Source organism: Microcaecilia unicolor, chromosome 5 (assembly GCF_901765095.1).
Source record: "Microcaecilia unicolor chromosome 5, aMicUni1.1, whole genome shotgun sequence".
Taxonomy (NCBI): domain Eukaryota; kingdom Metazoa; phylum Chordata; class Amphibia; order Gymnophiona; family Siphonopidae; genus Microcaecilia; species Microcaecilia unicolor.
The window spans coordinates 131,948,358-132,092,536 of NC_044035.1; the positions used below are offsets into that span (position 1 = coordinate 131,948,358).

The 144,179-nt window shown below is 43.2% G+C and overlaps 2 protein-coding genes across 2 annotated transcripts; both read left to right on the forward strand.

The window, feature by feature from the left end:
* Positions 1–13,169: 13,169 nt before the first annotated feature.
* CHAT (choline O-acetyltransferase) lies at positions 13,170–114,889 on the forward strand. Its single transcript, XM_030204983.1, is given in 17 exon segments — positions 13,170–13,235; positions 24,268–24,459; positions 33,103–33,221; positions 45,092–45,145; positions 50,994–51,174; positions 54,428–54,605; positions 67,869–68,038; positions 72,087–72,187; positions 91,664–91,792; positions 92,584–92,651; positions 92,654–92,705; positions 93,371–93,512; positions 99,946–100,008; positions 112,680–112,749; positions 112,752–112,778; positions 112,781–112,815; positions 114,623–114,889. Coding segments are annotated over 17 exon segments (1,914 nt in total).
* Positions 39,062–39,754, forward strand: LOC115470063 (peroxiredoxin-4-like). The gene has a single exon (XM_030202950.1). The coding sequence runs from the start codon at positions 39,062–39,064 to the stop codon at positions 39,665–39,667; it is 606 nt and encodes a 201-aa protein (XP_030058810.1). The 3' UTR covers positions 39,668–39,754.
* Positions 114,890–144,179: the final 29,290 nt, after the last annotated feature.

Here is a 144,179-nt window from a genome sequence, read left to right on the forward strand (position 1 = left end):
GGTGGGAATGATAAAACAGGAATGGTACTGAACAAGTGACTAGGGGTTAGGAGTTAAAAGTAGTCTCAAAAAGGTGGAATTTTAGCCTAGATTTGAAGACTCTCAGAGATGGAGCTTGACGTACTGACTCATGAAGTCTATTCCAGGCATATGGTGCAGCAAGATAAAAGGAACAGAGCAGTGGCATACCAAGGAGGGGGCGGTGGGGGTGGTCCACCCCAGGTGCACGCCGCTGAGGGGGGGTGTTAGCTCCGAGTTTGCTCGTTCCCTCCCTGCTACTCCCTCTGCGTGGAACAGGTTACTTCCTGTTCCGGGGCAGAGGGAGCAGCAGCCGGGGAATGAGCAGACTTGGAGCTAACAGGCGCATGGCACCCCCCCCCCCCCCCCCAAGCAGGTAAAAATGCACCCGGGGGGGATGTAATTTCGCCGGGGGGGTTGCATCGGCGATCCGCCCTGGGTGTCAGCCAACCTAGGAACACCACTGCAACAGAGTCTGGAGTTGGCAATGGAAGAGAAGGGTACAGATAAGAGAGATTTACCTGATGAACGGAGTTCCCGGGGAGGAGTGTAGGGAGAGAAGAGTGGAGAGGTACTGAGGAGCTGCAGAGTGAATGCTCTTGTAAGTCAATAAGAGGAGCTTGAACTGTATGCAGAAACTCTGATGACAGTAATGGCAGGAAGCAGAGCCACTGTTATCTACTCATGAGATCTGTGGTACTGTTCAAAAGTGTAGGGACATGGAGCCCCTTTGCCTATACCTAGTGATGCCTGTGTCACTATCAGATTTTCTCTAACAGAAGTGCAATGATACACACAATCCACTTACTTCCACTTTGGCAGTTGATTTTTCTATAGATGCATATGTCTAGAAATCATTTCTAAAAAGCTTTAGAATATATTTTAAAAAAGACATATGTGTCATTACTGTCATCCTAGAATATTTATTATTTACAATTGTTTGCTTACCTCTGAATTCAGAAATAAGCAGTAATACAGATGCACTAGGAGTTTGAAAAGCAATGCATTGTTCATGGTCGATTTATCATTGTGCAATATGATTGACCATGTGGAATAATAAGAGTCTCACTGTATCCTATCTGTTATCTATATATTTAATTAATATTGAACGGACCATGAGGAAAGTGAAGAAAGGCGATATGGTGGCACCAAGAGAAAAAGCCCATAGAATTGTCCTAGTATGCCCTCAACATTTGTATTAAAGGTGTAGATTTTCTTTAAATAAAATGGACTGCAATTAATTGATTCCAGTAAATGTACTGTTAGAGTACTCAGCCAAGTCATAATAGCAAGACAGGAATGTGCTCAGTCTAACAGTTGAAGAAAGGGCTGTGTAATATGGCAGGGTAATTCTGAACTCTATATTCTTAAATCCACAAAGTAATTTAAAATGCACTTCAAAACAAAAATGCTGAGAATTCTAACATACTTCAGGAAGAGCCAAAATGATGGAAGAGCTACAAATAAAGAGGAAATAGTACCATTAACAAATGCTTAAAGGTGGCAGGTGTATTCTTTTGTCTGTCCCCTGTGCACAAGCACCAAGCTGTGAATGGCTTATGGGGCCACCACAACAAGCATGATGGCTTCCATGGTAGGCCCTAAGGAGCCCTTTTTTTCAAAACTTTGGTAAGCCCAATGCAAGCTTACTGCAGGCTAACTCAGAACTACCGCCGGCCCTTTGCAGTCCACACATGAAAGAATCTGCTACACCTTTTTTCTAGAAAACAATTGTAGAAGTCCAGCAGGTAATTGCTTAGTCCATCTGTAAGGACACTGTTATCCCATAAAAGATATCCTACCTTCTGACTGTGCCAGTTAAAGAAAGTGGGAGTAGTTGCTCCCGGTTTGTCCAAGAAGAACAGTATTACCTGTCTTCCTGTGTGAACAAGGATGATATTGTTGGTCACCTGATTTCTGAGGGAATTTAGAGTATTCATCACTGCCCTCATGTCTAACAATTTTTTGTGAATATATATTCTCTGGATGTGCAAGTCAAATATCCAAGGGAGTTCTCTTGATGAAATTGGAATGGGACAACCACCAAAGCAGAGTTTTTTTGGTTTATTGAGACCAGGATGCAGTGTTAAAGACTCTCTGTGCCCTGTATCTACTGAGACTTTATGATCCTTTAGGGTTGCCTCAAGAGAAAGTCAAAGGGATGATGTGAACTGCTGTGGCCAAAATACTCCAATATGGACCAAGCTGATGCCTGCTAATCCAGTTAACTTCCCTGATGTGGTCCAGATACCCCAGGCCTGTCCTAAGAGATAAAAAGGTTTGGGCCTTAGCAAACTCTAGCAAAAACCCTTATACATTTCACTTTAGAAAATAGGATTAAATAGGATTTAGAGAAGTTCATGATAAGTAACTGCAACACTTGAATGATGAATAGCTGGTTCATTCATCCATGCATGAGGCATCCCCTTGTTTATCTAAACATCCAGATACGGAAAACATATACTCCCAACTTGTGTCACAATAGCTACCAGATATTTGTAGGGCAACATTCAAAGAACTTCCATGGGAAATTTACCCACAGAAAATGGCCCATCAAAAATTACCCCAGACCCAAAGCGTGGAGAAGAGTTAAAAATGGAGGCAGGACTAGGACGGGTCCAGAAAAGCAAGTAGAGATATTCAATTTTAAATCCCTATGCCTTATTTTTTCTGCTTTAACCTACATATTTATTTATTTATTTATTTATTGCACTTGTATCCCACATTTTCCCACCTATTTGCAGGCTCAATGTGGCTTACAGAGAACTGTCATGGCATAGCCATGTCAGGTTACATCATACAATTGGTGTTACAAAGAAGTTAAAGAAGGCAAGAGGATTTGTTCAAGCATTTGTAGGAAAGTACATTCTGAGTAAAGTTGTAAAGGTATTATATTATAGTTGGATAGGTGTTGTATTATAGCTAGTTAAGGGTTCTCGTGGTAGGCTTTGTTAAAGAGTAAGTCTTCAAGGCTTTGCGGAAGTTAGTTAATTCGTTGATTTTTCTCAGGTGAATTGGGAGTGAATTCTATAGCTGCGTACTTATATAGGAGAAGTTGGTCGAGTGAGTTAATTTGTATTTAAGACCTGTGTAGGTTGAGATAGGTGCGGGATGATTTCTTAGCATTTCTTGGTGGTAGGTCAATGATGTCTAGCATGTAGGTCGGGACATCTCCGTAAATGATTTTATGAACAATCGTGCAAATCTTGAATGTGGTACGTTCTTTAAGTGGTAGCTAGTGTAAATTCTTTCTTAGGGGTTTTGCACTTTCAGATTTTGTTTTCCCAAATATGAGTCTGGCTGCAGTATTTTGGGCTGTTTGAAGTTTTATGATGGTTTGTTCTTTGCAGCCGGCGTAAAGTGAGTTGCAATAGTCCAGGTGGCTTAGTACCATTGACTGTACCAGGTTCCAAAAAATAGCCCTTGGGAAGTAAGGTTTTACTCTTTTGAGCTTCCACATGGAGTGGAACATTTTCTTAGTTGTGTTTTTCACGTGAGTTTCGAGTGTGAGGTTTCGATCAATGGTGACTCCTAGAATTTTCAAGTTGTTTGAAACAGGGAGAGAACAGTTTGGGGTGGTTATGGTAGTGAATTTATTTGTATTGTGTTGTGAGGTTATTATGAGGCATTGTGTTTTTTCAGCACTGAGTTTTAGTTGAAATGCGTCCGCCCAGGAGTGCATGATTTGGAAGCCTTGGTTGATTTCGTTGGTGATTTCCTTTAGTTCAAGTTTGAATGGATGTAGATCGTAACATCGTCTGCGTATATGTATGGGTTGAGCTTTTGATTGTCTAATGGCTTGGCTAGGGGTGTCATCATTAGGTTAAAGAGTGTTGGTGATAGAGGGGATCCTTGGGAAACACCGTATTCAGGTAGCCATGGGGCTGATGTCTCTGCGTTAGTTGTTACTTGGAATGATTTTGTTGTTAGGAATCCTCTAAACCATTTAATAACATTACCTCCAACTCCGAAGTATTCCAGGATGTGTAGTAATATTCCATGGTTGACCATGTCGAAGGCACTGGACATATCAAATTGTAGGAGAAGTATGTTATTTCCGGTTGCAATTGTTTGTTTAAATTTGTTCATTAAGGAAACCCTCACCGTTAATCGGTGAGGGTGATAACATTGGCTGAGACCGAAGCAGCCAAGTTTGAATGAAGATGGGGGGGGGGGGAAGAGAAGGTAGTGGGTGAGTTAATTGGAGGCTGGCAAGGCAGCAACAAAGGAAAGAAAGGGGATTGGGTGAAAGAAAAGGAATAAAATTGGTTGCAAGGAAAGGAACAGGATAGGAGGAAAATTGGCGCTAAGAAGACATTGTTAGTTAAGTAGGAGAGAGGGAGGGTGGATAGAAGGCAGTTGAAGGACCCGTCCCAGCTCGCCCTTTTTGGTGGGAGTTTGGAATTTGGGGGGGATGAGTTTTTGGAGAAGTTTGGGAGGGGAATGGGGGAGTGGGGTGTAGTATTTGGGAAGATCAGTAGCAGCTTTTAATAGGAAACGGGTGCCTGGATGAGGGGTGTTAGAGGCACCAGAAGCGGTTACATGAATATTGTGAAATTTATGAAATGGAAAAGAACTCATGGGCGGAACCGCCATGAGTAAGATGTGGCTTGACAGCACCGTAAGTCACATGGGGGGATGGGGGGGGAAGGTGGGGGAAGGTGAGCCAGTTTCGTGACCGAATGGCTTAACAGTATTAAACCGCTATGTGAAGTTAACTGGGAAATTGATTGATATGTTACTAAGTTGTTGTTAAGTGAAATGAGTTATTTATTATTATTTGTAAATAAAGCTGCAGCCAAATTTTATTCCAAAGAAAACGTTGTTTGGTATCCTATATAATAATTCTCACCTCCAACGTTCTAATGGGCCTGCCTGTGTCCGTGGCTCCTTCGGAGTTACTGAGCTAAGCTCCGTAGCCAGGCTGACGTCACCGGAAAGGAGACACCAGATTGGCTGCGACATAAGAGCAGGAGCCCCTCCCCACATCGCGCATCACCAAAGCCCCCCCTTGGCGCACCAACGCCCCTCCTCGGCGTATCAACCCCCTCCCTCCCTCCCTTCCAGTTCAAGGCCCCCTCACGCCCCTCCCACCGAGTTACAGACTCCCCCCTCCCTCTGATTTCAACACCCCCCTCCATGTTACTGACCCCTGGACCCCCCCTGTCGTGACCCTCTCGACCTCCCCTTCCTGCTGAAAACCCTCCCCCGCCGCCGTCGCATACCTGTGCTGATTGGGGACCCCAACCCCCGACAGCCGAAGTCCTCTTCTTGGCTGCCGCGGCGCTGCTTGCTGAATGATCTGATCAAGTTTCTGTGCGTACGTCTGACATCAGATACACGCACAGAAACTTGATCAGACCATTCAGCAAGCAACGCCGGTGCAGATGAGAAGAGGACTTTGGCTGTCAGGGGTTGAGGTCCCCCGTCAGCACAGGTACGCAACGGTGGGGGAGGGTTCTCAGCAGAAAGGGGGGGTTGAGAGGGTCGCAGCAGAGGGGTCCAGGGGTCAGTAACGTGGAGGGGGTGTTGAAATCGGAGGGAGGGGAGTCTGGAACTCGGTGGGAGGGGCATGAGGGGGCCTTGAACTGGAAGGGAGGGAGGAAGGGAGGGGGGTCTGGAACTCGGAAGGAAGGGAGGGAGGGGGCGTGGGTCTCGGAGGGGACAGAACGAGACAGTGAGGGAGGGTGGGGGATTACCTTGCTAGCGCCCGTTTCATTGCCTTCCGAAACGGGCCTTTTTTACTAGTTATTTATATATTAAGAATGTATTAAGGCTGGCTGAGGTGCGAATGTCAATGTTAAGTGATTAGTACTGTTTCAGTGCTGTAATTCGATCGAAATCCTGATTGAGCTTCATGTAAGATTGAATGTTTATTTAGGTGGTTAGTAAGTTGTTTCGTCACTAAGCCTTCCATAAGTTTGGTTATTAGCGGGATAGATGCTACTGGGCGATAGTTGGTTAAGTCATTTGTACTTTTCTTTGCGTCTTTTGATAAAGGAGTGAGTAGTATATTTCCTTTATCCTTTGGGAAAAGACCATTTTGTAGCATGTAGTTTAGGTATCCCGTTAGGTCCATTATGAATTGTTGAGGGGCACATCTTATAAGAGTATTGGGACAGCTGTCAAGTTTGCATTGCGATTTGGCGTATCTTTTGAGTAGTTGAGAGATGTTTTCGGTCGATAATGGGTCAAAGTTGATCCATAATCGATCTACTGGATACTCCCCATGTATTGGGTCTAGACAATCAAGGAGGTTTGCGTACTCAATTGTATTGTTGGGTATCATATTTCGTAGCTTTATGATTTTCTCTTTGAAGTAATTTGCAAGGCTGTTTGCTGATGGGGTGTCATTGTTATTAGAAGTAACCGGTGTAGTGTTTAGTAGATTATTTACGAGTTGGAAAAGTTTGTGTGTATCCTTATAACCTGGTCCGATTTTGGTTTTGTAGTATGCTTGTAGTATACTTTGCACCAGCCAAGCATTCAGATTAAATAATCCTATGGCAGAGGCTCACCAGTGTCATTTGAAAGGAAAACTCTATGGTGAGTGTCTGTTTGAGAATTGACATGCAGGCCTACTGGGTGCTGACAATTGGCTTCATTTCTTTCACTTTCTCTTCAAAAAGATTTATCACTTGAGCCAACACATCACCTGAAACTTTCCTACAAGCCTTCCCAATAGCATGATGGTCACTGTTATGCTGCTCTGTGGTTGTAAATTTCTCTGTCAGAAACTTTTGGTATCATCTTGCACTCATTAAAGGCTGACTGGATCACATCCATCTCACATACCACCCTTCTGTCCATAAGCAATTAAAATCCCCCCAGTTTTGATAGAGGGGAGACTAAGTGAAAGCTTATACTTTTGTGGGGGGGGGGGGTGTTACATGTTTGCCTGTTAGAATCTTGGTTTACTGCCTTTCTGTGCTACAACTGGAGTGGAGGAGTGGCCAGAGCACCAGTCTTGTAATCCAGAGGTGGCTGGTTCAAATCCCACTGCTGCTCGTTGTGATCTTGGGCAAGTCATTTAACCTTCCATTGCCTCAGGTACAAACTTAGATTATGAGCCCTTCTGGGACAGTGAAATATCCAGTGTGTACCTGAATGTAACTCACCTTGAGCTACTACTGAAAAAGGTGTGAGTAAAATCTAAATAAAATAAATAAACCAAAGCAGTTTACATAAAACATAGATTCAAAACTAGGGAAGCCAAGCTTTAACTCCCTCTAATACTCCTTGTGACATTGGGCAAGTCACTTAACCCTCCATTGCCTCGGGTATGAACTAAGACTGCAAACCCTCTGGGAACAGGGAAGTGTGTGAATGTATCCTGGAATGTGCATTCATTTGAAATGCATTGTCCGTGTGTGACAGAAAAAAAAATGTCAGGTTTATTCCTATTTTGTAAATAAGGTGCATTCTTCGGAATGCCCAAGCCCCAGGACAGGTGTAAATATCATTGCTGATATTTATCATGGATGCATATAAATTGCGTAATATAGTAGATGACAGCAAATAAAGACTGTGTACAGTCCATCCAGTCTGCCTAATAAGATAAACTCATGGCATATGGTATGGAGTGGCCTAGTGGTTAGAGCAGTGGTCTTGATGTCTAGAGGTGCTTGGGTCAAATCCCACTACTGCGCCTTGTGATCTTGGGTAAGTCATTTAACCCGCCATTGCCTCAGGTATAAAGTAAGAGGCCCTTTTACAGAGTGGCAGGAGGCCCAACACGGGCTTACCGTTTGCTCTTCCAGGACTACCGCCAGCCCTATAGGGCTGCCGGCAATAATCCTGTCCCAAGCGTGCACCTTTTCCGGGGGAAAAAGACAACCCCTGGAAATGGCTTGCACAGTGATAACTTAGCATGTCAGCCATTATTGCCACCTCAATAGGGTATTTTTTTCGGCTTTTTCTGGCTGCAGGAAAAACAGCCCTGGTATGTGGGAAAAACGGCCTATGCAACTAGTGCAGGGCCCTTTTTCCTGCAGCTTGCTAAAAGGACCCCTTAGATTGTGAGCCCTCCAGGGACAAGGAAATACCCAGTGTACCTGAATGTAACTCACCTTGAGCTACTACTGAAAAAGGTGTGAGCAAAATGTAAATGAATAAATAATGAAGCAAAATTAGAGAATGGGTTGGGGACAAACTTTGTCTCCGTGTCATTTTCTACTTTGCAGCCTGTTAATGAACTGGACTGTTATTTATGTTTGAGTGATGCAGACGAAGATATTTTGATTTTTTTGGAAAAACAAGCAAGCATGCTGGCCACAACTAGCAAACTTTGCATGGGGGATCCTATACATTCCTGCTACCAGCTCATCTTCTAAGAAGACATCTTCTATTGCAGAAAGCACTGTGGTGGAAAGGAGAGCTAGGCTGAATCCTGAGATTGTTGATGACATCATTCACAGATTAAAAAATCATAACAGTGCTTCATAGAGCATATTTCTCCCCCATTAGGGCATACAGAACGGGTTGTATTTTGTACCCCTGGACATTTTAACAGGGTAGATTAGGATTCCTTGGGGTAGTAGAAGTCAGCTATTGTTGGGGTTGGAAGGGTAGATGGTGGGGAGGGGGTTATTATAGTTGCTCATTGTTATTGTTGTTTTCTATTTGTGATTTATAAACAACAGTTGCACAGCATATTGTTCCTTTTTATACTTTAATATAAAATCATACATGTTTGAGGCTTCTGCAGATGAGGACAGAGCCTACGGGGATGGGGTTGGGGTTGGGATTGGGACAGAACCTGCGGGGATGATTCGGAGATGAAGACAGGGTCCGTGGAGATGGGATGGGGATGGAGACAGAATCTGTGGAGATGGGGTGGGCCACATGGATGCTAGGATGCATAGAGACAGAGACAGAACCCTCAGGGATGGGGCGGGGACAGGGGACAAACTTTGTCCCTGTGACATTCTCAAATATGCATACTTGATCTATCCTTGTCATTTTCAGGGCACAGACCATAGAAATCTGCCCAGTATTGGCCTTGTTCCCCAACTACTTGGGTTGCCATTGAAGCCCCACTCCAGCCCATCCAGATCTGTCTAGTCATAATCAGGACACAGACAGTAGAAGTCTGGCATTAATTCGAAATTACTGGACTTGCCATCTAAGCACCATTAAGTTTGTTCTACTGCCATTCTTTTTCCATATAATAACCCTTTATGTTTATGCCACTCATGCTTGAATTCCATTACCATTTTCATCTCCACCACCTCCTGCAGGAGGGCATTCCAGACATCCACTACCTTCTCTGTGAAAAGTATTTCCTGATGTTTCTCCTAAGTTGACTCCCCTGCAACCTCAATGTCTTCTAATTCTACCACTTTCCTGACTCTTGAAAAAGTTTGTTTGTATCTTAATACCTTTCAAATATTTGAACATCTGTATCATATTACCTCATCCCTCCTTTCCACATATTCGGTTCAAGTCTTTTCTTACTACTACTACTTATCATATCTATAGTGCTACTAGACGTATGCAGTGCTGTATACTTGAACATGAAGAGACAGTCCCTGCTCGACAGAGCTTACAATCTAATTAGGACAAACAGGACAAATAAGAGATAAGGGAATACTAAAGTGAGGATGATAAAATAAGGGTTCTTACACATTTTGTGACGCAAACCACATACCATTTTCATCACTTTTCTTTGAACTGCTTTATGTCCACAAGACACAGCCAACAAAACTGAACGCAACTCTTTTGTTAGCCCGCAAACCACCTTGTTCTACTAGTCTAGAAAAGGTGGTATAGTAAGCACCTAAATGTAAACATAAACAATTGGGGCCTCACCAACAACTTGTAAAAAGGCATGAACATCTCCTTTCTTCTGCTGCTTATTCCTGTCTCTATGCATCCTAGCATCCATCTGGCCTTGACCACTGCCTTGTCGCATTGTTTTGCTGCCTTGAGATCCTCCGACGCTATCACTCCAAGGTCTTTCTCCTGAAACATGCTTATCAATCTCTTGCTTCTTACTTTGTACATCTTCTTAGAATTTCTAAAATTCTTTGCATTACATTTTAACCACCAGAACTTAGACCAACTTTATAATCTACTAGTAAAAAAGGCCCGTTTCCGAAACCAATGAAACGGGCGCTAGCATGTGTTTTTTTTTTTTGTGTGTGTGTGTATGTGTCACAGAGTTATTTTGTGTGTGTGTGTGTGTGTGTGTGTGTGTGTGTGTGTGTGTGTGTGTGAGTGAGTGTGTGAGGGTGCAGTGTGTGTGCAGGTTGTTGATGTGTGTCTTTTTTTGTTTTGTTTTGTTTTTTGCTTGGGGGTTGGGGGATGTGCTGTGCTGTGCTGGCAAAGTGGGTTGGATTGGTGTGTGGCTTTGAGGGTGTGTTTCTGTTGTATTGTGTGTGTATGGTTTTGTCTGTCAAGGAGGTTTGTGGAGGGGGGTCTTTCTGTTGGTGAAATGTAAATGTGGTTGTAGGGGAGTCAGCCTTTGTTGAGTGTTGTTTTTTTTTCCCCATGTTTTTTTTTTGTGTTGTGCTTAGGCAGCAGTGTTGTTTTAGATGAGCGGAAGGTAGAGGAGCACGTTCTTTGTCTGTCGGTATTTTTTGGCTGTTTCAGGGCTTCTGTAGGGGAATGCTGGAAGAGAAATGTGCTGTTGGAAGCAGCGCCATCTTTTTCCATTGGGCTGGGGTTCTGGGCATCCTGGAGGTGGGTGACGGCTTGCCTGAGGACGGGGATGGTTGTTTTAAGTTGGTGGAAGGGAGAAGAGCACGGTCTCGGGCCGTCGGGGGGTGATTCGGTATGTTTGGTCCATTTCAGGCCGGCTGCAGGGGAATGCTGGAACATTTATGCGCTGCAGGAATCAGCGCCGTCTTTTTCCGGGTGCTCGGGGAATCCCCGAGGTGGGAGACAGCTTGCCTGAGGATGGTTGGGCACGTCCTTGGCCGCTTCGGCAAAAGGGGAAGAGGAAGGGGGTGGGGAGTTACCTGCAGCCGCCTGAGAAACCATGTATTCTTTGTTTGTTTTGTATTATTAGTTTGCATTTATGTTGAAGAAAGAGTGGATGCCTTTCGAATGATGGAGGTGATGCGTCGGTGTGCGGTTGTTTCGTTAGTTTGGCAGCCAGTCTCCAGCGATTCCTAGGCAGCAAAGGAGTACTCCTCCCCCTTCCTTGGTCGCTGTTTGCTGCTGGCTGGGTTGCGGGTAATCCTTCCAGCTGGGCCGCAGCTTGTCCTGTTCGCCCACGTCCCAGATGGTGACGGGCACGTTGTTTTCCGGCTCCTCTGACTCTATGTCAAGCGATCCCAAATATAGTCTGTGCTATAGGCCCTCTGGCACTCTTCAGTACTGGCATTAGGCATTTAAAAATTTCTCCCCCCCCCCTCCCCCAGTCCATTTTTGCACATACTCACAGCAGGAATATTCTTCTCTCGTTCCAGCAGTGGTTCTGTGCTCTCCGTGCTGCACAGATAATGAGCCATTCTGCTGGGGAATGCTCCTCCCTTATTGTCACTTAGTTTCCTCTGATTGGTCCGTCTTACGTTGCCTAGTGTTGCCTGGGAACGGTGTTGTGATGGTCCTTTGTGTTTCAGAATGTTGAGTGTGTTTTTTCTGATTGGTCCATCATGCGAGGGCGGGGCAGAGAGACATGGTCAGTGTTGTGGCTTCACCACCATGAATCCATGAACCCTTCAGTGAGTGACTGAGTGACTTCTGAACGTTGTCTTCAGAACGTTGAGGGTGAGTTTTATTATAGTAGATGTGCATACTTGCATTTTCTGACTATGCTCCACGCAAACTTCATCTCTCTGAACACCCATCAGAAAAGTTCTCGCCATTATATCATAGCACATACTTTTCTACTAGTCAATATTCTTTAAGGGGAAGTTGCCACATTCACATGCAAATGATTAAAATACCCCAAAGTAAGTATGCATTCTACTGGAGTCTACTTCTCTTCCATTGGTATTCTTGTGGTTTATAGGTGGCCCTCACCAACCCTTCTTATATGAAGATTGTTCTAAATTACTTTTTCAATATTTCAGCTTTTTCCTGGTATGATTAATGCATTCATCCCTTTGCTTTTATTAAATTCTACCTCATGCAGTTTCTCCTTTTTAACCTCTGCAAATATAGGTTTTGACTCCTTACTTTACTGATTATCTATTTTCTCTTTATTTGTACTTTGGCTCTCCAGGCTGCCTTTCCTGATTTCTAGATGTTTCCATGGTGTCCTTCTGTGATCCCTTTGTTCTTAACATGTCGAACACTCTTTTAAAGCCATGCTGGGGTTTTTTCCTGTTGCTTCTGTTGCCTGTATAATAATATTTTACACTTGGTTTATCTAGATCAACTCTCTCGACCAGAGACCTCCCTGAGGTCTGCCTCCATCTTAAACACATGATCTTAGAATATACAGGAAACCAATCTAGCTCATATCATGGGAGAGACTGGCAATCAATACAAAGAAAAATAAAGAAGAAATCTTTCACTATCTGAAGAAATTACTTACAGCGATATATTAAACCACTCTTGTTATTATCATTTAGCTTCCCTGTCTAACAATAGCCTTTCCAACTGATCTGGTTCAAAGAAGACATAATTAACATCAGATAAAGTAATTAAGCACTTGGAGGGAAACTTTTAAATAAAAAAGCAGCCCCCAAACTAAACCCTAGGCTTTTGTTTACGCCTTAATTGAGTAGCTTTGGAAACATCCGGAAATTCCTGTATTTTCCCTCCACAATACTGAAAATCTCTCTTTCTAAAGTAATTGTGCATAATTAATGCTTTATCCAGTTCTGAAAAGAGAGACAATTAGAAAATGTTTCCAGTTTAGGAATACCATGCTCAATATCATGCTGTTATATGTAAACTCTGTTACTGGCTTTGAATTTCTCGTAGCTGTACACTGTTATACTGACTCCTAATGTATGCAAAGTATTCACTGTGAGTATCCTGAAAACCTGACTTGCTGTGAGGCCACCAGGACAGGTTTGAGAAGACTTGAACTATAAACATTAGTTATGTTTATGTGTACCAGCTGAAATTCTATGGCAAATGTTGATTTCTTCTCATTTTTCATATTTGCATAGTAAAAAAGAGAGTGAATGTGCAAGTGCCTCATAGTGGCTTGAGACTCTAATCTTAGCATACCTGGCAAATGAAATTTAAGGATGCCGATATTAGAGAAACCCAAACTGGAGAAAGCAGGACGGAAAAGCTCCAAGGAGGAGGAGGAGGTAAGCATTTTCCTATTCATATAAAATAAGATGATTAATACATTTTCAAACTATTCAATTTCCTATGGCTGCTTGGAGACAGATTCAGTGGCAAGGGGTAGAACATTCTGCACTGTCTTTTTTAATATAACTTCAGCCGCAAATTTGCATAAATATGTGTACAAAATGGCAATTTTATTGAAAATTGTAGCTTTAAATATTTTTCAATCTGAAGTTGCAAGAGATTGACCAGAAGATTAATGTAGTGCAAAAGATTGTTTGTTAGTGAAGCCACAGGTTAAAGCTTTTCAGGCATTTGGGGCTTCCAGTATTAACGGATACGCATTTCAAGTAGGAAACTTGGAGAATTCTATACGAGCCAAACAACCTTCAGCTTCTTAATTCTCCACTGACTCTATTTTCTGCAGATATATTGCTTAAAAAGTTAATTTCTGAGATGCTGGCTATTCCTAATTCAGAATATATTACTGTGACCTGGAGGTGGGGGGGGGAGGGGGGGAGTTATCAACATGGGCTACCGTTAAGACATGTTATTTGATTGTTAACCCCAGATAATAGTAACTAGGTCCATTGAATTAAATGGGATCTGAGATAAAATAATGCGAGTTAGTGCTAAAATAACACATCTTAACAGTAGCTCATGTTGATAACTATGCCCCACATTGTTATATATATATAAATTTTCTGGATTGAAGACTCAGGCTGAGGAGGGGAATGGATTGTGTTGTTCCCTCAGGGAGCCTTGATTTAACAGACTTCTCAGAGGATTTGTAAGACCTCATTGAAAGAAGAGCTACCCACCTAGCCTCTTTCTCCCCAGAGAGTGAGAAGTTTCTTGTTCTAACGGCATATTTCAGAGTGAAAAATTAATGATTTTGTCATCAATGGGCTTGTGTGAATATACTATACTATGTGCCACCCAAGCCTGTAGCAGGTCTTTTCTTCAATTAAGACAAAGAACCTTGGAGATGGAGCATCCTTTTTCACAATGTTCCCATGTAAATGTGTGACACAATATACAGGAGCTATATATACTTTTTCAGATTGTCCACCAAAATTTCTATCTGATAATGCTAAGAATTATATTTCGCTGAGAGGTATTTTCAGTTCATTATAATTGATAATCAGGTATAATTTTGGACTGGTGTTTGTGTCCCTTGTTTTCCCCCTTATGTTTAAATTTCTTATCGCTTTTATGTCTTGTCCTTCTCTTACAAAAGGGCTGTAATGGTAGCGCCAGCTTGGCATGCAGCGATTTGGCCCAGGAGCCCGGTAGTAGTTCTGACTCCTGCCTCATGATAATTCCAGCGCTAGAAAATATTTAAAAATGTTCTAGCGCTGGAAGCATGCCCAGCGGTAATCAGGCAGTGCCACACGCTGCCCGGTTACCGCCAGGCTACTACCAGAGCTCCCTCAGGAAATGGCCGCACAGCAAGTTTTAAACTTAACGCATGGCCATTTCCTTCCTTAAAAGAAAAAAAGCCTTTTACCGGTGGCGGAAAAGGGGGCCCCGGCATGTGGCAAACCCGCACACCGATGCCACCGCAGGGCCTCTTTTACCACTGTTTGTGATGATGTTATAAATTAGAAATTGAAATCATTTTTTTTATCTGGCTGTTTCCTCTTGTTCCTTTGGGCTTCCAGTTTCAGTTTCTTTGGGCTTTGGGATTTGGCATCATAAACCTTTATTCACATCTGCCTGGGGATTTTTAAATCTCATTTTACACCTTTCCAACCTTCTTTTAGACCTGTCATTGTCACCAGGGGCCATGCAAATGATTTCTTTCCAGATCCATGTAATCATGAGTGTCAAATCCTGCCTCTAGGAGTGTCCATTGCACCCACCATCATCAAAGGGCTTTGAATACTAGCTCCACAACATCCCCAGTCCTGCACCTAGTTAGATGACCTGAGCCAGATATCGAATTTAGCCACTGGAAGGTTCCAGCTTTTAATATTTTGGGGCAACTTTTAAACAACTTATTCATCTGTGTGGGTAATTTTTATATCCACAGACCTGTAGTCCCATTTTAGATAGAACATAGAATTTGGAATTGATACATCCAGATCAAGACACGTACAATTCTGATAGCATTTTCGAAAAAGGTTTGCCCATGTAGAGCCTTTTGAAAAATATATGCAGGAGAGCACATGAATGTGCCTATACATGTGGTGGGAGCAGCCATTTTACAAAGATACGCATTGAAAAACTAAACAGAAGAACTCAGCAACTTACATATTTTGCCAGTACACATATACATGCTGCTAATTAAAAACAGAGTCTGCTATCCTATTCATTTTCAACTTGCAAGGGGAAATAGGCGTTGGGGAATTAAGGAGGAGAACTGCCTTAGGGGGTCTTTTACTAAGCCACGGCAGCATTTTTAGCTCGCGGTAGAAATCATTATCAGCTGGCGGTAAACACTGAGTCGCCCATTGGGCGTTTACCAGCAGCTGATTTCTACCATGAGCTAAAAACGCTGCCACGGCTTAGTAAAAAAACCACCCTAAATCTCTTCTTTTAAGGTATGGTCCAAACAAGCACTTTTAAAACACATAAACTTGCAGAAGAGCAACTGTAAATTCTGTCATTGAAATATCAGGCAATTTCCATGCTCCTGTGCTATATATTTTCAAAATAAGTCTTATATGTTTTTTGAACCCAACCAGCTTGTAGAATTTATAGTGTCTAGAGAACAGGAAAGGATCCAAATAACTATTCCACAATCCTCTGAGGTCGGCTAGAATAAGTATTGCAGGTATAGAATGTGTCTAAGATTTGAGTATTTTTTCCTGTAAATTTAGAATGTGTAATCTTGGATTATAATTTGTGATCCAATATTAAGTCATTTTATTTCCTATTTGGTATGATATTGTGTTTGGATGGAATTTCTAATTGTCACAATGGAGTAATTGTGATTGTAACAATGAAAATCAATCATAAATTTAAGAAAAAGAAAGAAATAGCAGGACATACACATTTATTCCCTTTCTGAAACGGGGAATGCACCTTTAGATTTGGTTCCGTCCAAACCACACCCTCTTGAAATCTGCACTTACTGGAGAAGGTTAGGTGCTACTTCCGTGCCAAAAGTGTTCTAATGGGTGTGAAGTTCTAAAACAGGACAGGAACAGCAGATCTGCAGGAAAACACACTTACATGTCCAGTTATAGAATAGCACCTAAGTGTATCCATGTGGATCTGAAAAGGGGATGTGGCCATGGGAGGGGCATGGGCATGGGCAGGTCACTTAAGATCACCCCTCTCCTCAAATCTCTTCACTGGCTCCCGATCAGGTACCGCATACCGTTCAATCTTCTCCTACTAACCTACAAATGCACGTAATCTGCAGCCCCTCAATACCTCTCTACCCTCATCTCCCCTTACACTCCTACCCGTAACCTCCGCTCACAAGACAAATCCCTCCTCTCAGTACCCTTCTCCACCACCGCCAACTCCAGGCTCTGCCCTTTCTGCCTCGCCTCACCCTATGCTTGGAATAAACTTCCTGAGCCCATACGCCAAGCACCCTCGCTGCCCATCTTCAAATCCTTACTCAAAGCCCACCTCTTCAATGTCGCTTTCGGCACCTAACCGTTATACCTCCATTCAGGAAATCTAGACTGCCCCAATTTGATTGACTGCACTTTTTGTCCTTTAGATTGTAAACTCCTTTGAGCAGGGACTGTCCTTCTTTGTTAAATTGTACAGCGCTGCGTAACCCGGGTAGCACTTTAGAAATGTTAAATAGTAGTAGTAGTTAAGGGAAAAATGAATGCAGTGTTATATGTGCCCCAACTTGCACACCGGGATTTACAGCTGATTTCAGTTGATGTAACTCCCCATGGCCAACGTTGACTGTGGATCATGGCATTACGTGCTGTTCTATAAAGGACTCTGATCTCAGAACACCCATTATAGAATACCAGTCAGCACCGATATTTTTTTGCAGTGCTGAATTTTGAGCTCCTTTTACTGAATCCAGCCAGTAAAGAGCAATTTTATAACTGGGCACCTGTATTTTCACTTCATTTGCATGCATAAATGTACAGAATACCAGCACTATGACAGGTACATGTACATTTACTCGTGTAAGTGGCAGTAAAGTGACTAAGGGGCCCTTTTACTAAGCAGCAGTAAGCCCAACATGAACTTACTGTGCACCAATTTGGAGCTATCGCTGGCCCAAAGCACACGCCAGTGCTAGTTTTAGCCCTAGCACGCATCATTTCCTGCGCTAGGGAAAATAGGGTACTATTTTCTAGCATGGCAGTTACCCGGCAGTAATCGGGCAGCGTCACATGCTACCCAGTTACCGCTAGGTTAGCACGGGAGCCCTGGCCGCCACCTCAGTGGGTGGTAGTAGGTGCTCTTCCTCGCATGGCCACACTATAAAAGCAATCTTACTGCACGGCCATGTCTATTTTCAGCTAGTGCAAGGCCCTTTTTACCACAGCTTAGTAAAAGGGCCCCTAAGTGCTTCTGTAATGGCATCCACAAGTTGCATACTACCGGATTCTATGAGGTTGCCCAAAATTGAGTGCAGAAATTTGGGCACGGATCACACAGTAAATTAATTAGTTAATGTGCTGTTGACAATCAATTGGCAGTCATTTGGGTTTACTTGCAGATCTGCCCTGCATCCTATTCTATAAAATGCATGCCTAAATTGTATAGCCCGCAACTCAAAAGGCATTGTCATGGGTATTTTTAGTTCAGGAAGGCAGAAATGCTTTGAATACATTTTGTTTTCAAAGCGTGGGCTGTGTGGCATAGCTACAGGTGGGCCTAGGTGAGCACAGGCCCACCCATTCTTGACTCAGGCCCACCCAGCAGTGGCACCCCACATCAACATCTCTCCTCCTCCACAGCGTCCTGGTATCTGCCCCACCCATCGCTGAACCCCGTCCCTCCCCAGTGCGCCTTACAGTCATCTCTGGCACCTGCAGTGATTCATTATTGCTGCCTGCACCGGCCCTGCAAGCTTCCATTGGTAGGGTCCCACCTTCACTAATGTCATTTCCTGTTTCCTGTCTGGCGGTACCCAGCTGACCGAAGCCTGCGGGGCCGGCACAGGCAGCAATAATGAATCACTTCAGGTGCCAGAGATGCCTGTAAGGTTTACTGGGGAGGGATGGGGTTCAGTGACAGGCAGGCGGATGCTGGGATGCCCTGAAGGAGGAGAGCTGTTGACGTGGGGTAGGTGAGAAAATACCTATAATTTTTTTATATCTCCAGGGAGGGGCATGATGTGGGGTGTCGTGGTGTGGAAGGACCTATCTAAGTTAACTCTGGGCCCATGCAAAGCACTGGGTTGGGCTACGCCACTGTTATGACAAGAGCAGAGTCTGCTGGAATTTAGCAAAAAGCTAAAGACCTTGGGTTTTTTAGCAAGCTTTTCAAGCAGCCTGGGTAAGGTTTCAATGCGATCAATTAATCAGTTGGGGCGGGGGGGTATCATGCTATGGGTGGGTTTTTATTAATGTGATTGTATTTTAAAGCCTTTATTTTGAAGGCATCTCTACATTTACATGTGCACATTACATAAATATTGTAAATTCAGAAAGCTGCTTTTTATAAGTGGTAATTCACACAATGCAGAGATTTAAAGGGGTATGGCTTAGACATAACTTGGACAGGCCAAAAATCTACACCTATATTCCCCATATTATACAAGGAATGCATGCCCATATTAAAACAAATCCTATTTGATTTTTCACCAGCTCAGAGCAAATACAGATTTTCAAAAACTGATCATTTTGGCCAGGTCTTGACATTTGGGATTAATGGAGGAGTTCTTCTTAATCCTCTGTTGTATATTTCTGCCACCAAAAATAAAAATTGCAGCCTTACTACTTTATTAGTGACAGTTAAATGTATAGGTTTGTAAAATGGGCCTGCTACACATGGAAGTACGGCACTTCCATAAGGAAGTTGCACAGTCACAACTTCCATATATAAATGCAGGCACGTATACATGGAATATATGGAGTTGATGCAACTGTTTTTGCACACATGTAGATTTGTAAAATGGCTTCTTCCCGTTGTACTTACCAGCAAACACACATGCATTCCTACACATCCTTATACATATTTCACAAAAGGCTCAGAATTCAGCAGAGCCCTTTGTAAAATACAGTGGAAATTCAACCCGTTCCAACATTTCCACCGCCATTCTCATCTGAACACATTAAGGAAACAGGGCCTCTATGGTGCTCATTTCTTTTTTTCTTTTTTTTTCTTTTTTTATTATGCTTTTAGAATTATTTACAAGCCATATACAAACTTGTACAGGTAATTCGGAACCATATTTTTATACAATAAAGTAACTTCAAAATAATTATATTATCCTTGTTAGACCACAATAACAAAGATCACGTGAAGGAAATTTAACAGGAGAAATCTTTAAAAGGAAAAACAAAACAAAGCACTATATAGCTTAGCACACATCAATCCATACTAAATATTATCTCAGCATTGGTACTAACCAGCAGTCAATTTCTTAATTTTAACAAATTCACTAAGATGTTCAGGTTGGAAAAATACATATTTTATCCCTAGGTACTTAACCACACATTTACAAGGATAATTAAGGTAAAAGAATGCCCCCAAGGCTAAAGTTTCAGCCCTAAGAGAAAGAAAAGCTTTCCTTCTCTCTTGTGTAGATTTAGTTACATCTGGGAACATCCATACCTTCTTACCTAGGAAAAGTACATTTGCGTTTCTGAAATATAATCATTTTGAGCGCTTCCAAGACCTGCTCAAACACAAAGGATACTAATAAAGTCCATCTTTCCGAATCTGCAGTCATAGAGGTCTCTAGAAAATCAGTCAAATTAAGAATATCTTTATTTTGAGTTGGTAATGCAGTTATCTCAGAACCAGATTGTAAATTGTCTGATTTCTTTGGCTGTATATAGTAAATCTTGGCTATTGGAGGAAACATTTCTGGAGTATAATGCAAAATTTCAGATAAATATTTCTTGAATGCGTCAAGTGGACTAACCCCCGCGGACTTTGGAAAATTCAAGAAACGCAATGTTAATCTACGGTGAAAATTTTCAATCTGTTCTATTTTTCAGTGGGTAAATAACCTATCTTTAACTGTTGTTAACTTGAATTCTTGCAAAGTTTTCACTTCTTGTTTTAACTCCGTTACTTGCTGTTGAAAATCTTGTTTTATATTTTCCACGCTACTAGTTAGTACATCCATTTTACTTACAAGAGTTGAAACTTTTTTTGTGGAATTGGCTACTGATAGGTCCAAACGCTGGAGAGTTTCCCAAATACTCTCCAGCGTCACCTCCCCAGATTTGATGCCCTGAACTCTCGGTTCAAGAGGAGAAACAACTCTCTTCTCTCCGTCGGTCTTCACCGCTTCCACGCCTCGATTCAAGGGCCCTTGCGCAACCAGTTCCGGTCCCAGGGAACCCCTTTGAAAGCAGCGTCCTTCGGGCTGGGGTGGTGGCTCGAGTTCCGGGGGAGATAGAGTAACATCAAGTCCCAGGCTCTCTTGGTCTCCTCCCAGAGAAGCAGCGGGAGTGCCCCCGGATATCGGAGTAGATGAGATTGTGGCGTATCTCTCCATTGTTTGTTGCCCAACGGGTGGTCTGGGCGTCGAGGCAACACCCCTGACCAAACCTTTCCGTTTAGTGTGAGGCATTTCTGCGAGGTAAGAGTTTTCTTTTTGGCAAACAAAGTTCGGGAGTTTACAAGCCACGATCTAACGTGCCGCCATCTTGTCACGTGATCCATTATGGTGCTCATTTCTGAAGCAGATGGACATCTTAAAATGCCTTTTAAAAACCATCCATCTGCTGAAAATGTCCAAATCCTGGTTTTAGGAAAGTCAGAATTTGGACATTTCACACTGCAGTTCATCCAAATAGCAAGAAGCATATTGTGGGTGTCTTTTGGGCAAGACTAGAGAGGGCCCACAAGTAGGACTTCCGACAGGGATTTTCGCATGGGAAGAAACGTCCATGTCTAAAAAGAAGGACTTTTTATCTAGACCTGTTTCAGTCACATTCAAGTTACAAAAAGTTGCTCTAAATGAGCAATTGACTATTGGAGGGATTAAGGCATGACCCCCCTGCTTAATCCCCCAGTTGCTGCTGTCCCCCTCCCTCTCCCCTGAAAGCAAAACTGGAAAGGAAAACCGAGCTGTATATCAGCAGTAGGTATTATGGCCATTCTGAACAAAGCAGCAAGGAAGTCTGAGGAGTAGCCTTGTGGTTAGTGCAGTGGTCTGTGAACCAAGGAACCCAAGTTCAAGTCCTACTTCAACTTCTTTTTTAATAATTCTGAGCCTTCCAGAAACAGAAGAATACCTACTCTACTTAAATATATAAGACACTGCAAGCCTGAAGGCTATTGAAGTGGTGTATATTCAGGTACATTAGGTATTTTTTAGGTCCTGGAGGGATCACATTTACAAAAATAAAAAAGCAATGGCGAAGTTTAAACCTGTGTCCCTTGGTTTACTGTCTCCTGCATTAACCACTAGGCTATTCCTCTGTTCTGCAGAGATGAACGTGTGGTCGTATTTTTGAAAATGATGCCAGACATACATTCATAGCTCTGTTTTTTTTGTTGTTCAAAAGTTGGACGCTTCTCTTTGGAAAATGGCTATTCATTTTGGATGTTTTCAGTGCAAAAACGTCCTTCTGATAACCATAAACAAACAGGAAATATAGATATTTTTCCTGTTTGATTCTGGTAGTGAGATGGACATTTTATTTTGGACGTTATGAGCAGAACGGAATTTTAACTTATCTACACTTAACTACACTTAATTTAACTACACTTAACTTCACTTAACTACACATAACTTTACTTATTTTAACTACACTTAACTACACTACACTTAACTTTTCTTAACTTGACTACACTTAACTACACTTCAGCAATAGCACATTTCGGCACAGGGATATTTTGGCAGTGGGACACTTCGGCATAGACATATTTTGGCACTGGGACACCGGCACATTTCAACATTGGGACATTTTGGCACTGGGACACTGCTGCACAGGCACATTTCGGCACTGGGACACGTCAGCACAAGGACATTTAGGCACTGGGACACTTCGGCACTGGGACATTTAAGCACCGGGAAGCTTCGGCACAGGCACATTTCGGCACAGTCATATTTTGGCACAGGGACACTTCGGCACCAGCACATTTTGGCACTCGGACACTTAGGCACAGGCACATTTCGGCACTGGGACACTTCGGCACATGCACATTTTGGCACCGGCATATTTTGGCATTGGGACACTTTGGCACAGGCACATTTCAGCACAGGCACACTTTGAAACAGGCACATGTCAGCACAGGCACATTTTGGCACTGGGACACTACGGCACTGGGACACTTCAGCACAGGCACCTTTCAGCATTAGGATATTTTTTTAATGCCCCTCTATGTGTGTGTCAATATTATGTCATTTTGTTAAGACTACTTCCTAAGTTTTGATGTACACTACTGAGAACAATTTAGGATGGACAGTTTATAGACTGACATGAATAAATATTTACTCCAAGATCAGCAGTGCATACAAATAGGAAGTACAAATGTAAGTGGGTGATTTGAGAATGCAAACACTATAGCCAGTTTTTAGGAGGAAACTACCAATATATTTGCTTATAATTTATGAGGTCTAGGAGTACCCAAAGGCATTGTGAGTACCACAAGCTATTCAAACTCATTCCCTAAAAAAATGTCATCAATACACATCAATATGTTGTGTTCAGGGAATTAGGGTGTAAAGGTGACGTTTTGTGGGGGGTTTTAATTGCTTTCAATATTGTCAAGCATATGCAGAACTAACAGCCAAGAGTATATCTAAAGAAAAAGTATGGATGCTCTCTTTTTAATGTTTCAACCATGCTGAAGTTTGCTGTTGCGTACTAAGGCCTAATTCATTCAAAACTAAAAGAAGAAGAGATACAATGAAAGACAATAGCCATTATCTTTGCCTATGTCTACCTAATAATATGGAATATTCTCCACAGGCAGATAAACAGGAAAGGGGAATACATGTAATAGAAGGTGCATACCTTGTGGTTTTCACTATGAAAGGTGTATTCTTAGGAAAGGAAGTGTGTTATCATGGTCAAAGTAATGCAGTGTAAAAGATGCAAAGAGATGACATTAGGAGGGGAGATAATAAAAGCAGCAGGTCATACAGATTCTGAGGCACAGTTGTTTGGTGTTATAATACATTAAATAATTTCACACCCAACCAAGTTTATTCCTATTATGAAATTTCACAGTAAAGGAAAAAGTTTGTCCAGTTTCTTGCTAGTTACATCAAGGTTCACCGGTATGCTAACCAAAGATATAGCAAAAAGAAAGCATACTGTATATTCAGCTGAAGACTATATCATCATGACAGAGATAAACTGGTAGAAAACATGTGGGGGCCTTTTTACTAAGCCGTGTAAGTGCCTACACGTGCCAATTCTGAGATACCACCTGGCTACTGTGTGGCCCTTGTGGTAATTTCATTTTTGGTGCGCGTCCGCTATGCACATCCGAAAAATATTTTTTATTTTCTGGCGTGCATTTGATGCGCGTAGGTCATTACTGCCTGGTTACTGCATGAGACTTTACTGCTAGGTCAATGGCTGGTGGTAAGGTCTCAGACCCAAAATGGACACACGTCAATTTTCATTTTGCCACACGTCCATTTTCGGCAAAAAATTTTAAAAAGGCCTTTTTTACAGGTGCGCTGAAAAATGATTCTGCATGCGCCCAAAACCTGTGCCTACACTACCAGAGGCCATTTTCAGCGCACCTTAGTAAAAGGACCCCTTGGTTGGTTGAAATACAAACATGAATATCATGAAGATGGAAGATGAAAGCTGCAAAGGATGTACTATGAAGCAATAACACAAAACATAACTGAATCAGTACAGAGATACTTATTGTATATTAATACAAAAGATTTACAAAAAAGTATAAAGAAAATCATATTTTATATGTTGTTCTCCATTAATGGTTTACATCTTTCAAATTTTTTGTAATTAGGATTTACCCAAGCTTCCGATTCCTCCATTGCAACAAACTATGGATATGTTCCTACGCTGTATGAAACATTTGGTAATAGAAGAACAATACATGAAAAGCAAGGCAGTTGTGGAAAAGTTTGCAGCGCCTGGAGGAATAGGAGAATCCATACAGAAAAAACTCGAAGAGAGAAGAGAAAAAGTAGCAAACTGGGTGAGTATGTTTCTCTACTCTTGAGCATGAAGGAGGCAATTCTGTCACTGGGCGTCCATATTTCATCAACACTTGCAGCCTTAAATGTACAACATACCTACATACTTGCATGTAAGTGTATAGTTGCACGAGTAAGTGGCAGCAAAACAGCTAAGCGCTATTCTGTAAGGATGCAAGTAAGTGGCATAGGGCATAACTGCAAAATGAGTATTCACACAATGGAGCAATGGAAGGGCATAGCAGTGCTGCCTATTATATGCACCACTTACAGAATCAGAGGCCTAAAATCTAGGCACCCACCATTACCCCAGCTATAGACCTGGTGTAACTGTAGAAGCCTAAATAGAGCAAGGGGGCACATTCCATAAAATATATGGAGGGGCATAATTAAACGAAAACGCCTATCTCCATGGGCGTTTATCTCCGAGAACGGGTCCGTGAAGGGGTGGACCGAACCGTATTTTGGGAAAAAATAGACGCCCATGTTTTATTCAACAATGTGTGAGCTGGGCGTTTTTGTTTTTCAGCGATAATGGAAAATGAAAGCGCCCAGCTCAAAAACGAATAAATCCAAGACATTTATTCGTGGGAGGGGCCAGGATTCGTAGTGCACTGGTCCCCCTCACATGCCAGGACATCAACCGGGCACCCTAGGGGGCACTTTTACAAAAACAAAAAAACAGGTAAAAGAGCTCCCAGGTGCATAGCACCCTTCCCTTGTGTGTTGAGCCCCCCAAATCCCCCTCAAAACCCACTGCCCACAAGTCTACACCATTACTATAGCCCTAAGGGGTGAAGGGGGGCACCTACATGTGGGTACAGTGGGTTTGGGGGGGTTGGACGACTAATAAGCATTAAGCAGCACAATTGTAACAGGTAGGGGGGATGGGCCTGGGTCCACCTGCCTGAAGTCCACTGCACCCCCTAACAACTCCTCCAGTGACCTGCATACTGCTGCCAGGGAGCTGGGTATGACATTTGAGGGTGAAAATAAAAAGTTGTGAAACATCATTTTTTTGTGGTGGGAGGGGGTTAGTGACCACTTGGGGAGTCAGGGGAGGTCATCCCCGATTCCCTCCAGTGGTCATCTGGTCATTTAGGGCACTTTTTGGGGCCTTATTCGTGAAAAAACAGGGTCCAGGAAAAGTGTCCTAAATTCTAGCTAAAAACGCATACTTTTTTCCCATTATCGGTGAAATGCGCCCATCTTTGTTCGGCAGATAGCCACGCCCCAGTTCCGCCTTCGCCACACCTCTGACACGCCCCCATCAACTTTGTCCGCATCCGCGACGGAGTGCAGTTGAAAACGTCCAAAAATCGGCTTTCGATTATACCGCTTTATTCATTTTTGTGAGATAAACGTCCATCTCCCGATTTAGGTCGGAACTTGGGCGTTTTTCTCGTTCGATTATAAGCAGGTTAGTCTCCTACAGTTACACCAGGATTATGGCTGGGGTAATGGCAGGTGCCTAGATTTTAGGCCCTGCAATACTGGATTATACTTGTATTTTATAAAAACATATGGGGGCCCAGGTGCCAAAACAGAATAGGCTCTCACCACGCACCATTGAGGCAACTAAAAGAGTGCCTGCTTAAAGAATTACTTCAAAACTGGAATTCCTTGACAGCCTAACAGATTCCACTTCTCTCCTATTGTTAAGGTGTTTCATTTTTTTTTTAGTCTACCTTAGATACACAGTTGCTCCTTAAGCCATGTCCATAAGCAGATATAATTTACTTATAGTTTTATCTTGAAGTCAGATGTTGGAATTGTGTGTATCTATTTTTTTAAAATATCTTTATTAAGTCAGAAGCAATAACACTGACAAGCAAAAAAGAGAATACCATAACCAACATGTCACAGGCATTACAAAAGAGTTTCGCTTGCAAATTATTAATTATCCTCCATGTATAACGAACTGAACAGAGAAACTCAAACCAAACAGCTCTGCCCCTGACTCAGTTTTGAATTTAAATAAACCCCCCTCCCCCTTCCTGCCCCTCCCCTCCCACTGTCCACCCACCTCGACTGTATGAAGCAGCTCCTACCACTAATTTTACTATCAATGTCACGATCAGCCCCCCCCCCCCCCACGCATCCCCCACCACTAGTCTATGATAATTATCAGGGAGCAACAACGCCTGTCTGATGCTCTTTCATGAGCAATGAGGAAGCTCTCCTCCACAGGTCACGGTACTGGATTTGCCCCAGTGAAGTAGAGAACTTGAGGGAGGTAAGTAACCAGCTGGCCATTTCTCACATGTGACTATACCAAGTGATTATAGATGGGGGTGTACTACCCGCCCATGCCTGTAGAATACACTTTTTGACGAGCAAAGTAGCCACCAGAATGAATTTACATTGCGCCTCCCCTAGCCCCGGTTCCCTAAGAGGAACCGCATTGCCCATCAGTACTGCCGAGTACGACCACTCGAATGTGCACTGCAAGATATTCTCAATGGCCTCCAGAGCACCCGACCAAAGCGGGAGAAAGGTGTGGCATTCTAAAAATGAGTGCAAGTACCCACATGCTCCTTGCACTTAACACATATATCATCCGTCCATAACCCATTAGCTTTCCCTTTCTGTTTGGTGATGTGTACTCTATGCAAAATTCAATATTGAATGTCCTGAAGTGCCACATTGGGCATCACAGCATGCAGACTCCCAAATACAGCCCCCAATACTTCCACTGATACAAGGTCTGTTGTATCTGTACTCCAAACCTCAGCCAGCTGCACCAAGAAAGGGGCATTCCTGGTGGATCTAATTACCTGGTACCATTGTGACAGTCTATTTGAACAAGAAGAGATCTGTAAAAAAAGATAATCAAATTGCGTAAAGGTCGCCAGCCCGTTCCATTGGTGCTCTTCCACCAGAACATAGTCCCTCACCTGGAGGTAGGCAAAGAATTATGAGTTGGGGATGTTCCATGCACGCTTAACTTTCTTGAATGATTGGAAACTTCTGCTCCCCCCCCCCAGCTGTCTAAGGTGTCCCAGGTACGAACACCCATTCCCCTTCCATTGTCTAAACGCAGATACCCTCCCCATACCGGCAGGGAAGTCAGCATTGCCTGTCAGAGTTAGGAAAGGACCCAACCCCCCGGTTGCTCCACCACGCTCCCTCCACCACTTCCAAGCGCGCCATAAAGCAGCCAGAAAGGGATTCCCCCGCAACTCCCCCAACTTCCCCCAACTTCCGAAGGTGCTGAAATTCTAAGACAGCGAATGGATCATACGGCGCGCACAAACTGGACCAAATATCAGCAGGGCAAAAAACACTGGCCACCGAATGCGCCTCGTGAATCCAATGCAGGAGTGCAGCAACATTATAAGCCCACAGATCTGGCAGGCGGTTCCCTTGGGCCCTGTCTAAAGTTAGTTTAGCAAAAGAGATTCTGGGATGTTTGCTGTGCCAGATAAACAAGCTAAGTAGACTACGAAACGAATTGTCCTAATGCTTGCACACCCAGAGAGGAAGCATCTGTAAAGGATACAGTATCTTTGGAAGTAAAACCATTATCGCCAGCGCAATCCTCCCCATAAAACTCACTGGGAGATCTTTCCACCGATGGCAGAACAACTTCACCTCCTCCAGTCTGTCTAACACGTTTTTCCTATAAACCCATACTAGGTCCGCGCTAAGATACACCCCCAGATATTTAATGTCATTCCTAGCCCAGAATAAGGAAAAGTTGGGCATCGCAGTGCTAACACAAGGATTGCTTATAGGCAGGGTCTCCGATTTCCCAAAATTTATACATAAGCAGAAGAAGACACCAAAATCTTGGATGATAGCCATCACCAATGAGATGTTTGAAGATGCATTATCAAGCAGTAGCAGCATATCATCCACGAACAAATTTATGCAATACTCCCTCCCCCCAGTAGAGATTCCTTTCAGGGTCGGATCCTGCTGTATTCTAACTGCCAGAGGCTCCAAAGTAAGGATGAATAAGAGAGGGGAAAGGGGGCAACCCTGCCTAGTGCAGCACATTTGTTAGGTAGTCATTAATAATAATCTGAGCCTGATCCACTCCAGAAACTCCCCCTTGGTGCCAAAGCGCTGCAGCACCCAGAATAGATAATCCCACACCACTTTATCAAAGGCCTTCTCCGCGTCCAGACTGGCTAATATCTTGTCTCCAGCCTGCAGGCTCCCTTCGAGAAGAATGCGACTCACCTTCAGAATGTTAGCTGAAGCAAACCTCCCTGGGACAAAACCCACCTGATTGCAGTGGACAAGATGGGGGACCAACACACTCAGTCTAGCTGCCAATACTGCTGCCATTATCTTTATGTCATGGTTTAAAACATAAATTGGGTGATAAGAGCCTACCAATTCCGTGTCATTCTCATTAAACAATTTGAGGAAGAGAAATGGCCTATCATCACGAATGTAAAATATTGATGCTTTATTGGTGAATATGCTGAAATTAGGTACCAAAAAGATGGCAAATTGTGTTTGGGACAATCAATCATCTTTGCTTTATGTCTGTTTTCATCTCAATTGGGTAAGTCATTGTAGCATTATGGAAAGTGGCTACCTTTATTGCATTGCAAAAGAGAGAGAGAGAGCATTAAAAAATTCTGCGGTGTAGCCATGTCTCAGAAGTCCATCTAAACTGGTGGCACTTGACACTTCTTGAACAGAGATGATAGCATGTATGATCCCTCTGCATGGTCTATAGTCATTCTGGGATTCAAGTAATAGTCCTTCAGCAAGAGGAAGAAGACAAATAATTCTCTGGTGAGTATCATATCTAAAATAGCTAAGAGGACAATGCCTCTTTAATTTCTGCAATCCAATCTGGCATCCTCTTTGAACATGGTAATGATGATAATATCTCTAAGGTCACTGGGAATGTCTTCCACATTCCAGATCATTGTAATGAGAACATGAAATTAAGATTAAGGGAATCAGCACCAGGCTTGTACATTTCAGCAGGAATCACATCCAGATCAGAGGTATTTTTTTGCATTTTTTTAAATAGCCCTCTTCACCTCAAGAAGCATAAACTTATGGACCAACTCATTCAGGACAGCTTGCTGTGAGATTTCATTAAAATCACTCATCTCTGACAATGTCATGAGTGAAGAGGTTGCTGAAATGTTCTTACCAGTATATGTTTGTGGTCTTCCTAATTAGACCCATCATTGGAGTGGAAAGGTACTAGTTTTTGATTTAATGGGATATAACTTTAGTTGCTCGAAACTTTCACAAAAGTTGTTAGTATCCACAAGATAAAGCAATGCTATAATTATAGCTTCTAAACAACATTGAAGAGAAGACATGTTAAAAGATTGAAGATCAGTTCAATCTTTTAACATGTTTGGTGAAGTAATAAAAGATCAGTTTAGTGAAGTAATAAAATATCATCTACATAGATGTGAAAAGGAATGTTATAACTCTGAATGATTGTGACTAAAGTACTAATGAAGATGTTAGACAGGAGAGGAAAAAGGATAGAACCTTGAGGGAAAGGACCTAGATTTCATCGTTGATGATCTTTGAAACCCTCTACTCAATGTGCAGTGGTGGTAAGAAAAGAAATAGATAATGCCTTTCTATTGCTCCATGGTGCAACTGCACCTCAAATATTGTATGTAGTTCTGGTCACCGCATCTCAAAAAAGATATAGTGGAATTAGAAAAGGTGCAGAGAAGGGTGACAAAAATGATAAAGGGGATGGAACAATTTCCCTATGAGGAGAGGCTAAAGTGGTTAGGGATTTTCAGCTTGGAGAAGAGACGGCTGAAGGGAGATATGATAGAGGTCTATAAAATAATGAGTGGAGTGGAACAGGTAGATGTGAATCGCTTGTTTACTCTTTCCAAAAATACTAGGACTAGGGGGCACACAATGAATCTACAAAGTAGTCAATTTAAAATGAATTGAAGAAACTATTTCTTCACTCAATAAATAAACTCTGGAATTCATTGCCAGACAATGTGGTAAAAGCAGTTAGATTAGCAGGGTTTTAAAAAGGTTTGGATAATTTCCTAAAAGAAAAGTCTATAAGCCGTTATTAAGTTGACCAAGCTGTTTAGTTCTGTTTATTCTTCGTTTACTGATTTGTGCTTGATATGTTTCTCATGCTGTTTCTCGTGTCAATATAGATATTAAAGAAAAATGGACTTGGGAAAGTCCATTGCATATTCTAGGATAATCAGCATAAAATTTGTTTTGCTGTTCTGGGATGTCAGGTACTTGTGACCTGGATTGGCCACTATTGGAAACAGGATACTGGGCTTGATTGACCTTTGGTCTGTCTCAGTATGACAATGTTTATGTTCTTATTATGATTTTCTTTATGTAGTCAATATGAATATACTTTCAATATATGTATTTCAATTATATTTCAAATGATTCATCAGAATATGGGTATCCAAACTCATCTTTTTCAGGATACAACATCCACAAAATCTTTATAGATTTTGTGGATGTTGTATCCTGAAAAAGATGAGTTTGGATCTTTTACTCAATTGTCTTGCATAACTGCCATGCTTGCCCGGTTAAACCCTTTTGAATATCTACCCCAAATGAAACATATAAGTTCAACCTGATATTGACATGTTGGTTTTCTGCACCATGGCATTTAATATTATATCCTTCAATTCATTTTCTCTTTTCATTTTATCATTTTTATCTCCCCACATGCGTATAAATGTTTCTAGTGAAAATAGAAGTGCTATAATAGCAAACTGCAACTATAAAAACAGTTTGGGCTCCATTTTATTGATGGATTACTATACAATAACTTCAAACTCAAAAGTACACTCCACAACCTCATTTGAAAATCAAACGCTCTGTGTTACACTCCCCCTTCTGTACACATTGAGGAAAATATGGAGGGAAAAGGCCTCAAAACCATCTGTGGTGCTAATATATTTAACATAAAAATAGCATCAAGAGTCAAAATCATCATTGGCCAAAAAGTCTCCTGATTTTCTATTAATTCACTTACACTCTTATTGCATACTAGTAAAAAAGGCCCGTTTCTGTCAGAAATGAAACAGGCGCTAGCAAAGTTTTCCTCAGAGTGTATGCTTGAGAGAGAGTGTGTGAGAGATGTAGAGTGTGATAGAGAGTGTGTCAGAGGCAGTGTATGTGATAGACTGAGAGTGAGTGAGTGAGTGTGTGCCCCCTCCCCCCTCCCTTTATGGTCTGAGGCCCCCCTTCCACCCCCACCTTTCTGGTCTTAGGATCCCCCCGCCCCCAACTTTCTGGTCTTAGGACCCCCCACCTTTCTGGTCTTAGGATCCCCCACCTTTCTGGTCTTAGGACCCCCCTCACCCCCTCACTCCAGCCACCCCTATCCACTGACCCTCCTCTCCCCCTGCCCCCCTCTGTAGCCACCCATGTCCACTGACCCTCCCCCCTGCAGCCACCCATGTCCTGCGACCCTGCTCTCTCCCTGCCCCCTTGCAACCACCCATGTCCAGTGGTGACCTTCCCCTCCCCCTGCCCCCCCTGCAGCCACCCATGCCCAGCGACCCTGCTCTCCCCCTGACCCCCCCTCCAGCCACCCATGCCCAGCGACCCTGCTCTCTCACCTGCCCCTCCTTCATCCACCCAGGTTGTGTTTAACTAAATCTTCATGGCAGGCAGGAAAGATCCACGTTCCTGCCTGCCCGCTGCTGGCACTGACGCTATTGAAAATGGCCACCGAGACTTCCAATGGCGGTCTCACGAGACTTCTGCTGAAGTCTTGGGGGCCGCCCTTGTAAGTATCGGCGGCCATTTTGAACAACGATCTGGCAGCGGGGGAGCGTCAGCGCCAGCAGCAGGCAGGCAGGCAGAAACGTGGATCTTTCCTGCCTGCCACGAAGATTTCGTTACACAACCTGGGTGGATGAAGGAGGGGCAGGTGAGAGAGCAGGGTTGCTGGACATGGGTGGCTGGAGGTGGGGCAGGGGAGAGCAGGGTCGCTGGACATGGGTGGCTGCAGTGGGGCAGGGGGAGAGGAGGGTCACCGCTGGACATGGGTGGCTGCAAGGGGGCTGGGGGAGAGGAGGATCGCAGGACATGGGTGGCTGGAGGGGGGCAGGGGTGAGGAGGGGAGGGTCGGGTCGGTGGACATGGGTGGCTGCAGGGGGTGAGGGGGCAGGGGGAGATGTGCTTCGGGTGGGGGGAGGAGGTGTTTGATGTGCTTGTGGGGGGGTGTTTGATGTGCCAGGGGGGTGCTTGGGTGATGCGCCGAGGGGGGGGGGTTCCGCACTTGTAGTTTTTTGATGCGCCGCTCCCTGCCACTTGCTCCGAAGTTGTAGGGAGCGGCACACTGACAGCTGATTCCGGGGCAGGGGGAGGAGTAGGGAAACACGCTCCACGTGTTTCCCTACTCCTCCCCTTGCCTTGGAATCAGCTGTGAGTGATGTCATCCTGGTTATGGAGTGTAGCTCAGCAACTCCAGGAGCCACGGACACAGGCAGTCCCACATTAGAACATTGGTGGTGAGAATTATTATATAGGATGTGACCAAATCATCAAGTACACTTAACTACTATACTATCAAACTTCAAAGTGAATTTTGCTTCCAATTCAGTATTAAAATTTACGACTAGGTAAATATTTTTATTGTACTTGAGGGGGTTCTGCCTTTCCTCACCTAATACAACATTACATGTTTCTTTGTTTAGGTTCACCATTATTGGCTGGATGACATGTACCTCAATAATCGCTTGGCTCTTCCAGTAAATTCCAGTCCAGCATTAATCTTTGCCCGTCAGAACTTCCAAGATGTCAATGACCAACTGAGGTAATTTTTTACAGATATAAAAATTAAATGCCATAATATCAACAAGATTTCAAGACCTGCCTCTTAGTTTAAAGAGAAAGTAGAAGACACTCCAAAGGAGTTAAGCAAAATGAAACTGGCTAACATGCTTACTTCACATGGTGGTTGATGTATTATTGAATGGAAATCTCTCCAAATTGTGTTCATGTGTTAAAGAACAAGAAAATGTGTGTTATTTTCAATAATGCATACTATTTTGCATTTTAGCAAGCAAACTGCCACCCAAGGGTCCACCTTGGGGGTCAACACTGAAAGAAAAGATCTAAACATCTAAGTGTCGTTGTAGATAATACGCTGAAATCTTCTGCTCAGTGTGCGGTGGCAACCAAAAAAGCAAACATGAGGCTAGGAATTATTAGAAAAGGGATGGTGAATAAGACCAAAAATACTATAATGCCTTTGTAAAGCTCTGTGGTGTGACTGCACCCTGAGTATTGCATTCAGTTCTGGTCGCCGTATCTCAAAAAAGATATAGCAGAATTAGAAAAGGTTCTGAGAAGAGCAACCAAAATGATAAAGGGGATGGAACTCCTTTCATATGAGGGAAGGCTAAAGAGGTTAGGGCTCTTCAGCTTGGAAAAGAGACGGTTGAGGGGAGATGTGATTGAAGTCTACAAAATCCTGAGTGGTGTAGATCGATTTTTTTTACTCGTTCCAAAAGTACAAAGACTAGGGGACACTCGAAGAAGTTACTTGGAAATACTTTTAAAACAAATAAGAGGAAATATTTTTTCACTCTATGAATAGTTAAGCTCTGGAACTCTTTGCCGGAGGAAGTAGTAACGGTGTTTAGTGTATCTGGGTTTAAAAAAGGTTTTGACAAATTCCTGGAGGAAAAGTCCATAGTCTGCTATTGAGACAGACATGGGGAAGCAACTGCTTGCCCTGGGATTGGTAGCATTGTATGTTGTTGCTAATTGGGTTTTTGCCAGGTATTTGTGACCTGGCTTGGCCATTGTTTGGAAAACAGGATACTGGGCTAGATGGCTACTCTTATGTTCTTATAAGCCAAATGTTTTGCCTTTACAGGGAATACAATTACATGCATAATTCTTCCTGTGCAAAATTTTATTCCAATTAACACTATCCCCCTAATTTTACAAAAGTCACCAAAAATTGAACGTGCAAATTTGGGTACACGCCCAATTTCTGCGTTGAATTTAATTAAATGAGCCAATCAGTGTCAATAATTGTCTTTTTATCAAGCAATTATTGGCATTAAATAGATTTAATTGCCATTTATGTGTGCACATTTAGGTGTGGGATCTGCATCTAAAATTTACACGTGATCAGAAAAAAGGAACATGGAAATAGGAGGGGCAGGGTATTAAATGACGTTCCTAAAATTAACACACGTTGTTATAGAATAACAGGGATGCACACATACATTTGCATTGCATTTAAGTTCATGCAAATGGGCGTGCATACAGTTAGGTGAATTTCCCGGGCATAAGTGCTATTCTATAAACCACACCTAATTTTGTGTGGCTTATATAATAACGCTTTTCAACAACAATATTTTGGCGCCATATATAGAATTTAGACCTATAGGGGGAAATTCAATATATGGCACCTAAAAAATTGATATGGAACTCAGTGCCGACTAAGCATATTCTATAAACGATGCTTAGATTTAAACGCGATATATAGAATGTGCTCAGTTGATATCTCAGTGTCTAAAACTATGTGCTTCCATTTACACCAACAAAAACTTTGCGTTAATCCCTTCATGTAGATTTAGGTGCACTGGGTCACATTCTAGAACTATGCACGTAAATTGTGGAATGCCCACGAAATGCCCATTTTCCGCCCATAACCACACCCCTTTTTGCCTGCACACATTAGAATTTAGGTGCACTACATTACAGAGTGCGCTTAGCAAGTTGTGTGCATAAATTCTAATTATTGCCAATTAGTGCTCATTATTGCTTGTTAAGAGCTGTTATCAATGTTGATTAGCTTGTTAAGCCAATTAAGTTATGCGTGTTGTTGTAGAATACACTTGGATTTTGGCACAGATCTCTAGGTACGCTATATAGAATCCGGGGGATAAGGGTAATTTTATAACTAGTCCCCTGGATTAAGAGGGCAAAAATATGCCTATTTGAGACCTATTTTATAAAGATACAAAGATAGCTATACGGGTTACTTTAGAAGCATATCCATGCATAAATAGTGCCAGTTACATGTGTAGACTGACTACAAACGCATATAGCAATTTTAGAAAGCCATTATTCACACATGGCACTCCAAACGACGAACACATTTCAAGGAGGCAGGCTTCATGCATGCATAGGGTGTGGTTTGGGCAGAATTGATATGCAAGTACTTACTTTGTAAAGTACACAAGTAAATCATAACTCTGCCCCCAGAACACGCCTACACTGAACACAAGTGTATGTACATGATTCTATAACAGTTGTCAAAAACTGAGCATGGAATTTAATTGAATAATGAGCCAATTAGCACCAATTACTGGTGCTAATTGAAATCAATTAATTTTTACATGTGTAAATTTAGGTGCGTGATCCTGGGAAAAGGGAATGAGGAAGTGGGAGGGTCATGTGCATTTTGGGGCGGAGCATGAGCATGGATTCAAGTTACACATTCAATTATAAAATGAGGGGCTCCATACGTAAATTTAGGTGGGGCATTTGCACCATGTTTTCATTGGTGCAAATGGATGCGCCTAAATTTACATGCGACCCTTGCACTTAGATGTTATTCTAAAACCACGTCTAACTTTAGGTGTGACTTACAGAATAGTACTTAAGCGGGGGGGGGGGGGGGGTTCAGCACTAACTTTGTAGGCGCAATTTATATAATTCACTCCATATGCACACTTTTGGCTTTATAAAATTACTCCACCCTTCCCCCCTCCCCCATGAACTGCTGCTATGCTAATCCATATGAAGCAGATCATTAATTATTACCACATAGGTATAGTAGGCACAAATTTGCTTTCATGGACCAAATTTTGCAAATTTTGTACTTTTTATAAATAAGCAACAAAACAGAGGGAAATAGCAGCACAAGGGTAAATCCAAACAAAAAGAAGCACAGTAGACCACAGAAGGTGGTGGAGACAAAATGTGTTCACATAAATAAAACTTAACATAGGAATTTGCACTCCCTTGTCATCAACATTCAGATCCATAAATAAATAAACAACACTTCATTCAAACTGTGGATTAAATCGGCCGCAACTTTATTAACCAACTTCAAATCATCTTAATTACTTCACACTTAAATGATCAATTACAACAATAATGCAAAACCCCCCTCTTAGTCAGATGGTCTTGTACTGACATATCAAATTCTCACTGACCCCAAAGGTATGGTTTGTGGTTCCTCTGAACCAAGCCATTCCCCCTATGTCCATGGCGGTATCGCACATGAACCTCAAACTCCCTTTCAATAAACTCCCCAACTGTATCACTTCTGAATTCACACTGAAAAGTAAATGGCCCTTCAACACCCCCCACCCCCCTCCGCTGCAACATACTGACCCTTTATCCCCCTTTCAGCCTCCCTACCACCCACCATAACAACCTCCACCCCACAACAAAAATCCTCCCAACCCCAAAAGGAAGGGTGGAATGGGAGGGTCAGCCAGAATTAGCTATCACCCGCCCAGGCTTGCGAACAAAGTGCGAGCGCGCTCAAAATTCTCCCTGCACTTTTCTTTTTCCTCTCCCTAATTGGTTCAGATTCCCCAGTCTTTCAATCAATCAGCTCATTACCCTAACTCAGCTGCTTCACTGCATCCTGGGAAACTGAGTTCTATTCCCACTGCAGCTCCTTGTGATTCTGGGCAAGTCACTTAACCCTCCATTGCCCCTGGTACAAAATAAGTACCAGAATATATGTAAACCGCTTTGAATGTAGTTGCAAAAAAAAACCTCAGAAAGGCGGTATATCAAATCCCATTCCCCTTTCCCTACCCTACCGCTCCTTATTATCCTGGTTGACTCAGCCACATTAAACCATCCTAGTGTAAAATCTGGGGTGGAACTGTACCCTCATCCATTCCATGTTAGCCTGCGGAGATGTGAAAAGAGCGCTGTGTTCTCCTCTTGCCTTCCCAGTTCAAATTGAACTCCCTCCTACTCTTTGCCTCTTTTCTTTTCTTCTCTCGCTGCCCTTCCCCTCGCCCCTCCTCCTATTAACCCTTTAGCTGCCTGACTACATTCCCTGCTCTTTCTCGCTCTGTCTTCCCCTCCTCCTACCCTCCCCATCCCAGTCCTCACTGGCCGTCGGCCTGCTTGTGCCCTGCCCCCCTTTAATGGGTGTGGCCGGGTTCTTTCCCCTTTCCTTTCCCTACCGCTCCTTATTATCCTGGTTGACTCAGCCACATTAAACCACCCTAGTGTAAAATCTGGGGTGGAACTGTACCCTCATCCATTCCATGTTAGCCTGCGGAGATGTGAAAAGAGTAATACGTGACTATGTCCACTCTTGTCTTTGATCACTGCTGCTACTTGAAAGGTCTAATACCTCTGTAGATCCTTAGTCTGACACTGTCTTTGCTGCTTCTGCAGTAGTACATCATTGTGTCTCTTAAAATTGTGAAAAACAATTGAAAACAAACACGTAAATCCTACCTAACTGGCCGTGGCTAACATCTAAAACCCCAAACATACAGAGAAGAAGAGAAAGCAAACAAATGATGAGATTTGCTCAGACAGCAAACAGAAAGAAGGGAGAAATCATAGCATTTGTCACTGTTGACAGAGTAATCAGTCAACTTCAACCATATGACAGGAAAAGAAAAGTCTGTAACACTTGAAAGAAACATGGCTCATGTAAAGTACTGAGGAGCTGAATGAAATCTTCAGTCCCCTGACTCTATAGAGGCGCAGAGCACAGGTGATTCAGGCAGAATGAGCCTCCCCCAAAATATTGGAACAGCAGTAGGTGTCTCTCCTCCCCCACCCCACAAGAAATTGAGGACTAAGGTGAGACTGTACATGAATATTTCTGCAGTGCAACTGTTGTCTTATTATCATTCCCAAATAATAGCAAATAAATATTTTCCAGTTGCCTGTTACTTCTAATTTAATCCTGTGAGGAAAGGCTAAAGCGGCTGGGGCTCTTCAGCTTGGAGAAAGGCGGCTGAGGGGTGATATGATAGAGGTATATAAAATAATGAGTGGAGTGGAAAAGATAGATATGGAGTGTCTGTTTACGCTTTCCAAAAATACTAGGACAAGGGGGGCATGCGATGAAGCTGGAGTGTAGTAAGTTTAAAACAAATAAGAGAAAAATTTTCTTTACTCAGCGCGTAATTCGACTCTGGAATTCGTTTCCGGAGAATGTGGTTAATGCAGTTAGCTTAGCAGAGTTTAAGAAAGGTTTGGACGGCTTCCTAAAGGAAAAGACCATAGAATGTTATTAAATGGACGTAGGGAAAATTCCACTGTTCCTGGGACAAGCAGTACAAAATGCTTTGCTCTGTGGATCTTGTCGGGTGATTGTGACCTGGATTGGCTAATGTCAGAGACAGGGTGCTGGGCTAGATGGACCTTTGGTCTGTCCCAGTGTGGTGATGCTTATGTCTTAATCTCTACTGAATCAAATACTTGGGCAATAGAGCTAGATTCAATAAATGGCACCCAAAATTAGGCGCCAGGGTGATCCACACTATGCTACTATTCTGCAAAGGGTTCTCTGCATGGTGTGTCATTTTACAGAATACTAGTTTAGGGCCACATTCTATAAACGTGCCTTAAAAATCGGTGGGGTTGGGATTGGGAAGGCAGCCACATATCAGGAGGAAGGGAAGACTAACTTAATTTGGAATGACAGATAATAAATGCATCGGTGTTGGGGTTTCCAAGCCAGCACCCTACTTCGAAGGAACAGCAGTCATCAAGGGTGAATTTAAAGAGCTGAAGTTAACAGATTGTCTGGACAGATATCTCGTGTTTTTCTTTTACCCTCTTGATTTCACATTTGTACGTCCAATGGAGATTATCGCCTTCAGTGACAGGATTGAAGAATTCAGGTCTATAAACACTGAAGTAGTGGCATGTTCGGTGGATTCACAGTTTACACACCTAGACTGGATTAATACACCACGAAAGCTAGGTGGACTTGGGCCAATGCAGATTCCACTTCTTTCAGATTTAACACATCAGATATCAAAAGATTATGGTGTATACTTGGAGGACCAAGGGCTCACACTCAGAGGCCTTTTCATTATTGATGATAAAGGAATCCTTCGGCAAATTACAATGAATGACCTTCCTGTGGGCCGCTCAGTAGATGAAACTCTCCGTCTTGTCCAGGCATTGCAGTACACCGACAAGCATGGAGAAGTTTGCCCTGCAGGTTGGAAACCTGGCAGTGAAACAATAATCCCAGATCCAGCTGGAAAACTGAAATATTTTGGTAAACAAAACTGAAAACGCATCCATTAAAACTACACAGGTCTTCTGTGTCATCACTTGTTCAAATAGATCAATTACCAATAAACACCATCAGTTTTGATAAAAAAAAAAAAATCGGTGCCGAAAAACCAAGCGGTTAGTGTGATTCTATAAACTAAGCTTAAGCTTAGGCATAGTTTATAGAATATAATCATGTGCCATTTTGATGACTAAAATTTAGGTGCACCTATTTAGGCCACCTAAAACCAGGCCTAAATACCTGCACCTAAGTTAGGCGCAGACCAGGTGTATTCTATAATAGTGCGCATAGTTTTTGAAATGCCCACAACCCACACAATACATGCCCACGGCCATGCCCCTTTTTGACTACATGCATTAGAATTTATGAGCACCAGGTTGTAGAATACTCCTAGAAAGTTGTGTGTGTAAGTTCTAATTAAAACCAATTAGTGCTGCTAATTGGTCATTAAGTACCAATTATCAGCACTGATTAGCTTGTTAATCAATTAAGTTGTGCACATAGGGGTCTGAACATGGCCAAGACCGAGCCTATTGTCTTCCCACCCAAACCCACTTCTCCTCTCCCTCCACTCTCTATCTCAGTTGACAACACCCTCATCGTCCCTGTCTCATCTGCCCGCAACCTTGGAGTCATCTTGGACTCCTCCCTCTCCTTCTCTGCACATATCCAGCAGATAGCCAAGACCTGTCGTTTCTTCCTCTACAACATTAGCGAAATTTGCCCTTTCCTCTCTGAGCACACCACCCGAACTCTCATCCACTCTCTCATTACCTCTCGCCTTGACTACTGCAACCTACTTCTCACTGGCCTCCCACTTTGCCACCTATCCCCCCTTCAGTCCGTTCAGAACTCTGCTGCACGTCTTATCTTCCGCCTGGACCGTTATACTCACATCACCCCTCTCCTCAAATCACTTCACTGGCTTCCGATCAGGTACCGCATACAGTTCAAGCTTCTCCTTCTAACCTACAAATGAACTCGATCTGCTGCCCCTCCTTACCTCTCTACCCTCATCTCCCCTTACGTTCCTATCCCTAACCTCCGCTCTCAAGACAAATCCCTCCTTTCAATACCCTTCTCCAGCACCGCCAACTCCAGGCTCCGCCCTTTCTGCCTCGCCTCACCCCATGCCTGGAATAAACTCCCTGAGCCCATACGCCAGGCCCCCTCCCTGCCCATCTTCAAATCCTTGCTCAAAGCCCATCTCTTCAATGTCGCTTTTGGCACCTAACCACTATTCAAGAAATCTAGACTGCCCCAACTTGTCATTTCGTCCTTTAGATTGTAAGCTCCTTTGAGCAGGGACTGCCCTTTTTATTAAATTGTACAGCGCTGCGTAAACCTAGTAGCGCTATAGAAATGTCAAGTAGTAGTAGTAGTAGTGGGTCCTTTTACTAAGCTGCGGGAAACAGGGCCCTGTGTTAACAGCGGGTGATGTTTTTCCCATGCACCAGGGCCCTTTTTACTGCAGCGGGTAAAAAAAACCCCAGCACACATGGCCATGCGGTAAGAGAACTCTTACCGCATGGCCATGCGCCAGGGAGCCCTTACCGCCACCCACTGAGGTGACGATAAGGGCTCCCGCATTAAACTGGCAATAACCAGGCAGCAAGCAGTGATGCTTGATTACCGCTGGGTTATCACCATGCAAGCCATTTCCGGGGGTTTTCTTTTTCTCCTGGAAACCGAGCGCACTCGGTACAGCCGGCGGCTGCGTTGGGCCGGCGGTAGTCTCGGAACAGCGAGTGGAAGGCCTGCAAATACATGTGGAAAAGCTCGTGCTCATTATGAAGCCTTTGAAAGTACTACTACTACTACTACTATTAAACATTTCTATAGCGCTACTAGACTTACGCAGCGCTGTACAAATCAACATGAAAAAGACAGTCCCTGCTCAACAGAGCTTACAATCTAAATTGGACAGACGAACAGACAGCTAGGGGTGGGGAAATTGCAGTGGTAGGGGTGATAAGTGAGGGTGTTGAGTAAGAGAGTCATGGTTAGGAGTCGAAAGCAGTAGCAAAGAGGTGGGCTTTAAGCCTAGACTTGAAGACAGCCAGAGACTGAGCCTGATGTACTGGCTCAGGGAGTCTATTCCAGGCATAGGGAGCAGCGAGATAGAAGGAACAGAGCCGGGAGTTAGCAGTGGGGGAGAAGGGGGCCGACAGGAGACATTTACCCAGCGAACGGAGTTCTTCCCAGCCCATCAGTTTTTTTTCTTTAGGTACTCTCCCATTTTACGAAAGTCAGCACGTCTGAAAATCAAGGACTTTGAATTCTGAGTGTCTGCCCTCCACTTTAGCTGTTATATCAAAGCAAACAATTTGATGATCAGTACTGCTCAGGTGGGTACCCACTTAGACATTAGACACACTTTCCTCCTTTGTGAGCACCAGATCCAGCATTGCGCGCCTTCTCTTGTGGGTTTTGTCACCATTTGTCTGAGCAGAGCACTTTGAAAGGCATTCATGATCTCTCTGCTTCTTTCCAATTCCGCAGATGGAACTTTCCAATCTGCATCCAGCAGGTTAAAATCTCCCAGCAAATAGTACCTCTCCTTTCTTTCCCAAATTTTGGATATCTGTAACCAGATCTTTATCTAGTTGCTCCAATTGTGTTGGAGGTCTTTAGTCAACACCCATGTGGACAGAGGTTCCTTCTTCTCTTTTCAAGGTGATCCATACCACTTATTCCTTTCCCCAGGCCCCTTGCATTTCAGTCGCCTTGATATCATTTCTCAAATACAGAGCTGCTGCTACTCTACCTTTTCGACAATCTCTATCCTTCCTAAATAGATTATAGCCCATATGTTTGCGTCCATGGAAATCACTGAACCATGTCTCTGTGATAGCAACAATATCTAAGTCTGCCTCTAACATCAGGGCTTGCAGATCATGAACTTTGTTGCTTAGACTGCAAGCATTGAAGTCCTTGTTTTCCAGCTACATTTCAGTGGCAGTCTCACTTTTGGTTTAGTTTTTTTGTTTAGTCTCACTTCCTACTGTGTTGGTAAGAAGTGATTTGCTAACATTGTTGCTTACATTGCTTTCTTTACTACTGACACATGTTGTCTCTTGCTGGGGGTGACCACTGGAAGTGACCTGAATCCAAATGCCAACCCCAACTTACATTTCACTTCTTCATCACACAAAGTGTACAACTGTCATCAGCCATCAATTATTATTTTTAAAAACAAACATTATAGCAGGAGTTCCTCAGGGTTCTGCTTTATCAGTTCTTTTATTTAATCTGTATCTAGTTCCCATTAGCCAGAAATATTGTGTGATGAATGGTAACTACCATATTTGTAGAGACAGTGTTCAGTTTTTCTTTTCTTTTGACAGGTCTCTCTCCAGTGCTATTGCTAAACTTTGACACTGTTTGTTAACTGTTGCAGCTTGGATGAATCTTTGAAAAACTGAGACCATGGTTTTCATCCTGAATTTGTCATCTGACATTCCTGTTTACTTTGTTTTTAAAGATACACAGATTGCAGTCTCACAGCAGGTTTACAATTTGGGAGTCCTTCTGGATTCTACATTCACAATGAAAGCACAAATTAAGGCATTGTTCTGTCAGCTTTCTTTAGGTTACAACTGTAAAATAGACTGAAACCCATGCAGGCTAGTGATGATTACAGAACCAGTCTTCAAAGTATGATTTTCACAAAACTTGATTATAATTCACTCTATCTGTGGCTCTCACAGCTAAGCACGAAGGTCTTATAGCTTCTGCAGAATGCTGCCACTCATTTGCTGACAGGTGCACTACGTTGTCATCACATTATACCCCAGTTAAAAGCATTGCATTGGTTGCCTATTCAGTTTCAAATTAAATTCAAAATTTTAGTTTTGATGCATAAGGCCCTGCAGAATGATGCCCCCGTACTACTTGTCAATGGTTTTGAAAATCTGTAGGCTAAGCAGAGCTTTGAGATCTGAAGGCACACAGCATCTATTCATTCTTTCGCTAAGGGGCCCTTTTACAAAGCGGCGGTAAGCCATGCTAACCCAGAACTACCGCTGGCCCCATTCGGCCGTGGAAGTAGCTCCACCTTGAGCACGTGCCATTTCCGATGCTCTAGAACATATTTTTTAATATAATAGTATGACGCTAACCCAGCGGAAATTGGGCATTGCCACATATTGCCCAGCTACCGCCAGTTTACCACAGGAGCCCTTACTGCCACCTCAGTAGGTGGCAGTAAGTGCTCCCCCCACATGGCCATGCCACTCCTGCCCCTTGCAGCACTGGTCTAAAATGGCTGCTGCAACCTCGCGCAGCAGTTTGTGGTACTTTAGACCAGCGCCGCAAGGGACAGGAGCGAGGAGGCTGCACTCCTGCCCCCAGTGACCCCGCTGGACCACCAGGGATACAGGTAGGCCTGGAGGGAGGGCCTGCCTGCATGACTGGGGGGGTGAGGGTCTTGATGCGGGATGGGAAGGGGGGGAAGTAGGGGACATTAGTGGGGGGGGGGCTTAAGGGAGATCGGGGACTTTAGTAAAGAAAGAAAAAGAAATAAAAAAAATGCAAAAGGTTATATGGGTGCCGATCTGACATTCAGATTCAGCACCCGCATAGCTAGGCCATTTTTTGCTATGACAGATAAAAAGGCCTTTTTTTTAAATGGAGCAGTAAATGGCCATGCGCCAATATTAAAAGTGTGCTATTTACTGCCTGAGCCCTTAACTCCACCTATTTACTTGGCGCTACTCCTGTGGTAATCAGACAATACTCATTAATGTGGTCTCTCTGCCACTTACCGCCGGGAATGCCCCCACGGGTAGAAAATTATTTTCTAGCACAGGAAACAGCACGCGCTAATTTTGAAACTACTGCAGGGCGCCCTTGCTACCCCAGCGGTAGTGTTGATTTAGCGCATGATACCCGCGTGTTAGCCCTACCGCAGCTTAGTAAAAGGATCCCTATGTTTCTGGACTCTTTCAGCATAGTATTGAACAAACAGGCTGATGTTCTAAACTGTGAGCAGCTTCCAAATATGGCAACATGTTTTTTGCCATTAATTTTGCATTTGGAAAGCTATTCTGTTAATGAGCTGAAGAATCATGCAAATCAGCTCATTAGCAATTTTGCACAATTAACTTTTGCACACAGAAAATTGTGCAAATCAGGAATTTTCTCTGAAACTTAGCTATACGTCAGGGAAGTGAAATTATCTTTGTTTGTTTTTTTCTTTTACAATATAAAATTCACATTTTCCCATAAACAATTCTGCATAAACATACCTGGAAACCCAATTCACATGTCATGCAAATGGATGTTATTGTGAGAAAAATATCACGTTATCAGCTCATTTCTACAATCTGCTATGTGAGTCAGTATGTCAACCTACATGATAGCACCTTGATACCATATAATCTGAAAACTTTAATGGTGCTTTTGTCTTATATTTACAGGTTTACAGCCAACCTCATTTCAGGAGTACTAGATTACAAAGTTTTATTGGATTTGTAAGTGAAATGTTTATTTATTTTGTTTTTTTCTTATATGAGCCCAGATTTGAGGAATTAAATTACCAAGAAAGTGAGATCAATGAGGAGCTACCTCGTTTTTCACAGAAATTGAAAAGCCTGCGGCTGCTATCTAGGGAATTCAATAAATGGTGACTAGCATTATGCACAATCAGCATTTAAAAGCAATTATAACTGAAGCAAGGCGCAAAAACAGTTCACAAACGGCAGATCTGCGTGGAACAACTCTTATGCATTCTGTTATAGCATAACGCCTAAGTGACCTGTTTACTAAGGCACATTAGCATTTTTAACGCACCTACTATTAGTGTGTGCGCTAACCATGTAGGCGCCTATAGGGATACTGAAGACACACGTACAGTGCTAACACGCGTACATGGTTACTGCACGTTACAAATGCTAATACACCTATAGCACAGCTTAGTAAACAGGGCTGTAAGTGTTTCCATGCAGATCTGAAAATGGGGCATAATGATAGATCATAGGTGGGTCATGATCATTCACTTAAAATGCGCATAGTACTATAGAATTTGGGGGATCTGCGTCCAACTTACACATCAGGATTTACACTTTGTTTCGTTTGGTGTAAATGTTCATGGCCAAAGTTGAGTGCGAATTCCGGCACTATGGGCCAGAGTCTGTATATGGCACCTGAAAAATCTACGGGGGAAAAAATTACATCTACGCATAGTCTCTAAAGTAAGCCTAAATTTTATAGAATAGATTTAAATTATTTCTGCACAGTATATAGAATACGCTGAGCGACTCACCATGTGACTAAATTTGGTTACGTCCATTTAGGCCATGTTTTACTTGGTGTAAATCCCAATGCCTAAATTAGGTACAAATTGGATATATTCTATAATAATGAGCATAAATTTTAGAAATGCTCACACCCCACCCATGGCCATGCCCCCTTTTCAACTACGTGACTTACAATTTAAGTGCACCACATTACAAAATACACAGAGCAAGTCATATGCATAAATCTTAACTAATGCCAATTAGTGCTGATAGCTTGTTACCATCCAATTAACAGTGCTGATTAGCTAGTTTGCCAATTAAATTACACGCATGGTTATAAAATACGCTTTGACTTCCGCACGAAAATTAAGGCGTCATATAGAGAATCTCAGGGATAGGGCCTAACTCTATACACATCACCTAAAAAATCAGCTCTGAAGGAAAACACACTTAGGCGTATTCTGTAAACCATGCCTAAAGTTAGGCATGGTATAAAGAACACGCCTAAATCCATCCACATGACTAGAATTTAGGTGTATCCATTTACGCCAATGAAAGCCTGGCTTAAATGCCCATGCCTAACTGTAGGCGTGGAGTAGCTTATTCTATAACACTGCGTGTAAATTTTTGGAATGCCCATGACCTGCCCATGCTTTTCCCATAGCCACACCACCTTTTGGGATCTAGACAGTAAAATTTACATGACTATATTATAGAATATGCTTAGCAAGTAGTGCGCATAAATTCTAATTATTGCCAGTTAGTGCTGATTGTTAGCATCCAATATTTTGGGCAAAGCTCTGTCCCCCATTAAGACTGAAACTATGACTGCTTGGTTGGAGGTATACCCTTTAAGGAGGGATGAAGATTTGCTTTTCAAAGGGTTTGTTGAAGGATTTATAATTCCTTTTGAGGGGTCTCAGCATTTACATAATTGTAAAAATGCAAATTCTGTGGTTACTCATGCAAAGTAGTGTGAGAAAAATGAAAAAGTGCATTGGGAAGAATTGTGGGCCCTTTTGATTCGGCACCTTTGGTAGATTTTGTGATTTCACCATTAGGCATGATTCCAAAAAAAGGAGAAAGGAAGGTTTAGGTTAATACATAATCTCTCTTTCCCGATTGGTTGTAGTGTCAATGATTTTATCAACCCTTCTTTTTGCTCAGTTCAATATGCATCCTTTGATAAGGCAGTGGAAATGGTGCGTAAATTAAGGCCTGGTGTGATGTTAGCAAATGCAGATATTGAATCAGCATTTACGCTTGCTGCCTATACACCCAAAGTGTTTTCATTTGCTGGGTTTTAAGTTTGAGGATAACTTTTATTTTGACAGATGTCCTCCTATGGGTTGTTCAATTTCTTGTTCGTATTTTGAAAGTTTTTCAACTTTTCTGCATTGGGTTACTGAAAAGAGGGCGGAATTGAGCTATAAGATTCATTATTTGGATGATTTTTTGTTTGCAGGGAAGGTAGGGTCTGGAGAGTTTTTGATTCAGTAGCTTTGGAATTTTGTACTCCTTTAGCTGAAGATAAATCAGAGGGACCTTGTACTATGTTGGTGGGTTTTTTGGTGGGGGAGGAGTTGAAGTTGACTCTGTGAAGATGGATTCTCAACTACCTTTGGATAAAGTTGTCAAACTACATGTGATCCTTGATAGTGCAGCAGGGTGAAAGAAATTGACTGTGAAAGAGATTCAGTCATTGATAGGGCATTTTAATTTTGCCATGTGACTAATTCTAATGGGAAGAATAATTTGTCAGCATTTGCCACTTTAAGCAGTATTATCGAGTGCATATTCCCCAGCAAGTGAGAGAATATTTGGAGCTCTGGAAGTGATTTTTGAGAGAATTTAATGGTATCCGGGTGTGACCTCTTCCGTCTATCAGTAGTGTGAGTTTACATCCGTATACAAACACAGCTGAGAGTCATGGCATTGGAGTTTATTTTCAAGGACATTGGTGTGCTTCAGCATGGCCTCAGTGGTGGAGAATCAGTTAAGATCTGCATACGGTTATGTGGGCACTCCTTCATGTTTTGAGCGGAGAGACGTGTGTCTAAGTCACATTGGGGAATGCATCTAGGCCTGCCTGATTGGGGAGTGTCCCATTCAAAGGTTAGGGACAGCATGGGATATTTTGGGAACAACTGATACCACTTTAATATATGCTTAGTGTTTGTCTAACACTGATGTTATTTTGACTCATCTAGGGGGGTAATGATTTACGTAGAATAAAAGGAGTGGATTTAATTAGAATAATTAAGCAGGATTTTTCTTATGCTTTTATGTAAATTTTCTTGTTCTAATGTGATTTGTCACACATTATTCCTAGGATAGCATGACAAGAGGACTAAAACAATGAAAGCTATGAGCGTTGAGGAAAAGAGTGAATGGTGATGTGTATCATCCTGATGGGATTCATTTGTCAGATATCAGGCTGGATATCTTTTTGAGTGCAGTTCAGGATTTATTGCAATCTGTGGTTAGTGGTCGAGTCGCCATAGCATTTGGGGGGAGCGGTCATAAACAGATCTATCACCGCTTTGGTAGGGTTAGGAGGATATGAAATCAGGCATCCAATTTGGTGGGGGCAGACATTTGGGTTTGAATTCAATGGAGTTAGTGTGTGAGGAGTCAAAGCTTGGGTGTGATACTGCACCAAGGAGAAGCGAGGTCTTAGCATCACTGCAAAGCTCAATTAAATGTAATTGATTTAATTTTATAATATTTGATGTGGCTTATTGGAAATTCATTTTGGGAATTGGGGCTAGGTCGTCACCAATTATCCTCTAAATTTAAAGGTTGCGGTAGGTTTGGGTCGCATGGTAAAAAGGGATTAAGTTTCTATTTATATCTATGTTTGTTGAATGATAAATAAATAAATAAATAAATAAATAAATAAATAAAAGAGCTGTGGCCATTACTTTTGCCACTAAAGAATTTGTGTTTTACTTTGTTATTAAAAAGTGTTGGTATTGAGCTGACTGAATGCTGTGTTATTAGCAAGGAGCCCACTGACATTAACAGTGAGCTTTTAACCTTGGCCAAAGCTGCATTCAGTATAGTTGTTAATTTAAGGAAGGGAAGGGAGAAAAGGGGGGGAGGAGTGTTTTGAATTCAGAGGCCAAGTAAGAATTAATAATACATGTTTTAAAAAGGGGAATGGAAATCTGTAGGGCGAGTGGAGATTTGGAATTGATTGTCAAGGAAGAAAGCAATGAGGAACACATAAATGGAAGGTAATTGACTGTTTGGGGAAGGGCAGTAAGTGGGTATATGTATATGGAATGCTATTTTGGCGGGCTGGAGTTTATTTCAAGTGGTAGGAGGTTAAGGAAGTGGTGTGAGGGAACTGGAGGTGTAGAGTGAGGTTTTCAGAGCACCCTCCCTGCTCACCCTAGAGGAGGAAAGGGGGGGGGTGCAGGAAGATATAGTGTATATTTTACTGAGAGGTAGGGGTGAACTTGGGATGTGAGTGCTGGGGTTGATGTGGGGGGCTGATTGGGTCATAGCTTTTGTGGGGTTAGGAGGATATGAAGCCAGGCAGCCAATTGGGTGGGAGGAGAAATTTGAATGTGAATTCAATGGAGTTTGTGTGTGAGGAATCATGGTTCAAGTGCAATACCTCATTGAGTCGAGGTGCTTTCTCGGCATCACCACAAGGCTTGCTTTAATGAAATGTAATTTATTTAATTTTATAATATTTGATGTGGTTTATCGGAAATTCATTTTGGGAGTTGGGGCTAGGTCATCACCATCTAGCCTCTAAATTTAAAGGTTGGGGTAGGTTTTGGTTGCCTGGTAAAAAAGGGGTTATTTATATCTATGTTTGTTAAATTGTTAAATAAATAAATAAAGAGCTGCAGCCATTAATTTTGCCACTAATGAATTTGTTTACTGCTTTATTTTGTTATTAAGTGTTGCTATTGAGTTGACTGAATGCTGTGTGATTGGCAAGGTTATAGCACTGCCCCAGTTACACCCGGATATTCAGTGTTAGTCAGTACCTGGACACTGGCACTGAACATTCAGGTATAAAAAAACCTGCAGCAGTTGGTGTATAAAAAGATAAGCACTTATTGCCATGGACTGAATATTAGATGAATAATGAACAGATGACAAATACAAAAAAAATGTTTTTATTTTCTTTTTAATGATAGGAAAATGTCAGTTTTGCAATGTGCCGTTTTTATATCTTTGAATATTACTTTGTAAGGGAAAATGCATTTCATGAGCCATGCTTGATCAGTGCAGTTCCCCCACCTTCTTCTATATGAAGCCATTCACTCAAGCAACTTTAGGTGTCTGAAAGGGGATAGTCAAGCTCAGGCATAGTCTAATGTGGCCATTAATGCACTCTTCAGCTTGAAGCAAGCTGGACCTCAAAGTTTCATTACATGCTCATTACCGTCCAGGCCGCCATCATTTGGACTCTAATGTAGCCTCTGTTCCAGACTGGAATAGCAATATTTTTAATTCACCAGTTTTTCTGAACAACAGTTGGCCTCCTTCCTGGCCTCAAATTGGATGAATCAAGTTTACAGATATTTGGGAGTCGTGCAAAAGCAACTGTTCATATTCAGAGTTAAAGAATAGTGCCATGAGGTGGTGTTTATCTTCATGTGATTGGGTTTTCAACTATTTGAAGTCCTGCCCCTCTTCTCCATTACAGAACACATCATCTGATCGAGAAAGACTTTCTTTTATCTGTGGTACTATTTCTTTCACAGTTGTCAGCTGACTCCATTTTTTTCAGCACAGACATGGATTTGTAGTCTGTTTTTCTAGACTCATTGGAACTACAATTCCGTGCACTGCAAAGGAGATAAAACCAGTACTGGATCAGCTTGTCTTAAAATCAAATGGAGCCAGGGGGCAACCCCAGCCCTTTGAGGATATGCATCCCCCAAATGATTTCATTTACATCTAAAATGAGATAAAGGACTATCGCTAAGCAGATCCCAATTGCTGGTATCACTGTTAAGTACAAGCATGAAGTCAAACACATTTGCTCACATTTCAGGTGTGGGAAAGGGGGTCTGATTTTGCATGTGAAGTACACATGGGTGTTTCTGATTTCTAGGCATTCTTTACCTGTTGACTATGCTCGTGGGCAGTTGTCTGGACACCGCCTCTCCATGAAGCAATACTATGGCCTTTTTTCTACCTATCGCCTCCCAGGACTCACTAAAGATACACTAGTAGCCCAGGAAAGCAGTGTCATGCCAGAGCCAGAACATGTCATTGTTGCTTGTAATAATCAGGTATGTGGACATTCTTTAAACTTTCCTTTCATAAATATTACCATCTATCTGACCTCAGTGCACCTCTCTATAAATTAGTCACCTTATTTTCTAACTCCTCTTACTCTCTTACCTATCTATATGTTCTATCTTTACTTAAACCCTCCACTGTCAATTAAAATGTTCTATTACGTATTGTGTTGACATTGTAAGTAGCATACTATGCCATACTTTGTATTGTTATTTAAATATTTCACTGCTGTATTTTGTCTATTTCTCATGTTGATTTATTCTTATTGTACCACCGCGTTGAGTGAATTCTTCAAAAAGGTGGTACATAAGTACATAAGTATTGCCATACTGGGAAAGACCAAAGGTCCATCAAGCCCAGCATCCTGTTCCAACAGTGGCCAATCCAGGCCACAAATACCTGGCCAAGATCCAAAAAAGTACAAAATATGTTATACTGCTTATCCCAGAAATAGTGGATTTTCCCCAAGTCCATTTAATAATTGGTCTATGGACTTTTCTTTAGGAAGCTGGCCAACCTTTTTAAACTCACGCCAAGCTAACCGCCTTTACCACATCTCTGGCAACAAATTCCAGAGTTTAATTAACATTGAGGTGAAGAAAAATTTTGTCCGATTCGTTTATAAATTTACTACATTGTAGCTTCATCGCATGCCCCCTAGTCCCTAGTATTTTTGGAAAGCGTAAACAGATGCTTCACATCTACTCATTCAACTCCACTCATATTTATAGACCTGTATCATATCTCCCCCAGCTGCCTTTTCTCCAAGCTGAAGAGCCCTAGCCGATTTTGGGCGTCCGCAACTAGCTTTCCATCATGGAGACGACCAAAGTTCCCAGGGGCGTTCTAAGAGATGGGCGTCCTCAGCCGATAATGGAAAAAAGAAGGGCGTCCTTGATGAGCATTTGCCATGCTTTACTTGTCCCTTTTTTTTCACGGCCAAGTCTCAAAAAGGTGCCTGAACTAACCAGATGACCTCTGGAATGAATTGGGGATGACCTCCCCTTACTCCCCCAGTGGTCACCAACCCCCTCCTACCCCAACAAAATTTAAAAAACATTTTTTACAGCCTCTATGCCAGCCTCAAATGTCATACCCAGCTCCATCACAGCAATATGCAGGTCCCTGGAGCAGTTTTTAGTGGGTACTGTGCACTTCAGGCAGGCAGACCCAGGCCCTTCCCCCCACCTGTTACACTTGTGGTGGTAAATGTGAGCCCTCCAAAACCCACCACAAACCCACTGTACCCACATCTAGGTGCCCCCTTCATCCCTAATGGCTATGGCAGTGTTGTACAGTTGTGGGGAGTGGGTTTTGGTGGGGTTGGGGGGCTCAGCACCCAAGGTAAGGGAGCTATGCACTTGGAAGCAATTTGTGAAGTTCACTGCAGTGCCCCCTAGGGTGCCCGGTTGGTGTCCTGGCATGTGAGGGGGACCAGTGTACTATGAATGCTGGCTCCTCCCACGACCAAATGCCTTGGATTTGGTCGTTTCTGAGATGGGCATCCTCGGTTTCCATTATCGCCGAAAACCGAGGTCGCCCATTTCTAAGGTCGACCATCTCAACATTTAGGTCAACCTAAATGTTTAGATTTGGGCGTCCCTGACCGTATTATCGAAACGAAAGATGGACACCCATCTTGTTTCGATAATACAGGATGCCCCGCCCCTTTGTGGGGATGTCCTCAGAGATAGGCGCCCTTAGAGATGGTCGTCCCCGTTCGATTATCCCCCTCCATGGCAAATAGTTAATGATGCTTGCTTTTCTCTCTCTCTTTCTCTTCCCCCCTTAATACTAAACTAGGACCTGCTTGCTTTTCCCTCCCTCTCTCTCTCTCTTTTTATTCCCCCTTAATACTAAACTAGATTCTGCAGTGCCTGCCTGCTAGATTCTACCTGTTAATGCTGTGGTGCAAAGTTTTTAAAACTAAGTGGAAAAGACTATAGAAATTAGTTGATAAAATTTGCTTTTTATATTTTTATTTTGCCTAACACTAACCTACAATTCCTCCTTTAAACCCCAATCTTTAAGTTCCCAAAGCACAAAGCAAGATAAAGTTCTTACCAGAGAAATGTCCTCTTCTCTCGGAACTTTGATGTTTACTTTGTTTTGCAGAAATGAATTTGCCACAGTCATTGATTATGTAAACCCAATACATGCCCCTGTGTGCAATACACAACTAAAATCACAAGCTTTCCAGAAAAGTACTGTCAGCCTGACCCCCCACCCAAGCTGTAGTAGCACAAGGGTATCACCTGGGGCTGCCATTTTGAGGCCAGAAGATGCTGGATGAGGAGGGCCTGGGGTTCACACCTGCCCTCTCCTCTTTCCAGGCAGTGGGGTTCTTGAAAAGAGAATTGGGGGGGGGATATTAAAATAGGATCAGGGAGGTAGTATTTAAAGGGAATTGCAGGTGGGAAGTTTCATGAAAGGGGATGATTAGGGGTTCTTGAAAAAGGGTCAGGGGAAGGAGGCTATTTGAAAGTGAATTGGGGAGGAAATGTTAAAAGAGGATCATTTTTTTTTACATTTGTACCCCATGCTATCCCACTCATGGCAGACTCAATGTGGCTTACATGGGGCAATGAAGGGTTAAGTGACTTGCCCAGACTCACAAGGAGCTGCCTGTGTTGGGAATCGAACTCACTTCCTCAGGACCAAAGTCCACTACCCTAACCACTAGGCCACTCCTCCACTCCATTGAGTAGGATATTTAAAAGGACTTGCAGGTGGGGTAGGGGAGTGGTTTTTGAATTCACCAACCCCTTCAATTTGCTCCCCGGAGCACTAGGCTGAGCGTTATCAGTTCTGTTGTGCAGGGGAGGACAGATATAACAACACTTGTTGAGATGTTGCTATCTTTGCATAAATAATACAGCTTGCAAGGTTTAATAGAAGCAACATTATTAATTTGCATCATAATATTCTGCTTTGCATGCATTTGCATGCTTTGCATCTCATTATTCTTTAACATGCATAGGAGCAATTGGAAATATGAATAATAATCCAAAATCCACATCCAAAGAAAAAGGGTGGGAAAATCATTAGAACCACAACTTGCAAGTCCCAGGTCTAGGTCTGTTCACCACAATAAATACGTTTTTATTGGTTATTTAATATTAAAGACATGAAAGCTTAGTTGAAACCTCATTTCTTAGACTCACTGAATTATTTTCTTCCAGATATTAATCTGAGGCTGAATCTACTGTATATGATGTTTAATGTTCTGTGATATTCTTACAGTTCTTCGTTTTGGATGTTGTTATTAATTTCCGCCGTCTCAGTGAGGGGGATCTGTTTACTCAGTTGCGAAAGATAGTCAAAATGGCAGATAATGAAGAGGAAAGACTACCTCCAATTGGTCTGCTGACATCAGATGAAAGAACAGAGTGGGCTAAGGCAAGGACAGTCCTCATTAAAGGTTAGCTACATCTACCTCAACCACTGTTTCAATATGAACCAATGAGCACAAATATGTTCCTATTCAGTGGAGATAGCGCAAAGCCAAAATCTGTCAGTAACATAATGAAGTTTTACCGCATGATTTGAATCTTCCTTTATTACAAGTTAATTATTTTGTGTCCTGCAGTCATCTAAATGATGTGATATATTTCTAGTGTAATGAAAATTTGTCCAGTTTGTAGAATTACTCCTGTACCCATCTTTAAATACTTTTATTTTGTTACATTTGTACCCCCACGCTTTCCCACTCATGGCAGGCTCAATGCGGCTTACATATTGTATGCAGGCACTTATTTGTACCTGGGGCAATGGAGGGTTAAGTGACTTGCCCAGAGTCACAAGGAGCTGCCTGTGCCTGAAGTGGGAATTAAACTCAGTTCCTCAGGAGCAATGTCCACCACCCTATCCACTAGGCCACTCCTCCACCGCATGATTTGAATCTTCCTTTATTACAAGTTAATTATTTTTTGTCCTGCAGTCATGTAAATGATGTGATATATTTCTAGTGTAATGAAAATTTGTCCAGTTTGTAGAATTACTCCTGTACCCATCTTTAAATACTTCTTCAGGTCATATATACTAAAGTGGGAAGTGACTTCTGAAAAGTGCACGTCACATGAAAAATAGCACGAAGGGGTCCTTTTATCAAGTTGCAGTAAAAAGGGCCCTGCTTTAGCGGTGGGGGTGGTTTTTGCTACGTGCCCAGACCCTTTTTACCACAGTGGATAAAAAGCCCCTAAAAAAGACATGGCCATGCGGTATGATTATTCTTACCACATGGCTATGCGGGGGGGGGGGGGAGCATTTACTGCCACCCATTGAGATGGCGGTAAGGGCTCCCACAGTAACCCAGCGGTAACCGGGCAGGTTAGCACCATGCTAGAAATTATGAAATTATTTTCCATAGTGCTGGAAATGATGCACACTCGAGGCAGAACTACCGCCAGTGGCCAAGTTGGGTTGATAGTAGTTCCGGGTTGCCACACGGCAGCCCTTTAGTAAAAGGACCCCAAAATGCTCAGAAATATACAAAGGGGTCTGTTTATGAAGCAGTAGTAGTGGCTGTCCATGTGCTACTGATGACATGGCCCAAGTGTTAGTGTGTGCTAAAAATGTTAGTGCATCTTAGTAAACAGGGCCCCTAGTCAGTTTTTAAGTATTATCTCAATGTATATACACGAGACAGATTTGAATACATCTGAGAACAAATCTATCTCATATATAGTTGTTGTGGTAATTCTGGAAAATGACTTGATTTGTGTGCCTCCAAGTAAGTGTTAGGATACACTGAACTAGGGAATCATATGAAGAGGTAGCAAGGTCCAGTGACCCAAACAAAGAGGTACTGACACACTGGAGAGATTTCTTCCTGTGATTTGATACCACCTTTCTGTGGTTACAATCAAAGTGATTTATATACATTATATATAGGTACTTATTTTGTACCTGGGGTAATGCAGGGTTAAATGATTTACCCAGAATCCCAGGGAGCTACAGAGAAAACTGAACCCAGTTCCCATGGTTCTCAGGCCACGGCACTAACCATTAGGCCTCCTCCATTCCAGACTTCTTTTACCTGTAATCTTCAATTCTCAATAACACTGAAATGTGAAAATTATACCTGTATGTCAGGCCTACAGTGCCTATAGAAATAAAAAGCAAGTATGAATAAATATTCACTGCCCAAATAATACACAGAGACAGATGAGCAAGAGGTTCATGATAAGATATAAAATGTCAAATTCAATTGCAATGGCAAATAAAATTCATTTGCTACATAGGTGAAAGAATTTGGGGAGGGGGTGGAAAATATATAAAGGAAATTCAATCAGTATATGTAGGTAGATACCATCACCAAGGAAAGGAAAACGAAAGGGACGGGATTTGATATACTGCCTTTCTGTGGTTACAGTCAAAACAGTTTACATATTATATACAGGTATTCATTTTATACCTGGGGTAATGGTGGGTTAAATTACTTTCCCAGAGTCACAAGGAGCTGTAGTGGGAATTGAACCTAATTCCCCAGGATCACAGCCCACTCCACTAACCATTAGGCCACAAGGTGAAGAGAAAGAAGAGCTTTGCCTTATCAGTGGAACCCAACTGTACATGAAACAGTGGTGTAAATGTAGGATTTTGGCCCACAAAACACTGAGTAATGCCCTGCTTTCTTGTTGTATTAGAAATGTCTTCCCTGATCCTATTCTGTCATCCCATTAGCATCTTTCCCCCTTCTCATCCTGTAAGGTTTCTTTTACCTACTTCAGGACTGCTTTAGATTCTTGTCCTCCCTCTTTGCACCAAGCCCCAACTTTCCACTCCACAGCTATAAGGCACTCCAAATCCTCCACCTCTATTTATTCCTATTTTTACCTTTAAATTCTTCAGTGTGTGTGTGTGTCTCTCTCTCTTGTTATCCTCATTCTATTTTTGAGATAATTCTTACCCCAATACCAAAATCTCTGAGTGCAGATCTGACCACAGTAGAAAATTTTAGGCCTGTTGCAGGTATCCCTTGGATTGCTAAACTTAAGGAATTTATAGTTTATCAGCAATTTCAAGATTTAATTTTTCCCCATGACTGGTTACATTTTTCCCAACATTGTTTCTGTCCTTTATCTAGTACGGAGACCTTGCTGTGGACCTTAACATCTGACATCAAAGATATTCTAGGTAGGGGTGGTCAGGTTGCTGTTTTTACAGTTTGATATTTCAGCAGCCTTTGATGCCATAGACCACTTGCTAATGTTTCATAATCTTAGTGATTTGGGTATAGGTGGAAGAGTGATTGCATGGTTTGAGGAAGTTTTAAAGAAGAGAACATATAGAGTTCAAGAAAATTGTGTTGTTTCTGGGCCCTGGCTTTCTGGGTGGGGTGCTCCTCAGGAGGTCCCCCTTGTCTCCTCTGCTCTTTAACGTAAATATGAGACCATTAGGCGCATTCTTAACTTCACTTGGTGTTCAGGTAATGTCCTACACTGATGGCATATTTCTTTTATGTCCAGCGTTGGACACCTTTGAAAACACTGTGGTTATGCTGACTGAGAATATTTTATTGATTGACTCAAGGGCTCATACACATTTTTTTAAGTTAAATAGGCTGAAAACAAATATTGTCTGGTTCAGGGATTTCAATTCATTGCCGCAAAAATTCTTGCAACTTACAACAGGGGAGATTTTGAATATTACAAATAAAAGTTTTAGGTCCTATACTGGAGTTGAGGTTAACCTTTGAAGACCAAATTAACTTCCCTGTGTACAAAGCCATGCTAGCGGCTACCAATGTAGTAATGCTGACACAGCTCATTCAATCTCATCTCCTTTTGCACAGATATGTATTTATCACCCACATTGATCCTTTCAGGTCATAAATTGTGCTCAGTTCTCCCCACAATTGTGACCTCGGTCTTATCCACATTCAAACATATTCCATGCAAAGCCATCCAAACCTTCTCTCGTCCCATGTTCCTACTCATTTGGTCATCCAAAGCAATCCCCCCAACAACACTTAGGGGAAAACAAACACACATCATCGGCATAAAACTGATAAAAAAAACACCCTTAGAATCAAAGTGCTGGCCGAACTGTGCTAGGTAAACATTAAATAATAAGGCCAAGAGAGTGGACCCTTGCGGTACACCCTGCTCAACTGGTACCTCTCTTGAGATCAGTGAACCAACTCTCACTATAATAGATCTTCCACACAAAAATGACTGAATCCAATTCAACACTCGGCCACCTAAACCCAACTGTTGTAATTTATCAATCAGCAACTCCAAATCAACGGAGTCAAAAGCATCAGAAATGTCCAGGGAGACCAAACAAAAACATGTTCCATCATCAATCCTCCTTATCTTAATTATTGCAATTCTTTATATGGGGGAATTACTACAAAACTTTTAAGGAGATTGCATCTACTCCAGAACATGGCAGCCAGATTAGTTTTTAAATTTGACAGTTTCTCCACTCCTTAAAAAATTACGCTGGCTTCCGATCTCCTCTCTTATAAAAGTTTAAAATTGCTTGTACGATTTTTAAATCTTTAATGGGTCAAAACTCAGCAAGCCTATGTAAATATCGTCTTTCGCTTTCCTCAGGTAGGATTTCTCATGCAGTTCACTCTTACACGTTAATGTTTCCAAGTTTTAGAGGTGTGCGCTTGAAAAGTTACTTGACCTAATCTTTTAAATAGTTGGCTGTAAAGATTTGGAATGATATTCCCCACAAGATTAGGTCTGTATGTTCTTATATTTAGAAAGTATTTGAAGGCTTTTATGTGCTTAGATATTTTGACTCTGAGGGGCATAATGGAACAGAAACGCCTATCTCCATGGGCGTTAATCTCCGAGAACGGGTCCGTGAAGGGGCGGACCAAACTGTATTAACGAAAAAAATAGACGCCCATGTTTTATTCGCCAATGTGTGAGCTGGGCGTTTTTGCTTTTCAGCGATAACGGAAAATGAAAGCGCCCAGCTCAAAAACGAATAACTCCAAGGCATTTGTTCGTGGGAGGGGCCAGGATTCGTAGTGCACTGGTCCCCCTCACATGCCAGGACACCAACCGGGCACCCTAGGGGGCACTTTTACAAAAACAAAAAAAAAGGTAAAAGAGCTCCCAGGTGCATAGCACCCTTTCCTTGGGTGTTGAGCCCCCCAAATCCCCCTCAAAACCCACTGCCCACAAGTCTACACCATTATTATAGCCCTAAGGGGTGAAGGGGAGCACCTACATGTGGGTACAGTGGGTTTGGGGGGGTTGGACGACTAATAAGCATTAAGCAGCACAATTGTAACAGGTAGGGGGGATGGGCCTGGGTCCACCTGCCTGACGTCCACTGCACCCCCTAACAACTGCTCCAGGGACCTGCATACTGCTGCCTGGGAGGAGGGTATGACATTTGTGGGTGAAAATAAAAAGTTGTGAAACATCATTTTTTTGTGGTGGGAGGGGGTTAGTGACCACTGGGGGAGTCAGGGGAGGTCATCCCCGATTCCCTCCAGTGGTCATCTGGTCATTTAGGGCACTTTTTGGGGCCTTATTCGTGAAAAAACAGGGTCCAGGAAAAGTGCCCTAAATTCTAGCTACAAACGCATCCATTATCGGCGAAGGGCGCCCATCTCTGTTCGGGTGATAACCACGCCCCAGTTCCGCCTTCGACACGCCTTCGACACGCCCCCGTCCACTTTGTCCGCATCCGCGACGGAGTGCAGTTGAAAGCGTCCCAAATTCGGCTTTTGATTATACCGCGTTCTTCGTTTTTGTGAGATAAACGCCCATCTCCCGATTTAGGTCGGAACTTGGGCGTTTTTCTCGTTCGATTATAAGCTGGTCTGTTTGCTAATGTATTTTTCTTTCTTGTGTTTTTTTGTTCTGTACTTCCATCTGAATGTGTTTTTTTATCTCTTGTAATCCGCAATGAATCCAAGTGACATATGGCAGAATATAAATTTTGAATGGAATGGAATACCAGGGGTTTGGGATGGTAACAAAGCCCAAAGACAGTTAGTTTTGTCACTCATTACACGGAAACTAATAGTAAAGCATGTTACAAGCGGATTGTACTGTATGGAAGTCCAAAAGCTCAACTGAAAACTGTATTATGGAAAAGGGATTAGGACTTAGACTTATCCTAACGTTGATAGACATAATTTTTACATGAGCACAAACCCTGGATGGTTAGTCTTTATAAAATTTTCAGTATTTCTTATCCTATAAAACATTTCAAAGTACTTATGAAGATGACTCAGTATAAAAGAGATATCAAACTGTAGGTTAAGTTGTATTGAATTTATACTGCCAACCCTATTTTTAATAAAAACAGATATAGCCTAAAGGCTACATTCCCAGAATAAAGACAGATGATTTATAACTTCTGACAACTCCACTTAAGACACCGACCCAGATATGTGTGGTATTTTTCCCATAAATTCAAAATAGGACAACCCCCTTACTACACCCGGCCCATTTTCTTCAGTGTTCCTTCTTTTAGTTGTGTTTTCAGTCATATCTTTCACTTTTGTATTCTGCTTTACAAATGTTTGGTTTCTCTGACTATATACTTGCCCTCAGACTAGTATTAGAGGGAAATGTAAATTTTAATTTTCCATGTATGCAAAGAATGCACTGCAAATGATTTCATTTCCTTGTATTTACATCCTCATGCAAAATACTTACACCTCTGAAGGATATCAATTGATCAGATGGCATGAAAGAAACATGTTCCATCAAATAGAAGTTCATTGTATTTAGATATTGAGCGATACATGTTATGCTATCAAATGTCCATTACCTACATAAATACCCCTATTATTGTTAGTAAAATTTTCACCAAAAGCTATTTATTTTTCCATTGGTTATACAACTACACTACAAGGCATAAACTTATCCAGTCACAAGCCCTCCCTCTCCCCTGCTTCCCAAATGAGCTCCCATCCTATGCCTTCATACTATCAGATTGTAAGAAAGATGTGGAAGCTTGTTACAGTTTTAGAAATAACTGCTATACTGGGGTTAATTCTGGTGTCTCTGCTGCTTTTTCAACACATTTATAAATAATCTGGAAATGGGAATGACAAGTGATTTGATCAAATTTGTAGATGACACAAAATTATGCAAAGGTATTAAATTACAGCAGACTGTGAGAAATTGCAGGATGACCTTATGAGACTGGAAGACTGGGCATCCAAATGGCAGATGAAATTTGATGTAGACAAGAGAATAACCCAAGTTATAGCTACATGATGCTAGGTTACATACTAGGAGTTACTACCCAGGAAAAAAAATCTAGATGTTATTGTGGACAATGCATTGAAATCTTCTGCTCAATGTGCAGTGGCAGCCAAACAAAGCAAACAGAATGTTAGGAATTATTAAGAAAGGAATAGAGAATAAAGCAAAAAAAAAAATCATAATGGCTTTGTATGGCTCCATAGTATACCTGTGCCTTTAGTATTGTCTGCAATTCTGATCACCACATCTCAAAAAACTATAAAGAAGAGCAACCAAAATGATTAAGAGGATTGAACAGCTCTCCAATGAGAAAAGTCTGAAGAGGTTATAGTTCTTCAGGTTGAAGAAGAGACAGCTGAGGGGAGATATGACAGATGTTTACAAAATCCTGAGTGGATTGTAATGGGATGGGTAAAGTGAATCAGTTGCTTCTTCTTTCAAAAAGTAGAAAGACTAGGGGACATGCCATGAAATTGCATAGTAATACTTTGGAAATAAATAAGGGAAATATTTTTCACTCAATGCATAATTAAGCTCTGAAACTCGTTGCCAGAAGACGTGGTAAAAGCAATTAGTACAGCTGCATTTAAAAAAAGGTTTGGAAAAATTCCCGGATTTAAAGTCCATAAACTGTTCTTAAGGTAGACCAGGGAAAGCCACAGCTTCTTGGGGGACAGTAACATGGAATCTTGCTTCTTTTTGAGATTCTACCAGATAGTTGTGACCTAGCTTGGTCATTGTTAGAAGCAGGATACTGAGTTAGATGGACCTTTAGTCTGACCCAGCATGGCAAATTGTATACCTTATGTCTTATTTAGAAATTTTCTTGCACACATAGAGGGGAAGCTATCAAGTAGCGTTAGGGCTTTAAGTCATGCTATTTGCCCCTTAATGTGATTTAAAGGTCCCTAGCCATCACCTGACAAATTACAACTGCATGTTATGCATCTCATTACTATGCAAATATCCTAACATAACTGATTTAAACATCATATTGAGAATGCTTCTCTTAGTGTGTTAATGCAAGAGGGCATGCACAGGGAAAGGCGCATGGTCACGGAATGAGCATGTCCGACATTTATGCATGTAACTTATAGAATATTGTAAGCTATGCACTAAAATGCTGCATTTAGGCATGCAAATGTACATCTACTATTGACATGGCAGAAGTGGGTACACCTACATATAGGCACATTGATGCCAACTTATGCTAGTATTCTATAATGAAATCTGAGCACTCAGATGCCATGATACAATTAATGCTCAGCACACTGCATCTAGGCACCAAATTTTTGGTGCCCAGTTATAGAATTGGCCCAATTATGCAACCTTTCATCTTTGCTGATCAAATATTCAGCTTTGTTGTGGAATTACATATTAGAAAATATGTAAATGCTATAGAAATCCCTCTCTATCAAAGTGCTTTGATTAATCATTTATGTGCTTCCTGCATACCTGCTGGGCTATGCATTGTAAACTTACTTTTTAGTCAAACAACCTAGCACAGTAAATACTTAATATGTCTATTTATAGAAATCATTCAGCCAACTTGAATAGCCAACTACATGGTGAACATCAAGAGCAAATAAAATAGCACTACCAGCCATCCACTTCAACAGTAATACATACCTCCAACTCAACTCTGTCAATGAGGGATACATAATATGGTTTGTTTTAATAAAAGACTATTCACCCTTAGTCCAACTGTTTCCAGTTGGCATTTTGGACCTACAAATAAAAGCACAATGCCAGCCAAGAGATCAAGAAGGAAATAACTTATTTATAACAGAAAAAACATAGAAGAAAGTCCTCCACAAAAGTCCAAGACAAGTAAAACAGTGGAGATGACAAAGGGCAACAAGATGCTTCAAAATCTTTTATTGTGAATCATCACTCGACTTGTGTTTCAGCTTTAGGGCCTGCATCAGCAGTCTGAAAAATAGTTTAAATGAAAAACAAAGTAGAGCCACGGGCGTTTGCTCCTGTCTCACCTCTCATGTGTGTTGTGTGTTTTTGTTGTGTTTCCTGCCTTTAGGGGTATCTTGACCTCACTGACTGTGCTTGGACCAGCCCAAATAGCTGGGGGTTGATCTGCCCTGCCTGGGCTGAGTGGTGAATCATTGCTTCCATTATCCTTTTGTTATCTTTGTAACCTCATGTTACCTTCATGCTTCAGTTGTCATTTCCTGCATTCCTTATCAATGCACTGTGTTATTTTTCCTGAGATTCCAGCCTGGCCTGGTTTTCTGATAGCTCTGTATGCCTTTCTTTGTTCCTCATGTTCCTGCTTGCTTTGTTTATTCCTGGTTTGCATTCTGGCATTGGGCATTTGCAAAGGTGAGTGCTGTCTTAGCTTATTTGTTGCACTTAAGACTTGCATTATATGAACCTGCCTGTCTTATTAAGACTAGTGCTATTAAACTTGCCTTTAAACTTTGGAGTTATGCTCTTTATTCAAGGAGATCTCTTCCCATTGCCCACTTGTTCCCAGCCTGGGGTCCACTGACAGCCATATACAAATCAACTCATTACAACTCCAAATAGAGAAGTGGGCTCTGCCATCACTTCTTTCCCCCTTCACTAAGCAGAAGAGCAGAATATAGGATCACCATAACCCTCAGTGAATGGCTCTAAACAACTCCATTGTCCTCCCTGAACCTTCTCCCCTCCTCTTATCAGAAATTAAAGGATCATGGAGAAAGGAGGAGACCCTCACTCCCTCCAACCATGCTCACTCCCATGACCAAAATGGTGCCAACAGCTCCCTCTATCACACACAAGGCACTGTGTGTGATAGAGGGAGCTGTTGTGAAGATCAGCCTTGAGGATCCAGATGCAGCAGTGGATACTACCAATGACAGTGAAGTTCGTTGGTTGTGGAAAGTGAATAGAGGAGTGGAGGAGAATATTCTGGAAACTATATGAGTTTAATGATTGATTAATGGACAATATGGACAATCAACACAGCGCTCATTAGGATTCTTCTTTAAGAAGTTCGTATCGAGTACAGCGTGGTTGATCAGATAAGGATGCTGCCAGGACAATCTGCATACTATGGATAATCAATAAAGCACTTAACAGGACAGTTAAGAAGGTGGTACAGTACGGCGTGATTGACAAAAAAAACATGCTGTGAAGGACTTAAATGAATGTGTTAAAACAACTGTCATTTGTTACGTGTTATTTGTAAAAAGAAGTGCTGGGTGGGGTCACTGTGGTAGTAAGGTATATGATGTATTAGTAAGATCTGGTACAAGGCTTTGATGATTGTGGGGTGTGAGAGTGTGTGTATCTGAGTTATTGTTGACTTAATGATTTTAGAAAGTTTGATATTTGCAATTCAATAAAGAACAATCTAAAAAATAGTTAACATGGTGGTACATATATAATACGTATATAGAGAGTATAGCTATTAGAAAATTTGTTACCCAGTAAAGAATTTTGTGTTTACAGAATATATGTTAGATCGAACTATCCCCAAGAAACGCAAGCCCTGAAACCAGACGCTACCTACTTTACCTACCCAACTGCAGAACCATAACTTACAAGTCTATCTACATGTTTGGATTTAGTTACCTAGGTTCCAAATGGTGGAACTCAATACCAAAGATCACAAGAAGCATCACCAATTATCTTCAGTTCAGAAAACCTACCTCTTTAAAAAAAATTCTACAACTAACTAAATTAGCTACTGATGTCCTTTCTGCTTCCTAATTTGTAAACCACGATTGTAATTTTCTACCAGAATGTAAATTGTAAACCACTTTGAACCGAAACCTGTTTTTGGATAACTGTGGGAAACAAGAATGCATAAATAAAATAAATAAAGCACCTGCTCATTTGCCCATTCTTCTGTTTTGGGGGATTGAGGGGGCTGCTCTTCTGCTTGGAGACTAGTGAGTCAGCAGAGGTATACTGATGTCATCATCATAGCTAGATTTCCCAGAGCCAGGAACACAGATTCATTACCACCACCAGTAACCTACCAGTATGTCTGAGTTTCGACACATTATTCACCTGATTTTTCTTACAATAGTCACCATTTTTAGTAAGGGATTTTGTGCACTTTTATTGATGTTTGATATGAGTGCAGCTTTTGATGCAATTAATAAATAATATGATGTTGTTATGAGTTCTTCGGGCGGTACGAATAGAACGGTGCAGAAGTGAATTACTCTATCCTGTTTCCCCAGATCCTCCTCAAGAGAAATAAGCTTCCCCATTGCCACTCAAAATTTACATAATAGAAAAAGGCATACCTTCATCTTGGCAACTCCTCACCAGATTTACAAATTGGTTACCCCTCACCTACCACCTCCATTACTAGGTCTGCCCCTGTCATCTACTTCTTCATTGGCTAATTTGGAAGCCAATGTGAAGGAGGACAAAGTTAAACTTGAACAAACTATAATTGCCAGAGGTGTAGGTGAGGCTTCTATTGCACTATAAATGATAGAAATGAAATGATATACTTTAGTCCAGTCATTGTAGTGGCAGTTCTCAGCCAGGGGCCATACAACCAACTTCAGCCCTGGCCAAACTAGAAAGAGGACGACAAATCAAACCCAGGTCTTTTTGCATAATTATGTGCACAGCACTACCATTTAGCCATGAGTCTAGCCTGTTTATGCCTAATATTTAAAGTGATTTAAATGGCCTGGAAAGGCTTTGGGTCGTTTAAATCACTTGTCCGGGCCTAACTACAAATATTCAGCACCACTTAACTGATTACCGTCGTTGAATATCTGTGGTTAGCGACTAAGTCCAAACCAGCTACCTTGTGGGCGTTCCAGGGGCAGAGTCAGCACTTACGTGGTTTGGTGCCAATATTCAAGTCTTAAATGGGACATATAAAAAGCAGTCATATCTTATGCAGTTCATCTTATGTGGTTTAGGGTTGAATATTGTATTTAACTGTGTAAGTTTTAGGGGCAAACATACAACATATGAAGTATTACATCATAATTTATGCTATGAGTTTATCTTGTTTTGCAGACTGGATGGACCTCGCAGGTCTTTAACTGCCGTCATCTACTATGTTACTATTGGGCTCATTTTCAAAAGAGAAAAACGTCCAAGAAATAGCACAAGTCTGCATTTGGACGTTTTTCTCCCAAAAATGTCCAAATTGGTATTTTCAAAACCAATTTTTAGATGTTTTTCTATGAAGTTCGTCAGAAGTGCATTCAAATCACAAGGGAGTATATCAGGGGCGTGTTAAGGGTGGGATTTGGGCGTTCCTAACACTTGGACATTTTTCAGCCATAATGGAACAGAACAAAACCATCCAAGACTAAGACATTTTGAGCTAGACCTGTTTTTATAACGAATAAGGCACAAAAAGGTGCCCTAATTGACCAGATGACCACTGGAGTGAATCAGGAGTCACTTCCCCTTACTCACCCAGTGGTCACTAACTCCCTCCTACCCCCCCAAAATGTGATGACAAACATTACTTACCAACCTCTATGCGAGCCTCAGATGTTATACTCAGGTCCATTAGAACAGCATGCAGGTCCCTGGAGTAGTCTAGTGTTGGATGCAGTGCAGTGCACTGCAGAGAAGTGGACCCAACCCAGGTTCCTTCCTCCCCCTACCTGTTACACTTGTGGAGGAAACTGTGAGCCCTCCAAAACTCACCAGAAACCCACTGTACCCACATATAGGCGCCCCCTTCACCCATAAGGGCTATGGTAGTGGTGTAAAGTTGAGGGCAGTGGGTTTGGGGGGGGGGCTCAGCAGACAAGATAAGGGAGAAATGGTGAGATGTGTACCTGGGTGCATTTTATGAAGTCCACTGCAGTGCCCCCTAGGGTGCCCTATTACTTTCCTGGGATGTCTGGGGGACCAATCTACTAAAAATGCTGGCTCCTCCTACATCCCAATGGTTTGGCTTTATGTGTTTTGCCCTTAGACATTTTTTGTTTGAAAATGGACCAAAAAAACAAAACGTCCAAATCACAAAACCATGTTCAAAACAGTAATTTCGAAAACAAAAGATAGATGTTTTTCTTTTTTGAAAATGACATTCTTTGCTATTCAAATTTTGGACGTTTTTTGCAAAATGTCCAAAGTCGGACTTAGATGTCATATTGAAAATGCCCCTCCACGTAACCAGATATTCAATGCTGGTGCCCAGACATGGCCTGGCCAGTGCTGCTATCCATATGTATTGTGACTTTGAAAATATGAATAGTACAGTCACCATGCCAGCACTATCCTTTTAGTTTAGACCTGCTTATTTTAGGCCCCTAGCTCCTTTTTTCTACAGACAACATTGGGCAGTTCAACTATGTAAATGACCAATTTTTTAAAATATACCTTTATTTTAAAAAAAATTGACAATTACAATTTTCAACTAAACATAGGCAATTTAGATAGGGAAGTGAAACTATTATTTATTTTAAATATCATTCCAAGTAGTTTTAATATAGCTGACCTATAACTTAGCAGCAAATCACTATACACCTTTTGATATATCTTCACAGACTCTACCAACCGAGACTCCCTAGATATGATTGAGCGATGCATGTGCCTTGTATGTCTGGATGCTCCAACTGGACAAGAACTCAGTGACACCAATATGGCTCTACAACTCCTACACGGAGGAGGTTATGATAAAAATGGTGGAAATCGCTGGTATGATAAGCCTATGCAGGTAAGCATGCATCAAAATACCTTATAATGAGGACTTTAAAAATAATGGCCTAATATTCAAACAAAGTCATATATTCAGTGGCATCCAGTGAAAATATAACTTCATTATCCATGTATTGTCAGAACTTATATGGGTAGTATCAGGCCAAAAATATGACAGAATGGTTCAATGCTATCCATATAATATGGACTGAGTTTGGGGCAGAAAAAAGGTGGGCTGAAAAATTATCTGGATAGTTACAATATTCAGCTACTATCCAGATGACTTATACATTTAGATGAGGCTTTCAGAATAGCAAACAAAAAATAAATAGATAGTACCGCCACAGCGACCTACATCATCAGCATTCAGCACTGCTATTCACTCTACACAGCAGCACTGAACATATGTATTAATTTAAGTGAATCAGTACTGCTTAAATTAATGTAGAACCTCTCCACTCTTATCTCTCCCTACATTCCTCCCTGGGAACACCATTCACTGGGTAAATCTCTCTTATCTGCACCTTTCTCCTCCACTGCTAACTCCAGACTCCGTTCCTTTTATCTTGCTGCACCACAGGCCTGGAATAGACTTCCTGAGCTGGTACATCAAGGTCCGCCTCTGGCCGTCTTCAAATCTAGGCTAAAAGCCCACCTTTTTGATGCTGATTTTAACTCCTAACTCTTACTCACTTGTTCAGTACCCATGTTTTATCATTCCCACCTTAGTAATTCTCTTACCCCTTATTTGTCCTGTTTGTCTGTCCTAATTAGATTGTAAGCTCTGTCGAGCAGGGACTGTCTCTTCATATCCAGTGTACAGCATTGTGTATGTCTAATAGCGCTATAAAAATGATAAGTAATAGTAGTAATATGAGGGTAATCCTAAGTGCAAAGCTTTGTGGGTAAGGTGAAGGGTTTTAAAAAGAGGGTAACAATGGAAAGGTAACCAATGTAATTTTGCTAGGAGGGGCGTAGCATGATCAAACCGATGGGCTCTACATAATCTAACAGCTGAATTCTGAAGGGTCTAGGGTCTGCGGGCTAGCGATTTAGATATTCCACATTAGGCTCTTTGGCTGTGGAAGGAGCCAGCATTTGTAGTGCACTGGTCCCCCTGACATGCCAGGACACCAACCAGGCACCCTAGGGGGCACTGCAATGGACTTCAGAAATTGCTCCCAGGGGCATAGCTCCCTTACCTTGGGTGCTGAGCCCCCCCAAAACCCACTCCCCACAACTGTACAACACTACAATAGCTGTTACAGGTGAAGGGGGCACCTACATGTGGGTACAGTGTGTTTCTGGTGGGTTTTGAAGGGCTCACATTTACCATCACAAGTGTAACAGGTAGGGGGGGATGGGCCTGGGTCCGCCTGCCTGAAGTTCACTGCAGTACCCACTAAAACTGCTCCAGGGACCTGTATACTGCTGTCAGGGTGCTGGGTATGACATCTGAGGCTGGCATAGAGGCTGGCAAAAATATTTTTAAAGTTTTTTTCAGGGTGGGAGGGGGTTAGTGACCACTGAGGGAGTAAGGGGAGGTCATCCCCGATTCTCTCCGGTGGTCATCTGGTCAGTTTGGGCACATTTTGAGGCTTGGTCGCAAGAAAAAATGGACCAAGTAAAGTCGGCCAAGTGCTCATCAGGGACGCCCTTCTTTTTTCCATTATCGACTGAGGACGCCCATGTGTTAAGCACGCCCCAGTCCCGCCCTCGCTATGCTTCAGACATGCCCCCTTGAACTTTGGTCGTGCCTGCGACGGAAAGCAGTTGGGGATACCCATAATCGGCTTTCGATTATACCAATTTGGGCGACCCTGGGAGAAGGACGCCCATCTCCCGATTTGTGTCAAAAGATGGGCGCTCTTCTCTTTCGAAAATAAGCCTGATAGGGTTTGCTCAATATTGGGGGTGCTCAAGCACACACAGCACCTACAGGGCCAGAACAGATCAGTATTGGAATTGGTTATTGTGGAAAAGTGAAAAATACAGAAGAGAAAAAAATGACATATGGACAGGAGTCCCTTGGAATGCCAAATCTACTTAATAAGCTACAAACAAAGTGCAAATATAGGTAATTGGGACCTAGACCATGTAATAATTTATAAAGAAAACAAGACTATTTAAACAATTCTAATTGTTATTATACATGGATGACTATAAATTGTTACCTTTTTGCGTCTAACATTCGTTTCCGTATTACATATTGTAATTACTCAATCCTCATTTAGGGCCCTGTTTACTAAGCCACGCTGTAGGCACGCTAGCTTTTTTAGCACATGCTAAAAATTATCGCACGCTAATGCTAGAGACACCCATATGGGCGTCTCTAGCATTAGCACATACTAATTTTTAGTGATCACTAAAAACGCTAGCGCAATGTAGTAAACAGGGCCATTATTTTGTTATTACTACTTAATGTATACTATTCTGCATCACTTTTTGTACTGTTAATCACAATAGGTTGCTAGCCAAATTGAACTTGATTTATTGGGATAATGTGGGTTATAAATGAAATAAATAAACAAACAGAACTCTGGCCTCAAAAGGCAACCAGTGAAGTTTAATACGGTAAATGGAAACATGATCGTGTTTGGTCAAACCAAATATCAGCCACACCGCAGTGTTCTGAATGGTTTGAATTCTTTTTAATTGGGATTTAGTACAACCCAAGTATGCTAGATTACAATAGTCTAGCTGTGAAAGAAGAAGAGCCTGTACCAGTAGGCAAAATGAATCTGTCTCCAAATAACAAAGAACACAACCTAGTTTTCTCATAAGGAAAAAAGATTTTTTTTTTCACTAAGGAGGCAACTTGTGCTTCCATTGAGGCAACACTATCTACTAATACACCCAAGAATTTTATTACAATAGCTTGCATTCAGTTTGGTCAATATGATAGAATCAGGAATAGAATCTGGTTTACAGTTTATACATAAGAACTTGGTTTTAGCAGCATTAACCTTTAATTTATGTTGAAGCATCCAATTACCTAATAAAGCCATACAGTAGTGTACCCTTGAGATATCAATATCAGAAATGGAATTAAATAGAATAATAACAGAAATATAATTTGCATAACTATATACTGGAAAATTGCTGCGTCTAACAGAAACCCCAATGATCGTAGAAAGATGTTAAATAAAATAGGAGAAAGGGGTTAGGTCTCTAATTACAGACCAGTTGAATCGATTCTTCTGGTTGTCAAAGTGACTGAAGGAATAATACCAGACCATACTCCTTGCTCCTCACCTTATGAAGTACCTTCATTCCTTCTCCATTTTACATAGTTCTCAATCTGGATTTAGACCATCCTACAGTACTGAAATCGTACAAAGCACTCTCATGGCTAATTTCAGAAAAGAATTGAGTATAGGCAGAAAAATAATAATTCTTCAATTTGACATGCCAAGTGTTTCAACGTGGTTGACCTGAATATATTATTATACTTATTAGATCTATTCGGGATCTGTGGTAAGGTCTTACATTGATTCAATGGTTTCTTAAAGTCCAGATGCTATCAAGTAAAACAATCTGGTCACTTATCTTCGCCATAGAGGGCCATAATCGAACGGGGTGCCCACGTTTTCCTGAAGATGTCCTCTTAGGAAGTCCCAGCGAAAGGGCAGGGAAACCCGTATTATCAAAACAAGATGGGCGACCATCTTTCATTTTGATAATAACTTTGAATGGGCTGTGTCAGCATTAGCGCCGGGACAGCCGCTAGTGCGGCTTAGTAAACAGAAGCGTTACTTAAGTACTTTTAAAAGGTAACAACCCAATCTCTATCAATGCATATTACAAGCTGTTGTTATAGACTTCAGTTTCTAAATAAAAACTGGCTGATGTGACATTCAGTTTCTTCATCATCTGTTGTTGTTCCTTACTTTTTTGTCTAAACCCTTATTTAAATTTTTAGATATAAACAGCTTATATCCACAAAGTGCTGTTAGTTCTTAAAAAGTGCATTCTGAGAAATAACATTTTTCAGATGAGGTGCATTAATGTATTAAGTCAGTTTGGTATTTTCAGTTTGTTTTCAATGTGATATTTTTTTCTGTTAGTTTATTGTGGGAAGAGATGGAGTCTGCGGAACAGTATGTGAACATTCCCCTTTCGATGGGATCGTCCTTGTTCAGTGTACTGAACACTTGCTCAAATACATGTGAGTCTTATTCCTGATTAGAAAACAGCATCCATATATTCATCTACTAAGGTCTTTTCACGGTGCCTCCGAGATCTTAGAAGTATGCTAGAAGTGATTTACAACTTCACATACATAATAAAAATAGAAAGCACAAACATATGCCATACAGAGAACAGAGCAGCTCATTATCATTAAAATCATCTACGGTACCTAAAGATTTGGGGTGGAGGCAATTTTTTTTAAGACTTCCAGATGTGATCCAGGAAATCACAGACCAGTGAAACTGACATTCGTGCCAGGCAAATTATTTGAAATAGTTATAGAGAACATAATTACTGAACATATAGACAGGTGTGATTTAACGCAACAAAGCCAACATGGGTTTAACCAAGGGAAGTCTTGCCTCACCTACATTTTTAGAAGACATGAATAAAGATTTGGATAAAGATGATCCATTTGATACAGTTTATCTAGATTTTTAGAAAGTATTTGACAAAGTCCCTCATGAAAAACTCTGAAGGAAATTAAAAAGCCATGGGATAAGAGGAAAATATTAATTTTATTAATTATTTATAACTGAAGAATGAGTATGAAGAGTGTACAGCACTTAACACACTGCACTTACCGCACGCTGTAGGACTACGTTACTGTTTCCTAAATAGAAAGCACTGACCCCTGGATGCATAGGCGGTCGGTGGCCCAACTGTTTGGGGAGGCTACAGGGGGTGGGGTTGAGGGTGGAGCCAGGGGCGGAGCTTATATCCATAATTGTCTGACAACACACAGAAAAAAATAAAAATAAAAATAAAAGTCACAATACCTTTTATTAAATTTAGATATTAGATATTTATCATATGTCAAAGAATAAAGTGGTTACTTAAAGCATATACTAACCACAATTGCTCAACTGCAAAACACTATGCACAAATTTGTGCAAAAACCATGGGCGTAGATTGGGGGGGGCGAGGGGGGGCATTGCCCCCCCAAACGAGTCTTCTTGAAGGAAGTCGCACCGGCGAACTGGCGGGGCTTAATTGTGTCTTCCTCGCTGGCGCTGCCTCGATCCCTCCCTGCAGCAGTCTTATCTTCACCCGTACCGGTCGCCGTCAGCGCTGCCATTCATTCTTCTCACAGGCAGCTCCGCTCCCGCTCCCCTTTGCCGCGTCCACTCTTCTCCGGCTCTCTCTCTGCACTTCCTGTTAAACAGGAAGTGCATCAGAGAGAGCCGGAGGACGCGGCAAAAGGGAGCGGGAGCGGAGCTGCCTGTGAGAATGAATGGCAGCGCTGACGGCGACCGGTACATTCAGTCGTGGCATGGAGTAAGGAATGGTTAGTTTAGCCAAGTAATCTGGAGATCTTTAAAAATAAGAAGCAAAACTTTGTAATGAATTTTTAATTCAACCGGAAGCCAGTTGAGCTTTTTGAAAAGGGGAGTAGCATGGTCTCTTTGTTTAGCTTTACATAATACCCAAGCCCCAGTGTTCTGAAGAATCTGTAAACTTTTTAACTCAGACTTGGTAACAGCTGCGTAGACTACATTACAGTAATCCAGCAGGGAACTGATTAAGGCGTGAAATAATGAGTGAAGAGAAGCAAAGTCTAAGAAGTCTGATTTTACAGAGAGCTAGAAAACTGGAACACAAACTGAAGAGATCTGTGAGGAAAAAGATAAACAGGAATGAATGGTAACACCAAGGTATTTAAAGTGTTCACCTATGAAGGGATGCTAAAAGGGGAAGGAAGAGGAAGAAAGAGATAGATGTTGGGCCCAGGGTGCAAGAAAGGGAGATACTGAGAGTGATGTGGGCAGTGGGAGAGAAGGAGGGAAGAGAGGTTGTACATGGGGATGGATGAGAGGAAGGGATAGATATACACTAGAGGGGAAAGAGAAAAAGAGGGAGATTGTGGATCCAGGGACAGAAGGGAGAAATGCTGGACAATTGGAGGGAGGGAAGAGAGAGAGAGAGGAAGAAATGCTGGACCACAGGGAAGGGGGGGGCTGGAAGATGCTGAGGTGTGTGGAAGGGACAGGGAGACATTAGGCTACAAGGGTGGGGAGGGGAGAAAGGGAGCAGGCGTGCTGGGCTAGAAGGTTGGAGGGAGGAAGATGCTGCAAATGGTGGAACTATTTGGGAGAGGCCAAAGGGGAGTTGGGAAGGAAACAAATGAAAGGATGATAGTGATGGGAGGGGGCAGAAATGTGGTAATGGAGAGTTGATTAAATAAAGATGAAAGGAAATGGAAGGTTGGAGGAAGGACTGAGAAGAGGAATGGGGCAGCTAGTGGGTGAGAGAAGGAAATGGAATTTGATAGCTGAAAACTAAAAAGGAGAAGGATGAGGACGAGGGTGAAATTTAAGTGAACAGAGAGGCAGTAAACAAACAAAACAGAGAGGAAAGAGCTAAAAAAGAAATAATGTGTCAAAGGTAGGTGTAGTGAAAGAATGGAATAAGACAGAAGAGAAGAGAAAAGACAAATGGACAGCAAGCAGTTGAAGGAGAATTAGCAGAAAGACAGGAAAAGAGGAAACTAGAACCAGCATGATGGAACAGTAAAATGTCCAGACAACAAAGGTACAAAAAAGTATTTTATTTTGAATCTATTAAATGGAATATCAAATGGAAAGAAGACACTGCATAAACAGAAGACACTGGGACCAAAGCGAATAGAAAAAACTAAATGATCAGACAGCAAAGGTAGAAAAAAGTATTTTATTCAGAATTTATTAATTGGAATATGTCAGCTTTTGGAAATGTGCATCTGTGAAATTTTGCATGTAAGTTTCAGTTTTTCTGGTATTGCTGCATGCTGAGTCTGACTTCTTGAGTTAACTTTCCAGTTCAGTATTTTGCCTTCATATTTTTTGCTTTCTAGTTCCTTGTGTCATGTCTGTTGTGTCATGTGTTTTTCACGAGGTAGTGTATTGGTGTTTTAGAGCCTGGTGTAATTACAGTTCTGCCTTTTCATGCATAAGGTTGCAGCTCGTCCTGTCCTTGGAATTAGTGTTGTTATGGTTTAGTAAGGTTATGAGTGTGGTTTTGCACAAGTTTGTGTATAGTGTATTGCAGTGGAGAGATTGTGTGTTGGCTTTACTGAGGTGGCTTATGCATTTCTAAGGTCAACACTTGCATGGTATGGGAAAGGAGGTGGGGAAATACTACTGGAGTGGAAGAGGGAGTGCTGGGTAAGGAGGAAAGAAGGAAGGGAGAAAGAGCTGGCTTGATATCTCATACATATTCATTATGGTTATTCCCAAAAAAGCCTGCTCTTTTCCCTTCCTTCCTTCCTCCATATTAGCATATTAATTTGCATATGTATATATGCAAATTAATATGCTAATATGCTCCGCCCCATCCTTTGCCCCCCCAAATGAAACAGTCAAACTATGCCTATGGCAAAAACACACTCAGAACCTTACATTATATAGCAATGGCATCACTATTAACAGAGTAAGAGGTTCAGCATATTGTTACAATTAATGTACAAGAATAGCAGGTAAGTAGGGTAAATAAATGATAATACATAATATACAAGTGAGAGTAGGAAAAAATGTAATGTTCAATAATGATATGATAAAATAAATTATCCTGCTTATAATCGAACGAAAAAACGCCCAAAGAGTCGACCTAAATCGGGAGATGGACGTTAATCTCACAAAAACGAGTAATCCATATAATTGAAAGCAATGTTTCAGTGCGTCCGTGTCGCTCGTACGTGGACGTAAAAATGTCCAAATAAGAGGCGTGTCGGGGGCGTGTTAGGGGTGGTGATACGACGTGGACGGGTATAACGTATAACGAATAGCGAAAGGGCTCTGGTTGGGCGGGAAGATGGGCGTAATATGATGGACCCGAAATAAAGCGACCAGAGCAAGGGGGAAAGCGTCTTTAGACCCATTAGCGATTGTGTGTAGTTGGAGAGTGGCGATACAGTTGGTGGAAGAGCTGAAGTGGTGGTTGCAGAGAGAAAGCCGAGCGTGTTCAGTACCTGTGACGGTCGTCTGTGTGCCCTGCCTCTTTTTGTGTCTTACCCTTTCACCGTTCCTTACTCCTACTCCTTTGCTCCATCGCCCCCTTCCCCTCCCCCTATCCCCCCCCATTCACTCTTCCACGTGTATACTCTATTCCCTGACCTCGTTTGTCTCTGTGTTCCTGTACTGTTTGGCGAGTGAGTGGCCAGAGTGCGTGGTGGCTGAAGTGACAGATCTGTGTGTGTTGCTGTTTTGTTTGACTACTAGTCCTAATACTTGCACTGGTGGTGGGGATATGGATGCACTTAATGCACTTGTGGCATGCATGCTACACGAAGAGGCCACCCACCGCAGGAGGTATTCACGGCCCCGAGTGTTTAGGCCCCGCACCACCTTCCTACAACTCACTGACCAGCAGTGTCTAACAAGGTTCAGGTTTGATAGGGCCACCATTCGTCAAGCTGTGTGAGCAGCTGACACCCCTCCTTCAGCCCCAGACACGTAGGAGTAACCCCATCCCTGCCCACCTCAAAATCACTTCCGCTCTCTCTGTCCTGGCCACTGGCAGTTTTCAATCCGTATTAGCTGCTAACACAGGCCTCACCCAGGCTTCTATTTCACACTGTCTCACCCAGTTCCTGGATGCCTTCATAACTCACACCTCACACTACATCACTTTCCCCACCACCCCCCAGGCCCTGCACAACAACATGCCCCCCCTTCTATGCTGTTGCCTAGATTCCCCTCGGTCATCGGTGTGATAGACTGCACACACGTAGCCCTCAGACCCCCCGGGCACACGAAGCCCCCTACAGAAATAGGAAGGCATTTCATTCTATGAACATGCAAGTTGTATGTGATGCCCAGGGGGAGATATTAGACGTGTGTGCCAGGTACCCCGGCTCCAGCCACGATGCCTAATCCTACAGCACTCGGGCATCTTCCGCAGGTTTACAGCGAGGGGAGTTCATTGGTGGATGGCTACTAGGTAAGTGCAACATGCATGTACCACCCATACTAGACCTCCTCCACTGGGCAACCCTCCGCCCTGGCTTCCTCCACCACAACCCACTATCCAAATCCCCCCCCACCCCCCCCTGTACCTGCCCCAAGCGATACACACTCATCCCTCTCATTCTCCTTTTCTGCAAAGGTGACCGAGGCTACCCGCAGAGGACATGGCTCATGACCCCCCTGATCCACCCACAACCAGGGCAGAAGAAACCTACAACAGGAAACATCGCAGCACCCGGGGGATCATTGAGCGCACCTTTTGGTTTATTGAAAAACCGCTTCGCTGTCTGGACCGGTCTGGAGGAGAGCTGCTCTACAGTCCAGAAGAAGGTGGCCAAGATCTTTGTGGCGTGCTGTATGTTACACATTTGGCCCAGCGCAGAGGACAGCCTCTCCCAGAGGAGCCACAGCCACCACCAGAAGAGGCCCCAGATGAGCTGGAAGAGGAGCCCCCTCCACCCCCAGCCCACAGAGCAGAGCTCAATGCCTACCAGCTTGGCGTAAGAGCAAGACAAAGACTCATTGAAACAAGTTTTAGGTGAATGTAAGTGAACATTTATTTTGTACATACAGTGCATATGTGTTTGGTCAACCCCACCACCACCACCACCACCACCCCCCCTCCCACACCCACCCCCCTCCCACCAACCCTCACCCTACAGCATGTCCCATCATTTTCCCCTTCCCTTCCCCGTCCCCTCCTACCCCTCCCACGCCCTTCCTTTGCAGCTGGTGCTGCATGGGAAGTCTCTTCTGAGCTGCTGCTCCCAGTGTCCTCCTCCATATCCCCACGGCAGCCTGCAGCTTCGGCTGCACCGTGGAAATCAGGCCACCTTCTTGCTTCTAGTGGTCTGGCCACAGGACCCAGAATGGGAGCAGATTTCGCGGGTGCTGCAGGAGTGGGTGCGGAGGCTGAGGAGCGCAATGCCCACCTCTTAGCTGGTGGTTGCTGGTGGTCAGTGGAGGAGGATGTTGATGGCAGGGGCTGCTCCAGCAGCACGGGGGCTGGAGTAGGCGCGGTGCCCTGAGGGCGCAGGTGTTGGATGCTCTGCTCCAGCCGTCTCAGTTGCTGGAGCACCTCCTGGTGGCCTTCACGGTGCGCCTGGAGGAGTTCCTGGTGTGCTCGCTGCTGTGCCTCCAGTGCTTGGCGCTGCAGCTCCAGTTTCTGCTGCCGGTACTCCTCCAAGCGCACGTTGTGGCGGAGTAGCTCCGTGGCCAGCCGCAGGAGTTGCCTCCTTTGGCCAGATGGCCTCTGGCGGGGAGCTGGGCCCTCCTCCTCCTCCTCCTCAACAAAGTCCTCCGGTGCTGGAGGTGCGGCCTCTGCTGGTGCAGGTGGTGGTGGTGGTGGCAGAGGCTGGACAGCTGGTGCAGGTGGTGGTGGTGGCTGGACAGCTGGTGCAGGTGGTGGTGGTGGTGGCAGAGGCTGGACAGCTGTGCAGGTGGTGGTGGCAGAAGGCTGGACAGCTGGTGCAGGTGGTGGTGGTGGCAGAGGCTGGACAGCTGGTGCAGGTGGTGGTGGACGCAGAGGATGCATAGCTGGTGCAGGTGGTGGAGGCTGGACTGCTGGTGCTGCAGGCTGTGGAGGTTCAGGCTGGACGGATGGTGTAGGGCGTTGGCCTTGCAGGCCACTAGGGCCGGCCTCCTCCGAGTCTTCACCTGTATAGCACAAGAGTGAGGAATAGTGTTGGTGCAAATAACCCACTTTTGGCTTTCAGCATTCATATACATTGGTATGTCCCCCAACCTGATGACCCAGCAAAGAGATGGTGAGGAGGAATGGAATTGACACGGGTACGAAAGAGAGAGCCCGCAGGCAGCTGGGTAGAGGTGGTGGATGAGCAGCCAAGAGAAGGACACCACTCACAACGTTGTGCTCAAGCTGTTAGTTGTATAAATCTTAAATTGAACAACATTGCAGCATGTGTTGTGTTACTACTGACTTGCTAAACTGCATAGAACTGCTTTATGACCCCCATTACAGGCTCCTTCAGTTGAATGCATGTGGCCCACACTCAGTAGAGCACAGAGGTCACAGGAGGAACTAGGCACAGGTTGGTAATGGGAAAATAGAGGAGTAGTAGGGAAGGACGGCCCCCAAAGTTCTGCCACAGTAGTAACCTACCCACACCCATAGGAGCCAACTGGAAAGTAGTATTGGGGGTGCTAAGCCCAGTGACCAACCCTCCTCCCTGCACAGCTACATGATCTTTCCTCATTATTGGGGGTGCTCACACACACAGCACCCACCCTGTCCACCCTGTCTGCTTGCTCCTATAACACACATGACCACTACCACTACTCAAATAGAGCTTACAATTAATTCAATAAATATGGGCACACAGGACAGGTAAGAGGAAACCCAATGACAACGGTTGGGATAGGGAGTAAGGGTAGAGAGCTAGGGAGTAGGGGTTACCAGGTCACAACAGCATCATAAAGGTGGGCTGTTAATATACATAAAGACAGCCAGAGATACTCCCCCCCCCCCCCACACCTACCTCCCTCCTCCTGCCCCCCACTCCTCACCTCCCTCCCCTGACCCCAACACAAGTGTAGTGCAGCACAAACAGATACCCCAACTGCATAATGAAACACCTACCTGAGTCCTCAGCCTGGCCCGAGGTGTCCATGGAGCCAATCCCGTGGATGCCCTCCTGGGGTAGGAGGGAGTACACCATCAGCTCCATGGGTGTAAGGTTGGCAGTGTCATTGCCTGGGTGATTGGCCCCTGCCTTCCTGCGAACATCCCTCCTCAGCTTCCGCCACTTCCTCTTGCAGTCCTCCACGTCTCTCCCAGCATGGAAGACAGCATTCAGGCTGTCCCGTACTGCCTCCCATTCCCGCTGCTTTACTGTTGCTGCCAGCCTCTGCCCTGTGGGAGCAAACAGACTCCGGTGCCGCTGTACAATTTCCTGCACCAGGAGCTCCACCTCTGCCTCGAGAAAATTACCCTTCCGGGTCGGCGGCATGCGTGGTGGCATTGTACCAATGGGGTTTTGGAAAATACGGAGTGGGCGTTTATATAGGCGCCAAGAACGCCCATTGAGACGGGGGAATAGGCGTTTCTGATTTGGGCGCTACTTTTTCAATTATACACATAATTCCTAAGCGTGCCCAGCTCAGATAGCGATTAGGAACACATGCTTTCGATTATGAGTAGATAAGTATGGGGGTCTCCACCTGCCTTCCCTTTCTTCATTGCCATTTTACCTGCCATTTCCTGCACTTAGACCTTGCTCGATGTTCGTAATAATCAGTTACAGGGTTTTACCCTACTTATATGAAGGTATGTGTTTAGCAATGTATGCTTGGGTACACCTGTGTATTTAGGGGGGGGGGGGGATTATTGTTGGCCCTCAGCCACCACGCCTTCCGTTTCCTGTCTTCCACATCCCCTGATGCTCCCTTTCTTTCTCCCATTCTCTCTGCCTAGTTGTAGCAGGCAGTGTGTGGGGGCCACGAATTTAGTACAGTCGGCCCAAATCAAACACCCCTCGGGGAGGGTCATTTCAATCAGGGAGATGTGCAGCTAATGTTCCAGAAGATAAAAGGCGCACTACACAGTCTTGAAACAGACGTTCATGGTAAGCTCTCATTTGTCTGCCACCTCTTCTCTTTGTGCTCATAGTCAAGGAGTGTGCATTCACTGTATGTATGTAGTCTGGAGTCGGATGTTAGGTAGCTCTCTTTTCACCAGGTTCCTGTGCACTGTACTGTGGGGTTGGCAGGTCCTCAGTGGTGTGGGCCAGCTGTTGGAGGTGCTGTATTGGTTCCCGGTAGCTTCCATCTTCCTTGTTTATGTGGTGTACCCCAGTCCCCATTTATGAAGTGGCCACCCATTCTCAAGGTCCATAGGCGGGGGAGGGGAGAATGATTAATGCAATGGATGTGTATAGCACATTATGGAACACCTTCCTAAATTGCTCCATAGGTAGTAGGGTAGGGAACATGCACATTACATTGTTTTTAATCGGTAGCATGGACAAATGATCGAGGTGGCTACAGGTAGTGCCACTGAGGCCTATGACGTGGTGGTGAGGGAGAGGGGTGTGTGTACAGGTACCACCCAAAGTAACTGGTGGTGGCTAAAACCTGGTGGCTGCTGTGGCCTAGTGGTTAGAGCACCAGCCTTATAATCATAAGGTTGCTGGTTCAATCCCACCTAAGGCAAGTCACTTCAGAGACAAAGTTTGACACAACCCAGAATACTTGAATGTAACACACCTTGATGGACTACTGGAGAAGTGTCATCACAGCTGCAAATAATGAGCACCATTTTTTTGTGCCCTTCCCTAACACAAGTATTACATTGCAACTGTGATGAAGTACCATCCATCTATTGGGTTTCCCATTGTTTCCCTTTTGCTCCTCAGCATTATATACCATAGCTGATGTATTCAATGTGAAAATATGAGCCAGCTGTTTGTAGGTCCTTCTTGGGCCCCCCCCACCAATGTGGATTGTGGGTAAGGATATGTGTCCATCAGACAGCAAACACTGTGTATGTGGTACCTGGAGTTATGTGGAAGTGTGTACCTGGCAGATCACACGTGGTACACTATTAATCTCTTATTGATGGCACTCTGTATTGTGGGTCAGTATGGTGGAGGGGAGGGAGGAAGGGAGAGAGAGATGCTGGCTGGCCATTTTTATTCATGAACACAAATATCCATCCAGCCTCCCTGGCCCAACCCCCCTGCACATATGGCCATGCAGGTTGGAATGAACAGGTGGCGTTCTGTCTGGCCAACATTCTCAGACATACATCACCTTCTCATTCACACAGCACATTTAATGCTATGCATATTGCTGCTGCTGCCTCCTTCCTCTCAACTCAACAGCACCATTTGGTGATATGTAATGCACAAGGGAGACAAACACACACACACACCCTGATAGTTATATTATAATAACAGAAACATTTATTTCCCCCCCACCCCACCCCTACAAAATAAGCCCCAACAATGCCCTCCTCCCCCCCACAACTCCCCACACACCCCAACAATCCCCTCCCCCACCCCCCACAGAACCCCCAACATTTCCCTCCCCCCACACACACAACCCCAACATTTCCCTCCCCCCACACACACAACCCCAACAATTCCCTCCCCCCACACACACAACCCCAACAGGCCCCCCCTATTTAAATTATGGGCGGCCACGCCCTCTTAGTAAGGCCCTCTGTAGCAGGGCAATGAGCAGCCCCAGCAGTACCCTTAGTGGGCCCTGGAGCTGCTCATTGCCCTGCCGTAGGGCTGTCACCTCCTGCAGCAGCTGGTGCTGGCCAACTAGAAGTTGCTGCTGGCCAACTATAATTTGCTGCTGGCCATCTACCAGCTGCTGCAGGAGGCGCACCACAGTGGCAGGCCCAAAGGCTGGAGGTGGGCCAGGGGACACGGAAGAAGATGGCCCAGGGGATGAAGGTGGGCCAGCAGGGGACACGGAAGCTGGCCCAGGGGATGGAGGTGGGCCAGGGGACACGGAAGCTGGCCCAGGGGATGGAGGTGGGCCAGGCGATGGCGCTGCAGGTGGGGAGGGGTCCTCATGAATGTCCTCCTCATCTATGATGAGGACTCCCTCCTCCGAGTCCTCCGAGTCCTCCTGGTGGGCCGCCTCCTGGCCTGGCTGCTCCTCCTCCTCCTCATCCAGGTGCCCCTCCTCTTGATGTTCCTCCTCCTGCTCCTCCTCCTCCTCCTGCTCCTCCTCCTCCTTCTGGAGGTGGTGGCCCTCCTCATCCTCCCGCTCAGCTTCCTGCTGGTGGAGCCCTGTGTATGTAAAAGGAGTGTGATTGAGATCAGTGCATACACCATGGCTTGCATAGTGCAGTAGCTGGGTGGCGTGAGGCAGGGGATGGGCAGGGTGTGGTAAGGCGTTAGCCTATGCCCATGGGGAATGAGCTGCATCAGATGACATGAAACAGAACCCTGGACCCTCCTCTGACACACACCACGCAGGACATGTTGCCATACCAAATTCATTGCTGACCAGCATGTTTGCATTGTGAGATGCAACGGGGGGTGATGGGCAGTTGTTGTAGGAGTTATTGGGGGGGGGGGGGCAGTGGGAAGGGTGTTGAGCACAATTCTTTTATGTGATTTAGGCCATAACATGCAGTAAAAGTAGGGCCTCAGGCAGCTGTACCAGGACACAGTAATCAGCCACCACAATAAGGGGAATAGTAAAGTGTGGCATATCATCTCATTCATCTCGGGGGGATGGTCGGACGTTGCAAGCACGCTCATGGGAGAACCCCTGCAACCTGCATCCTTGATCTGGGACAGATATGGTATTACTAGGTGGCTATTAGGCACATGGGAAGTGATATTGTACAACACATTTGCTTTATTCATGAAATGTATGTAGTAATCTGTATACAGGTGTCCTGTTTTTGAATACTTACGGCGAGCCCTGAGGTGCCTTCGCACCGCCCGGATGACGTCGGGCCTCTCCCGCCTCACCCTGCGGAACCGCCTCCGCAGGGACTCGAGGTCCCGGTGGACTCCAAAGCGTCTGTAAGATATAAGTTTGTAGAGCAGGGGTCAGGGGTGTTGGTCCTTTTTGTCCTCTGCACACATTCATTTGCTATTCACATACCAGAGAGAGAGGGTCTACAGTGTTGGGGGGGGGGGGGCACCTCCATTGGTAGTGAATCATAGGAGCCACCTTTTTTCCATTTTGGGGGGTGGAACCCCCAGTGGAGATGACCCCTCCCTCCATACATATTTGATATTGGGGGTGGGGTGGTGAAGCACCCACAGCAGCCACCGAGTTGGTTCCTATGCAGATGATGCCAGAGAGGTGGGCATGAGGCCAGACAGTACTGTTTGTATACATTATAATGTATGCTTGTTAAACTACTTTATATGTGTTATCATGACCATGTTATAAAGTATGGTATAGGTTTCATTGGTCTCATGCTTCCACTATTCGGAGGCGTTGTAACCCACTGGCTGCAAAGAGGGGTTGGAAAATGTGGCCTTCACATAACTAACGAAATTGTCACATAACACTAATAGCATAGTCACATACCTAACCTAACGAAATACATTCTTGTAGGGATGTGGGAATGGTGGTCGTTTCAATAACATACAAATTATTAGTGATTGTGCATGTTCCTATATTACTCATGATCCTTGCATGGACACTCCAGTTACTGCTGGTAACATTGATGACGGAGCTGTTATATGTGTAGGTACAGGAGGGGAGGGGGGTTGGGCCATAACCTTACCTTTCTAGCCTTTCCCGGATACGGGACCAGGCTCGCATGGCCTGCAGCCTGGGGGGCAGGTGGTGGTGCTGGATGAAAAGGCGATGCCGGTGCCTTAGGCAGAGAAGGACAAGCAGCAGGCTCTCCTCTTCTCCAAAATTTGGCTCCCTGCGTTGTGCCATTTTTCCACGTGTTGGAAAAAAAGTGCCTTATATAGACGACCTTGCGTGAGGGACGTCGTTTCATGCACAGCTCCATATATGGATGACCATTCCATATATGGCCCCTATCAGCACGTGGACGCCCTCGTAAGCATAGACATCTTTGACGTGCACATGCCTGCAGGAGTGTGAAACGTGCCTTATATAGATGAGTATGACGCACCCCACCCGACCCTTTTCACATATACACAATATACATTTACTGCATGTTCAGTAGGTGTACAGTGCATGCAGATCCGCACATTCAGATGGGCACATATGATGAATGTATGGGTGGAGCAGCATGATATGTCTATAGTTGACACATATATGCGTTCGTCATATATTTCCGTACCTGGATGGCCTGAACAACATGTACTGTACTTGCGATACACCTATGTACATTATTTTACACACCACGTGATTTGGTCGTTTGCACCTGCAATAATCGACCATCTTAGGGCGCCCAATTTAGTCACGCTTATGCGCTCGTCATTTGATTGTTTTCTTACAGGGATAATCGATTATCGAAAAACGCCCACACTATTTTTCCATTATACAGGTCTATTTTTGGACGTTATCGTAAGAACGCCCTAATTCGTACTTGGACGATCTTTCCATTTTGCCCCTCTATATCTCCACCATCCAACATCACCCTCTGCCACTGTACCCCACAACCATCTGGCATCACCCTTGATCACTGTGCCCCTACCATCCGCTCTCCCCCACCACTGTTGCCCTCTGTGCACTCTCCATCATCCATCATTGCTCTGTCTCCTCCCACCACCATCCAGCACTGCCCCTCTGTCTCTCCCCCTCACCTTCACCCTTTGTGCACGCTCCACCCACCTCCATTAGGTACTGCTCTCTGTGCACAATCCCCTCCTAACATCCAGTATTATTATTATTATATTATTACATTTATTGCCCTCTGTGCTATCCTCCCACTATTGTCCTCTGTCTCCTCACCATCAACCAGGGACTAGCATCAGTGCACTCTCCCCCCCCCCCCCCCGCCCCTACTATTATCTTCTGTCACTCCCTGGGTCTCTTTTTTACCTCAAACACCCTCCTTCTCAGTTGGCACTGGCAGAAACAGCAAATAGAAGCCACGTACATCACCAGTCACTGCCCTGTGGAAGCTGCTGCCGATTCTGTCAATCCCCTACAGCTTGCTTCGGGGCTTCGGCCTGACGCTGACGGCATGACGTGCCCCGCCTCCTCTGACCAGCCTTCCTGCTTCTGCGAAGGCTGGACGTATCATAAGGAAAGCTGATCAGAGGAGGCGAGGCACGTCATGACGTCAGCATCAGGCGAAGCCCCGAAGCAAGCTCAGCTGTAGTACGATGTTGGCGTACCCGTGCCGCTACCGGCAGCGATGATGGGCGATGACGATCTAAATCAAATTAAAGGGACCGACCACAGGGAGGGAGTGAGAGGGATGGATGCTGCATCGGGGGGGGGGGGGGGGATGAGACAAAGAGATACTTGGGGCTTGTGGCTGGGGAGGCTTAGCCTCCCCAAGCCTCTTATACCGGGCGCCTATGCCTGGATGCTATATATGGTGCTCAAACTTGTGCATGCACCCAAGATGTGCATTCAAATTAACTGAGGCCAATTAACATCAATAATTGGGTGCTAACAACCAATTATTAAGGTTAATTGGCATTCATTAAAATTTGCATGCACATCTGGCTACACACTTTCTGATTTCACGGAAAGTGGGAACTATAAGTTGGTTCTGTTGTGAAGACCTAAGTGTATGAAGGGGATAGTGAGGAGCGAGAAACTAAGATAAGTAGGCTGGTTTATCGGAAGTACGAATTTTATAAACTAGAAATGAATAGTTTGTAGGTTATATGATGGGTCATTGGGAGCCAATGTGCTGCTTTTAATAGTGGAGTGACATGGTCAAATTTGCTATGGCTGGTGATTAATTTAATAGCTGTATTTGTACAAGCTGTAAGGTAAGAGATCTTTGACACAACAAAGGCCTTTGTACAAGGCATTTCAGTAATCGAGCTGGCTATTTACTAGAGAGTGGATGAGAATATTGATTGCAGGGGGACGCAAGAGAGGGCTTTAATAGAGCAGATAATGCGGAGTTTGAAGAATGAGCGTTTAACCACAGCGAAAATCTGTGGGATGAATGTGAGCGCCGAGTCTAAAATTACCCCCAGTATTTTTGCATTTTGAACCAAGGGAACTGAGATGGAACAAAGTTGAACAGGTGCTGCTAGTGTCAAGACAGACTGATGTATAAAAAGAAGGACTTTTGATTTATTGGGATTCAGCACGAGTCTATTGTTAGTGTAACCCTGGTCTTACCACACAGTCCTGGGCATCAGCTAGCTCTTCAGGTCAGCATCTGAAACAGGATCACTACAAAAGTATTTCTTACCGAGCTAGGCGCAGGCCAGGGCCGGATATAATCCCATATGCCTTAGGGTTTTAAGCCTTGTTTTTTCCACTTCTTTATCAGCCGGGAGCAAATTAACTTCACTCTCACTCTAAAGAAAGCTTCCACTACAAGATTTATGAAACAAATGCAAAACTTTACTGGGATGCTGCAACAGGCAGATATCCAAGCTTCATGGTTCCTTTATAACAAACAGTTCAGTTAATGAAAAAACACAGTTTAACTTGCTGAAAGAGGATTTTGTGCCAGTCCAATATTATTGGTATCTACTTACTTGATAGTCTCTTATAAATCCTAGGATATTTAAATATTTACAGCTCCTCCAGTCCATTGCCCATCCTTTTGGGCAGAATAATCCAAGGCACTTTTTGCAGCAAACTGTCCCGCTGGGCTCTTCTGCAGCTGCCGGACCCATTTAGGACTAGATCTCTCTGTCTCTCCTTCCTCCAGAGGGGCACTTCTTTGAGCTTCTGCCTCTGGTACTGAACAGGCTCTTTCCTGTTCTGTTCCCGGAGTAGGTTAACCCTTCTAACCCGGAGCACTCCTCACCCTTCAGTTAATGATTTGTTGGCAAAAGCCTCCTCTTTATTCTTAGGTTATTAGGTCTGCCTTAGGTTATTAGGCCTATCCAGGACACCCACTCTCCTCACGGGTCCTGGTGGGGTAGAGGCAACCAAAGACCATGTGCTCTGTACAACAACAGCTTTTATTAATTCCTAACTCCACCCCTATATGACATCTCCTATCCATATAACCCACAAACATTTCCCTCAGCAACTTTCCCACAAACACTCCCATTGAGGCTGGGCTTCTCACTCTCCCTTTCCAACCCACTCCCTGCACCCCGTAACTCTGAAGAGGGGTCTCTCATTAGTATTAGTAATCCCCAGTATGTTGGGGGATTACATTAGTAATTCTAGTCAGTCACTTTGGTCAGCCTATTACTGCTGCAGTGTATGTGCACAGGGTCCTAATGGATCTAACGTGCATAGTATCTGTATGTCTTCGGCATAAACATAAGGGGTAAGTCAAGAGTGTAAAAGTGTTAGGAGAAGTGCAAGAAAGAGGTTGAAAGGGCGAGGGCTAAAACTGAACTCTGTAGGACCCTGGAGGGAGTGAGTATAGGTGTTGCTACAGGGTGACAAGTGCCACCCTAAAAAAAATGGCTTGCCACCCCCAATTCGCACTGATCCCCTTTCCCTCCCACTGCCATGTCTCTGAATTCAGACCACCGGCAGCAAAGAGAAAGTACCAGGCCCACCACTGTGATCAGTGCTAACTTCAGCAACAAGGAGCCTTCCAGCCTATCTGCTCATGGAGGCCCTGTTGGTACCATCTCTCTGATGCATGCATGTCAGAAAGGGTGGGACTAACCTGACCTTCATGAGCATGTGGGCTGAAAGGTTCCTCGGTGCTGAAGTTAGCCCTGGTACTTTCTCCTTGCTGCCAGGGGCCCAGCATGGCAGTGCGAGTGGTGGCAGAAGGAGGAGATATGCTTAGAAGAGGAGGAAGGGCGAGAGGGAGAGAGATAGAGAGGGAGTGGGCAATGTTGGACTGAGGGAGGTGTGGAGATAGAGTGGGTGATGCTGGATGGATGGGTGGGAGGAAGGGTAGGGGAGGTTGAGAGAGGAGAAAATCTGCACATGGATGGAGGGGAAGGGAAAAGCAAAGGAGAAAATGCACATGGATGGAGGGGAAGGGAAAAGAGAAGGAGAAAATGCACATGGATAGAAAGGAAGGAAGGGAAGAGAGAGGGATGGGATGCACATGGATGGAGGGGAATAAAAGGAAAGAAAGGGAGAAGATGCACATTGATAGAGAGGAGAGGAAGGACAAGGAGATGCACATGAATGGAAGGAGAGGGAGAATATGCACATAGATGGAGAGGAGGGGAAGGGAAGAGAGGGAGAAAGCTGCACATGGATGGAGAAAATAGGCAAAAGCCTGATCTTCCAGATCCTCTGGATCCACTCTATAAAAGAGGTTTCAATCAAGTTTGCAGAGGATCCAGCTTTTACTTATGCGCTGCCCTGGATCCTCTGCTGCCTCGGACATGGGGCTCCGACTTGCCTTGCTTTGTGCAAGATTCATTGCTGCTTCCATCTGCCCTGGACCCCACACACACCACCACACCTCCACCACTAGCTTTGATGTGCGGAAATGTCATTTTGGCTTGCCAACCCCCATATGTAGCTTGCCCTCCTGTTACCACCCCAGATATTTCTGTCTAGAGACACCAATGGGGGTGAAAAAGAACTTGACAATGACAAAGACAATGTTGTGCAATATAGCTGGCTATCCATGAATATTCAGCACAAGGCTGGCTAAGTTTGCTGGCCAAATTGGGCTGCCAAAATAGCAGGCCTATCTTTGGCTGGATTAAACTTAACAAGCTAGTGCTGAATATTGACTTGGCCAGTTAAGTTTAAACTGGCCAAAATAAACCAGATATTCAATTCCGGTCACCGGAAGTGGCCCAGCATTGAATATCCGAGCTCAGCACCAATCATGCAAGGCAGCCCAGCTAACTCTTGCAGTCTGAATATCAACCTCATAGTATTCTATAGACTATGAATGTAACTATGCCCTGGCTATGTCCTGCTCAGATGCTGCTCCTGTGTATGCCCACCTACAAACTACATACTATCAAAGATATGAATGTATAGAATAGTGCTTAGGAGGCATATAGTATGTATGTATGTATGTATGTATGTATGTATGTATGTGTATACATTTACCCCTGGATTCTATATATATCGTGCCAAAAATTGCACACTGAATTTTGGGCCCACACCCAAGATGTGTGCACAACTGAACTGATTAACAAGCCCTTAACTAGCAATAGTTGGGCTCTGTCAACCAATTATTGCAGTTAATTGGCTTTGATTGGCAGTTACATGTACGTCTTGCTATTCTATAAAGATTAGTTCACAACTTATGTAAGTACATACTGGGGAAAGACCAAAGGTCCATCAAGCCCAGCATCCTGTTTCCAATAGTGGCCAATCCAGGTCACAAATACCTGGCAAGATCCCAAAAAAGTACAAAACATTTTATACTGCTTATCCCAGAAATAGTGGATTTTCCCATTTAATAATGGTCTATGGACCTTTCCTTTAGAAAGCCATCCAAACCTTTTTTAAACTCCACTAAGCTAACCGCCCCTACCACATTCTCTGGCAACTAATTCCAGAGCCCAATTACACAATGAGGCATATTTTCAAAGCACTTAGCCTTCCAAAGTTCCATAGGTTTCTATGGAACTTTGGAAGGCTAAGTGCTTTGAAAATATGCCTCATTGAGTGAAGAAAACGTTTCTCCGATTTGTTTTAAATTTACTACATTGTAGCTTCATCGCATGCCCCCTAGTCCTAGTATAGACCCTCAGCCACCTTTTCTCCAAGCTGAAGAGCCCTAACCACTTTAGCCTTTCCTCATAGGGAAGTCGTCCCATCCCCTTTATCAGTTTCGTCGCCCTTCTCTGCACCTTTTCTAATTCCACTATATCTTTTTGAGATGTGGCGACCAGATTTGAACACAATATTCGAGGTACGGTTGCACCATGGAGAGATACAAAGGCATTAATATCCACAAATTTGTTTTCCATTCCTTTCCTAATAATGCCTAACATTCTATTTGCTTTCTTAGTCGCAGCAGCACACTGAGCAGAAGGTTTCAACATATCATCAATGACGACACCTAGATCCCTTTCTTGGTCGGTGACTCCTAACGTGGAACCTTGCATGACGTAGCTATAACTCTTTCCCACATGCATCACTTTGCACTTGCTCACATTAAATGTCATCTGCCATTTAGACGTCCATTCTCTCAGTAATGTAAGGTCCTCTTGTAATTTTTCACAATCCTCCTGCAATTTAACGACTTTGAATAACTTTGTGTCATCAGCAAATTTAATTACCTCACTAGGTGCTCCCATCTCTAGGTCATTTATAAATATGTTAAAAGCAGCAGTCCCATCACAGACCTCTGGGGAACCCCACTAACTACCCTTCTCCAATGAGAATACTGACCATTTAACCCTACTCTCTGTTTTCTATCTTTTAACCAGCTTTTAATCCACAATAGAACACTACCTCCTATCCCATGACTCTCCAATTTCCTCTGGAGTCTTTCATGAGGTACTTTGTCAAACGCCTTCTGAAAATCCAGATACACAATATCAACCGGCTCACCTTTATCCACGTTTGTTCACCCCTTCAAAGAAATGTAGTAGATTGGTGAGGCAAGATTTCCCTTCACTAAATCCATGTTGACTTTGTCTCATTAATCCATGCTTTGTATAGTGCATATCTGAAAAGGGGGCACGGGCAGGGATGTGTCAGAGGCATTCTCAAAAGTTGCGCAAAGAATTATACAATTAGGTCGATCCATGCCCAAGTTGTGCTCTGGCATTTACACCTGTGTTTAGCAGGTGTATGTCCCGCAAACACTAAGAAACAAATCCACCCCTAAGCTTGATTCTATAAAGCATGTGCTCCCTTTATAGAATCGCACTTGGCACAGATTTTTTGGGATGCAGAATTTCGAGTGCCATTAATTGAATTCTCTCTCTACATTCATGCCAGTAATCTAAAGATTTATGCAAATATGTGGTGCCTAAATGTAGGTACCCATGTTACAGAATTACCCAACAGTTTATATGCTCTCTTTTGAAAAATTATAGGAAAGGAAGCCCTAAAAAGTTAGTGAGAGCTGATTCAGTAAGCGAACTTCCTGCTCCAAGAAGACTGCGTTGGAAATGTTCTCCCGAAATTCAAGGACATTTAGCTTCATCTGCAGAAAAGCTTCAAAGGTTTGGATGGATTGCTCGTTCTTTTTCACTTTATAGACATTTTGCATGCTAAGAAAAAAAGAAATGGCAAGTTAAAATGTGATTGCAATTTTCTTTATTAAACAGATTTTCACAGTTACAACAAATGTTCTAATTTTAGTCATAGAGCTAACCGGGCACTAGTCTGAATATTGGATGGTGCCACTAAACTTCCATGTAGAGAAGAATCAAGTACCTCTCCCCCTTCCCTGTCTCAATTCTCTTCTCTCTTCTCTCCCCGCCAGCCGAAGTGAATGATTGGCTTGGTCTAGTTCGAGCCCCCACCATCTCTGTTGGTCATCCCAGGCCTAACTGGAACTTCCTGGTAGTCTAGGGGGTCCTAGAGGCAGATGCAATGACCACTCACTCCTGTCTGTCACGGGTCCAGCTTCAAAATGGCCACCGCAACTCCTAACAACTGTTTCACAGTACTCATAAATATTGGCCAGGACCTGCATAAGACCTGGCAACTAGCATGTTTTGAATTACCCCAAATATTCAGTGCTGGTGCCCAGACATGGCGCTGTGCTGAATATCTGGGGCTAATTCTGCCCATAGCAGTTAGTATTTTTTTTTTAATGCTGACGGCGATGGGGAAAATATTGGCCAGAAATTTCTTTTTAAATAAAACTGCACAAGTAGCTGTGAATGAAAGCTCATAGTATCAGATCCCAGTCCTGATTCTAACTAGGGGTGTACACTGGAAAATGTTTTGTTTTGTCATGTTGGAAAATGACATTTAAAAAATCTTATTTATTTTATTGTTATTTTAGGATAGTAAACAATCTTGACTTTGCTGCTTACAAATTTAAGTACTATGGGAAAGAGTTTGTGAAGAAACAAATATGAGCCCGGATGCTTATGTTCAAGTAGCACTTCAGCTTACTTTTTATAGGTAAGAAGTTATGTCTTCATTGCATTAAAGCTAGGGCTGCTTTTCATTCAATGATAGATCTTATGTGCCATGTACCCTGTCGGGCTGATATTCAAAGGGATTTAAGTGGGCAGAAGAGGCTCCTGCCTACTTAAATCCCCTGGGGCTGCCTAACCCCCAATTTTCAGTGGCACTAAGAGACCCTTATACAAAGCGGTAGTAAGCCCGCAGCAGACCGGCAGTACATTCCATCCTCAGTGCGCAGTCTTATCCGGTGCTACAAAAATATATTTTTTAGTGCATGGGAAGTGCACGCTGATCCCAAAACTACCGTGGGACACCTGAGCGTGCCTCGCAATAGAGCTTTTTAACCTGCAGTAAGCACTCATTAGTGCTTGCCGCAACTTAGTAAAAGGGCTATTAAACATTTAACTAATCAACAGCAATAGATTTTGAAGGGGGCTAATCTGTCCATCTAAATTCATGTTTAGATGGCTGGACCTCTTTCAAAATACACCCCATAATGTTATTAAGAATGGATGATGGGAGAAAACTTCATAAAAACAATAAAACAAAAGCAAGCACTATAGAAAAAAATTTTAAATGTTACGATATAACAAAATATTGACATTTTATTTAATGTTTACAATCACTTTAAAAACATTTTTTAATCTTATTCATTGCAGATGCCACAAAAAACTTGTGCCAACATACGAAAGCGCATCTATACGTCGTTTCCAAGAGGGAAGGGTAGACAATATTCGATCTGCAACTCCTGAAGCTTTAGCGTTTGTAAAGGCAATGACTGATGGAAAATCTACCGTACCAGTATGTTATCCTCTTGAGATTATGCAACCCTTTTCAAATTACAATAATTACAATGAGAAGGAACATGCAGCTAAATGTATGACCATCCAAACATTATCAGAAAACTGCAGAAAAAGTATTAGTAACATGAAAAGATTAAAATATAATCCGGCTGATATTCAAAACCATTTAACCAGCTAGGAATGGCACCTGGACGGTTAAATGGTACTTAACTGGCTATCTGTTGATATTCATAGGGAGATAACTGGCTGTCTCCTGCTGAACATTCCCAGTTAGCGTTTAGCTGATAGTCAGTTATATCGTGCGGTATAACCAGCTATCTGATTTCCAGTGCATCACTGGCTAAGTTTGACGGCCAAATCTGGCTGCGTCAATAGCAGGTCTATCTTTGGCCATTTTGAACTTAGCTGGTCTGTGCTGAATATTGACTTGAATAACTATATAGCAAATCCCTTATAACTGCATATGGTTTATAAGAGAAAAAAGCCTCAACAGACTCCTAGATACAGCTATCAGCTTTCAATATATGGAGTTCTATCTGTCATCATAGGCATTAGACTAATGTTAAGTCTTTCTGTCTGACTTCCATAAATTATATGAACCACCCAGTACTTTCCTCGCCCTTAATTGTCTTGTCTGTCTGTATTTTTAGATTGTAAGCTCTATCGAGCAGGGACTGTCTCTCTGTGTCAGGTGTTCAGCGCTGCGTGCGTCTGGTAGCGCTATACAAATGTTAATAATAATAATAACCAGCACTTATCTTATTCAGGTGCTGCATTCAGACAGCTGCCGTCTTCGTCTTCTCTCTCCACGCTCAGACTGAATATTGACTTGGCCAGCTATGTTCTTAGCAGCCAAAAATAAACCGTATATTCAAATAACATCACTAAAATGTGTCCTTTCCTTTCTCAGTATGCTACCAAAATCCTTATCCAAATTCTCATCATCTCACACTTAGATTACTGAAATTTACTTCTCATTTCCTTTAGAAAGCCATCCAAACCTTTTTTAAACTCCACTAAGCTAACCGCCCCTACCACATTCTCTGGCAACTAATTCCAGAGCCCAATTACACAATGAGGCATATTTTCAAAGCACTTAGCCTTCCAAAGTTCCATAGGTTTCTATAACACTAAAACATCACTCTCTCCCCTTCAATCTGTTCAAAATTCAGCTGCACAACTTATCTTCCACCAATGTCACTACACTCACATAACCTCTCTCTTGAAATCACTTCATTGGCTCCCTATCCGTTTCCTTATACAGTTCAAACTCTACTTACTGACTTACAAGTGCATTCACTCTGAAGCTCCTCAGTATCTTTCCTGTCTTATATCTCCCTGCACCCCTTCCTAGGAACTCTGCTCATCTGGTAAGTCTCTCTTATCTGTACCCTTCTCCTCCACCGCAAACTCCAGAGACTGTTCCTTTCATCTTGCTGCACCATATGCCTGGAATAGACTTCCTGAGTCAGTACATCATGCTCTGTCTGGCACTATTCAAATCTAGGCTAAAAGCCCAACATTTTGTGGCTAATTTTAACTCTTAACTCCTTATTCATCTGTTCAGTACACATGTTTGTTTTAATCATTTCCTTCAAGAATTTGAAATATATGATGTCAGCATAGGTGTGGGATTTCAGCCAAAGGCGCTCATCAGAGCAGGCACAGCAACATAGGTAGCAGATTCTGAAGATCAGCCAAGGCTGGGGTTTGATATGCTTAATGAGTTAGAAATGAAAGGAGTGAGAGTGTCAAGAGAAGAGAAGAGAATAGTATTATAGGAAGAGACAACCTCTTGATAGACCTGGATAATATAGTTGAGCATACACAGTGGCGTTCCTAGGGGGGCTGACACCCGGGCGGATCGCTGATGCGCCCCCCCCCCGGATGCAGCGCGACCCCCCCCCCCCGCGAAAGAACCCCCCTCCGGGTGCAAACCGCTGGTGGGGTGCTGCGCACGTCTGTCCTTCGTTCATTCTATGCTCCCTCTGCCCCGGAACAGGAACTGTTCCGGGGCAGAGGAAGCATGGAACAAACGAAGGACAGGCACGCGCGGCACCCCCCCCCCCCAGCTTATTTTTCTCAGCATCCAAATTGGGCACCATTTAATGAATCTAGTCCTAAGTGCTTAGCACCCTTTAGCAAAAGGGATCGTTGGATATGAACAACAAAATTATTTAAAAAATGGAATGAAAAGAAGGGAAGCCATAACTATATGTAAAGGTAAAACTATTACAGAAATTGATTGCTTCTTTACTCTGGGGTCTGTTTAATAAAATGAAATAAGGTTTTGCAGTTACAGCCTTCCATGTTAATTTGTTAATGTGGAAATCATTGTGCATGTGAAGGCAATTACATGCCAATTAAACGCATCCCATTAGAATAATGACATATATGCATGTATGTGCCAAAATTCTACCTTAGCACTATTCTGTAAATATACATGCTATATAAGAAACACATATTTTACAGGTAGGTGGAGTCTGGGTGGGACTCATACACATGTAACTTATAGAATACTGTAAATAACACATATATCTCCAGTATGTATGTGCACACACATACTCACACCTAAATTATAGGCATGTAGTTTCGCTGTTATGCTACTAGTCCTATAAAGAAAGTAGGTGACTGTCCAGCTTATTTTCGAAAGAGATCGCCGGCCATCTTCCGACACAAATGGCAGATGACGCTTAATGTGAGCAAGTGCAAGGTGATGCATATGGGAAAAAGGACCCGAATTATAGCTACATCATGCAAGGTTCCACGTTAGGAGTTACGGACCAAGAAAGGGATCTGGGTGTCGTCGTCGATAATACACTGAAACCTTCTGCTCAGTGTGCTGCTGCTGCGGCTAGGAAAGTGAATAGAATGTTGGGTATTATTAGGAAAGGTATGGAAAACAGGTGTGAGGATGTTATAATGCCGTTGTATCGCTCCATCTCCTTGAGTATTGTATTCAATTCTGGTTGCCGCTTCTCAAGAAAGATATAGTAGAATTGGAAAAGGTGCAGCGAAGGGCGACTAAAATGATAGCGGGGATGGACAACTTCCCTATGAAGAAAGACTAAGGAGGCTAGGGCTTTTCAGCTTGGAGAAGAGATGGCAGAGGGGAAACATGATAGAGGTATATAAAATAATGAGTGGAGTGGAACAGGTGGATGTGAAGCGTCTGTTCACGCTTTCCAAAAATACTAGGACTAGGGGGCACGCGATGAAACTACAGTGTAGTAAATTAAAAACAAAGTGGAGAAAATTTTTCTTCAGCCAACGCATAATTAAACTCTGGAATTTGTTGCCAGAGAATGTGGTGAAGGCGGTTAGCTTGGCAGAGTTTAAGAAGGGGTTAGACGGTTTCCTAAAGGCCAAGTCCATAAACCACTACTAAATGGACTTAGGAAAAATCCACAATTTCAGGAATAACATGTTTGTACGTTTGGGAAGCTTGCCAGGTCCCCTTGGCCTGGATTGGCTGATGTCATGGGCAGGATGCTGGCTCGATGGACCCTTGGTCTTTTCCCATGGTGGCATTACTTATGTACTTATGGCCAGCCATCTCCTGAACCCAGCCAAATCAGTATGATCGAAAGCCGATTTTGGCAGGCACCAACTGCTTTCCATCGCTGAGCCGGCCAAACTTCAATGCAGGTTACAGAAGGCGGGACAGGGGCAGGACGGGTGCGTGGTTACGAGATGGCCAGCATCGCCCAATAATGGAAAAAATATGGCCAGCTCTGATGAGCATTTCGCCGGCTTCACTTGGTCCATTTATTTTTACGACCAAGCCTCAAAAAAGTGCCCCAATTGACCAGATGACCACGGGAGGGAATCGGGGATCACCTCCCCTTACTCCCCAGTGGTCACCAACCCCTTCCCACCCAAAAAAAACTTTTTACACATTTTTTACCAGCCTCTAGGCCAGCCTCAAATGTCATACCCAGCTCCCTGACAGCAGTATGCTGGTACTGGAGAAGTTTGTCGTGGGTGCATTGCACTTCAGGCAGGTGGACCCAGGCCCATCCCCCCCTACCTATTACACTTGTGGTGATAAATGGGAGCCCTCCAAACCCCCCCCCCAAACCCACTGTACCCACATGTAGGTGCCCCCCTTCACCCATTAGGGCTATGGTAGTGGTCTAGAGTTGTGGGGAGTGGGTTTTGGGGGGGGCTCAGCACCCAAGGGAAGGGAGCTATGCACCTGGGAGCAATTTTTTTTTTAATTTTTAGAAGTGCCCCCTAGGGTGCTCGGTTGGTGTCCTGGCATGTCAGGGGGATCGGTGCACTACAAATGCTGGCTCCTCTCACGGCCAAATACCTTGCATTTTGCCGGGTTTGAGATGGCCGGGCCCGGTTTCCATTATGGCCGAAAACCGAAGCCGGCCATCTCTAAATCTGGCGATCTCAACATTTGACCTAAATGTTGAGATTTAGCCAGCCCCAACCGTATTATTGAAAGAAAAGATGGCCGGCCATCTTTTTCGATAATACGGTTTGCTCCGCCCCTTTGCGGAGCCGGCCCCCGAAGATGGCCAGCCATCTATTTGGCCGGCGCCGTTCGATTATGCCCCTCCATGTTCCTTTAGGGCCCCTTTTATAAAGGTGTGCTAGCATTTTTAGTGCACACTAAAAATTAGCATGCACTAACTGTGTAGACGCCCATAGGCATGCTAGCATTTTTAATGAATGCATTAAATATGAATGCATTAAACGCTAGAGATGCCCATATATTCCTATGAGCGTCTCTAGCATTTAGCGTGCCCTAAAAACACTAGCATGCCTTTGTAAAACACCACCTATGGGTCAGGGGCGTAGCCAGACTTCCGTGAGAGGGGGGTCCAGAGCTCGAGGGGAGGGGGCACATTTTAGCCCCCCCCCACCGCCGCCCCCTCCCGCCACCATTGTCGCCCCCCAGTATCTGCCGACCCCCCTCCCGCTGCGAACCCGCCCCCGCTGCTGCCTACCTTCTGTTTTGCTGGCGGGGGACCCCACTCCCCGCCAGCCGACGTCCTCTCTGACCGTAGAACTGTTCTCTGAGTCTGACGTCCTGAGTCTGCCGCTGCGTTCTATGGTTGTACGTGCAGGACGTCAGCAGCATGCAAGGAAGACTTTTCTCTGCCGGCTGCCGCTGCGTTCTACGGTTGGAGAGGACATCGACTGGCGGTGAGTGGGGTCCCCCACCAGCAAAACGGAAGGTAGGCGGCGGCGGGGGCGGGTTCGCCGGGAGGGGGTCCCCACTGAAATCTACGGGGGCCCAGGCCCCCCTCAGGCCCCACTATGGTTGTCTTACACAGAGCATGTTAAAAACACTAACATACCTTTGTTTTCAATTATAGAATTGTCCCCTAAAAGTTATGCACATTGCATGGCAATTTAGGCACACTCATTTACAGCTGCCATTGACCTAATGGTGCACCTAAATTTAGGTGCACCAATTCAGGTTTTAGTCTTTTATAATGGCATCTTGGTGCACAGATGCCATTATAGAACTGGCGTTCAGTACACAACATGAACTTGCCTAACTGGAGGCATCAAGTTGTAGAATTGCCCCCCATTATGGTGTCAAGTTAATTATTACACAGTCCAAGAAAGTTGAGGATGACGCAAATGGCCACCAGCCACAGGGAAGGTACAAAAGCATCTCTTTTTCATTGTGAGCAGTGCATCTGTCTCCTGGATTTTATAAGCACTTCACTTTAACTACAGCACAGACCAGTTCTGCTTTTGCTTTTTGCATTACTTTTGTACCCTGTGAGACACAATTAATAGAGCCTTATTTGTAACCCCTGAGGCAAATGGCAGTGTCCACCAAAACATGGCCCGTGTCAGGTTCCTAAGGCTGGTGCTTTTGAATAAAGAAGTGCTTTTGTACCTTCCCTGTAGCTGATATAGTCATTTGTGTCATCCTCTACATTTCTTGGACTGTGTAATACTGACATAGAGGATTTCCTGTTTGCATTGTGGTCAAGTTACTTATTAGCACAGTGCCCACATTAACTGTTAGCACGCGTTACTGTGTTAATAGCTAATATAGGGCCCTTTTACTAAGGCTACTGCATGGCCCAGGTGGTAATTCCATTTTGACGTGCGCCCAAAACACACAGTAGAAAATAATCGGCAGTTTACACGCGCTGGTCACTTACCGCCCAGTTAGCGCATGAGACCTTACTGCTAAGTCAATGGGTGGCAGTAAGGTCTCAGGCCAAAAACGGACGTGTGCTAGTTTTAATTTTGCCACATGTCTTTTTTCGGCCACAAAAATTTTTTATTTTTTTTCCAGGCACGCTGAAAATTGACCTGCATACATCCAAAACACATGCCTACACCAGCGCAGGCCACTTTTAGGCATGCCTTAGTAAAAGGACCCCATGGCTTCGTAAATAGACGCCATTATCAAGTTTCTATTATTAACGTTTTATTTTCTTGTCTCTCAGGATTCTGAGAAAATGCAGTACCTTAAAGATGCAATCATGGCTCAAACTAACTACACTATTCTGGTAAGTGACAACTGTGATGTCTATATTTCTTCTTAGGTGCCACTTGTATGATGCTATGATGAGAGAAAAATAAAATAAAGGGAAGGCAAATGACAGTGACTTCAGGTCATATGAAAATAATTCTAACTTGTTTAAAAATGAAATGGGCAGAGACTAACCCTGAATGAACTACCGCGTAACTTGAAGATCTGAAGACTTTCCACACCTAAGATGCTAATATTGACAGACAACAATAAATTCCAGATAGTGATTAAGAGTTTGATGGAAGGTCTTGTATACATCAGACACCTGCATATAGTTGATTTCAGATATTATTTAACCTCTATATAAATATATTTGATTTTATTTATTTAGGGTGTTGGTTTTCAATGGTTAAGGTGAATATTAATAAAAGAAAGACTATATATGTATTTTATCATAAACTAATTCACCATACATTCTGAAATACACAGCTATTAACAACGATTTGGTGATACAGCAGGTAGCATTGCTTTTTGACCTCAGGTCTTTTCAGTGTATAACACGAGTAGCTATACATCACTCACAAATATATTGGACAGAATTGGCCCCAGTACTGATCCCCGAGGTACTCCACAACTCACCTTTCATTCCTCTGACTGAATTCCATTTACCTCTACTCTCTGTATTCTGTCATTCAACCATTTCACCACTTTGGGTCTTAACTTTAGCCCACTCAGTTTACTCATGAGCCTCCTGCCTGTGAGGAGTACGGTTATAAATTTCTCTTTCCAGTTAATAAGAAAGCACTTGTGATGGATATAGGATGCCTCTCCACTATCACTAAATGACTATCCATTTAGTTTTATTATACCCTCCATTCCTATGTTCTGTTCAGAGACTGGGGTTGCAGGTATGCTCTTAATCTAAGGGATATGGATACAGGTGTTCCATTACATCCTATCATAAACAATACCCCGGGCTTACCCTTAATCCAACTAGTTCCAGTGCTTGTCCTCACCTTTGTTTTTCATCACCTCTAGAGTATTGTCAAGATGCTTCATCCTGTCAACACTTCTCCCTTTAAAAAAAAAAAAGAGGGGGTGCATCTAGTTTTTGCTTTCACTTGGTTTCAAGTATAATCAGAAACCTTTTGAAATGCCACATTTTCATTTGGGTAAATGGAGGCATGTAATTTTAGATTCTGGGAAATCAACTAAGCATATTCTATATACTGTGCCTAAATATAGGCACCCCTTATAGAATATGCTTAGGCAGAAATGTTTTCCACGTGGATTTTCTAGGCGCCATATACAGAATTTCCCCTTGGTTGAATTTTTCCCACGCCTAAATTTGCGCGCTGTTTATTGAATCTGGCCACTGTGTGTAGGCACACTTCGAGCAGAGCAGAGGCAGAGTTGCAATGTACTCATCTAATATATTAATTTGCTCCTGCACGTTCCAATGTCTCTCACTGCGTTCGTAACCATCTCCTGACGTCACTCTCCCGCAGTAGAAGCCTGCTTGCCTGACGTCAGGATATGTTACTACTCTCTGTCTCTGTGGCCTCCGAGTCAAGGAGGACGTGTGCGAGTGCCCCAGCCCTTTGTACGTGGCAGCTGCTGTTTAAAAAGTTTTACCTCCTGCTCGGCCGGCAACACTCAAGTCCACCAAGTACAGACGCCACTTCAGACAGGCTGTGGTCGCTGTTCCTGTGGTCCCGCCCTTCCGCAAACAGGAAATGAGGGCGGACCAAAGGAACAGCGAACCACAGCCTGTCTGAAGCGGCGTCTGTACTTGGTGGACTTGAGTGTTGCCGGCCGAGCAGGAGGTAAAACTTTTTAAACAGCAGCTGCCACGTACAAAGGGCTGGGGCACTCGCAAACGTCCTCCTTGCACTCGGAGGCCACAGAGACAGAGGGAGGGAGGTGCTGGGCAGCGGAAATCGGAGAGGGGGGTTCTGAGATGAGAGAGAGGGGGAGGTCCTGAGACGAGAGGGAGGAGGGGGAAGGGGTGGGGGTCCTCAGACGAGAGAGGGTGGGGGGTCCTGAGGGGAGGGGAGGAGGGGGGTGATGAGGAGGGGGGAAGGGGGGAAGAGGAGGGGGGGTTGGGAGGGGGGAGGAGGAGTGGGGAGGGGGCCCTGGAACCTTGCTAGCACCCATTTTTTTTCTGTTGGAAACGGGCCTTTTTTACTAGTATTTTATAAAATGCACAGGTACACTCATAGAATATTTACATATACTTCCACTATATATGCATGTGAATTTGTATACTATTAGGGCTGATTCTGTGAGCCTACCTTTAAAGCAGCATTTTTCAACCAGTGTGCCGTGGCACATTGGTGTGCCTCAGCTGCTCCCCAGGTGTGCCGCGGGAGTTGGGCCAGCTTAATTTTTGCCAGAACAGAGTACGTTTTCCTGTCTCTAGTAGTCAGTGGCAGGGAGCAGTGATTCATTCAACCTGCTCGTGCCAACCTCAGAGCCTTCTCTCTGATATAACTTCCTGTTTCCACAAAAGTGGAAAGAGTTAGAGAGAAGGATCAGGGGTTAGCATGAGTAGGCTGTATGAAATTGCTGCACACTACCGTCAATTAATAGAGACAAGAAAACTTTTAAAAGGTACATGGGGGGGGGGGGGGGGGGGGGGGAATCAAGAGAGACAAGGGGAGATGCCAGGTCACCAGCTGGAGAGGGGACAGGAGGGAGAGATGCAGGACTATTTTGTGGTTGTCAGGGGAAAGAGATGGTAAATGCTGGACTGTTTGTGAGAGTTGGGGGAAGAGAAGATAAAATGCTGGACTTTTTATGAGGGGGGGAGAGGTAAAATGCTGGACTATGAGTGGGAGGGGAAGAAGGACAAATGCTGGACCATGTGTGTATGTGCAGGTTGGGGGGGAGAAGAAGGTAAAATGCTGGACCGTGTTTGGGGTGGGGGTGGGGGTGGGAGTGGGAGGAGGGAAGAAGAAAAAATGCTGGACCATGTGTAGGGTGTGCCTTGACAATTTTAGCACTGTGTAAGTGTGCATTGAGATGATAAAGGTTGAAAATCTCTGTTATAAATGCAAGTGGGTACCTATTTTTCTTTTCTAAAAGGCTTTAAATACGCATCTTTTGGACTTTTCACCTAGGTGCTGTTATAAATTTGCCTCTACATGTACCTCTATGCCTACGTAGTATCGAGTAAGGGTCCAAGGGACTAATTTATCAAGATTTTTTTCTATTTCTGTCTATGGGGAAAAAAAAATCTCTTAAATAAGGCCCTCTAAAAGCTTTAATGTAATTCCTTACTTAACACTGGAGCCCAGAAGATTTGATTTAATACAGTATGATCAAAAGTGTTGACTTAAACATTATTATATTAGCCTGTCTCCATTTCCCATTAGATCAGACAATGATGTATGCTGATAAGAATGTCACTGCTTAGAAGCTTATTAATATTGCAGGACATTTCCTTTTCACATCAAATCAGTTTCCTTCGATGAATAAACATATATTAACATAACCAACTGCTAATGTAGTGCATAGGTATCATTTGTGGCCTTTAACCATTTATAGTAATTTAATGCCCAGACTTTTAATGAAAAGAGCCCAGACTTTTAATGAAAAGGGTCACATGTAACATATCAAATCACTGAGTAGACCAGAAGAAAATTATAATGACCTACTTTTGAATAATTTATTTTTAAGTACCATATATTCTCGAATATAAGCCCATCCGAATGTAAGCCGAGAAAACATTTTTCCTCTAAAAAAAAAAAAAAGAGGTGGGGAATGTTAACTTGAATGTAAGTTGAGGGTTTATATTCAATTATTCCTCCCTCATGTGACCAGCATTTCAATCCCTCTTCCCTGTCCCTCCTGCTCCTGTGATGAGTGGCATTTCTCCTCTCCTACCCTCCCTCCCTCCCGCGTGACTGATACTTCTCTCTTCTCTCCCCTCTCATTACACATCTCTCTCTTTCCATCACCTACCCCCCAAAGTGACCAGCATTTCTCCTCACCAGTAAGCCTAGACACTAACACTGACACAGAAGTAATTGCAAGCAGGGTCAGTCTGGGGGCCTTGTGCATTTGGGCCAGTCTGGGGCCTTGTGCATTTTGCGCATGCTTGAGTCCTGCCGGCTCCCCCTCACTGACATTTCCCATGTCAAGTCTAATGAATGCACATCTCTGGTCAGTAAGTGTCATCAGGTCTCAAGCAATTTGTTATCCTAGAGAGCAATTAGTAATTGAAGGGCTAGGAAGTGTAGCAATTACTTCCTCTCTGACCTGTACACAGAACATAGTAACACAGTAAATGACGGCAGATAAAGACCTGTATGGTCCATCCAGTCTGCCCAACAAGATAAACTCATTTTACATGGTATGTGATAATTTATATGTATACCCGAGTTTGATTTTCATTGCCTTTCTCAGGGCACAGAGCGTAGAAGTCTGCCCAGTACTGTTCTTGTACTAAGTTCTGAAGCTAACATCGAAATCCCTTAAAATTTACACTCCAGTCCATCCCTATCTATTCAGTCACGATCAGGGCATAGACCGTAGAAGTTTGCCCAGCTCCCGTTTTTTTTACCAATTACCGGCGTCGCCACCCAATCTCCACTAAGATTCCATGGAACCATTCCTTCTAAACAGGATTCCTTTGTGCTTATCCCACACATGTTTGAATTCCATTGCCGTTTTCATCTCCACACCTCCCATGAGAGGGCATTCCACATATCCACCACCCTCTCCGTGAAAAAAATACTTCCTGACATTAGTCCTGAGTCTGCCCCCCTTCAACCTCAATTCATGTCCTCTAGTTCTACTACCTTCCCGTCTCCGGAAAAGGTTCATTTGCGGATTAATACCTTTCAAATATTTGAACATCTGTATCATATCTCCCCTGTTTCTCCTTTCCTCCAAGGTATACATGTTCAGGTCAGCAAGTCTCTCCTCATACAGTTTGCAACGCAAATCCCATAACATTTTTGTAGCTTTTCTTTGCACTGCTTCAAGTCTTTTTACATCTTTAGCAGATACGGCATCCAAAAGTGAACACAATACTCCAAGTGGGGCCTCACCAACGACTTGTAGAGGGGCATCAACACCTCCTTGCTGGTTATGCTCCTCTCTACGCAGCCTAGCATCCTTCTGGCCACGGCCGTCGCCCTGTTTCTTCACCTTCAGATCCTCCGACAACCAACACCCCAAGGTCTCTCTCCTGAGTCGAGCTTACTATCTCTCCCCTCCTATCCGGTATCTCTCTTTGGGGTTTCCGCACCCCAAGTGCATCACTTTACACTTCTTGGCATTAAATTTTAACTATTCAAATTTCTGGGTATCCTATAAAGGTCAGTTTCTAATATCACAATTGATATACTGTTACAGAAACCAAGTAAAGATATACTGATATCACAAAAAGAAAAAAGAAATGTGTAAATATACAAAACTAGGAAAAAAGGCCCTTTTCTGAACGCAATGAACGGGCACTAGCAAGGTTCTGTAATGGTAATTTTGTTTTTAAGGAAACTGTTAGGAGAGAGTATGTGTGTGAGAGAGAGCGTGAGTGAGTATGAGTGAGTGTTGATTGAGATAGAGCCAGAGTGTGTGTCTGTCTGTCTGAGTATAGTGTGTCCTGTCCCCTGGCGTCCCCTCCTGTCCACATCGAGCAATCTGTTCTCTCCCCTGGTCTCCCCTCCTCTCCATATGTCTCTGTATGTTTCCTTTCACCCATATAGAGTATCCCCCTCCCTGTCCTCTCTGCCCTCTGAGTTGTAGCCCTCCTCCCTGTCCCCTGTGAGTTGTAGGCGTCCCCTCCCTCCCTTCCTCCCTTTCTCTCCCTCCATCTCCCTCTGTGGCCTTTGATTCCAGGGCCCCTCCCTTCCTCTCCCCTCTGTGTCCTCTGATTTCCAGGCCCCCTCCCTCCGTCCTCCGAGAACAGCACCCCCCCCCCCAGGTCGATGGTCGCTCACCTCCCTCCCACCCCGAGGTCACCACTCACCGCAGTCCCTCAATGTTTGCAGAACCCCGGCAACTGCAACCCCTCCCACCCACCCAAACACACAAACACAGTGTCGCGGGGCACTCGCTCCCCCCCCAGGGCCGTCGCTCACCTTGCCCCCCCTCCCGGAGGCCGCCACTCACCCCCCGAGGTCGACGGAGGCAGTGCTTTAAAGTAATGCCAGCTGAGAGGAAGATAAGCACAGTACAGCAGCCTCGCGTTCAGCTTTCCCCTCTCTCTCTGCAAAACAGGAAATGAGCGGCGGGACGCAGAGGAGAGAAGGGGAAAGGTGAACGCGAGGCTGCTGTACTGTGCTTATCTTCCTCTCAGCTGGCATTACTTTAAAGCGCTGCCTCCGTCGACCTCTGGGAGTGGCGGCCTCCCGGGGGGGTGCGAGTGAGTGACGGCCCTGGGGGGGGGGGGGTGCGGGAGCGAGTGCGCGTTGACCCTGTGTTTGTGTGTTTGGGTAGGTGGGAGGGGTTGCAGTTGCCGGGGTTCTGTGAACTCTGAGGGAGTGTGGTGAGCGGCGATCTTGGTCCGCCTCCGCGCCTGTGCCTTGTCCGTTTCGCCCTCCAACGTTGAGGCTGTCTGCCTGCCTGCCTGCCTCCCTCCCTCCGTCCCACGTTGTTCCTGGTTCACTCCGCGCCTGTGCCTTGTCCGTTTCGCCCCTCGAGTGTCATTGCTCCGCCCTCGATGTCATCACGGATATCTAGACCACCTCAAAACTTCCGGCTGGAGGCTTCATTAGAACGTGGAGGTGCCTTTTATATATAGAGATATACTTATGTATAATAGTAGTTTGTGCTCAGTTTTTTTGGTGTATAAACAGTGACCTGGAGGTTCAAAATGTGTATAAACACCGCACTTACATCATTGCACACCCTGCCTCCATCCTAATCGTAGTACTAAATAAAATAGCAAAATCGTTTATCCAAAGAAGTTGATATTATGTTGATAAAAAATACATATCGGCTACTTAGCTTAGGTGGAGTTTGTACAGGTCCAATAGTCTTCTTGATGTTATAGAGATCCTGATCTCTGCAATACTTTTTAAATCTCAATCTGTGCAAAGCTTTTGTTCAAAAATCAGTGTTGGGTGGTATATGTTTAGCCACGACCCCCAAAAAGTAGGTACAAATTGTGAGATGATAGATAACTATAATCTATACAGTTATACGTGGGGCAGCCAAGATTTTCTGTCTGTGAGTAGAGATTTTACATATAATCAGCACATCTAAGTATATTTATTTATAAAATTTATAACACACGTATTACTAGTACTAGCATAAAAAATGTAGCCCCCTGTATTCAACTACCAAGTTGTGAGTGACTTACAGAGACTGCCATTTCTGTGAAATTTCCTGGCAAACTATTAGTAGGGTGGTTTGCCATTTCCTTCCTCAGTAGGCCAGAGGTCATCTACCTGACCTAAAATGCCCAAGTGGGATTTGAACTCTCAGGTTATGGATGCAGTAGACAACCAACCTAGCAATTGCAGTACAAGGCTCTTACCTCTGAATACATGTATAATTTGAAATGTCTAGATTAGACATTTAAAATTATTTCCCTCAACATCTTGTGAAAATTTATCACAAAGTTCGTACTTGTGGAGGGTGAAGTAGCTGCTCAAAATGGAAGTAGGATTTGAATCCTGGCTTCCTTACTACTACTACTACTACTACTTAACATTTCTAGAGTGCTACTAGGGTTATACAGCGCGGTACAAATTAACAAAGAAGGACGGTTCCCCTGCTCAAAGGAGCTTACAATCTAAAGGACGAAATGTCAAGTTTGGGTAGTCTAGATTTCCTGAGTAGAGGTGTAGTGGTTAGGTGCCAAAGGCGACATTTAAGAGGTGGGCTTTGAGCAATGATTTGAAGATGGGTAGGGAGGGGGCCTGGCGTATGGGCTCAGGGAGTTTGTTTCAAGCATGGGGTGAGGCGAGGCAGAAAGGGCGGAGCCTGGAGTTGGCGGTGGTGGAGAAGGGTAATGAAAGGAGGGATTTGTCTTGAGAGCGGAGGTTACGGGTAGGGACGTAAGGGGAGATGAGGGTAGAGAGGTAAGGAGGGGCAGCAGATCGAGTGCATTTGTAGGTTAGAAGGAGAAGCTTGAACTGTATGCGGTATCTGATCGGAAGCCAGTGAAGTGACTTGATGTTAGCCTGCTAGTCTAACTCATAGGCCACAATTCCACTCATGCATACATTGCAACATATTTGGCCTTTCTTGCAGAAGATTCTGTAAGACTCCGGCTTTGTTTTCCTCTGTCAAAAATGGTAGCAGTCTTAGGTTCAAATTATCAAGGCAAATTCTATGTGTCTCTTTTCATGCTTTCAACAGTTTATATCACTTATATACTCTACCTTGTGTAATTTTGGAGGTTCTGAGATTTTTTAAATACTTGGCTCAAAATCTCCAAGAATACTCAAAGTGAAGAATTTAAGGGGCCCTTTTACTAAGCCGCATAGGTGCCCACGCATGCACCCAACGCACACAAATTCGGAACTACCGCCCATCTACTGCGTGGCCAGGCGGTAATTTCATTTTAAAAAAATTTTCAGTGTGCAGCACTAACTGGGCAGTAATCGGCAGTGTACGCCCACTGACAATTACCGCCTGGTTAACATGTGAGACCTTACTGCTAAGTCAGTGGGTGGCGGTAAGGTCTCAGGCCCAAAATGGATGTGCGCAAATTTTTATTTTGCCACACATGTATTTTCAGCCAAAAAAAAGGCCTTTTTTGCAGGTGCGCTGGAAAATGGACCTCTGCAAGTCCAATACACGCATCTACACCAGCGCAGGCCATTTTCAGCACACCTTAGTAAAAGGACCCCTAAGTGAAATGAATGGTTCACAGTCAATGACTCTTTAGAAAGTAACTAAGTATATGTTTCACTTAAACACATCCAGTTCAATGATAATAAGGGGCAATTCTACAACTTGGCACCAAGGAGTAAGCGACACACAAGTGGGTATGCTTCCCACCAGTTCTATAAAATGACGCTTAGACATGCCTAAGCCATGATAGAATACCAGCGCAAAATCCCATTGCCACACCAATTTTGGCATGCTTATTTACAAGTCAATGGCTGGTATAAGTTAGTGTGCCCTAAGTACGCCGTGCAATGCATCCAAATGATATTATTCTATAACTTGTATGCATTGCTTGGCAACATGCCCATGCACCGCCCACATATATGGCCCCTTGCATTTTGGAACATACTTATAGAATAGTACATAAGAAATAAGCGTTGCCATACTGGGATATGATTGAAGGCCATCAAGCCCAGTATCCTGTTTCCAACAGTGGCTAATCCAGGTCGCAAGTACCTGCAAGATCCCAGAACAGTAAAACAGATTTTGTGCTGCTTATCCTAGAAATAAGCAATGGATTTCCAAAGTCCAACTTAACAATGGCTTATGGACTTTCTTTATCTAAAACTTTTTTTAAACCCTGCTAAGCTAACTAATTCCAGAGCTTAATTATGCATTGAGTGAAGAAGCATTTTCTGTAGTTGATTTTAAATGTACTACTTAGTAGCTTCATTGCTTGCCCCCTAGTCCTAGTATTTTTTGAAAGAGTAAACATAGATCACTATCATATCTCCCCTCAGCCATCTTATCTCCTAGCTGCTTTAGCCATTCCTCATAGGAAGTCATCCCATCCATCATTTTGCCACCCTTCTCTGTACTTTTGTTTTTTACACTATATCTTCTTTGAGATGTGGTGACCAGAATTGCACACAGAATTCAAGGTGTGGTCACACCATGAGCAATACAAAGGCATTATACATTTTTCATTTTGTTTTCCATTGCTTTCCTAATAATTCCTAACAATTTGCTTTCTTAGCCACCACCCACTGCACACTGAGCTGAGGGTGTCAACCTATCATCAATGATGACACCTAGATCCTTTTCCTGGTTGGTGACTCCTAGCGTGGAACCTTGCACCGCGTAGCTATTGTTTGGGTTCCTCTTTTCCCACATGCATCACTTCCCTCTTCAGTGTACATCAGAGCTGTTGCTGGCAGCCACAGCAGTTCATATTTGCTGCCTGTACTAGCCCCACAGGCTTCCCTCTGCCACGTCCCACCCATGCTGATGTCACTCCTATTTTCCTCATTGGCAGGATGTGATAGAGGGAAGCCTGCCAGGTGTTAGAGCAGGCAACAAATATGATTCGCTGCAGCTGCTGGCAATGCCTTTGAGGTACACTGGTGAGGGAAGGCAATTCAGAGAGGACAGAGGTGCAGAGATGTAGATGCCGGTAGTAGAGAAGGAAATGAGATGTTCGTCACTGGGTGGGCCTGAGCCAAAAGTGGATGGGCCTGTGCCCACCCAGGGCCCCCCTGCATCTATGTCCCTGACCTGGCACCTAATAGCAGTTTTAAATACAAAAATAAATCGCATATAGAAAATCAACCACTATCAAATATACTCTAAATATTAAATAATTTTGAAAATGTGCTCATATGTTCTCAAAGGGACTGTCATAGTCCTGACTGGCCTTAATTTAGGTACACAGGCATCAAATCATTGCACATTTCACTATACTTTTTTTGTGCCACCGCATACTGTGTGCTTTATGAATTAAAGCGTAACTTATTTAAAAATGCAGTCTTAAATAAGTTAAGTACTTCACGCTATAATTCATAAAACACATAGAGGGGCATAATTGAACGGGGACAACCATCTCTAAGGGCACCCATCTCTTAGGACGTCCTGGCGAAGGGGCGGGGAAACCACTATTATCGAAACAAGATGGGTGTCCATCTTTCGTTTCGATAATACAGTCAGGGATGCCCAAATCTCAACATTTAGGTCGACCTTAGAGATGGCGTCCCCGGTTTTTTGGTGATAATGGAAACCGAGGAAGCCCATCTCAAAAACGACCAAATCCAAGGCATTTGGTCATGGGAGGAGCCAGCATTCATAGTGCACTGGTCCCCCTCCCATGCCAGGACAACAACCGGGCAGCCTAGGGGGCACTGCAGTGGACTTCACAAATTGCTCCCAGGTGCATAGCTCCCTTACCTTGTGTGCTGAGCCCTCCAAATCCCCCCAAAACCCACTCCCCACAACTGTACACCACTACCATAGCCATAAGGGGTGAAGGGGGGCACCTACATGTGAGTACAATGGGTTTCAGGTGAGTTTTGAAGGGCTCACATTTACCAGCACAAGTGTAACAGGTAGGGGGGATGGGCCTGGGTCCGCCTGCCTGAAGTGCACTGCAGTACCCACTAAAACTGCTCCAGGGACCTGCATACTGCTGTGATGGAGCTGGGTATGACATTTGAGGCTGGCATAGAGGCTGGCAAAAAAAATGTTTAATTTGTTTTTGGGTGGGAGGGGGTTGGTGACCACTGGGGGAGTAAGGGGAGGTCCTGATTCCCTCCAGTGGTCATCTGGTTAGTTTGGGCACCTTTTTGAGGCTTGGTTGTGAAAAAAAATGGACCAAGTAAAGTCGACCAAATGCTCGTCAGGGACGCCCTTCTTTTTGCCATTATCGGCCGAGGACGACCATCTCTTAAGCACGCCCCAGTCCTGCCTTCGCTACACCTCCGACACGCCCCCATGAACTTTGGTCGTCCCCGTGACGGACTGCAGTTGAGGACACCCAAAATTGGCTTTCGATTATGCCAATTTGGCCGACCCTGAGAGAAGGACGCCCATCTCCCGATTTGTGTCTGAAGATGGGCGCCCTTCTCTTTCGAAAATGCCTCTGATAGTATGCAGTAGCACACAAAAAAGTATAGTGAAATGTGTGATGATTTGATGCCTGTGGACATAAGTTAAGGCAGTCGGACTATGACAGTCCCTTTGAGAACATATGAGCACATTTTCAAAAAAATTCTTAAAATATTTTGAGTATATTTTGATAGTGGTTGATTTGAGATGTTTTTCTAAATGGGATTTATTTTTGTATTTTGATTTGAGTTTCCCTATAGTGAATTTTTATATCTCCTTTTTGATGTTGATTTTTCCTACAACCTAATAGCAGTCACCAAGTTACAGAATGAATGAAGGGGTAAGCGCCAAAATTGGTTCAGCTTCTTGAAACAATTTTTCAAATGTCTTAATCCAGAAGGAAGATGGGCTCCCTAGTACCCTGACTGGTATTATTATTTTCAAAAGTAAGGAATATTGTTTGAAGATTGCAGTAATGGTATGGTTGCAACACCACCACCAAAATGAACTTCTAATATTAGAGAAAGGCTACTGTCAATCAATCAGAGGGAAAACAGCAAAACAAATGATCATGGAGCAGTACCAATGTAGAGGGCCTTAGATGAAACAACCAAAACTTAGAGGAAGCAAATTTGTTCAAGGACCCAACATGGCCTGTGTTTTGGCAAATGCCTGTTTCAGTGGTTAGAGTGAAGTTGCAACATATTGTGTCCTCCTGCAGTGATCTACAGCCTAAATGGCAGATATAAACATACTTCAAATTGATTCAAGGTTGGCGGCAGCAGCAATTCATACAGGTTACCTAGCCGTGTCAGGTCCTTGAACAACTTTGCTTTCCTCTACATTTTGGCTCTGCTTGGTTGTTTCTTCTCAGGCCTTCTACACTGGTACTTGCTTTACTGTCAATCTACGACATGTTACGCTACCCTGTTATTGGAGGTAGTATTTAACATACAAATCACTTTATGACTTGAAAGAGGAAAAAGGACTATAGATTGAAAAAAATAGATTTGCTTCTACTTTTTGTTATATTATCCACAGGCTATTACTGGTATGGCAATAGACAATCACTTGCTTGGACTGAGGGAGATGGCCAAGGAAATGTTCAAGGATCGCCTGAGCTATTTAATGATGAAATGTATTGACAAGTAATCGATTTGTCCTTTCTACCAGTCAGGTAAGTACAACAAAGAGCTTAGGCCTGTTCAATGTTTATTATCATCATTTCATTGAATCCAAAAGGACAACAGAAATGAGGCTCAGAATGGAATTGTGTAACATGATCTCCATTCTAAGAACAAGAAGAGATGCAGAGGTGATCTCAAAAATATTGCAGTTTTTGTCAATTTGCATCCATGTTCTAGTGCTCAGCCTTATTCTAAATCTATGCTAAAGTATGTAAAATCACTGGTCCTTCTGAAGAGTTTTCATTTCATATTAGTTCTGAAAATTTGAGAGAGTGTGTGTGAGAGTGACTGTGTGTGAGAGAGAGAGTGAATGTGTGAGTGTGTGTGTGTGACAGAGAGAGAGTGAGACTGGGTGTGACTGTGTCTGTGAGAGTGAGTGTGTGTGTGTGAGAATGAGAGTATGTGCCAGGGTCCCCCCCCCCTCCGTCCGAGTGCCAGAGTCGTCCCCCTCCCTCCGAGTGCCAGGGTCATCCCCCCTCCTTTCCTCCCTCCGAGTTCCAGGGTCGTCCTCTCCCTCCCTCCGAGTTACAGGGTCATTCCCCCCACCTTCAGAGTTTCAGGTTCCCCCCCCCTCCCACTCTCCCAGTTCCAGGGTCCCCCCTCCTCTCTCTCTCTCTCCCTCCCACCCAGTTCCAGGGTCCTCCTCCCAGTTCCAGGGTCCCCCCTCCCTCCCTCCCAGTTCCACGGTCGTCATCCCTCCCAGTTCCACGCCCCCTCCGTACGAATTTTAAAATTTGGGAGCGCAGGGCAGATGCACACATAAATTAGTGAACAAGCCATTAACAATTAATAGTGTTAATTGGTACTAATTTACACTCATGCACACATCTGCCCAGGTGCAATTCTACAATGCTGCATGCCTAAGTGGTTTCACATGCAACCCTAAAGGGGGGTGTTGCCATGGGAAGGGTATGGGAGGGTCAGGCCCATTCCAATGACTTAGGCGCAATATTACAGAATTCCTGGGTTGCGCACCACATTTCAGCAGGCAGAAGTCCTCACACCCGAAGTAGAACACTGGAATTGGCGCTAAGCACTTTTCTATAAAGGGTGCATGGCGTAGAGCACCCTTTATACAATACGGGTTTAGCACAGATCTTACAGCAACCTACATTGGATGCCATTACTGAATCTGGCCCTATATGACTAATTGTGAACCACTTAAGAACATAAAAATAGCCATTCTGGGTCCGACCAATGGTCCATCTAGCCCAGTCTCCTATTTTCCAACAGTGGCCAATCCAGGTCACAATGTACCTGGCAGAAACCCAATTAGTATTAACATTCCATTGCTATCAATCCCAGGGCAAGTAGTGGCTTCCCCATGTCCGTCTTAATAACAGACTATGGACTTTTCCTCCAGGAACTTGTTCAAACCTTTTTTAAACCCAGATACACTAACCACTGTTACCACATCCTCCAGCAAAGAGTTCCAGAGCTTAAGTATTCATTGAGTGAAAAAATATTTCCTCCTATTTGTTTTTAAAGTATTTCCATGACATTTCATTCAGTGTCTCCTGGTCTTTGTACTTTTTGAAAGAATATAAAAGTGATTCACTTCTACTCATTCTACACCACTCAGGATTTTGTAGACCTCAATCCCTATCTCCCCTCAAGCTGTCTCTTTCCAAGCTGAAGAGCCCTAACCTCTTTAGCCTTTCCTCATTTGAGAAGCATTCCATCCCCTTCATCCAGATACTAGCTCGAACTTTGCTAAATCTCTTTTAAATTGCAGTACCTCAAGTCCACCACATGCTTAAATTAAATGATTACCTCTTGTATGTTTCTTTCTTGCAGGTTCCCACCACAATGGATATGTTCTGTTGCTATGGACCTGTTGTTCCCAACGGCTATGGTGCATGCTACAACCCCCAGCCGAATCACATCTTATTCTGCATCTCAAGTTTCCAAGAATGTAAAGAGACCTCGTCTTCTAAGTTTGCCAGAGCATTGGAAGAAAGTCTTAATTCAATGCAGGAACTATGCATCAAATGTAACTCCAAGGCCCAACCACCTCGTGACCAAACAAAAGCAGCAATGCCACAAAAAGCCTGCAAGTTCTAATTCTCCATAACCAGTATTTCCCCCTTACAATCTATCTTTCTATCTATTGTGTCTAAGTGTGTGTGTGTGTGTGTCTGTGTGTGTCTTTGTCTGTCCTGTCTGTGTGTGAGTGTGTGAGTGTGCGCATGAATGTATGTGTATATGTATGTACTTTATACTGTATATAAAATCTATACAAATACTGTAGAACTAATATTTATGCAAAATAGAGGCCTATAAACTGCACAACCTACTCTCCTTTTTCGCAGTTCTGCATATTTCTTATTGGCAGTAAATAGCCAGCTGAGTGAACCTGGGGAACAATATGAAAAAGTCCACTTTTCAATAGAAAGAGTATTTCCCATTGGTACATGAATCTTGCTAAGAACAATTACATACATTTCAGTCCTAAGGCTAAAGTCTTAACCAATAAGAATTCTGTAATAGCCAAATGGGTACAGCATTAAAAAAAAAAAAACATACACCGCTTAACATTCAAAGCAAGTTATCCACTCATTGGCTGCATAATGTACATTTTTAAAAATACTACTATTAGGCTGTTTGAATGGCCAGCTGTTGTCCGTATAATTATAGGCTGGGTTAGGGAAGGGGCAGAGGCAGTGCTACAAATTTTCTGTTTAGTGGCAAAATTCAGCTGTTACAGATAAAAGTGTCCTTTAATAAGCTGCCATAGAAAGTGGCGTTAGCTTGCTGTTATGCGGGTCTTTCCCACATGCTAAGGCCACTTTTTGCCACAGCTGGAAAATGGCCAGTTTTCCAGTTTAATGGCCGTGCACTAATACAGCCATTAGCATGCAGCCATTAAAAATTAGTACATTGAGCCCTTAGAACTCCCCTATTTTGTACGTGGTAAAATCTGACGTGCTAATCCTGCACTATCAACGTGCAGTAATATAGCTGTGCTGATTAGTGCAGATAATCCCACCCTCCATCCCCCCAGACATGCCTCCCAGTGAGAAAAAAATGTATGTATTTTTTAGCACAACCTACGTGTGAGGATAAACTAAAAAATGACTATATCAAAATACTAAAGTTTGTTAAATGTTATTCAGTAATAAAGCCATATTAATCATTTTTCCTGAGAATATAAAATCTTAAATAACTGGAACCTCAAATCTCCCAATAGAGGGTGGCAAAATCATAGTGATTTCCCCTATCATAAATAGAAGTCCTTTCTTATCATTGGTTCCTCCAAGGGAAAAAATGAGCCAGTGTAAAAAAAATCCAATTATATATACATTGACAGAATCAATATTAAGAAAGGACTCCTATTTGTGATGCAGGGTGGTAAAATCATAATCCTTTCAGGAGATTTGAAGTTCCAGTTATTTAAGATTTTATATTCTCAGGAAAAATGAATAATATAACAATTCTGGTATGTATTTTTTAGCATGCCAGTAGCACACACACATGTCAAAAGTATCACTGGATGCCTCAGCATTTTAAGCTGCAGTAAGCACACAGTGGTGCTTACCATACAGACTAAGGGCCCCAAAGAGTTAAGTTAAACCGATAGTGCTGGCATGGTCACCACACATGTTGAGCAATTTTAGAGATCATTTTGGCACTTACAGTGCTGTTTTAGACATGTAAATTGGCTCTTACAAAATAAAGTCAGGCCTAAAGGCATGCTTGGTGCAAGAGGGCACATACTTTTACAGCAGGCAACACAGGGGAGCAGTTAGAGTTAAGCATGTCCAAAGTCATTTACATGCAACATTTTATAAAATGTGTGTACACATGTAAAATAAGCACTAACATTTACAACTGCTCCTTATGCATTCAGTCTATGTTTGTGCAGCGCTGCGTATGCCTTGTAGCGCTATAGAAATGCTAAATAGTAGTAGTAGTAGTAGTAGCAGCAGTCTAGGTGCAACTTCTACAGGACTTGTGCTAGCATTTGATTAAGGCATATAACCCAAATTCTGTAAAGCTGCATACCCAGCTTTACACTTCGGGCCAAAATCCACACAGTAAACATTTCCGCCTAAGCATATTCTATAAGTCTCACCTAGATTTAGGTGCGGTATATATAATATGCTTAGTTGATATCCCAGCACCTAGAACTACATGCATCCATTTAGACCAAGGAAAACGTGATGTAAAAACCAGCACATAGATTTAGGCGGAGAAGCATAAGTCATAACAGTGCATGTAAATTTTGAAATGCCCATGGAACGCCCATTTCCCAGCCTATAACCACGACCCTTTTGAACTGCATACATTAGAATACACTTAGCAAATTGTGCACGTAAATTCTAATTATTGCCAATTAGTGCTCATTACTACTTGCTAAGTGCTGTTAAAAATGCTGATTGGCTTGTTAGTCCAATGAAGTTACATGCATTGTTATAGAATATGCTTGGATTTTGGCGCAGAACGCTAGGTGCGATATATAGAATCCAGTGGTTAGCGTGCAAAATTGTGTGTGAAAATTATAGTATAAGGGTTAGTTGCCAAGGTAATTAATTTAATAACAAGTTGATAATTGGTGTTAATGAGCTACATTGGCCTAATTGGTGCTAATTGGCAGCAGTTAGCAATTACACGCATAACTACCCTTAGCCAGTATTCTATAGATTGCATACACAAAACCTATCATGTGCACCTGCTAGGGGGTGTGGATGTGGGAGAGGCATGGGAAGGGCAGGTCAGGGCAGTGCCTAGCAGCTACATACTCAGGTTATAAATACTAGCATTTACATACTAACTGCCTACACTTCGGCAACAGCATTACACCTGCCTTCACATGGCATAAGTGCTCGCAACTATAGCTGGGCATGTACATATGGGCTTACACAAGTATTCTATAACAGCAATTGCAGAAACAATTGCCATTATAGAATCTGTACTATGGGCCTTATTCTATAAAAGATTATACTCTTAAATTTATGCTCCTAAAATTTATACTCCTCAATTACAAGCATACTCTATGTTCCAAAATAGATTATGCTCATAAATTAGGAGCATAAATTTTAGGAGCGCAAGTTTAGGAGCATAACCTTTATAGAATAAGGCCCTTAGGGGTCCTTTTACTAAGGCGTGCCTAAAAGTGGCCTACGTTGGTGTAGGTGCATGTTTTGGACACGCACTGGTCCATTTCCTCAGCGTGCCTGGAAAAAAGACATTTTTATTTTGTGCCAGAAAATGGACGTGTGGCAAAATTAAAACCAGCGCACGTCCATTTTTGACCTGAGGCCTTACTGCCACCCATTGACTTAGCCGTAAAGTCTCACATGCTAACCAGGCGGTAAGAATTCAACGCATGTAATCTGCAGATTACCTCTGGGTAAGCGCCATGCAGTACAAAATAGAAAATATTTTCTACCGCATGTTTTGGGCATGCGCCAAAAATGGAATTATCACTTGGAGCACATGGTAGCCCGGCGGTAGTGCCAATTTGATGCGCATTGGATAGATGTAGGTGTCTGTGTGCCTTAGTAAAAGGGCCCCTTATTGTGCTATGTCCCAGCACCTAACTTGGTTGCCCTTTCTTGAACTTACCCCATAGGGGTCAATATTTACTTCGCGGCAGCACGTGGCTGGTAAGCTGCTCCTATCTGTGGGCTGAACTAACCCCAGATATTCAATGACAGGGCATGCATGGCTCCCAGCACTGAATATCTGGGTATATCTGCCTACCTGGAATTAAGCAGGCACCGATCAATATTTAGAGTAGTGCCCAGTCAACTTGTTGCATAAAGTTAGAACAATTGTTTTGCTGTCCTAACTTTAAATGGTTGCTCAGCGGACTGAAAATCACCACTAACCAGCTAAGTTGATGCTCCACCCTATCTCCACCTCTGGACAGCCCCTAATCTATCTGGTTAGAGGATGGCCAGTTGGCAGACATATTCAGCGGCACTAACCAGTTAAGTGCCGCTGAATATCGGGAATCAGCTCCATTGAGTGGGGTGTAACTGAGCAGGAACCTCCCCTACCTGGTTAAAACCTTTTGAATATTCACCCCACAGATGCCTAGGTGTCGTCATAAAATAGGGCAGGAAGCCACCTATTTTCACCGTATTAATCTAAGCACACTGTTATATAATAACAACTTATTTACATATCGAACACCACTTGTTATTGTGATAGCAGCACTGAATATATGGCACCTATTATCGCAGTGACCCTCATGCCTGAAAATTGACCTGACAAATGATAAAGGTACTAAAAGATGAATTACTACCAATCAGTGGCTTAGCTACAGGGGGCCCAGGCCCTCCCATTCTGTCTCAGGCGCCCCCAACATAGTAGCCAACCAGGAGGTTTTTTTCCTTCCTCAGGCTCCGTGTCCCCGCGTCAGACAGCTGAGCTCTCCTCACTTCCTTTGGGTCCAACTAGCTACATCTCTCCTCCTTGTTTCCAGCAGTGAGCCACAGCATGGGCAGCACCGAAGGCAGCTGCTTCCAGCTGCCCCTGTCCGTTCACTGCTTCATCCCACCTTTTCAACTTCCTGTGAGTGGACAAAGCAGCGAGACAGACTAGTCTTCAGCCTTGCCCATGCGGCTCACTGCTCAAAGAGGTTTGATTGAGAACAGGAGCATGACGTCAAAAAGCTGAAGCCATGGAGGTTAATATCTCTTTCCACTCCCCCATGCAGCTGTCATATCAATTACCTGTACCCTCAAAACAAAGCAAACAAACCTATGAGCTACTTCATCCACATTCTCATTCTTGTTGGTACCATTTTTATTTGATCCCACTTATATTTTCAAACATGCCAGCTTGTGCAGCATACAGATGTGCACAGCAGAAGAAGAATAACGGAATAACTTTTCATAAGAAGATTAGTATTTTGTTACAAATCATATCAGTGTGTCATTTGGAGGGGACATCCTAGCATGTTATATCCATGCAGAAATGTATTTTCTCCTAGTAAAGGTCCACTAAAAACAGACATCATGTTATGATAATCAGGTGCTCAACATTCAGTTTCTATCTATCTATTTAGGTGTTTTACTTATTTATGACATTTATATCCCATATTAAACATGAAATAGGTTGAAACCTGGAAGCATTTAAAATCTTTTTTCCTGTGCCTAGATCAAAAGAGAAAGATGGTTTGTGGGAACTTACTCCTTTTGTTTTGTGGAATGTAGTGGTATATTATAAAAATGCACTTAGTAATAAACAATATTATTTATGAGAGAGATATTGAATAATGAAAACAGATCTACCTTCATGCAGAAGTCCAGAGTCAGTCTAAATATGACATTTTCTATTTCTGTGGTATATATTTATTCTTTACATCTGTTTGGTTGTAAAAGGCATGGGTTTTGGGGGGGAGTAGGGGTTAATCTTTGAATATAGATGAGTCCCTGGAATAATGATGGATAAGGGAAAGCAGCAGTAGAACAGTTGGAGCTGAACGACATTTATGTGCATACAAAGTTAATTATTTTCAGTGGAAATTAAATCTGTTGGCTGTTTGCTGTGTGAATATTATTATTATATTCATTATTGCTACTAAGTATTATATATTTAGGGCATATGCCTTCAACATAGACTATTTAAATTCATTTATCAAGACCTTACACGCAGATGGCATTGCTTGTTAAACCCAAAGGCAAAAACCTAAGAGTGGTTAAACAATTTGGTAATGACTTCACTTGTTTTGTACAGCATTGTGTCCTACTGGATGTTCAATGCCAGTCACCGGAAACAGCCTGGCATTCAGTATCCAGGTACCTTCACAAATACTAGATTTACTGAATGGTATTGTAGCCTCAAACACTAAAAATGTTACAAGCAAAAGGAGGAAAAGCCTTAACAGACTCACTGGCCATTAGCTTCATGGAGTGCTTGCTGTCATCATCGGCACAAAACCTCCATAACTTTATAGAAGCACAGTTTCTTCATACTATCCATGGCTTGAGCTACAAGAGTGAATTACATAGACCATGGACCCTGACGAAGTTGACGAAACTTTGGCCATTGTCGGCCGTGGATAGCATGAAGAAACTGTGCGTCTATAAAAGATAAGTTTTTGTTTCTGTTGACTTCAAAAATTTCAATAACTTATGGAGGTTTTTCTGCCGATAATGACAGAAGCACTCCGCAAAGCTAACAGCCCGTGAGACTAATATATAGGAGTCTGTTGAGGCTTTTCCTCCATTTGCTTGTAACACTTTTAGTTGAGGCTACAATGCCATTTCAGTAAATCTAGGATTAGTGAGGATATCTGTTGCTGTTGAAATTTTTCTATTATCCTCTATAGCTCCTTGACTTGATTGAATATCCAGGGTCAGTGCCGATCGTGGCACTTATGCGGGCTACCTCCTGCGGTCTGAATATCAGGCCCACTGTGTCCCACAAGTTTTTCCTAACATTTCATGAGTAGCCAGATAATTTATTTGTAGGTTTTATTTTAGGATAGAAATTGATCATGCATTTTGCTTCCTACAGTAGATAATGCTTTTTTATTTTATTTCTTCTGTGCTGTACTGTTTATAGAGGAAGTGATTTTTTGGTGGTTCCTTTATTCTGTATTTGGTGAAGATTGGTCTGTGTTCTGTGAGGGGGTCTTTTACTAAAGCTTAGCTCGAGCTATCTGCAACAGGGCCCATAGGAATAAAATGGGCCCTGCTGCAAATAACTTAAGCTAAGCTTTAGTAAAAGACCCCCTGATTGACTGAAGTAAGAGATTTAAAAATGTCAGTGTTTCCAAAGTTTTCATAAGTGTGAGTGTGGTTTATATTGACTCAGAACAGACTGTTTACTTAGAAATCCATCATAAAGTTCACTCTAAGGCTCTATTTGGTATACTCCTAAACACTATTCACACCTACATGCCTAGTGTCCCCCTCCATGTCAACTCTGCCCCCCCCAAAAAAAATGTCAAATCTGGCTATGCCCCTGCTACCAATACACTGTCACTGTAGTACATTGTTCTAATGTTAATAAACATATCTTTACCTTGTAGACTACAAACGATTAGAAAATAAGGAATCCTTTTTTTTTCACAGAGGCAATAAGTAAAGCAGATGCAAAGTTGTTGAACGTGTAAAACAGAGTTTCCTGAATCTGTTCTGGGGTCCCCACAGTTTTCAGGACATCCGTGAGATAAATCTGCATATAAAGGAAACCTGGTATATGCACATTTATTTCCTGCACAGGCCTGAAAACTTGACTGACTAGAGGTCTCCTAGGCCAGGTTTAAAAGTCACTGAGTACAATATTTCAGTGGCCCATATATTTTTGAAGTTACATCTTATAACTATTGTGTTAGAGCACAAATCTCCATGTCCTTGAAGGCCACAAATCCATCAAATTTTCAGGATTTCCACAACGAATATGCATGAGATCTGTTTGCATATAATGGAAGTAGTTGACATTCTGAAAGCTCAACTGGATTGTGACCCTCAAGGTCGGAGTTTGGGAATTCCTGTCTTAGACATTATGTTGAATGGGCTTGTGATGCAACAAAAGTGTATGACACTGTCAAAGGGAAGATTCTGGTTTGCTGATTTCAACAGCACTAAGAAATAAAAAAGGGAGATTTGGGTTTAGCTCATGCCTTTTTCAGTAGCAGCTCAAGGCGAGTTGCATTCAAAGGTTCTCAAATACAGTTCCCAAAGGCCACGATCCAATCAGGTTTCAGGATCTCCACAATCAGTGTGCATGAGATATTTGCATACAGTGAAGGTAGTGTATGCAAAATAATCTCAGCATTTTCACTGTGATAATCTCTAAAAACATGGATGATCAGATTTGGGAACCCTTGACTATGCAATACATAAACTGATGTATATTTTGGTTCTAATGCTATTAACTATTTTTCAAGACTAAATATAATCTTTTGCAGGACTGTGCCATTTCAGTTTCCTTGTGCAGTTACCAGTAGTAAGTTTATTGGATTGGTTTAGCAGTACATGTATATACTGTAGGCACACATGCTATTATCAATATTTTCATTAGATTCTGCAATCAAGCTAATTATTTCAAATTATCTTATCAGACATGAAAAACCCCTGAATAACTCTGTAATTGTGTAAAAGTGAACACAATGCAGTAAATAAAATGAAAGTCTTGTCTGCCTCCTCTTACAGGGATGATGCACTCAGGAGCTGACATAGAAAGTTTGTTATTTCAAACTAATGAAATTATATATACTGCAAATGAGTACTTGTCCGTCTGCAAGTAACATTAAGATTAAACCTTTAATTTTACTCTGCAAATCCTTCCAGAACCCTCTTAACTGAATTTTGCTTCCTTTGAACAATTTATGATTATACAGCTAAAACTGAATTGCTCAGGCAAAAACTAGCTGGTAAAATTGTTTTAAGGTTGCTCCATATAAACATTCATAGTCTGAATATAAAACAAGTAAACAATGTCTCTAGAAGTGTGTGAGCACTGAAAACTGGTCAGAGGTTTGAGACTGCACCAATGAATTCTCTATTCATTCTCAGGGTGCAAAATTCTGTTCACCATCAGAATTTCATCCCAGACACAAAATGAAAGGATAGGGATATGCAGTGGCGTACCAAGGGGCGGGGGTGGGGGCGGTCCACCCCGGGTGCATGCCGCCGGGGGGGTGCCGAGGCGCGCGCCTGTTGCCCTGTCTCAGTCCAAGAAAGTTCGCAATTCGCATGTGTTCACTGCTCCCTCTGAGTCTGCTCCGGAACAGGTTACTTCCTGTTCCGGGGCAGACTCAGAGGGAGCAGTGAACACATACGAATTGCAAACTTTCTCGGAGACAGGGCAACAGGCGCGCGCCGCGGCACCCCCCCCCCCCCCCAGCAATGTGCACCCGGGGGGGGGGCACATCGGCGATCCGCCCCGGGTGTTAGCTAGGGTCGAAACGCCACTGGGGATATGCATTCATTTGGAACAATATAGGAAATTTCAACAACATTTTCCATGTCTTTTCATTTTGTAGACAAAAAAAACAAACATGAATTGAAGTTGCAGGGTAGTCGACATAGGAAGCACTTTTTCATGCAGAGGGTGTTGGATGCCGGGAATAGCCTCCCAGGAGAGATTATGAAGACAAAAAATAGTGACATAATTCTAAAATGCATGGGATAAGCACAAAGGATTCCAATATGGAAAGAGGATGCCAAAAAAGAAAACTTTGTGGTGTCTAGACGCAACCCAAGTAATTGGGAAGTAAGGCCAGGACAGGGCAGACTTCTACGACTTGTGATCCAATTATGGAAAGACAGATCTGGATGGGCTGGAGTGGGCTTCAAGGGAACTCCAGCAGTTGGGAAGTAAGGCCAGTAGGGGGCAGATTGTATGGTCATATGCTATGACTGTAATTCAGAGGGGAGGAGAAGACACCTTAAGGTTGATAGCGAGTAAAACGTTCTCAGTTTGTAACATTATTGTGTGGCTGTCGCCACCTTGTTGGGCAGACTGGATGGACCATGCATCTTTAACTGCTGTCAATTACTATGGGGCCAATATTCAGTCAGCAGGAGGCACCCACATAAGTACTGCGGTCAGCGCTGACCCTGGATATTCAATGCCAGGCCATTTCCGGTGACCAGCATTGAAAATACCTGGAGGGGTTTTGGCCGGCTCTAACTTAACAAGCTGTGTGAATATTCAGCACTGGCCAGTTAAGTTAATAGCAAGCAAAGATAAGGCTGCTATTTATGAGGTCCAATTTGCTCGCTAAACTTAGTTGGCCAGCACTTGAATATTCATGGATAGCCAGCTATATTGAGCGATATAGCCAGTTAGCCACCATCTCCTGCTGAATATTACTGATTAGACAGCTAAACGCTATTTAACTGGCCAGGAGCTGTTCCTGGACTGTTACATAGTGTTGAATATTGTGTGTTGGGGGGGAGGGGGGGGGATGTTACAATGTTAGAAAAAACATGAAACTTTCAGCTTTTTTTTGTGTGCCTGATAGTGCAAGCATGAATGTACAATGCATACATATGAACACATGCATGCACAATGCACACATATGCACACTATAAGGAGTGCGCACTCTTTGTGAATATTGTGAGCATGCATGAACAATGTGTACATGTGCACACTACCAAGAAAGAGGGGACGCTCTTTGTGAACAGTGTGAATATCCATGATCAATGCACACATGTGCACACTATTGGGAAAGAGCTTGCACTCGTTGTCAATAGTGCTAGCATACATGAACAATGCGCACATAAGCACACTATTGGGATAAGGCTCACACTCTTCTTGATAGTGTGAATATGCATGAACAAATGTGCACACTATCCAGAAAGAATGCTCACTCTTTGTGAATAGTGTGAGCATACATGAACAATGTGCACATGTGCACACTATCAGGAAAAAGCGCTCACTCTTTGTAAATAGACTAAACATGCATGAACATCTTGCACATGTGCACACTATCAGGAAAGTGCTCTTTGTGAATAATGTGAGCATGCATGAACAGTGCACACATGTGCACACTATCAGGAAAGATTGTGCACTCTATGTGAATAGTGTTAGCATGCATGAACAACACAACATGTGCACACTATCTGTAAAGAGCTCATGATTAATGACCTATAGCAACACAGAAGAAAGCTGGAGCTAGAGGAGGCTAATAATTGTAGCTGACGTAGCAAGTCCATATATTGGGCTTAACTGAAGGATCAGAAAGACAGAATCCAGTATCTTTCATTGAAAAAATGCTTCCTGCCCTACTAGGCCTTAACTTTCAGCAACCATTCGAAATAAAGAGGACACATGGAAGGGCATAATCGAACGGGGTGCCTAAGTTTTCATGAGGGCATCCTCGCAGGATGGCCCCGCGAAGGGGCGGGGAAACCCGTATTATCGAAACAAGATGAGTGTTCATCTTTCGTTTTGATAATACAGTCGGGGACGCCCAAATCTCAACATTTAGGTCGACCTTAGAGACGGTCGACCTAAATATTGAGATGGTCGACCTTAGAGATGGTCGTACCCGGTTTTCAGCCATAATGGAAACCGAGGATGCCCATCTCAAAAACGACCAAATCCAAGCCCTTTGGTCATGGGAGGAGCCAGAATTCGTAGTGCACTGGTCCCCCTGACATGCCAGGACATCAACCGGGCACTCTAGGGGGCACTGCAGTGGACTTCACAAATTGCTCCCAGGTGCATAGCTCCCTTACCTTGGGTGCTGAGCCCCCCAAAACCCACTCCCCACAACTGTACACCACTACCATAGCCATAAGGGGTGAAGGGGGGCACCTACATGTGGGTACAATGGGTTTCAGGTGGGTTTTGGAGGGCTCACATTTACCAACACAAATTAATGTTTTCAAACCTCTGTTGGTCCTATCAAGCCTCTCTGGGAACTCTAGATCATCTCTTGTTTTTGTACACCTACACTCAGAAGTTTTGGACACTGGTCTAGGGGAAAATTCAACAAGTGTTGTGCATCAAAGAACCCTTAACATATGAGAATATCCTTTTATGGTCACCTTCACTCTATGCTTCTCTGGAGCATGAAAAACACCATTTATTTTGTATTTTGATTGAAGTTGCCAGCCAACATATTTTTAAGAAACTAGAAATCTTTGTGGTAAATTCAGTATGCCTTATATATAGGTATGAAGCCCTTGTCTATGAAAAATCATGGAATTATCAGAAATGTAAGGACACGTGGAGGGGCATAATCGAAAGGGACGTCCAAGTTTTGTTGAGGACGTCCTTGTAAAACGTCCCGATGGAGGGGCGGGGAAACCCGTATTTTTGAAACAAGATGGACATCCATTATTTGTTTCGATAATACGGTCGGGGGCGCTCAAATCTTGAAATTTTGGTCATCCTTAGACTTAGCCGTTTCTGATTTTCAGCGATAATGGAAACCAAGGACGCCCGTCTCAGAAACGACCAAATGCAAGCCCTTTGATCGTGGGAGGAGCCAGCATTGTAGTGCACTGGCCCCACTGACATGCCAGGACACCAACCGGGCACCCTAGGGGTCACTGCAGTGAACATAGCTCCCTTATCTTGTCTGCTGAGCCCCCCCAAACCCCCCTAAAACCCACTACCCACAACTGTACACCACTACCATAGCCCTTATGGGTGAAGGGGGGCACCTAGATATGGGTACAGTGGGTTTGTGGTGGATTTTGGAGGGCTCACTGTTTCCTCCATAAACGTATGAAACAATCACAATGGCTTCCTTCTCTGTGTAATCACTGTGGAGCTTCAAACAACTCGCATTAAAATATTGTATTTGCTCCCACAATCCCTCAGTTCTTAAGTTCTCAAATCAAAACCTTCATTTCAATACTTTTTATCTCTTAGTGTCCTCAGTTGTGCACATTGCCAAGATTATTGAATGGCAATGGTTCCTGCACACCTTGCTGCAGGAGAAGATTGGGGTGGAACAAGAACTTCTGACATGTGTACTTCCATATACGAATATGTCCCAGAAGATGGTTCAAGTGATAAAGATGCACTGGCATGTGGTGCAGCTATATCCATGCTTCCAGGACCCTCCCTTGATATCCTTCACTAGAGGCAAAACTATTGGAGAGTGGTTAATGTCCAATAGATTCTATGAGCCATAAAAAAGAGATGATAATGGACACCAGAGTATGTGTGGAAGATGCCAGTGGTGTCAATTGGCAATAATTGGGTCTGAATGGAATGCTCCAAATGGCAAGAGAATACGTGCTCGAGATAGGGTGGATTGTGAAACCAGGAATGTGGTGTATGCGATTCAATGCCCCTGCAAAATGATATATGTGGGGAGAAGTGCACGTCCTATTAAAATTAGGTTAACGGAACATAAATCCCGTATTGTTACTAATAATACCAAGGCTCCTTTAGTGGAGCACTGGATGGAGAAGGGTCATCAGGTGGCAGATATGAGGTGGAGGGTGCTGGAGCATGTAGATGGCAGGATGGAGGGTGGATCAAATAATAAAGTTTTAAATTTTAAGGAGCAGTGGTATATATTTACTTTACAGTCAGTGACACCTTTGGGCTTGAATGCAGAAATGGAGTGGGCATCTCTTATATAGGTGGTGGTAAATTTTAGCAGCTTTACCCTGTTAGGAGCCGGGAAGAAGAGAGGTGACGTCAGGTTTGATAGATTATAATAAGGGGTTAGAGAGACGCCGTGGCCATCTTTGCAAGGAGAAGATCCTTTAACTGTAGAGCAGAGCTGGCGCTAAACGGCAAAGCGTGAATGAGAGGTTTTAGAACGGTGGGGTGATATGAGCAGTTAAATATATGTTTCTGTCACCATATCGTTGAAGTTAACTTTTGTGTATGATTTTTTGTAGGGGGCAGTCCTTGAAGCAGCCCTGTTAAGGGCGAAACATGCATGTCGGGCAGTAATATCAACCCCTGAGCTTGATGTATTTTTCAAAGATGAGTATTGATAATTAAAATTTAAAAAAAATATAAGTGAAGAATAGTGCTAAACAAATTTAAAAAAAGGGTGGATAAAGTGTACCGATGAAGAAAGGTGTGCAGGAACCATTGCCATTCATTAATCTTGGCAATGTGCACAACTGAGGACACTAAGAGATAAAAAGTATTGAAATAAATGTTTTGATTTGAGAATGTAAGAACTGAGGGATTGTGGGAGCAAATACAATATTTTAATCCTCCATAAACGTAACAGGTAGGGAGGAGGATGGGCCTGGGTCCGCCTGCCTGAAGTGCACTGCACCCACTAAAACTGCTCCAGGGAACTGCATACTGCTTTGATGGACCTGCGTATGACATCTGAGGCTGGCACGACATATTTTTAAAGATGTTTTTTGAGGGTGGGAGGGGGTTAGTGACCACTGGGGGAGTAAGGGGAGGTCATCTCCGACTCTCTCCGGTGGTCATCTGGTCATTTCAGGCACCTTTTTGTGCCTTGGTCGTAAGAAAAACACGACCAGGGAAAATCGTCCAAGTGCTCGTCACAGACACCCTTTTTTTCCATTATGGGTCGAGGACGGCCATGTGTTAGGTACCTTCACTATGCCTCCGATATGCCCCCTTGAACTTTGGCCGTCCCTGCGACGGAAACCAGTTGGAGGCGTCCAAATCGGCTTTCGATTATACCGATTTAGGTGACTCTGGGAGAAGGATGCCCATCTTCCAATTTGAATGTCCTTCTCTTTCGAAAATGAGCCTGATGGCCATTTATGATTGCTTTTATTGATTCACATTAGGGTTTGTATTGAAGTAGTTCTGTACTTGGCTCAAAGCTGCCCTTCTGCGTTATATTTTGATTATTTTGTGTTTAGTTCACCCTGTATCCTCGGAACAACTTCTCTTTCAGTTATGTCATGGTGGTTTTTTTTTCCCTTACAACATACTGTTTTTTTCTGTACTGGCATACTATCTAGCTAAACCATATGTAGAACTTCTTACTAAATTGTCTTTTCTGTTAGTTTGTATTATGTTTACTATTTTGTACTGTTTATAAAGCTCAATAAATACGTTGAACTTAAAAAAATATCTACCAAAAATGGTACCCAGCATGTAGTCATGGCTTAAAAACACCAATAAATGCAGATTTTTGAAACCCTCAAAAAAAACCCTCTAATTAGCTATACCCTAATTAATAAAAACCTAACAGAAGCCCTAATTATGTTGTAAAGAAAGAAAGGTTCCAATTAATACCTTGTTTCCCATATTTTCACTTTTTTGCAATAGCCTCTTTTATAACAATCAAATATGGAAAATAAATGATAAACCTGGGAAGTCAGACTGTACACTGTGCACGAGTCCACAAGTTCATTTTTAAAGGGAAACTCTCAGTCCAACCACTTTTTGCATGGGTAAACAGGTGTTTACTCATGGAAAATCCATTTAAAAATTGTGCTATATGAGGGCAATTCATTTAGGTACATAGCAATTTATTCCCATAAATTGGCTTGTCTGAAACATTGTCATCTGGGTAACTGTAGGAGTGGGCTCTCACTGCATGTGTACTTGAGAGGTAGCATGTGCAGAGGCATGCTTAGGGTAGGGTGGGGATGGAAAATAACATGCTTAGGTTGCATTTCAAAATTTACCCATATTGTTTTCTAGCAAAAAGCTGCCCAGAGAAAAAGCAGGTATGCCATGGCTGCCATGCCAATCTTCAATGAGAAATATCCTTTGAAAATTAGGTAGAACCCTATATATTGAAAATTGACCCTATATATTTAGACAAAATGAAAATATTTGATTTGAGCAAGGTGTCATGGGTTTCGGGGGGGGGGGGGGGGGGGGTTCCACTATAAGCAGGGCCCCTGATCTGCAATAATTCTGCAGCCACTGGAAACACTGCAAAATCTATCCCTTCTCATGTAAAGTGCTGGCCTCTGTAAAATCACCATAAAAGACTGAGACTGACTCTGGTCTAGAAGGCAGCAAGCAGAGCATGTATAATTCCTTCCCCTGGCTGACTTCCCCTTCATAAGCAATAGGAGAAAGATGACAGCAGTGATGCATCAGACCATTTCCTCTTCTGCCGCCTGGGGCAGAATGCGTGACTATATGGTGTTTAGTGTGATTCAAAGTAGCGGTCAGGCCCAGGTGGCAGAAGAAAAGATGACCAGAAACAATGCGGCTTTCACCTCTCCTGGGTGGAATATATGAAAGAGAGGTGGAAAGGGGTTAGTTAAAAGAACTGGGAAATAGGACAGTATGTGAAAGAGATACCATGTGAAAAAGGGACTAGGGAAATGGAGGACTGGGGATCAGGGAGTGTATGAAAGAGGAACCAGTGAGAGAGCAGAGGAATGGGTGTGCATGCATGTGCACATCTATGAACTCCTGTGATGGGGACAGGAAGAGGCCACAACTGGTACTGGGCACCCTATGCAAACTTTCAGCCTTACACTAATCTTTCAAAACCCTAGCCCACCTCCCCCAAGCCTTTGAACAACCATGATCATCCCGCAACATTCCTGTAACATTTTGAGCAGGGACTGTCTCTTTGTATCAGGTGTTCAGCGCTGCGTGCATCTGGTAGCACTATACAAATGCTAATAATAATAATAACACATAACTGGGCACCATACTTTCAAATATTAAACTTTGTTTTATATATATAGAAATAGAGATAGAGACAGATACATAGATAAATATACACACATAGTTGTTTGGCTCTTCTGTTCTGCCTGTTGCTTTTTGCCCCCCCCCCCCCCCCCCCCCCCCCCCCCCCCATCCCAAAAGGTGCCACCCTAGATAACAACTTATTCTTGCCTCCACACCCTGGATAGGATCAACTCGTAGTGACTTCCATCCTATCCTTCACCCCTGGCTGTTTTCAGTTTATTCTTTAGTTTTCAAACAAAAATCAGTCAAACACAAAATGCCAGCCAATGCCTCTTGCTGGCTTCCCCCATCAATGCAACTTTTAAGCTTAGAAAAACAGTACCTTGTTCCTTTCCATTTTGTACCAATTCCAAATGTCTACCTTAGTTCTAGGGAAACAGGCTTCTTCACAAATCTTATGTGGCATAATCCTTCTAGGTCCCAGCTTGGCTTTTTCTCCCTTTGTTCCGGGTAGCTTCTCTCAGGTTGTGGGACTCTTCCCCCTTCTCTCTCGATTCCCAGGCTCTAGGAGTTTAAAGCCCTCCATCCTTGTGGGTGGTTCCCTCACAAACTGTCTAGGCCAAGGAGGTTTGATAACAGGAGACAGAATGATGTCACAAGGCTGAAGCTGGTCTCCACCCAAAGAGGTTTTAATTTTCTCCAATGCAGCTGCCACCGTGTTGGTCCACCCAAAACAATAACATTGATAGGGCAACAAGCTCCACCTACTGGCTTCAGCCCACTTAATGAGCCAGATAGGCTCATGCCATCTCCCTTTATCAAACCTCCTTGGTCTAGATAACCAGGATTTTTCCTGAACCTTCTTCCCCCTTCACAAACTGGGTATGCCCTCTGTTGGTTTCCAGCTTAATTGCAGCAGGTTTTCCTCTGCTGTCTTTTATTCTTAAAGGGGCAGGATATTTAAGAGGACATTGGGCTTGAAGCAGCCAGTCCACTAAAGCCCCCCTCTCCTTCTTTCTCAGATCACACTAAGTACCAGATATAGAAATAAACCATTAGAATGCTGAGGCATACACATGCATATGGCAAGTATGTGCCTACACACTCTTTGATAGTGAGAAAACAAGAAGGCAACCGGTCCACTAGATCCAATGTGAATCTCTTCATAAGAGTGGCTAATAAATCCCAATAAATAAATAAAATGTAGAACAGAAAAGAAGAAAGCAGACCTTGTCAAGAAAAATAGTCTTTTATTGGTTGTTCAAAGCTCCCAGGACTCACACACAAGTACCCGACATGGCCATGTTTCACCAGAAGTACAGGCTGTGTCAGGGGCAATAAAGCATTCAATTGCAGGAATATACTCTCCAAAAGGAAGACCTTCCATTTAATGCTGTCAGTTGTAGTTTCACAATTCAGGCTTGCTCATTAAAAGTTGGTATTTGCTCCCTGACATGTTGCACTTGTGCTGAACGGAAGCCATTTATCCGCTGGGTCGCTTTAGTGAGAGCCGCGCCACTATGGTTCTAGAAGAGACAGAGTGAATTCTTTGGACACTTCTCGGTGTCAGTGGAGTGTTACATTTGCCTTTAGCCTTTAAGGGCAGTGAAAATAAGTTTGATTTACCAGCTCTGTGGGTCACCCCTCTGTTTTTTGCTAAAAGGACCCCCTTCTTAGTGGTTGCTCACATTCCCAATCCCTGCCAGGGTTTCCTGACAACAGGAACACCAAAGGTGTTTACGTTATCTGATTACCATCATCAATCACCCTAGTGCTGAGGCACCTGGGTAATATGAGGCTAGTAGGAATTTTAACTACACTGAGGTGCACTTGATTATTTTTTGAGCAATTTCATCTGTGAAGGCAATTTCATGTGTAGTTTATCTATGCGATAATAATTGATGAGCTTCTTTGTGAGATTTCGCATCACTACAACTCATTTACTATCAATTTAAATAAAACTGTGTATGCAGAATACTACATGTGAAATTTTACTATTTATGAAGCAGGATTAATGTGCTAAAATAGGGAACAGGATGTATGCCTCAAATTTAGAGTGATGAGACTGATTCAAGGCAAAAAAAACTGACCTCATTCCTAGATATCCTCTGTTCAGTACTTACATCATGCAATGCTGCATTTATTAATTTTATCTTTATGGTTTTAGTTTTTAACAGATGAATTCATAATGTACCTACTGGCTTGAACAACCTCTTTTCATTGACATATCTTTGATACGGTTGACTTCTAAAAACATGCTTTCACTATGATGCACAGTTGAGTTAGAGATTCATTTGATAACATTTTTGCATTCATCTCTCACAGTTTCGCATTCAAATGTGTAATCTATGTTTTTGCTTTCTGGGGTAGTATTTTAACAACAAAGATGAGAAAGATATAAAACATTCTACCTGCACAACAACAATCAGGGGCCCATTGACTAAAGTACGGTATGTTTTTGCACACTCCACACTTTATCTGCAAAAGACTGTGTGGGAGATGATTGGGGGGGGGGGGGGGGGAATGTCTAGCTTCTTCCTTGCATTTACCATACAGGGTTGATACTTACACCCTTGTTTACTAAGCTGCAAGGCAAAGCCGACACAGCCCATTCAAAGTGAATGGGCTGTTTCGGCGTTACCACACCGATAGCCGCTAGTGTGTGGCTTAGTAAACAGGGGATTTAAGACCAGATTCAGTTAATGACACCCAAATTTGGGAACTGAAAAAATGTGCACTGAGTGCTATTCTATAAACGGCCCTTCAAGTTGAGTGGACTTTATATAATAGTGCATAGCGCCATAATCTGTGCCCAACTTTGGGCGTGAGGATTTACACCAACTGAAACCTGGTGTAGATCTTGGTGCATAAGTAAGGCATGGATTCCTGAATTCTTTAATACTGCATGCATGTTTAGTGAACGCCTCTGATCCACCCATGCTCCTCCTAAGGCCATGCCCCCTTTTGAGTTGCATGCTATAAGATTGGCTTGCAAATCTTTATAAAATAGAGCATAGCAAGATGCATGCACGAGCAATTGTCAATAATTGATAGCACCCAATTATTTGCACTAATTGGCTCATTAACCAGTACAGTTATGCATGCATCTCAGAATAGCGTGCAAGTTTGCACGCAGAAATTTGTGTGTCTGTTACAGCATAGGCATGGCATTATATGCATTGACAGATAGAGCAGGTGCCAGTAGGGGTCAGATCCACCATTTTCAGCCTGGGATAGGAACACTAGGCTACCAGGGAATGTGTGAGTAAGTCACCAGAAGCTCATGGGATGGCTGTGTTTATTCAGGGATGGATTGCTGCCTACAGGGGGAGCTTTCCTAAGGAAAAGAGGGCTTGGCAAGAGGGGGGGTTTGCATTGGGAGTTGTGGGTTGAGAGGGATTGGATGGGGGAAATAATCCTGGGAGTAGTAGGATTGGAGGGCTTGTGACTGGTAGGGGGCTTGATTGAGGGGGTAATGATAAATTGGTGAGGCTTAATTGGGATGATGGGAGTTATCCTTCCCAGAGACATGGCCACACTACTGGACTGCTGGCAGTGTGGCTGCACTTAATAACATCTCTTTGAGATGGTGTTAAGAGCATCCATGCTATCAACAGTTGTGACAGCTAGTGTAAAACAGAGAAACAGAGAAAATGATGGCAGCTGAGATGTCAAGTGCACAAAGTGCTGAGATAATTGCAACTTATACGTATATGAGTGCTATGTGCTATTCTACAAAACAGCACATAACTGCACGGAGGGTGTACGTATAGGTAGAACATGAACATAAGAGTAGCCATACTGGGTCAGACCAATGGTCCATCTAGCTCAGTAGCCTGTTTCCAACAGTGGCCAAGCCAGGTCACAAGTACCTGACAAAAACTCAAATCGTGGCAACATTCCATGCTACAAATCCCAGGGCATATGATTTGCCTTACTTCTATTTGTAATCATATGTGTGGTTTTAGTGTCTTGGGCCCTACCCTGTGGAATACTATCCTTGTTGACCATTGTTTGGTTAAGTCTAAGTCCAGGCTCAAGACTTTCTTGTTTCTTAAAGCTTATGGGCTTTGACTCGTCCTTCTCGATGGTTATCTGGGATGGGATTTTTGAACATGGCCATAATGGTTTTGCGATAACTCTCTGCTTATTCTTGATTCTAAGATGTTCTTTCTTCCTTTATTTTTCTTTATGTTCTTTATTGTGGGTTGAAGCACACACTCTCAACGTAACCTCTGAGAGTGTGTGCTTCAAACCACAGCAAAGAAACATTTTCAAGACCCAGGTCTTCCTCTCTCTGGTCACCCCCCCCCCCCCCCCCCCCCCCACACACACACACACACACACACTGTGTTCACCCATCTTTACATTTTGTGATGTCCCTGTTCTCCAGTTTTATGTGGAGGAAAACTCCTAAACATCCCATACAATCTTCTCTCCCCTGGTGGTCTCCTGCTCTAGTAGGAACTATCACATATACAATCTAGAAATCAGTACTTGAACACAACTAGTCAAATCTGGGATGCCTAGAAATGTAGTCTCATTATATATTCTCCTCCAGTATATGTTAGCATAGCCCATAACTGACTACTGTATTTTAAGTGTCTACTTTATACACATATATGCTAATACTCCAGTGCAAAAGTTAGATTTTTATTTGACTGGTAGAAAGTGTTTATTTATGTAAACAATTAAAAACAGTATGTTATTACAGTAAAATGAACAACTGTTCTGAAGCCTAAAAATCAGATTACTATTGTGTGTATCTATGCAAAGTTGCTCGGTGATTATTAAAATTAACTCATTATTATAACCTGAAACAGTGGAATATGTCACTTATATTTTGTTTTGTTTTTTTGCATTTGCTTCCCTCTCTTTCATTTCTTCCTTTCCTGATGACATTCCCAGGCACCATTAAGAAATACTTTTCATTCCAAGGGCAAGAGGGAAGCCTCCTCTGCTGCCCACCATTCACACCACACTGTGGTAGGCACAAACCATTGTCTCTGCAGCACACCCATGCTTGACTAACCCCAATGGATTTACCATCCATAGCACACCATTGCTACAGCCTAAGCCAAGCTGGTTGTAGTAACAACCAAGCTCAGCCAGAGGGCACTCAACAACGGCATTCCATGGCCGAACGCTATTGTTGAACGCCTTCTGGCTCATCTTACTTCGTTGTTACTACGGTTATCAGCCCATGTGTGGGTTTGCTACATTAGACAAATTTTGGTTTTATGACCCCTGACACAAGTGCTATGCACCAAAACACGGCCCATGTTGGGTCCTTGAATTAAAGAACTATTCCGTTTTTGAAGACTTCTAGTGCTTTTTGTTTTGCTTTGTATGGGTTATGCTTTGATTCCTCTCTGTGCTGTGTAAATATTCAGCTGTCAGTGGTGAGAGTTTTGTTGACTGCCACTGATGTTATTACCGGATATTCAATGCCGGGCCATGTCCGGGCTTTGGCATTGAATATCCAGTTAATGCAGAGCTGGCTAGCGCATAGCCAGTTAGGTCAATATTCAGTACTTAACCAGTCATGGGTTGCCGCATAAAGATAAGACTGTGTTTTATGCGGTCCCATTTATGCATTTACCCTGGCCGGTTGAGTGCTGAATATTGACACTTAGGGTCCTTTTACTAAGGTGTGTTGAAAAGTGGCCTGAGCTCGTGTAGGAGTGTGTTTGGGCCACGTGCAGATCCATTTTTCAGCGCACCTAAAAAATGCCTTTTGGGCGGGGGGGGCTGAAAATTGACGTGCGGCAAAATGAAAATTGGCGCGCGTCCAATTTGGGTCTGAGACCTTACTGCCAACCATTCACTTAGTGGTAAGGTCTCACACGTTAACCAGGTGGTAATGGTCAACATGCGTTCAAATGCCAATTACTGCCCACTTGCCGGAAAATAAAAATATTTTCCAGCGCGCATAGTGGACACACGTAAAAAATGAAATTACCGCCCGGGACACATCTTAGCCAGGTGGTAATTCCAAACTGGCATGCGTTTGGCGCACATAGGTGCCTACGTGGATTAGTAAAAGGGCCCTTTAGCCGGCCAACTGCTAACTCTGCCCCTGAAACTCCTGCAAAATAGCTGGTTACAGCTTCGCAGCTGCACTGTCCAGTCACATGCCACTGAAAATTTGCAGATATCCCCAAACAAGCAATTTCACTGGTCAGCGGCTGTTTCTGGTTGGTTAAATCATGTTGAATATCAACCAACACGCGCACAGTGTGGGCAAACAGGTTACTTACCGCAAAATGCTTTCACATGCTTTGCAGTAAACATTTTTGCATACATTAAGCACGTTAGGGATTAACATCCTTTAGTAGAAATCGCCCTAAATCTTGCTATTTGTTTTATAAAGCTGCTGAATGTGTGGCTTTGGGAGTGCAAGGTATTTATGTTTTTGTTTGTGCGTGTCTTGATGTTATTTGTGTGTATTTGCATTTTATTTTATGGCTCAGATGTGGCCATGAACAGTTCTTTGAAATAAATAAATAAAATCAATAAGTATATGTTGTGCCCAACATACAAATATGTGTTCATTGACTGATATTAACTTTGGGGTCCTTTTTTTTACGAAGCTGTGGTAAGCACTAATGCGTGCTTACCGCAGTGTAAAATGACTTACTGTGGGACGCGGTCAGGTGCCTGCAGTAATTTTGGCATCTGAGCGCACTTCCCATGCACTAAAAAATAGATTCTATTCTTTAGCGCTGGGGGCAGGTCGGGGCAGAGAGTAGATCTGTACTGTGCTAATCAATGAGCTACTACTACTACTTAACATACCGTCTACAAAACAGGTAGTGATACGGACACATATGCTAATGGGAAAATTAGCATGTGGCCATTAATTAAAAAAAAAATACAAAACTCTGTCATTTTTCCCATGTGGTAAAAATGGCCAGTGGGGGGAAATGACCCGTATAAACACGCACTGAGGCCACTTTTTTTACCACAGTTTGGTAAAAGGGCCCCTTTATTTTTCAACTGAAATATATTAATCAAAACATGAACCGATTATATTTAAAAATATAGGGGTCCATTACAAAGATGTGTTAAAAGGTGGCTGGCGGGAGCTGTAGCACATGGGTTTTAAGCACGCTTCAGCCACCTCTTAGCACACCTACAAAAATGCAGTATTTTGCATTTGAAGCAATAATGGCACACTAGTGTTTTTAGCGTGCTAAAAATAAACGTGCGCTAAACGCTAGAGACGCTCATATATTCCTACTGCACCATTGTAAAAGACTCCCTAAGTTCCAACTTAGTACCTGGCTATTTACCGCCTGAGCCTCCTCTTTCAAAACATTTAAGAGAAATGCTTCACCTTTGGGGTGTGTAGAAGTGCAACGTAACAAGGAGAATGCAATATTAGTGGTTACTACTGTGAAGAAGTTAATGTGTCATATTTTTAAAATGATTTCATTCGGTTCTAATCTCTAAGCTATGAAATAGAAATTAAATATTATTGTGAACATTTTATTTTTATATAAAATAGAGCAGATTTATTGCAAATGTAATTGTGCATAGCAATTTAACTTTGGTGTAAAAATGTAGGCGTTAAAGAAACAGAAATATATGACAAATGAAATAATCATTGAGTATTTGAATTATAAATTATGAAAAGTGCTGTATAGCCGAATAACATTCTAGGGATATAAATAAATAAATATAAACGTAAACATTATTTCCAATAAAACAAAAAGAGACTAATTTGTTTTTGATGTTAATCAAGGAACTTTTTAGGGGCATTTCTTTCTAAAGGTAATGCCTGTTGTGTAAGGTCTTTCTCTCTATCTGTCCATCTATCCATACACATGAAGTTTTAATTTCACTATTGTATGTGTATCCATTTCTGAAACCAAGGTGGTCTCCTATTAAGGTACGCTAGCATTTTTAGCCCGCGCTAAACATCAGCTGGCCCTAATCACCGAGACACCCATTATATTCCTATGGACGTCATGGCGTTTAGTGCCAGCTGATTTTTAGCATGAGCTAAAAACGCTAGCGCACCTTAGTAAAAGACCCCCAGGTAAAGTGTCTGTCCAATGGTGAAAATATCCAGTGCTGGCACTGTGGCACACAAGATGTGGTCCAGTGCAAGCAAAATCACCCCGTTCCTGCCTTGCAGCAAGAGCCAGTTATCAGACTCCAACAATTTCATGTTCCCAGCCACTACAACCAAACTGACCTGCCCCTTGGTGTTCAAAATGTGCTCTCCCTGCCACCAACTACCCAGCCAAAAAGTTTATCACCTGCCCAATGTGCATAGCTAGTAAGGATGATAACAGACTGGCTCCAGCAGGTGGCAGGCCTCTGAGCCATTCCAAAACAATGAAACAAAAATTGATCCCCAAATTAACTCCCTGGTGAAAATAATCAAATGTCAAAAAATGGAACCAGAGAATAGTAAAGTGGAAACAAAATATAGATAGAACATTAATCCCACCCTTAAAACCACAAATGGCTAACACATTTTTTGAATAGATTTTGAGAGTTCTCAGAGTATTGACTCACCCAAACAAGACTACACACAAGTGATTTAAATCTCTAAGGGTGGTTGAGCATCTCAGTCATAGAACTTCTCCGTGGTTTTTATTTTTTTACAAATCGTTCACAAAACCACACAATAGGTTGAGTGGAAAATAGATAGAAGTGATTGACTTTTACACCCTTTTTTTGTTATTTTAGAAAATTCTTTATTTGGTTATTCACCATTATGTGATTAGAGCACTATTTTGTGGTTTTGTGAACAAGTTGTAAAAAATAAAAACCACGGAGAAGTTCTATGATTGAGATGCTCAACCACCCTTAGAGATTTAAATCACTTGTGGTACCATTTTTTGACATTCCAAAACAATGGCATTTTATAGTCTCTGTCACTGGCCCATAGCCCTATCAGCCTGTCATCCAAAAGCATCCTCAATTCCATGGGGGTCTCTATCTCTGCTAGCAGAAAAGGAGTATCAGGAGCCAGTCACATAAGAGGGGAAGAGAAGGAAAGCTGAAAGGATGGAAGGAGCTGAGGAGAAAGGCAAAGGAGATGGTGGAAAGGCAGAGAAGACAAGAGAAAGGAAGCGGACTAAGGTGAGTTAGGAGAGGGAAGATAATGAAAGAGAGGGGCTGACTCATCAATCCACCCACACCAACATCACAACACTGACTGCAATGATACAATTATTGGCAAATATTATCCTTTCTCTGAATATTTTAAACCTTTTTGACTGCCCCTAAACTCTGAGAACCACGACACTTCAGAAATTCAGTCTACTTTGTCTAAACGTTTTCATACCAGTGACTGCAAAATGTGTCTGCTGCAGCTTCTGTTTCAGCCTGAGATCTGCTGGTTGGAAACCTGCTATAAATGATTAGCCCTGCTCCTTTCCCCGGTCCCCACCGCCTCCAATCTGTCTGAGTTGAAAAATTAAAGTGTTTCTGTTTCCCCAAAGACTTTAATATTCCATAGACTTCAATGGCAGCAAAACTAAATACAACAAATATACAGGGTCTTTCATGCTAGTATTTTTAGCTCACGTTAAAAATCAGCTGGTGCTATACACTGAAAATGCTGGCACACCTTAGTAAAAGACCTCCATAGTTGGTATCTTTGGGGTCCTTTTACTAAGGCGCACCGAAAAACAGGCTGTGTTAGTGTAGATGCATGCTTTGGGCACGTGCACATCCATTTTTCAGCGTGCCTGTAAAAAAGGCCTTTTTTATAGTTTTGCTGAAAACGGACGTGCGGCAAAATAAAAATTGGCACGCATCCATTTTGGGTCTGAGACCTTACCACCAGCCATTGATTTAGTGGTAAGGTCTCCCATGTTAATTGTGCAGTAATCATCTACATGCGTAGAATGATGATTACTGCCCGGTTTCTGCCGCGCGCCAGAAAATGAAAAATATTTTCCGGCGCACGTAATGGACACGCATCAAAAATGAAACTACCGCAAGGGCCACGCAGTAGCCAGGCAGTAACTCCAAATTGACACGCGTTGGGCATGAGTAGGTGCCTATGCAGCTTAGTAAAAGGGCCCCTATATTTGTTTCATTTCATTTTCAAAGAAGTCTATTTTAGTATGTGGTTTTTTTGGAGGGGGGGTTACCAAATGGATGTACATTCTTACCAATTGCTGGATCTCCGAGCCTCAAAGACTCAATGTATTAAAAAGCTTGAATCTGTTATGAAGACATTTGTTGACGTGTTAGGTGAAGTCTTCAATGTGTGTTTTTGGCTTATATAGCCAAAGTTTAAAGTGGTTGACCAATTTCAAGTCAGAAGTCCCTAACAGAACTGCCAGAACCGACATATGCAAAGTTACTTCACTAATCTTAGAAGCAATAAGCTGCCTGGCAGATGCTATCTATGACAGTCACTCTTGAAAAGTCCATTTCAGCATCAATTTCAGTGAAATGGGTGATCAGATTGAGGCAAGAGCCAGTAGACAATTCCTCAAAATCTAATTAAATTAACCTACTGTTCATGAGTGAATTGCTATGTGCAGAAGATCTAAAATCTCTCTGAAACAGATGGCAGATACAAATAATTCATGTCTACCACAGGACAGAAAAAATAGAAAAGGTTTATTTTTCAAAGGGGAACAGCAGCATATTCTTAGCCATGTTAAGTTTAAAATGGCTGGAGGACATATAGATGGCAATTTCAGTATTGCCTCGATATTAGACTAGATTCACGGTGAATGTTTTTGTGCAGAGAGGTCAATGTGATAGTCATCAACATAAAAATTGTACTGAAAGCCACAGAAAGTGGCCAGAATGCAAACGGAATAAGTGTAGAGAGAGAGAGAAAAAAGAACTTGAATATATGATGCTTTTGTAAGTCTTCATATCCACATATATTTTTCACACTCTACTGTCTAAAACATACATTTCAAACAGTATGAGGGTAATCTTCACATCATTAGTAATAGAAAACTCAGATTAGGAGGAGAATTAGAAGCAGCAGCAACATAGACTGAGGATCAATGGAAGATTAGGTCCTCGGAAGGGAGGAGGCACCCACTTCTGACATCATCTGGCACTCCAGCAGTACTACAAGTCCATCATCCTCCTTGGCATTTTGAGAGGGAAGGAGTGTGCACCTGTGTGGATCTCAGGCACCATTTGGCCAGCACAGACTAAGCACCAATAGAGACGAGGATTGGGTCCACAGGAGGGAGATAACCACTTCTGATGTCATCTGCGCTCCAGCAGTACTATAAATGACATCATCCTTCATGGCACAAAGCTGAAGGGAGTGGCCAAAGGGGTATGTCAGGTCCCTTTGGTATCACTTTGGTGACATTCAGTGCCAAGGTTTCACTCTGAGGAATTTTCTCCTATTTCTCCTATATTTTTGACTATTGTGTAATAATGGGGAAAGGAGAATTAAGAATAAAGAATTAAGACTAAATGAGCACTAACCCTCGGATTCTATACAGTGCGCTTAGATTTAGGAGCCAAGATTGGCGAAGATTCTATAAAATCGTGCGTAACTTAAATGGCTTAACAAGCTAATGAGCGCTGATAACAGCACTTAAGCAATAATGAGCACTAATTGGCACTGATTAGAATTTAGGCACACAATCTTACAAAAGGAGGAAAAACAATTTTGTTTTAATCTTCCAGATATGGAAGGAAAAGAAATTTAAGGGCCCTGTTTACTAAGCAGCGCTCAGGGCACGTTAGAATTTTTAGCGCGCGCGGATTAGCATGCGTTAAATGCTAAGTTACCCATAGGAACATATGGGTGACTCTAGTGTTTAGCGCGTGCTAAAAACGCTAGCGTGGCTTAGTAAACAGGACCCTAAATTTAAACCAGCTCAAGTCCACTAACTATTGAAGGCCAGAAAAAGGTAAATAATAAAATAAAGGAAAAAAAGACAACTTACATGATGATTACAACTAAACACCCCCCCCCCCCTCCCTTCTTCCTTTCCTTAGGAGCTGCCACAGGAGTCTTCCTGGTTGCTAAAAAAGTAGTTAAATGTGCTGGTGATGTGAACTGCAGAAAAACAAACTATGTGGAGGTTAGGTAATCACCTAAGTAATACCAAGTTACCTGTTTTTGGCGTGCATATATATACACATACACTAGCACTGCAGTACCATGCTATTAGTAAAGTAGCCTAGTTTAGTGGTTGCCTAGGCAGGGCATTGTATTCCTGTATATTATTTTATTTTAGATAACATTAGTATCTAATATAATAAAACGCACCGTGAACGTTCTAATGAGGACAACGTTCTGAAGTCACTCAAACATTTCTTAGGGTTCGTGGATTCGTGGTGTGAAGCCAGCCAGGCTGCCAGCCGTCTCTGCCCCGCCCTCGCGTCAAACGTCATGACGTCGACGGCGTAAAAGAAAAAACGCAGCGTCAGGGAAGGAGGCGGCGCTCCCGACGTCTCTAGCCTTCCCTTCGCTGTGTTCCGCCTTCTTCTGACGTCAAGGATGACGTCAGAAGAAGGCGGAACACAACGAAGGGAAGGCTAGACGTCGGGAGCGCCGCCTCCTTCCCTGACGCTGCGCTGCCGGAACCGCCGCCACGGAGGTAAATTAAAAAAAAAAAAAAAAAAGGGATGTAGGGGGAAGAGTAGAGGGTGGGCAGTTGAACAATGGGAGCGGGAGGGCAGAGGAGAAACGACAGCAAGGATGCGAAGGGGGGGGGGAAGAAGGGGGCGGGACATGCTGGGACATGGGAGACAGAAGAGCATGGATGCGAGGGGAGGTCATGGAAGGGAGAGAGGGGAATTGCTGGAAAAGGATGAATGGAGGGGGCAGGGGACAGAGAAGCATGGATGGGCATGGATTGAGATGGCAGGGCTCAGGGTGAGAGGGAAATTGATGGAAAAGGATGAATGGAGGGGGCAGGGGACAGAGAAGCATGGATGGGCATGGATTGAGATGGCAGGGCTCAGGGTGAGAGGGGAATTGCTGGAAAAAGGATGAATGGAGGGGGCAGGGGACAGAGAAGCATGGATGGGCATGGATTGAGATGGCAGGGCTCAGGGAGAGAGGGGAATTGCTGGAAAATGATGAATGGAGGGGGCAGGGGACACAGAAGCATGGATGGGCATGGATTGAGATGGCAGGGCTCAGGGAGAGAGGGAAATTGCTGGAAAAGGATGAATGGAGGGGGCAGGGGACAGAGAAGCATGGATGGGCATGGATTGAGATGGCAGGGCTCAGGGAGAGAGGGGAATTGCTGGAAAAGGATGAATGGAGGGGGCAGGGGACAGAGAAGCATGGATGGGCATGGATTGAGATGGCAGGGCTCAGGGAGAGAGGGGAATTGCTGGAAAAGGATGAATGGAGGGGGCAGGGGACAGATGGGCATGGATTGGGAGGGCAAGGCTCACA

Excerpts from the sequence above, each read along its gene's own strand:
- LOC115470063 (XM_030202950.1), top strand. The coding sequence starts at position 39,062 with ATGACAGATAATAAATGCATCGGTGTTGGGGTTTCCAAGCCAGCACCC.